The sequence below is a fragment of the Melospiza georgiana genome, chromosome 4, assembly GCF_028018845.1.
Source record: "Melospiza georgiana isolate bMelGeo1 chromosome 4, bMelGeo1.pri, whole genome shotgun sequence".
NCBI lineage: Eukaryota > Metazoa > Chordata > Aves > Passeriformes > Passerellidae > Melospiza > Melospiza georgiana.
Window position 1 is genome coordinate 32787198 of NC_080433.1, and position 113908 is coordinate 32901105.

Here is a 113908-nt window from a genome sequence, read left to right on the forward strand (position 1 = left end):
TGCTGGGCTGTACACACTCCCTGCGCAGCATTCAGCCATCTCCTGCATTGCCACGCTGCTCTTTGGGCCGGGAGCAGGAGAACTGGATGTGCCCCAGCAGGTCCCTGTGGCTGAGGAGCAGAGGGGACTGGCCATGATGAGAGAGGCAGCAGGTGGAGAGGTCAAGGAGGTCTCTCCTGAGCATGGGCTCAGTGCTCGACTGGCTGCAGTGGACACTCACTGGCACAGGGAGGTTGTGTTTAGGGGGCTCTTTCCCTGCTGCTCCTGTGGCCGTTTGGCGTTGCAGCTGGAATGGGGCTCAGGGGGGCAGGGGAGTGCTGGGGCAGAGGGTTCCCAGCAGCCCTCTGGCACAATCTGCCCAAGTAGATGGACATCCCTCCACACTGCATCCTCCCAGTCCCCTCTATCTTCATCCCTGCGTCTGTTGTATTCCTCTGTGTGCTCTGCATCCCTCACCTCCGACCACATTCCTCACCTTCTACCACATCCCCCACATTGCTCTGCATCCCTCAAATGCTCCTGCATTCTTTCATCCCCTGCATCCCACCACAGTTTCTATAACTTCCCACATCCCCTACATCCCCCACATCCTCTGCATCACCTCATTCTGCCACCCCAGAACATATGAAACTTACAGGGGGCTTGCAATTACCTTAGACTGCAAATGAGGACATTTAATGTTTACTGTCCACCAGCAGGGTTCCCCCCAACATCCCTGTTGGGAAATGCCATAAGGGGATCCGGATTCTGTCCTGCCCCTGGCCCTCCCCAGCCAATGCTGGCTGTAAACAGTTAGTCATGACTGTCATCTCTGTGGTTGGAGCTGCTTAAGTGCCTCTTAAATGACTCACTGGGGAATTTTTATTATATTTTTTAATAACTCATGGTGTCACTACAGGGCATGAAGTTTGCTTTGCTGAGTTTGTTTTCCTGTTCCCTTGCAGAGATAAATAATTGAGGAGCTGAAGAGCAAACCCAGAGAGACCACTCTTGGGAATACACTGGGAAATGTGTCACCCCAGAAGCATTTATAGATTTAATTTTTATATTAGTGGTGAGGGACAGGAAGAAAGACAAAAGGGAATGCATCAGGAGTGTATTAAGGGGGTAGAGAGGCCGAGGCTGTGGCTCTGAAAGGGGTTTGGGAGGGAGTTAACAGGTCTCTCCTTCCCCCTCATTCCAATCCACTGCTCCAGTTCTTTCTGACTGTCCATGACAGGACTGTCCAGTGACAAAATGATGCTCCCTCTCATTTGGGGAAGGAAAAGTTTTTATCAGCTCACATTGCAAATAAACTAGGGCCACCATCAAGTGAGGGCAGTGGTGGCCATGAGAGGCCAGCAAGGGTGACCAGCTGCAGCCTCCCTCGTGTGCTCATTCTTCTCCAGGAAAGGAGACTGGATCCCTTCTGCGAGGGTTGAGGTCCTTGTCGCAGAATCACCCAATCAATGAGGTTGGAAAAGACCTCTGAGATTGTCGAGTCCAACCTGTGACTGAATGCCACCATGTCAGCCAGTCCATGGCACTGAGTGCCACCTCCAGTCTTTCCTTAAACACCTCCAGGGATGGTGACTCCACCACCTCCCTGGGTAGCCCATTCCAATGCCCAATCACCTTTTTTTCTGAAGAAATTCTGCTTAATGCCCAACCTAAACCTCCTCTGGTGAAGCTTAAGATTGTGTCCTCTTGTTTTGGTGCTGGTTGCCCGGGAGAAGAGACCGACCCTCACCTGGCCACAGCCTTCTTTCAGGTATTTGAAGAGAGTGATCAGGTCACCCCTGAGCATTCTCCTCTCCAGGCCAAACAATCCCAGCTCCCTCAGCTGCTCCTCACAGGACTTGTGCTTCAGACCCTTCTCCAGCTTCATTGCCCTTCTCTGGACACACTCCAGCATCCCAGTATTGTTTCTAAATTAAGGGGCCCAGAACTGGACACAGGACTCAAGCTGTGGCCTAACTAATGCGAAGTACAGGGGAAGGATCACTTCCCTAGTCCTGCTGGCCACACTATTCCTGATACAGGCCAGGACGTCATTGGCCTTCTTGGCCACTCAGACATCTGGATATTCAACCAGATGTCAATCCATACACCCAGGTCCCTTTCTGCCTGTCCAGCCACTCGGTCCCAGACTGTAGTGCACAGGGAGTCGTTGTGGCCAAGGTTCAGGACCCAGCACTTGGTTTTGTTCAACCTCATACTGTTGGATTCAGCCTCTCTATCCAGTCTGTCCATGTCCCTTTGCAGAGTCCTCCTGCCCTCCAGCAGACTGACATTCCCCTCCAACTTGGTATCATCTGCAAATTTGCTAATGGGAAACTATTGGACATCACTGGAAATGCTAATGGAGAAGGCAAACCTTTCAGTTAAGGAAAACAGCTTTTTTAATTATTATTATCCAAAAACTTTTGCAGTGCTAAATTTAAATCACCAGCTTTAAAATTATCCTCACTTCACAAAGAATTAACAGCCTTACCAAATATTATTATTGTCACAGAATAAGAATGGCAATTATTTTTGGCGGGGGAGGAAGATGATCCTTTGTGTGTCACCCCCACTATAAAACCCTATTTAAATTGCCATCCTGAGCTCAGTCTTGGCCGCAGTTTTTGGCTGCAGGTGCCTTCATCCTGGAGTTTTGCCACTCCACAAAATGCCGGTGCTTCTCAAATCAGGAAGCGACATCTGGGTAGTGGGACCCAGTCAGACTGCAACCCCTGTAGGGAAGGAAATGAGAAAGACATCTGCATCACTGATACCTTACAGGACAGCAGAGTGTGTGTGTTGCGGGGGTAGATGGGGGAATCTCCTGAGAAATCCCACCTGCTCTTCCCTGCCTGCAGCCCTCCTCCCAACATGCCTCCCGTGGCTGTCACCCAAACCCCCACACTTGCCCATTGATCCGGGCTCAGAATAGCTCCTGTCAGCAGCCAGGGAGCTGTGGCCAGCTGACACTGGAGACAACAGTGAAGGACATGAGGCTCCGTCCCCATAGCACCCCACTGCTGGTGACCTCCTCCCTCTGGACCCCTGTGGCTGCACCCTGGGCTCTCATCACAGCCCCACGCTCAGAAAAAGAGGGAAAAAGAAGAAATAACGTATGGCAGGAGAGGGAGGGGAGGATGCAATGCAGCTTGGAGCAGGGCAGGCTGCACCATGTGCTTTAGCTCTGGCACCAGCCACCTTGCAGCCCAGATGACCCTTTCGAGGGGGGTCCAAAACTGGATCCTTACTTTTGGGGTTCTTCCACATCCTGTGTCCACTTCCACAGCCCTTTGGGAATGCCAGCTTCTCAGCAGGAGGAGAGCCCTGCATTCCTTGGAGGTGTCCCTGTGAGAGAGAGGGGTCAGTCCCTGTCACAGCAGCACCTTGAAAGGAGTGCAGAGGCTCTCCCTGCACAATCTGCCTGTCACCACCGATCACTTCAGGTGTCACATGAGGTTTGTGTCACTCGGCAAGGTTCTACTCGCCTCGCTAGCTGTGGCCAGGATGCAGAATGGGTTTTGAATGACCCCGTTTGCTGTGGGAGAAGAGAAGTTGCCCCCCCAAGGCCCAGGGGATGTGCAGGTTTGCCCTATGCTTGCCTTGGGCCTTTCCTTGGAGCATCCCCTGAATGGGGCCAGGCTGATGCCATAGTGCAGGGCTGAGCATCCTCCTCCATGAGGCTGAGCATCTTCCCTAACTAGCATTACCCTGACCCTGCATCCCCAGAGTGCTCTGGGGAATGGAGGTCCTGGGCGTCCTGAGAGCATTTGGGACAGCTGCTAAGGGGCAGGAAGGGGGTTTCCCTCAGAGCCCAGTATCATCTCTGCACAGGTGCAGCTGCAGTCTGGCAGGTAGCTCTGGAGGGAGGTGGCATCACCCCAGGACTTGGGCAGAAGGGGGTCTGTGAAAGGGTTTGGAGGGGGGTTTCTGCCAGTGGGGTTTCCTGCAGGTGAGGTTTCTCCAGGCAGGTAAAGCTGAGTGCATTGCAGTCCCTGTCCAACTGCTCTGGATGCTGAGGTACAGTTTTGGGTGCTCCCTGGAAAGCCCAGTATTGTGTCTTCACTCCACAGTGATGGGGACAATGTGGGGCTGTCCCTTGGCCAGCTCTTTCTGCCAGGAGAGCTTCTGTCTGCTCACCACAGCCACTCAGGTGGTTTTGGGCTGTTCCCTCACTTGATACCCCTGGGAAGCTGCTCACTGATCACAGCAGCAAAGCCGGGAGCTGTGGGGGCGGCCCCAGGGGAGAGTGCCAGCCCACAAAGGCAGTGAGGAAATCCCCTCCGTGCCAGGTACCCAGGCAGGCACTGCGCCCCTCCCACAGCTCCCTCGGGCACTCGAAAATACCGGCGGTTCTGCGTGTGTGTGTGTGTGTGTGCGCACATATTGTGTTTGAAAATGACCAGGGCAACATCTCTGCCTCTCCCTGGTGTGCCTGTGGACCGAAGTGATCCTGACACTAAGCAAAGGAAAAGGAGGCTGATCGAAGCTGAGTGGAAATTTTTTTTCAATCTTTCTTTAAGTGCGAACACCATCTGTCTCCCCCAACTCCGTCAGCGCTTCCAGTCCCCAGGCAGCTTCGTTCTTCCTAATTACTGTCATTAGGCACTGGGTAGCAATTAGGGAGGGATGCTGATGAGCAGCATCAGGAAGGCTGTGGTCCCCTGACAGCATCGCACAGGGAGCTGGCCAGCCCTTTCTCTCCAGCCCTGGCCTTTTCCACCTGGGGAGCTTGTGGCTAGCACAGTATTTTCCTTTTTGGCAGGGGCTGACGGGGAGGGGATGGAGAAGGGAGGTGCTGGGTGGCAGGTCTATGTCCTGGAGAATGCTCAGAAAGGTCTGACAGCGCTGGGAATGGGCTGCTCAGGGAGCAGGACGATGGTCGATGTGCTCAGTGCTGTTGGGGGATGGAGCAGCAGCTCTCTGTGCCTCTGGCTGCCCCACAGGTGTCCAGCCACCAGCGACCGTGTCTCCTGGGCAGCCAGAGGCTGTGTGGTCGCACAGAGCCAGGCCCCACTGTCACCCTTCCGTCTGGCCCACGTGGCGCTGGGGCCTGGCTGTCCCTGGTGTCCCTGGCAGTCCTGGGGCACAGGCCCTGCGGCCACCACGCCCTGCCGTGTGTGGTGTCAGTGCCACCTCGTGGCGGGCGCCCCGGGACCGCTGGGCTCTCCTCTCCTCCCGCAGCCTCCCACCGTGCCCCCCGAGCACGGCAGGGGCACCCACGCGTCGCTGTGCCATGGCTGGCGCTGGGAATGAGCGGTGGGAAAGGTTCCTGGGGACGGCATGAGATCCATGTTCCTCAAGCAGACGATGGGGTGGCCCCACAGCCCCGTCCTTGCAGCAAGGGGAGGGATCAGAGGCTGCACCCAGAGACAGACGGACCCTGTTGGACATTTGCCATCGGGGCATTACTTTGTGTATGGGATGAAATGGTGCCCACCTGCCCTGCCTGCCCTGCCTGCCGTCAAGGCCTGCCCAGGGAGAGGCAAGCTGGGTCTGTGGGGGCCTGGGGGGACTTTAGGCTGGAGTAGTTTGGCCTGTGGGTGAACTATCAGGAGTCTACACTGCTGGGTGAACCAGTAATGGGAGCGGAGAGGAGCAAGTGAGGGAGGAAAGCCTCACTTTGGAGTCTGGGGAGCCTATGGAATTGAGAAGGGTTTGGCAGACATTAAGGGTTTGGCTGCAGAAGACCTTTGGTCAGGTGTTCCCTCTCCTCAGAGAGAGAACACTGCCATGTTCTGTTGGCCAGATGGCTCCTGCCTCTAGGACCATGGACAAAACCAAACCCATGTCCATAGGGACACCAAGACTTCTTTCCTTTACCACCAGCATTTTTGGTGAGACTTGCAGGAGCTCAGATATGCTCATGACCTCCTCCAAAACAGGGTCAGTGGAGTTGAAATGTCTAGGGAGATACTGAGGTGATTCTGCAGTGAGGAGGGTTTTAGCCTCAATTACTTTCTCTTGCCCAGGGGTTTCCTCAGACTTTCCCCTGGCTCCCTCTGAAGCCCCATGCCCCTGTGTGCAGCCAGCTGAAGCCCAGCTTCACCAGCCTTTCAAGGCAGCTGTGCGGGCACTGGGGTGAGTGCCAGGCTGAGGAGGAAGCACAGCTCCTGCCTCACAGAGGGAAGTGAGAAACTGCTCTGGAAAGTCAAAGATAGGCAACATCCCCACCCCACCCCACAAATAAAAGACTTTCCCCAGTCCTTGTCCTAATGGCCAGCTCCTGGCATGGCTGTGAGGAAAGGCAAGTGGCTGGTTCCTGGCCATGCAGGTTGCCATGGATAGGGAATGTGTTGATAAAGCCACTGCCAGGGAAGCCTCTTCAACTCAAATCCCTGCTGTACCCCAAGGACCTCTCATGCTGGAGACCCCTAAAGCCAGGAAAATGGGGACCCCAATCAGACCTCTGAGCATGCATTGACAATGTATTCACTTTATTCTTTAATTTTCACTGCCATATTGTTAATCTCTATTCCCTTGGCTTTCCATGCAGACAAAATGGACAACCCTCTGCCCTGTATGTAAGGATGGAGAAGCGCACAGAGCAGATTACAGATCCCTCCTGGGCAGACTGGGCAGAAGGGGACCCCTGCCCCACCACAGCTGGCAGTGGGGCAGACATGATGCAGGGAATCCTCACATGCCATAACAGAGAGCAGATCCAAGGGGCACTCACTGGTTGAGGAATACAGTGTGGATCCAATTGCCACTCTGTGTGCTGCAAATGCCAGGGGGATCCCGTACAGGCAGATGTCCATAGGGCTTAAGCTCCAGCAGAAATGAGAACAGAAGTCCTTACCTGAGTAGAAAGAGGAGCTTTTTCAATAGGATTTATATAGGTGTTTCTTTTTCAAATTCCCAGATCATCTGGGGTGGGCAGTGCATCCACAGGGCTGGGCTGCTGCTGACACTGGGAAGGAAGTGGAGGTGGCTCCTGACAGTTCTGCTCCATTTCTGTATCACCCCCATCTCCCCTGAAACAGGTTGCTCTGTCTCCCAGAAGCAGTCCTCTAGTGACCAATCTAGTCCTTCTAGTGACGAAACATCTCCCAAGCTGGCTTCGGCTCTTTTCCCCGCTCCAGATACACAAAGGTTGTTTGAAGTTACTTCACAAGGTTGGGTGCGGAGCATGGATGAGGAGATGAGGATGAGGATGAGGAGATGTCTGATCCATGCCGTGGCAGTAGCTCCTCTGCAAAGGGCAGCATGGCTGGTGTGGGTAGCTGGGACACCAGCCTTTGAGCCCCCAGTTTCTGCCACAGGTATCTGGAGCCCCATGAGAGAGTCCCTGGGCACGTGGACCACCTCATCCACCATCCTCAGCCCCAAGGCTGAGATGGGGATCCATCCCACCCTGGATCATGCAGAGCCTCGGTCAGATGAGGGTTCACCTCTGCCAGTCTGTTAAGATCTGGGAGAGGAATTGTGGTGAGTAATTTTGGCCTTGGCACCTGTGGCAGTGCCTGTGGTTGCCCGTATGGGACAGATGCCGTGAGTCTGGCAGTAGTGCAGAAAGGGGAGAACAGAGGTGGTCCCCCTTCAACAGTAGCATCTGTCCTGCTGTCCCAGAGAGAACTCAGGCTTGGGCAGGGAGTCACCTTCCCATCATCAGAGGGATATCCCCTCCACACAGTGCCTCCAGCTGACCCTACTGTGGGAATATGGCACTTGGTGGCCCATTAGTGCCTGGTGTCAGTGCCCCCACACCTTGCTTGTCCAGCTCTGTTCAGTGTCCAAAACCTCCCGGATGAGGAAGCCACCTCATCTAAGGAAGAGCAGACCCAGAGATGGTGCTTCATGTAAAAAAACCCTCAAAGCACTTCTAAGTGACTAATCACCTTCTCCAGGGGCTCCTCACCCAACCAGAGTCTCTGTTCAGCCAGTGGGCATCAGCTGCTGTAATTACTCAGAATCAGCAATCCCACACTAACGAGTTCATTTCCCAAACAGAGCCCTTCCCGTGCCATAAAGCCACTTACAGGCGGGTGAAGAAACCCACCTACAGGGAAATGCCTGGGATCAGCAGCGCCGGCCAGCTCTGGCACACAGGCAAAGCCTCAAGGACACTGTCATACATTAAGCCATCCTGCCTACGCTCACATCACTCCCTGACTGCTTTTGTGCAGTGTGGAAGCATCCATCCCAAGTGACACATGGTATTTCTGCGGCGACAGTGAGCTGGAGTGACGCTTGTCTGGGGCTGTAATGACACATTCAGGGAGCTCCTCTGGACTAGCTGTCACCACTGCCTGCCCCTGGTCCTCCCTAACTTCAGGGACTACAGGTCAGAGCAAGGACAGATTTTTTCCCCTCTTCACTGCTTGGGAAGATGAACTTTTTTCCTACCCCCAGGGTTGTGGAGGGGTTCCCATGACTGCCAGTGGATGCCTGCCACCATGTGAGAGAGCCCAGAGGGTGGGAAGACCTGAGTATCACAGAGTGCAGAAGAGAGGGTGGCAGCACTGTGAATGGAGTAGATGCCGAGTGTGTCTTCCTTCGTATGGCCTGAGGTGTCCTTTTATTGAGGTCAGCAAAAATTGAGCTACTGCTGTGTGGAATTTGGTCCTAAAGTAACTCCCTGCTTCCATTTCCCCTGCAGTTTCTGGTGTTCCAGCCCCATGTTCCCAGCAATTACCCATCCAGCAGGAGACCTGTCCAGGCACAATGGCTGTCTTGGAAATAGCACAGTAGTCCCTGCCACACTCCATCCTCACAGGTTGTGTCTCTGCCACCTTCCAATGGCTCAGCCATGGCAGCTGTCAACAGTTCATTGTATCTCAGCATGATCCACTTTGGCTTCTGCCAGCATTTACAGGTGTAACTTGGGACTCAGCACAAAAATGACAGTCATCTTAAAAGGCTGATCTTAGTCCTCACAGAGCTCAAAGGCATGGAAGGCTTCACTTGTCCCGGGAACAGACAGTCAGTGTCCACAGGGATTGGCCAGAGCACTCCAGCTGCATTGCCCTTGCCCTCAGACTGTCTCCTCTCTGGCACAGTTCTGGGTGGTTTTGGTGGTGACCAGCGCTGTGGCTCCCAGCTCAGTGGCGGGCAGCGGGAAGCTGTGGCTGCATTCCTCAGGCCGGGGGTACACGGCGGAGAGCAGAACGATGTCACCATCAGCATCGCCCTGGCAGCACGGCCCCTGCTTTGCCCTGGCTTTCCTGGGTGGCCCCAGCATCTTCAGGCTCCCAGCAAGATGCAGGCATGGGGCTGGGTTCAGGGCTCCATCTCCCTCTGGCATGGCAGAGTCCTGGCTGGGCAGGGGGCTGGCGGTCTCTATGTTTTCTGGGAAGGAACAAGAAAAGGGGTTACTGGGCTCATGGAGTGGGGTCAGGCAGGTCCCAGGCAGATGGTGCTGCCCCTAGGGGAGAAGATGGATCTGGAACAGGAGGAGTCTGCAAGGTTCCCACATCTCTTGCTGCAGAATTTCTCCTGCTTATGGGCTTTCCCCCCCTAAAAGGCAAGAGGGAAGGGCCGAAACTTGCACTTCCACTTCGAGTCCTCTCTCTCAACCCTGCTGGCAGCAGAGGAGCCCAGCCCATGGCAGCTCGCCCTCCCCGACTGCCTCCCACTTAAAAATAGACTTGTTTACACACTTTGAACGCAGGCGTGTGCCTCCAGCCCCAAGCCTCCTGCCACTTCCCACACATCCAGTGCCGCAGTGCTGGGCCTGCTGTGGTGCAGCCTTGGGGGACACAGGGGATGTGGACCAGGGTAGGCAACAGGAGACTGAGTAGTGCCTCCAACACTCTCCATAGTGGCCAGATCTCTCTCACTGCTGGATTTCTCCCTTCTCTTTCGCTTTTGGTATTTTTCCTAGGCATGTGCGTCACGGGCTGTCGCAGAGCACAAAGGCCCCGGGTAATGTCCCCCTGCTCTGAGTCACCATCCGGCAGTGCCACAAGGGTGCAGGCAAGCCCGGGCACAAGGACCAGCTGCCCCACTGTGAACACACCCCAGGCTGTAGGGCAGTGGTGAATGCCAGCATCCCTATGTGGCAGCCCCTCTTGGGGGCCCTGGGCAGCCATACCCCCTCCTTGGGAATGGGGAGGGGTGAAGCCAGGCAAGACCACTTTGGAGAAGATTGTTCAAGGCTGAATCAGTGCCAGTGCAGGGGCCGCCAACGGAGGAAAGAGCCACCCCAACAAAATGGGCCGTCATGGAGCACTGTGGCCTTACTCTCCTGGAAGTACCCTGCTAGGAAAGGCTCAGCCCCATTCCTTGAAAGCCAGCCCTAATTTTGATGCACCAGATAACCCTGTGCTGTGCTGCAGTGTACTGTCAACGGGGCTGGCCTTGACATCCCACTGGGGTCTTTGGGATGCATGTTGGAGTATGCTGGGCATCTCAAGCACAAGAAGGAAGCTGGGTGGTCCACACGGGACCCCCCACTGCAGTGCCACAGGGAGAGGCTGCCTCTGGAGCCATCCCCAGGTGTCCACCACTGCCCCCACTACTCCCACTCCATCCATGTTCCTCTGGCTAGTGGGGGAGAGGGCTCTCACCAGTGAGCTCACAAAGCTCCTACTTACCAGTGCCCCATAGGTGTTCCCTGTGGAGAGGGCATGGTGCCAGGGCATGCTTTAAGCAAACAAAGGCACAGGGAGATCCAGCAAAGGGAGGGGTGGCTCAGCAGGGTTGCACTGGCAGTCAGGTACATGCATAGGTTCCCAGGGAATGCAGGACACTGTCACTCAGGCAATGATTCAGATGCCCCAAAATGCCATGGGATGCCTGTGGAGCTGATACTGAGGTGGAGGAGCTAGCCTGGGCTGTGCCTCAGTGGAGCCAGCAGCAAGTGATCCCACCTACCCCAGGGTCCTCATGGTGTTGTGAGAGGGAGAGGAAGATGAACAGGTCTCCTACCTTTGTCCTCTTCATCTGCTGCCTTCCTCTTTCTCCTCTGCTTTCCCTCCTTACAGGCCCGGAAGACAAAGACGGCAGCCACAACCAGGATGAGCCCCACCAGCACCGGGACCCCGAAGATCAGGAAGGTGCTGCTCAGGGTGGGTGCCAGGGTAGGCTCTGCTGTGGGGTGAGATGCCGGCAGTGTCAGGAGGGGCAAAGCTGAAGGAGGAAGGAGGGCAGCAGCAGCATTTTTCACCTGGCTGGCTGGCCTGCCAGCTGCGGTCGCAGGGAAGAGGTGTGGCACTTAACTGTGTGACCCACCTGCCTCCAGCAACAAAATATCCCCCTGCTTGATGAGATCGCTAGGGTGGATCATCCAACTTCTCCCTACACCATGTTCCTCTCACTGGAACTGGCTGCCCTCTTCCCCTCTGCTTTTGGTGAAGGTGGGGCTCCATTCTGCATTGCCACCTCCATGGCCATCCTCAGGAGAAGGTGCCTTCCACCTGCCCACCCCTGGGGTGCCCCCAGCCTCCTTGGCCCACCACCACCCCGCCCTGGGGAGCTCAGACTGCAGCTGCCCTTGTCCTCTTACTTGTGTTGTCCTGGAACAGGTCGGAGCACTTGATGCACGACTTGGTCAGGGCGTCGAAGCACTCGTAGGAGAGGCAGGAGGGGGCAATGGCAGCTTTTCCTGATGAGGACATGGCAGAGTGGGAGCGAGAGCCCAGCTCTTGCATGGCGTAGCAGCGATAGGGCCGCCGGAGTGTGAAATCGCAGCGCCCCAGGCCCCGTGGCAGAGGGAGATACAGTCTGTCAAGCCGCGTCGTCTCCCTTGGGGCTCGCAATCGCTGTGCTTGGCCTGGGGCGGATCTTCACCAGGGAGGAGGAGAGCAAGCAACCAAGCCCTACCCCTGCCTGCCTTTGCAATGTGCCCTCAAACTACCCCTCTCCTCCAAAATATGCTGCCGAAATCCCCGCTGCCCCCTGTGTGCCTGAGCCTCGTACCCAGGGGTATTGTGTCCCAGCCTGACCTCCTTGATCCTCCCTCCTCCCCTGCCCACCTGCGTGCTGCCCCCAGCCCAGGCATGTCCCCCAGCCTGCCCCCTCCCTTGCTTACACTGAAAAGCCCCCTCCAGTGTCTACAGGAGACTTTCCTTTGCACAGATATTTACAAGACTCCATCCCAGGGGCACAGATCTGGCTTGGATTGAAAATGCAAAGGACCAGAGGAGAAAAGAGTGAAAGGGCACTGATGTTTCCCCTTTTAAAAGCTCCCACTGCCCCGAGGACACATCCTGCCAGTGACTGCTCTGCAATCAGGCCAGCTGTTGTGTGTTCTCCACCCCTACTGACGGTGCTGTCCATCACCTTGCTCTCCCCATCCTCTCCAACGCAGACCTAGACCTGTGGCTCCTCAGCCATTCTCATTCTTTAGAGTTCAAATCTGGTTCTGCTCAGTAAATGTGCAGGGCATGGGCAAAGCAGGTCACACCAAGGAAGCCTGCTCCTCAAACCATTAGAAGGGACTAAAAAAACCCTTTAATAATCTCGGGTACTCTTGATCAGGAGCAGGTGAACTGTTCTGCCACCAACACCCACACATCAAAGCCTGATGCTTGAGACCCAAAGAGACGGATTTAAGTGCTGTAGGATCTCTTCCTTTCCTACTGAACAAAAGTCACATACTCTTTTTCTTCACTCCATAGGAAAGAAAGAGGCCAGCCAGAGTTGTCTGCTGGCTCTCAGCTGAGGGAAGCAACACTGGTGACCTGCCTTACCCAGGAGATCCCTAATAGGGTTTTGCTGCTGGAGTCATGTCCTTCCAGCAGCTACAGCATCTGGACTCCTTCTAGTAAGGCCTTTACTGCCCACTGTCCTGGATCAAGGCTGGGAGGGGAGAAGGAAAAATCTAAAGGGTGCTCTGGCTCAAGGTGACTGTTGGACAAGCTGAGCCCACAGGCTCCACATCCCACCTCCCGAAGTTCTGAGCAGGATGCAGTCACCAGCTCCCCATGCTACATCTCAGCCCAAGTGCAGTTCTTTGGTACCCCATGCCCTGCAGGGGAGGAGCTGCCCTACAGCACATCTCCCTCCCTGCCACTGGCATTTCCAGGGGATAGTTTGCATCATAGCAATGTCAAAGAAGCCCCAGCACAGTTTCAGCCCCACCATGGGCACTGTAAGGCTCCAGGCAAGCCAAAGTCCCCCCCAAAAAACTGGTCACTGCCCACCAGCTCCAAACCTGCCATGATTCCCCTTCCAGCCAGTGTGTCCAGGCGCTTGATCCCTCACCCCTGTGCCATGCCAGCAGCAATGGCTGCCAGAGGAGCTGTGAGAGGCTGGCCATTCTTGTGCCTGTGGCTCAGTTATTCCCACTCCGCCTTAGTCAAAATAAAACTCCCCAGTGGAGTGGGGGCGTGCCAAGCACTTCCCTCTCCCAGCACAGCCCTGCGGCACAAAGGGCACAGAGAGCTCAGCAGCCCCTGCCTCGATGCTTGCCGTGAGCAGGCTCTGCCTGGCTTGTACCTGCTGGGGGAGCTGGGTCAAGCAGCAGCACATCTCTCCATTTCCCACTGCAGCTGACCCTCTGCCTCCCACACACCCCAGGTGAGGACCAGGACTGGGCTGCAGGGAGTTGGAGAGTCAAGTGTCCAGCAGTGGGAAGGGATGGAAAGCTGTGATGCAGAGCCATGACCCACAGCAGGGGGGATAAATAAAAGCCAAGGCTCACTCCAGTCCACATCTGAGCTCCACAGAGGAGAGACCTGGCAAGGAGAGGGCACCTGGAATCTTCACTGTCCCCAGTAGGCAGCTCTCAGAAGTGCAAGTTAGGGTCCAGGGCAAAGAAAATACCTTGCCTTGTGGGCTGGTGGGGCTGAGGACATGCATGTAGGCAGAGGATCCCCACAAAACTTCTGGGGCTCTGTCAGGATACCTATCCCCAAACCACCTCCCTGCTCCAAAGGCTTTGCTGTTCCTCTTGCCCTGGGGTGTTTCCATCAGCTAGTCTCCTTTTCCCAGAGGTATGCTTCTCCATCATCCCAGTTTTCCTCACCTCTCAAATGCCCCCACTGTACTTCCCCCATGTCAATCATCTCTCAGGGAGCCTCAGCCCCTATTTCTGTGGGTCCCACCACAGGACTGTCACCGTGTCCCCCTTCCTCCTGTCTCTCCTCCCTGCTTGGCTTAAAGTGCGGGGTGAGAAGTGGTTCCCAGCATCTGCTGTACCACACTTACAGATTAACTCTGTGAGCCCAGTCAAACATGCACACTGGGGAAAGCCCAAACCAAGTAACCTACACAGTGCTTTCAACATGGAGGGCAAGATTTACATCAAAGCTCAGGAGCCGACAGATCCCATTTCAGGACATGGAAAGAAAACTTGAAGTTTCAAACTGATGGTGAGGAGCCCAGGGATGGCAGCTGCCATGACCTCCTGAGAATGAAGCGCTCCCAGGTCCTGTTACATGGAAGGAGGTTGCAGCCTCATTGCTGCCACTGACATTACCCTATTTCCCCCCATTTTCTCATCCCTCTTTATCAGGCTCTACAGGTCTTCCCTGCCCTGCCCTCGTCCTGGCTTGTCCACCTCCTCCTGGGCCAAGAAGATATGTTTGAAATTACACATGATAATGCTTACTCAAGGAGAAAACCAGTGCTGAGTGCCCCAGCAGCACTCACAGGTGGGCCTGTTCACAAGCACGGCCCGGGTTCTGGGCATCAGTTGTCCCCCTTTTCGTCTCCCCCATCTTTGCCTCCCCTACCCTTCATAACTGTGGTTGATCGCTTTTGGAATAGCAAAAGTTAAAGCTTGGTGAGTAGTTTGAGCTGTTTGCATCTCAGAGCTGAATACGCTTGATAATCGCACAAATGCATAATTAAAGAGCAGAAAAAATGACTCACTGGATAAGGAAATGCGCTTTTCTTATCTCCTCTGCAGAGAAATGTAAACCCCGGGAGCCTGGGTCTCTGGCTAAGTCCTTTTATTAAACAAATAAACCAGAAAAGATATCAAATGAGCGATTCAAGAATTACGTCTTCATCTCAGAGTCAGACAGTTTGATTTCCAGTGCCGTTTGCTCCCATCCCACTCCTGGAGGGCTGCCTTTGGCTAAGGTCAGCTGAGATCCCTGGGACAGGTGGGGGACAGGGCAGGGCTGGTGCTCCAGGAGCATGGAGGGCTGGCAGTGGCCTGTGAGGGTTCATGCACACATGAGTGACTGGACTCGTGTGAGCAGTTCCTCTGGTGTCAGGGGGAGGTGAAGTGACTCACGCACGCACTTGCAAAACCGCGTGCAGCAGAAAATATCCCCCGAAAGTTCACCTTGTGCTTGTGCACACCGGAAACCCAAAGGCTTGTCGATCAGAGAAGCCGTGAGGTGTTTACTGAGCAGACCCAGTTACCTCAGGACAAACCTCTGACAGGATGCACCCAGCGCTCCGGGAGCATCTTGGCACAGCCTGACACCTGCACCCCGTTCAGATGGTCCAGTAGAATGCCTTGGCTGGAGCCAATCCCCAAAGCCCATTCAGTGCCTCATCCCAGCACCCTTTCCCAACACTCCTTTGCTGGCTGGTGGGAAACATCCCTTCCCAAAAAGTACCACTATGGCTATTAGGAGCAGATTTCTCACAGCTCTAGCATAAACCTTCTCCTCGGGATCCACTGGGATCCTTCCTGGAGCCAGATGGGCTTAGGGACAAAATCTGGGAAGATTTTAGGAATAATATGGGAAACCAAAGCTTTCAAGAGATTCACAGTAACTCTAAATCTCAGATTCCTCTGTAGGTGCTTCCTGTCAAGGGCATTTGTGACACTGCTCAGCCACCTGCACGGGGTGTTTGGTGTGGGGCAGCGCCCCATCCTGTTGAATGGAATTTGTCTCCCTGCTCCTTGTTTATATGTCCCTGGAGCTCTGCTTGTCTGCAAGGCTGAAAAAAAAAGGTGTCCTTGCCCCTCTCTGCAAAGGGACCTTGATAATGCTGAACTCCCAAATTAGCCTTCTCAGTGGGCTGCCTGTTGAAGAACCCTCTGGGGCTACAGAAGGGTGCGTCATTCCTTCCTGAGCTCAAACTCCCTCTGCCCATTCCCCCTCCCTGATCCATAGAGCCCAAGAGGGACACAGCAGCACAGAGGACATGGGAAAAACCTCCCTTGTCTGATCCAGCCCTGGAGGGGCTGAGCCCTTGATGTCCCCTGGTGGGGAGGAGTGAGGGGTGTTTCCAGCTGCTGTACTGGCTGCTTTTGCTGCTCTGCAGAGTGTGGGGGGGACTCAGTGAGGTTTGGGTCCCTGGCACTGCCCTGGCTCTTGCAAGCCCTCCCCCCTCCCTCACCATGAGCAACACAGCATTAGCTGAGCCTGGCTCTTCTGCCTGAATGTGAACAAACAGTACTCAAACTCCCTGCCCACTCTGCCTTGCAGCAGGGATGCTGCCCCCACTCCCATCCTGAGGAGAAGTGGCATCTTGCTCTGTCTCCCTTGGGCAACTGGGAACGGGGGGCAAGTGCCCCCCAAGTTTGTCCTGTGGCTGTTCATAGGGAGCGTTCACGTGCCTTGACAAGGCCAGGCAACACCTCCAGCACCAAAACAGAAACCAGTGGCTGAGGGTGATGTGCTGCCACAGAACAAAACCTCAGGTTTTTCACAGGAAAAACCACAGGTGGGTTCAGCCAGGTCAGGCATCCTTTATGCTGAAGCAGAAATCTCCCCAGTAGTGGGAAGCCCCAGCACTTACTCTCAAGGCATGAACCTCCAGCAGATGACCCCAGAGCCAAAAACCAAAGCCACACTTGCCCCAGCACCTCTACAATATCCTCCAGCTTCCCACAGACCTTTAGGTTCAGCCTGCTGTAAAAAGGCCAGAGTGATTTTATTTGTACAGGCTTGAGTGCAGAGTAATGCTATGAATTTCCACGCGTGTATTAAGGATGCAATGTTACAAGAGAACTGACAGGTGGATTTGGCTGTGCACCTCCTCTCCTGGCTGGCACCTGGGCACAATGCCTTGGCCATCCTGCCAAAGTCAGAGAAGAAACAGGAGTGCAACATGCAGAGTAGGGAAGGACATAAAGGGGAGGATGAAAAGCTGCTGCAGCTGCAGGGCTGAGGAGGTGGAGAGTGACTGCCAGCAGCCTTGTGCCATATCCACCACCCCTGAGGATGAACTCCAAGGAACCTGTGGGCAATCTCCATTGATTCCCTTTCAAGGGGAGAGCCCTCCTCACAGCTCACAGGCATTCCCTCAATATCAGCCACACCAGCTTCTGAGCCTTTGTGGCTTCAAGGCTCTAGCTGGAGGAAGGATGAGTTGCTTTGGCACAGGCTGTCACAAGAAGGGAGATGCTGTGGGGAGCAAACGGTTCTGCCAAGGCAGACAAATAAAATGCCCCCTCCCAAGATCCCTTCCACTCTTCATTCACAGTGTAAGCACCTGTATGGGAGCTGGTGCCCTTTGCCACAGTGCCCAGGGAAGGCTGTCTGTCCATCCCCCTGGAAGATCTCCTGGCCAGCCCTGCAGAGGGCTAGACCACCAGAGGATGCAGGCAGGCTTCCGAGGGGCTGTGCAGCAACTCAGCGTTTCCCATCACCCAGCCTGAAAATGCACATTAGAGGCTGAGGGCAGGAACAGCTTTATACCCCCTAATAATCTTGTCTCTAAGCTAGATAACTAGGACTGCAAATCCCTGGTGATAATCACAGCCACCATGCCTGCAAGCTCTCCCCCAGACCATTCATCAGTTTGATGATGCTTTAAAGAGACATCTAATGAGGATAATCTGATTCAAATCCCCTCCTGCTTTTGGGCAGCAGAGCAATTCAGGCCCCCTCAAACTCCTTCTTCCTCCATGACTGTCTTTATTTCCCCTTCTTATATGAATCACTGTGGGGTTTCCTTTGCTTTTTGCATTACTATTTTAAATCTTTGATATGACCACTGCAATCAAGATTCAGTCCCTTTAGAACCTAATTAACATGAAATCAGACTCAGTTTTACTCATAGCCTTATAATGGGATGTTGGCCGCTGCTTCAGCTCTCACTTTGGGCGCAGGGAACATTGCAGCCTGCTTAAAAAATTCCCTCTTTACCTGATTCAATCAGAACCACTTACAGGAGATACACACACACATTTCAAGCTTGGCAAGAGTCAAGCTCTGGGAAGTGGGGAAGATCTCAATCACAGTCAGCTTTCAGTGCAGAGCAGATGGTGAACATGCCAACTATATAATTTATAGGACACCATCACTATGTATTAGTCCCATACAGTGGCTGAGCTCAGGCAAACCACAGTTGATGCACACTCAGGGGGACTCTCACAGGTGATGCTCCACATGCAGCCTGGGTAAGACCCAGGTTTGGAAGAAAGCACACGCTTCATGTTTCATCTCTTTATAACACAGAGCAGAAGATGCAGTGCAGCAGCCCTTGTCCCAGAGGGTCCTCCTCTTCCCCCTAGACTGGGCAAAGGCTTCCCAACCTGCAAACTTGTGTTTGAACTAGGTCTGTATTACACAACATCTGCGTGCAAGCAGCTCCCCTTGCCTTCCCTGCGAGCAGCTCACACAGCAGCATGATGAGTGCCAGGGCAGCCCAAGGCCAGGTGTAGGGGTTTGTTTGCACTTCTTCAGGGCTGCCAAGCCATGCTGGCACAGCCTGGCGTGCAGCGTGCTGGGGGTCACAGTGCCCAAGAGGGACGTGCATCACCACCACAGCTCGATGTCAGCAGTGCCTAAGCCTCCCCTTCACCCAGACAGATACAGTGGGTGCAGTGAGGGACTTGTAGGTCAGGAGGGAGAATTGCTCAGGGTGGCCAAGTGGGGCTGCAATGAAAAGGTAAAAAGGCAACCTGAGGTAGTGAAAACACTCCCTCTGGAGCAAGGTGAGGGCAGCTCCAGCCTTGTCTCTAAGGCTGCAGAGTTTTCAATTCCCTGCAGGGCTAAAAAAAGTCCTGGAGATAAGTGCACAAGATTGAGCCTTCACAGGTGCCTGTGACACTGCTATCCCAGGGCTTCCCCAGCTCCAATGCCTTTGATCCTCTGCTGTTCAGCACAACAGCACGAGGCACTGAGTCACCCCTCAGTCCCACAGGGGAATGAGGATTAATTAGTTGATTCTGGCACCCCTCTTTAAAGAGAGATACTCCACCACTACACGAGCCACAGGTTGTTACTCAGCTGAGGCAAATGCAGCCCTGGCTTCATGTCTGTGATCTCTGGAAGAGCAAGCAAAAGAAACAGGAGTGGGGGGAAAAAGCTGAATATTCACACGGGGGCAATGCCAATGCTGCTGTCAAAACGAGGAGAGTGGCCAGCATAGAGGTTCAGGAGAGCTTTGAGCTGACCAGTGCAGACAACAATAGTCCCCCAAGGACTGCCAGCCCTCAACAAACACCCAAGGTGTTCCAACAGTCCGAGCACAGGGCAGGAGCAAGGCAAGCCCAGTCACAACATGGCACTGTCACCCTGTCACTGCGCGGTGACCACATAGCAGGACCAGAGAGCTTTCATGGGAAAACAGAAAAGCAATACTCCATACTGACAGAAAATGGGAAAAGCCTCCTTAGCAGCTTTTTTTATGCTGGCTGGGCTTTTAGTTTTTTCCAGCATGCCTGAGCACAGGTGCTTCAGCTGGCCCTGGCACAGCTTGTCCTAGTGCCAAGAGGGTGTTGGGATCCGGAGGCTAGAGCAGACGGGCACACCAGGGCCGTGTTTCCCAAGGGGAGGTGTTCTCTCTCGTTGTTTTTGTCCTTGCCCCAGCTCGGTGCTCCCTCCCGTGACACGCAGAGCCCACGGGGCTGTGGTACCCAGCCCGCAGCTGCACCTGGGCCGGCGGGGAGGCTGCCTGCGCGGATGTACAACACGGGCTCGCCGTCACACACCGCTGCCTCCCCCGGCACAGGAGGCGGCGGGGCGGGGCACAGGGGCGCCGTGCCTTGCCCGGCTCCTCTCAAAGCGCCCGGCGCACGGTGAGCTCCGGGGAACGAGGGATGCGACACGGCAGCACGTGGCAGCTCCTGCGGAAGAGCCCGTGGCAAAGGAAACGTGGCCCAGCACGGGCTGGGAGCCCGCGCTGCTCAGCTGCCAGGGAGTCTGAGCGAGGCGCGTCACTCCAGAGTCCCCCGTGCCCGACCTCTCGGCTCTTCACAGCCAAGACAGCCCCTCCTGCACAGAGCTGACCCGAGGGGATGCCCTTCTGCCTGGCATCGCCGTGCCGTATTAATATTTAACAGCGAGGAACAGATCCAGAGACTTTGATTTCCCTGCTGGCCAATTCAAGGATAATTGAACTGTGCAGGGGATTTCAGCATTTCAGAGGGTGGTTTCGTTCCAGTTCACACCAAAACCTAACCATGCTGTAATGCCCTCTGAGAAGGATTGCAGCCAGTTTCAGGCAGCCTCCCTGCAATGGAGTCAGGCATGTAGGCAGCACAAAACCAGCTGATCTCAGGAGGTGCCCAACCAGCAGGCCCCACCAAACCCTCCCTCAAAGAACTTGGGTAAAAGTCAAACCCTGCTAAAGAAGAAAAAAATAGGGTTTTTTTCGGAATTCCACTTTTTTTCCGGTTTCCACTCAATGCCAGATTTGCAACTCCAGAGTAATGTCAATTTGGCCTCCTTACACACCCCCAATGGAGGCAGATCCTGCTGTAGAAGCAGAACAAGTGAGGCACAGTAAATTTTCACTCAAGGCACAGTGAATTTTCACTCACGTGCCCAGGGAGATGCAAGAAATCAGCCACAGAAGTGAAACAAATCCAGTGGTTTTGGCTCCTGCCTCTGGGCTGTACCAGCTCTTGCCTTCTCTTGCATATAAATCACTTTTCCCCACCAGGGAAGGACAGCTGGCCACTGAATGGAAAGTGGCCGTGGTTCAGCAGCCCACAGCAACACTGCACACCGGCTTAGGATGGGGAGTGGAGAACACTCAGAATGCAGAGGGGACTGCCAGGGGATCTGGGCCAGCTGAATGGAAACAGAGCAGCTGGAAACCAGTCAGGGCTCCTGCAAAATCAAGACAAGTTAAAAACCCCACATGAAAAAGCCTCTTCTTTGCTTTTGGCAGCGGAGCAGAGCTCACCTCTGCCACAGCTCTGGCAGTCAGCTCCAGGCAGCAGAGCAGGAGTCCCCTCTTGTGCACCGCTGCTGTGAACAGTGGTCATGATGAGAGCAACCAAGGAGCTCTTGCAGCTCGAGCACAGCTGCTAAGCACCACTGCTGACCTAAGCCAGCCACTCCCTTCAAACTACAGGTCTTGGCAAGCAGGACATCCAGTTCTAACGAGTTCCAAAAGCAAATATCAGAGGTGGCCTTGAATCTAAAACTCTAGCACCAGTTTCAAGGTTTGGAAGGGACAGATACATCCCCTGGGTTGGATTTATCTCTGATCTTTATTCCAGGAATACAGAGATCTTTTACTACAGGTGCTATTTCAGTGTGCAGGCTTTCTCTCCCATTGGTATAGACTGAACATATCATGTTTTATCATGTTTAACTGCTGGTGCAGCAGAGTTAGTCTTAGAAAACCTGGCACAGCAGAGAGCTGTAATCCCACCAGGTAATGCCAAGCAAACTGATTTGTGCCAAAATCTCTCTCAGATCACCTCTGTGAGCTGTTCAGCTAGCAGGCTGAGGATGCAAAATCTCCTTCAAGGGACTGGATTGAAAATGAAGTCCTGTGGGTTTAACTTGCCATAGCAGAGGAGACCATATTACCACCTCATTTAGTTCCATCCCCCCCAAAAAAGCACTCTGAAGCCAAAGCTTACACCAGTGCAACTGGTATGAGCTCTTCTATACCAATTAAACTGCTTTTATTCTGATTTTGATGACTTAACTGACAGACACACATCCACAAACTGAAACAGTCAAACCAACAAAGCTTACAGGCACTTTCACCACAGAGAGGGGGATTCCTCTTTGAAAATCTCCACAGGGATAGGGAACTGAAGCAAGAGAGAAGAGAAAGCAAGTAACTTCAAAATGTTTCTGTTAGTTTAGATTTCAGTCAGCTTGGCAAGCTCTTTCAGGAGGTTTGAACACAACAGAACTTGAGTAACTAGCCTTAACTCAGCTTCAGGCCTTCCACGCCTCTGATCCCAGTTTTCACAAGACCTTTATCAAACATTAGCCCTGGCTACTCCATCCAGATGAAAGATATCCTCAGTTGCCTTGTCTCCTCTGGTAGTAAGGGCAGTGTTATGGCCTGTCTAAACTAATAGCTGACAGCTACTAGAGGTATTTACTTAGTTGAAGATGTAGCTTTAGATGTGTCCCAACTACTTTGGGTTGTAAAACATGATGGACTTGAGACACAGTGTCATATTCTTAGATACGCTCCGCTTCCCCTGCCAGTTCTAGTAAATACTTTCTCCTAAGAGTAAGAAAAATATTTGCCCCAAGGTGAAGCAAGATGCTGCTCTTAAGGAACTAGATTTTATTTTGTACCAGTTGAGATTCAGCCACCTGTAGGAAGCAAAACCAGCATCTTTCTTCTTTGAAAGTAGTAGAAGGAAAGAAATACCACATCTGAAACATAACAATGGAAAAAAAACCCTGTTGAAGGTGCAGGAGTGGACAGTAGCACATGTGCATTACTCCAAAGCATTCTGGGTGGACCAAAAAAGGTTTCATTTTCACTAGTTAAAAAAAGCACAGTGAAATTACTCTTGAGGCCAAAGGGATTTAACCTGAGTCCATCTGTTATTAGACTGAATTGGAGAGCAACCTAGGATATGGAAAAGTCTCCTTGCCTTATAGGAGTTGCAGAGGACACAAAAGAGTGGCTCATTTTATGCCACTTCCCTTCCTTTCCTCCCACAGACTGCACCTGCACATCGAGAGCAAATCGAAACCAGCCTATTCTAAGCCATGGTCTCCTTTATTTTGAGGGACTCAAAGCAAGAGCAGGGCTGAGACAGCATAACCAACACAGAAACTTGTTTCTCAGCATGATTTTCCCCTCTCTGGTGGCCAAGTCCTGGTTAGTACCTTCAGGATGGCAAAGCTAGCTGAAAGTAGGGCATGCCCATTAAGCTTCCAATCCTTCTTACACAGCTACGACAGTTTGCACATGTCTTTCTCCTTTGGGTTTTAGCCAGAGTCCAGCCCTTTTGGGCATCATAACACAGCTGAATGGTTTAGCTCCTTTTGTTTCAGCTGACAAACACCCTAGCCCTCCCCCATGAGCAACAATACAACTGGAGCTGGGATTTGTGTGTCCTCTGAGCAAGGATACAGGCTTTGTGCCTTGCTGAGCTGTCTTTGCAAAGACTGCCAACACTCACAGCTGATTAAGCCTGCAGTGCTGCTTTCTGCTTTTCCTGCTCACAGACAGATGTCAGAAACAAGCTAACCGAAACAGTGCACACAGCTAGAGCTCTGCACCTAGGAACATTAAAGCAGACTATTAGGGATTAAATAAATTAAAGCAGAGGGGAGCTTAACACATTCTCTCTAGACTTCATTTCTGGGTAAGAAACATCCCAGCGTTTCCAAAAGCACTGTATTCTGGCAGGTGGCTCAACTCAATGAACAGAAAGGGCTCTATTTGAAAAGCTTTTGCCACCACCACATGGTTGAAACCATGAGGGCAGCAAGACAACTAAATGGGAGTTGGAGTTACCAGAAACGACCAGCCTGACAGGGCAAGCATTTGCAGGGTTTAGAGCCCATGCCACATGGCTAATAAAGAGCATACAACTATTACATATCACTTGCTTTATTAAATTAGAACTCTCAAACCTCAGTGACTTGCAGTAAGCACAAGGCACAACTTACAGCTGGTCAGAACCTGTAGTAAAGGAATTATACACAGCATATGCCAAACCAGCTGAGACAACCTGTTTTCTGTGTGCTGCTGTGGCCCTGGCTGCTGGGTTTCACCTCTGGTCAGCCCCAGAGGCTGCACTACTGGGGCTCTCTTTGGGCTTGACAGGTGGAGTCTTTTTCTTTGAGGATCTAAAAGAAAGCTAAAGTGCTAGGCTGTTTATCTTTAGTCCCTTCCTTCCCAATTAGGAACCAGACATGGAAATAGTGAGTCCTTTGCTGGGCAGATGCTCACACAGCTGGATCATTAACTAGCAAGTGCAGTCTATCTAGAAGCTGCAGGCCAGCCTTCCTTCCCCATTCTTTTCTTGGTGGACAGACAAAACCTGGCAGCAAGATTTCACATTGGACTAAGGTGCTGCATTTCAATTGAAAGAAGGAACCTGCTGCCTCTTCTCTGCTACTTCGGAGACAGCAGCCTGTTCTTCTAATATTCTCTCAGAAGAACATGTAGCCACTGGCCAAGTGGAAAAAACTCAAACTTGATCATGAAATGGGATTCAGATGTAATAATGGATCGGAATCCCCAATTCAAACTGCCCTCCCTATCTGTTATGCACGGAATAGGAATCAAACTTTTATTGAGAGGTGAGCAACTAGGAACAGTTCTGGATGAGTGGTCATGACAAGTCACTCAAAAAAAGCTTCCCAATGTGATTCCAACTGCAGCAGCTTGAATGCCTGACGTGAAAAAAAACCTGATGAATGTGTGTGAAGTATCACAATGAGAAGCTAATCATCATCAGACTTCCTCATCAGCGAGACAAAGGACAAGGCAGAAACTCCCGGTACGAGACCAGCACAGATCCTTAATATCCGCACAAGTCGTTGAGCAGTAGCAGCTCGAACGCCTTCCAACTGGAAACAAAATGGAGATATTATTTAATCAATACAAAAGAAGAAAAGCAACGGTAAGCTTTGACAAAAGAAAGAACCAGAGCAGGCATCAAGTGGCTAGCTGCAGAAAACCCCAAACAGGCCCATTTACTTCCCTAACGTTAAGGAAGGTACAGTGTTGCCAGGTAGAATGCTGAAGGGCTTGCCAAAGGCACAGATTCTACCTGCTGGTAGGGAAACTGTGAGCATGCAGGGACAAGTACACAGAAAAGTGAACTGTGCTGCTGCTGAATGCCAACTCTCCCTCCAGCTTTTTAGACCATGCAGGTAATTGGAAAGAGTGGGATATCAGATGGCAAAATCGTCAGAGAAGCCACAAAGTTTGGCTGACACAAAACGTTACATGGGCAAGGGGGTCACACGGCAAATAACAGCTGAGGAGCTCCCAGGAAGAGAAAATGCAGCAAGGAACAAGTGTACCAATGCTTTGCATATCAGAGATGGCTTTTGTTAGCTTAGGCTTGGCTTTGTGAAGTTTTGAAGTTGCACAGGAAGGACCAAATTACTAGAAGACTCATTTCAAGGACAGGCAGACTCCTGAACCTCTACTGTTCTTGTAGACAGAGTCTGGTCTCTGACACTTATGAAGGCCAGCAGCACATGTATTTATTGTTACATGTATTTATTGCTAATATAATGTTTCTAACAATCCAGTTTCTAACAATCACAGAGCAGTGGAATTCAGAAATCCCTTGAGATGTCAAATAAGCACCTTACCTCCAGCTCACAGAATAGCACAGGGCTGCAGTAGGTTTCTCCTAATTTACAGACAGCATTCGTCTCAATGCTGCAAGCATCCACCCTGCCAACTAAAAAAAACATTTTCCCACATTACAAGACTCATAATCAGCAAAGAAAAGTTTTAGGAAATTCCACATCCACAGAACAAGCCAGAGCTGAGGATTGGATTGAGCTAATTTTGAGAGCATAATAGAAGGTAAGGCAACAGTGAGCAGTGCAAACAGAATGGTACAAGATTTGAAATGGAATTAGCACAGAAGTCTTTCATAATACTAACAGCAGGAATAGTACCACATCATTCTTCATGTAACATTAACACTGCATAAGGGATCAGCACACCATCAGCTTCCACTCACTCACAAAAAAGTCCTCCCGACTCATTTGGTATCAGAGTGGTCTGGTCTCCAAGGAATTCACTTCATCAAGAGAGCCATAATACAAGACAATGCTAAGACTGCTCTACTTCAGAATTAGGCCTCCTGACCCCCAAACTCCAGGGACACAGCACCTATATTCCAACACTGAGCAGTACAGTCTGGCCCCTCCAGTTCCTCAGAGCTGAAGCAGGGAGGGTACACAGGAAAGCACTGAGAGACAGAAAGATTAGAGGCACAACATGGCCTCAGTACACAGCAGGGATACTATATTGGGACTATACTTGATAGTTTTGTAGCTCATCCATTTAGATTCACTTTATTACCACAGTATCATATGCTTCTCACTGCTCATTAGGACTATCATTAAGACAGATCTGCCAGAGCAGATAGAACAGACTTCTGGAGTGCCACACACACACACACACACACAAAAACCCAGTAACACAAATCATATTCAGGGATTAGGAACAGAGAAGAGAGATCTGACTGACAAAAACAAAAAGGAGAGAGCAAGTGAGCATGAGAGAACCATGTTGTACCTAGGAAAATAATAAAAAAGGCAGAGGAGTTCAGAAATAATTTAAACAAAGTTGCAACAAAGCCACTGGATTCCTTTAGTTTGTTTCAAGTTAAGTCAGAGCCCCGTTTTAAGCAAACCAAGAGAGCTGTGCTGCTTGAAGAGGAGGAAGAGGTGCCATACGTACCGCCAGTGACAAGAAAGCACACTTTCCCCAGGAAGAAGCTGGCATCCACATAAGCCAGGGAAGTTTCAACATTCTTCAAGCTGTCAGAAAAGTACAGGCAATCCAGTTGGACAGGGAGGTTAAATCAGTGCAGCATAAGGATAACAGGAATATTTTTCAGAAGAACAATTAGAAAAACAATGATGTTAACATCTGCTGATTTGTGAGCTCGCAAAGTTCTGCTTTATGCTAAAAGCATGACATCAGAGACCTCTGTAATACCCACAGCTGTTTAATAACCCATAACATATCCTTTCTACTCAAGACTCAACAGTTAGAGTTAGTTTGAACAGTGTCCTCCATGATTTACAGACACTAAGCATCTGAATTCATTAATATCCAATGAAACTTCAGCACCACTTCGGCTCTTTCAGGAAGCGCTTGCCCACACATTTCTGCAGCACCATCTGTGCTCTAAGTATGCAGCTGGGCCTGTCATTTTTGGTAAATGAGAGCCCAGGATCATCAGTCACAAGTTAAGTAAGCAATAAAATGCTGACTTCTGTGCCTTAGCAAGTCTTTACTTGTGGCCTGGGGAAACAAGTATCATTTCTACAAAGTTGAGAACAAGATGATAGAAAAGGGATCAATCCCTGCAGACCTTTCTCTTTTGCCTAGAGATATCCGTAGTGCTGATCCCACTTGACCAGGAGTGTCAGTGAACTGAGGACACAGACACAGCTGGTTGTTGGGCAGCACTGCCCAGTGCACATCAGACTTCTGCATGTTATAGAACTTCACAGCACCACCAGCACTTCCATCTAATTCTACAAACAGCATCTTTCCAAAGCTCAGTTTGTATTGTCACACATCCAGATCCAGAAATAAATTCTGCCTTCTCTGCTATGGCAACTTAGTGCACAACAGGCATGTTATTGGACACAGCAGTTCAGTTCTAATCCACTGCTGGAGGCCAAAAAGCCACTGTATACATTACTGAGTTCTTCCACCACAGCAAATCTTGGGTTTGAAACCCACTATTCAGCAACTCCAATACAGTAAAAATGCAGATTTAGCCATCAAACCAAGAAAGAATATTAGTCCCCCCTCTCATCTTTTTGCCCTTCTCTTACCTGTACTTGCTCTTGATGTCGATCATAAACACAACCAGATCTATCCTGGGTCGAAGATGATCCCTCTCTGAAGGTAAGGGGAGGGATGTAGCAAGGTGACTGCAAGATAACAAATTTGCCAGTTTAACCAACTAGCTTGGCAAGACAGTACCCACTCACCCATAATCACACAACCTCTGCAGTTCACCCTGTAGCAAGTTAGCAAGAAGCCTGCTAATTACTGAATCCGTGGGCACTGAAGAGGCACTGTGATTGTTTAAGTGGTACTCTCATATCTTGGGCCCACTCACAGTTGCTGACAGGCACAATGGTAATTGCTAGACAAGGCTGGTTATAATGGGACGCTTATTAGAGCATAACAAGACTCACAGAAACATTTTCTCCATGCAGATCTCTATGGCAAGTCATTTCATTTAATTGTTACAAAGAATCCTTTCTAACAAAGCAAACCCCAATTCTTTATTGGAATATTTTCCTGCCAGGTTTCAGTTGTTTCAAATGCATCAATGTTTTTCTGTCACATTCCAGAGATACTGCTCATATGCTCACACAGGAGAGGCAACGTTTCCAGGTACAGAAGAACCTTAAACCACAAATTTGTCACTAGAGCAGCTTTATAGATGAAGTTATAACTCAAAAAGAGCTTCTATTATATCGTTACCCTCCCTTTTAACCCTTTTGCTATGTCAGAAACTACTAGGTTAGTTCAGGCATCCTTCTACACAGTACTACAACTGCTAATTAGAGCTAACAAGGGTGGGGATTTTTGCATCTCTGCCCACTAAAAAAGCCAAAAAACCACAAACAACTAACAACAACAAAAAACAAACAAGCATACCAACCAACCAAAAACTCTACCAAAAAAGGTTTCAGCAGTACATAACTGGATCTTCCACAGAGAACAACATTATCAGCACTGCATTTTTGGAAGATCACCTTTATTTAAACTGGGCAAACAAGCAACCCATAAGTTCAGTCACTCTCACAACCCATTTCCTCTCTGGAAGCCAACAGAGAAACATTGATTCTGGTCTTCTTTGGGAATATTACTTCTAGCAATTCAGTCTCAAGGACTTAACAGTTTTCTCCAGTGGCCACAGACCATGGCACACATTCCTTTCTATTAATCCTACCTAGTTTGTAGTTTTGTTTGCTAGTCTCCAAATAAAGGTGTTTTGTTTCTTCTATTTATGGGAGATATGATTTAACAAAAACACTCTGAAACTAACACAAGAGATGAGCAAAGTGAGCTTGAAAGACACACTGCTTATTAATTGAAACACAAAGCAGCTTATTAATTTAAGGTAAAATTTAGGGAGACTCTTCGATGAAAGTATCAGATCTCCTTGGGGGAGAAGATAAAAGTGACCCAGAAAAAGCACTGCATTGTTTGGAATTCTGTTATATTTAAACCAACATGACTAGATGATGACAGCAGTCTCCAGATATGCACTGCAGAAGCCTTTTCCCCCATACCCAGCAATAAGAGACACAAAGAACCCAAGCCCTGTAACTCTTCACCCAACAGCTGTACCTGACAGGTAGAGCTGTCAGATTAGATACTGTATTTGTTTGTAATGTGCACAATCCCAAAGCAACTCAGTGGGGGAAAGAACTCCACTGGCTTTGCTTTCCTAGCAATATTTACACAGGCTGTACCTTGCTCTGTAGCACGAGCACACGATTCTGTGCCTTTGGGCAGTTACCCAGCAGCCATCTAGTTATGGCACTCCACAGCTCAGCAGAGGCTGCAGGTTTCACAAAGAAAATGGGGTAATTCATTTACTATTAGTTAGCACAGAGATCCAAGATGCCACAATCAGAGCACTACAGTCACTCTAATTAGCCAGCAGAACATTAGCCTGGATTGCTTTTACTGCATAGCCATGGATTACAGCAGAGAAATAACACAAACACCTTCTGAAGAGCTGACTAAACTCATTTGGTCTTGGTAAAAGAGCTGTCAAGGACATTTTATTGTAAAAAGTTAGTTAATCAAGCTTTTAAGACAGGACATGTCATGCGGCTAAAGCTGAAATTTCAAGTGCATCTTAATAAGCTTGAGAAGGAAACGCACATGTGTGCATACAAACCAGAAAACAGCTACAAGGAGCATTCAAAGCAATGGACATCTTTCAGAAACACTTGCTCTCCTGCAAGTACTTGTAAGCATTGTACCTGTCCCATTTTGTCCCAGGATGTTTAATTTCTGTCTCTCAGGCAGGGGAAAAAAATGTGCTGCTCTCACACCTTTCCAATTTAGTAATGAAATATTTGTGCAACATGCAAAAGGCAAGGGTATGTGCACCGTGAACATGAACGTGGGAAATGCTTCCCCCCGCCCCCCGTTCCGTTCCCAAGCATGCCCAAAGTGCCCGCCCTGAGGACAGAGGGGTTTGCCCGCCGCAGATGCGCTCACATCTGGGCACTGGTGCTCTCTAGCGTTCGCAAGAGCGAAGTCGCTCTCTGAACCGCGCGCTCTACCGCTCCGACTCCTGCCACGCGGACGGAACCCGCGCTTTTAACCAATTTCGGTGCATCGGGAATCTGAAGCGGAAGCTTTCCGTGAATTCGCGTCACAGCCGCTGGTTTGCGCTTCTTGGACCAGGTGCCAGCGGGTCCCGTACGGGCCCGGAGCCGCAGCCGGCGCGTCCCGCTCGCCAGCACTCACACGCTGATGTTGAAGTCCTTCTTCTCCTGCAGGATCGCCTCCGCCAGCTGCCGCTGCAGCGCCTCGTCCGAGCCCACGAGCTGCGGGCACAGCGAGAGCACACTGCACACCGGCCCCCGACAGGCAAACCCCGCGCGGGGCCGGGCCGGGCCCGACACGGCGGGGGCACGGGGCGGGCGGGCCCACAGCGGGGCCGCGCCGGGAAGAGGGAAGGGCAAGGGACGGCGGGGCCACCGCCGGACCTACCAGGAGGACGCCGGAGTTGAGCTGCGGGAGTTTGTCGAAGGGCCGCAGCACCGCCATCGTCGCGGGAGACGGCGCCTCCTGCCCGCCCGCCGGAATTCAAACGTCGCGGCCGCGCTCCGCCTTGCGCCGACGTGGGCGGCGGGGCCTGCGGGGCGGGGCGGGCGCGGTTCCCGGCGGGCGGCAGGGGGCGCTGCGGGGCTGGCGGCGATCGCCTCACGGGCTGGCCCGGCTCGGGAGGGACAGGCGGGGACCGTCGCGTCCACCCCCTGGCCCTGCACAGGGGTCACAACACGGGCCCCAGGAGCCCCAGCGGTCACAGCATGTGCCTGACAGCGTCGTCCGAACGCTTCTTGAACTCTGTCAGGCTGGATGCTGTGACCACTTCCCTGGGAGCCTGTTGCTGTGGACGACCACCGTCGGGGTGAAGAAACTTTTTCTAATATCCAGCCTAAATCTCCCCTGACACTGCTTCAGGCCATTGTCCTGGGTCTTTGCATTGGTTGCCATAGAGCCCAGCGCCTGCCCATGCACTCTCCCTCACGAGGAGGTTGTGGACTGCAGTGATGCACGGGTACAGCCTGGGGCTCCTCTGAGCACCACAAGGTCTGACAGACCACCATAAAACCCTGCGAAGCAGCACTGTTCCTGTGGCATCCAGATATCCCAGGGATCAGCTGGACTAAGGCACCCACAGGCAGTACTGGAGGGATGCTTGTCGCAGACATTTCTCCACAGAAATCCTTTCTTTCGGATTTCTGTGTCTTCGGGAGGCCAGAGGCTCCAGAAGACAAGGTAAACAATTATTATCAGCTGCTGTGGAATGCAACAGGGACACCTTGATTGGCTCATTTCCTATGTTTATAATTAAGGGCCAATCACCAGTGCAAGCTAGGGGACTGAGTCCTTGGCCACAACTTTGTTATAGATTCTTTTCTATCTATTCTTAGCTAGCCTAGCTGCTCTGCAAACCTCTCTCTATATTCTATTAGTATAGTAATAATGTATTATATATAATATCTTAATAAATCAAGCCTTCTGATTCAAGAAACAAGATTCACCGTCTCTCTATCACCAGCTGCGACCCACTCAGGCGCGGTAATAGATGCTGAGGGGAGGACATTGGCCTTGCCTTGGCGGTGCGGGGGGGATCATGAACAGCCTTTAGCTTCTGAGAAGCAGAGCCCTTATTTCCAGGGCTGTGCTGCTCCCTGGCCCTTGCCATGAGCTGTTGCCCCTTTGTTTACTCAAGACTGAAAAAAGACAAAAAAAAAAAAAAAAAAGACAGCAAAGGCTTCCGTAAAATTCCACCGCCTCCTTACATTCCAATTTATAATGTGAACTAATACATGGAATCGTAGAATCATTAGATTGAGAAGACTTCTAAGATCATCAAGTCCAACCATTAACCCAACCCTGTCATGTTCAAAACAGCCATGTCCCCACCTGCCACAGCTTTTCAAACACTTCAGGGATGGTAACTCCAACACCCACTGGGGCATCTTGTTCCACTTCCTGACCACCAACAGTGCAGTAATGTTTCCTAAAATCCAGTGGAAACCACCCCTGGAGCAACTTATCCTACTGCTTGTTACCTGGGAACAGAGACCAACCCCCACCTGGCTACAGCCTCCCTTCAGGGAGCTGTAGAGGGCAATAAGGCTTCCCCTGAGCCTCGTTTCTTCCAAGCTGAACAACCCCAGCTCCCTCAGCTGCTCCTCATAACACTTGTGCTCTGGACACTTCATCAGCTCCTTCTCTGCCCTTCTCTGGACATGCTCCAGCACACCAATGTCTTTCTTGTAGTGAGGGCCCCAAAACAACACAAGATTTGAGCTGCGGCTTCACCAGTAGCAAGTATGAGGGAAAAATGTTAACATAGTTAATACACTTCCATACCGTAAAGACTGCTTGATAACATAGCTAGGGAAGGGAATTTCCCTAACACTGTGTGGCAGTAGCAACTGGCTTTGCACAATGAATTATTCTGTGTGAGGTTTTGCAGCAGCTCCAGCAGGCTTGACCTCCATCCTGCCCCTTCCTGGGTGCCTTCCCTGTCACCCCCAGTCTGGTCAGCCTCTCCCCAGCCCAGTGCTCCCCTGTCTGTGATACAGGCAGGAGGGGTCCTGGGGAGAAGCACTGCAGTAACAGAGATAGACTCAGTTTTTCTCATTCTGAGGTCAAAGCAGAAGGATGACATGCAGTTATGCAAAACCTCAGAGTCTAGTGTACCTCAGTGGCCTGGGGTCCACCTTGCTGCATCTCTTGATCTTTGCCTCAGCCCTGGGTTTGGCTCCACCTTGGTGTGGAAGGGGGTCCCGAACTCATTCTGCTGCCTGCTGGTGCTGGCTCCCCCTGCCCTTTCAACCAGGATACCTCCAAAAGGCAGGAGATGTGCCAGGGGAGAAAGAAGCCTGCAGGAGAATGAAAACACATCTGCCACTCTGCAACAGTCTGGAGAGGGGAGGCAAAGGGGAGCAAGACAGGGTTAAAGAAAGCTGACATCACATGGCCACTGTGGCGTTTTTGATCTTGACAAAGGCAGACGGTTTCCCTCATTGCCAGCATGAGACAAATTACAGGTGAAGCAGAAGAGATTACAAGATATTTCTGGCTGTTTTTGAGTTTAGTGGGGGGAAGGGACGATGAATTCAGGGCAGACATGTCCTAAAGACGGGAGGCAAGCAGATGAAATAAATAACAAGAGCCAGCTCCCAGGCTGGGGGGATGTAGGGAGCAAATAGAACAATGTTCCTTTTGGGCTGCTGAAGGTGTGGAAATATGGTAAAAGCTCTGGCACCCACCTCAAAGGCGTTTGTTGTCTTTCTGCCCCGTTACTTATTCTCTGGCCCCACTGAAGGACCTGGGTGGCTTTAGGGTCTTGTCAGGGACATGCTTGCTGTGCCCTGCTGCTGCAGGCTTCCGTCTTCTCACCATGCTGGTGTCTGTTGATATTCAGCAGATCCAGATAAGCTACCACTCACCCACAGTTAGAAAATTGTTTTTTGTGGTAGAGGACATTGTAAGGAAGTGGAGACTGGTCAGGCACTGTGCCTGCAGCTCTTGCCTAAGATCTGTAAGTTGGCAAGGAGAAGAGGGGAGAGGGATGAGATATGGTTGGTGTTGGAAACCAGGGTGTATTTTGCATGTCCCTGAGTAATTGTGTCAGATTGTTTCACCTCTTGCTGCCCCATTTCCTGTTGCAAAGTGGGAGTAATGAGTTGATCTTTGCTTCTGAGTGTGCAGGAGAGCACAGATGGGTGTCAGTACACTGGCCCAGAGTGTAAGCAGAAGGGACAAGAGCAGGGCGTGATACGGAAGGAGAGGGCTCCTGATTTTACTCAGTGGGCCATTGTACATTGCTCTGGTAGCACAAACCATTCCACAAATGGGTAGAAGTGTATTGCAGTCAACATGAAGATGTTCTGACGCTGCCCAAAAAACACAATTGACATCAGCAAGACTTGGCCTGGCCATCATGAGTGCTCCCTTGGAAGGGGACAGCTGCTCCTGCAGCAGGACTGCACCAGCCAGTACAAAAAATGTTAAAAAGCACACCTTGTCCTCACGCATCCATGGCCAATTTGCTGTATGATTCATGCAGTGGCTGCATCTTGAGATATTTTCTCTCTGATTTCTCCCTTGGCTCTCTCTGAGCAGCCAGAGGAGCAAAGGAGACAGGCTTTGGAGACGGTCTAGAGAGGAGCACTGACCCCAGCATGGTCCCAGCTGTCTCAGTGACAGCTCCCAGCTCCTGACAGCCCATTCAGGAGGAGCTCCATGAGATGTCACCCTCTCATGCATTACTGGCTCCAGGCTGACTTCTCACTGTCCCTCCTGGGAAGCCTGCAAAATAGAGCTCGTGTGTATTTGATTGCACTTGTTCTCTCACTAATAGACAAAAATTATATCATTTGCAGCAAGTGCAGATTATTAGAGAAATTAATGACATTTTCACATATGTTGCTGGCAACTTCTGCTTCCTTTGGCAAAGGCTCTTCACAGCTATATTTAGACCCAAAGTAAGTCAGCTTTTTTTGTTCTGCTCTTTAATTTAACTCACTATACACATTTCCTTCATTTTTGATCAGCTCAGCAAAGCTTCTCTAATGGGTTGGGGGTTTTTTTGAAGTTGCAGGAGCACCCAGAAGTTGGGTTAGTCTGCTTTCCCACCAGAGTATCCCCAACTGATGCCCTGCCATGCATCCTGTGTGCCTTCTGCATCCTGCAGCAGCTCCCTCACCTCCTGCAGCTGAGCAGGGAAGCATTTCTGTGACCCTTGCTGAAGTTTTGTCCTCTACTGCAGACCTTGGGGAGGGCAAGATTGATAAACTCCATCTTCTCCCATGCTTCTACCTACATTGGGAGAGCAATACTGGGAGGTGGGTGTTGCTTTAAAGACTGGCATCGACCTGGGTCTGGTCATCTCAGAAGATGCTGATAAAGGGATAAAAGACACTAAAGAACAGTGGAAAAACTTGTTAAGAAAGACTGCAATAACACTTAACCCGGCCTGGGATTAAGTTGAGCTCAGTACATTGTTTGTGCTGTGATTTATGGATGTGCTACAAGCAGGAAGCACGTGCCTGAGGTTGCCTGACCATCTCCTTTTTTTCTAGCCAAGGTTTTTGTCTTGGTTTTGAGAAGGGTTTCATGATTTCTGCTCTGGCAGGGTGGCCCTCTCACATCAAACCTGACCCCATGTTACCTTTATCCCACAGGTGAATTTGTGGTTGCCCAGAGACATGGAGGGAGTCAGAGGCTTGGTGATAGGCAGGTGTCCTGGGATGAATGGCTTTGAGGGGCTCAGTGTGTGCACAGACACTCAGAGGCTTCCTGCTAGCCAGGTGAAGGGGGCTGGAAGGCCCCAAGGCAGCAGGCAGAATGATATGCACAAGCTTATGCCTGGAAGGCCCGAGTGGCACAGAGCAGCCTCCTCTGAGGTGGAAGCTGAACTGCAGCTGAAGTGTTTCCATGCAGATTGAGCTGCACTGGCACATCAATGCCTGGAGCTGTCTTGCAGCTTTAGCTCTTGTTGGAAACCAAAGGCTGTGACAGCACCTGAGAGCCCAGTCAGGCAGCAAGCAGCTGCATCAGAGGCACGGGGTCTTCAAGCGTGTCCCAGCTCCAGCAGCACAAAGCCCCGTGGTTTTTTCTTGCTGTGTCCAAGGGTCAGACTCATCTGGGGAGATTCCTGCTTGAAGCAAGAGAGGCTGCCACATTGTTACCTTGCCCACTGCTGTGGTGGTGGCTGCAGAATGACGTGATCACCATTCCTTGTCACATCCTCCCAGTGTTTGCGTGGCAGGGAAGTGAGCCAGAGGAAAAAATGACCTCGTGAGTCAAAACTATTGCTGTTCTGGGGTTTTGGCTGCATGAGCAGCATGCTGGCATCAAGCCTGAGCTTAAATCTGGGAATGAGTTGAAGACTGGCAGATCCACACTGGCTCTGATGTGACTCTGAGGTGACCTAGAGCAGAGACTCGGGACAGTTGGCCAGGGAAAATGGGAGGACCTCACACGTTGTGGCATGAATATACCTGGCCTGGCAGTTACATCAAGAAGAAGTGAGGCTCAGGAGGACCTAAAGAGGATGAAGAGGAAATCACAGAGCATGCCAGTCAGCTCCCACGGCTCCATCACAGCCTTGTCTCTGCACTGGTGGATGAAACCCTGGCACAGACCAGGTGACAGAACCTTGTCATGCATTACCCTTGGAGCTGGCAGGTGTGCATGGGCTCCGTCACCATCCACAGCTTGGCTTGGAGAGAGGATGAACTCCTTTGTGCCTGAAACACAACCTACTGGGAACTGAGACCTCAAATCTCACAGCTCCTGGAGTGTAGCAGACACAAATTCGGGCCTCATACATTTCAGTGGGTACTATTAATCCTGAAAACCTTTACAATAACCCACTGTGGCACATCTGCAGGGCTGTAAGTGTCAAAAACTAAGTGGGTGGAGCTGGACAGCGCAGGCAGGAGAGCAGGCAGTTCTTCGGGCTGCAGCCAGTTGTTTGATTGATTTTGCTAAAACTCTTTTGTGTTAAACAATTTCTGGGTCATGGTGAAAAAATCTCTGTAAACAAAAAACAAACCAAACAACAAAATTACCTCAATATGAAAAAACCAAACCCATTTGCATGTTCCTATTTTTGTGCTGCTGAAAAGCTGAAAATGTTTTAACAAAACATCTCTTGTCAGCAGTAGCAATGACAGTACTAGGTATGGATTCAGGAAAACGGTATTTCACTGAAAGCAAGAACAGTACTTCAGACAGCGTTGTTTTTCTGTTTCCTGATGGAAGATTCTTTTGGTCAAAGTGTTGATTGGTTTAATTTTACATAAAAGCCCTGAAGGGAGTACTAACCCCCATTTGCCTCTAACCTCCCTCTCTCTCTCTGCCTCCCATCCACTGATGAAAAACCACCAGTCCCCAGTCCTTGGGCTGCACACGCTGGTAAATCTGTGGAGCCTGAGCACTCTGTCCATCTCCATCAGCTCTAGCTCACACACGTGTGCCCCAGCATTCCTCCTCCTCCGGGGCTGCAGCCGGGCTGCGGATGATGCGGGAGGAGGGAGAGCATCCCGCGGGCAGCTCCCTCGTGGCTCTGACCCGGGTACCATGTGCGGGGGAGCTGGGGATGCTCGTTGCCATAGCGACCTCTGCTAAAACGCTCCCCCCTCCCCGCGCCGGGATGCAGCCGGCTGCAGCCGCTCTTGCGTGCGTGGGGGGGTGCCCCGGGGAGGCTGGAGCGGGGCTGACACCGCCGGGGAGGCGGTGGGGGAAGCCCCCGGGAGTCCCGCTGGGCAATGAGGCCACGCTGCTGGCTGCCTGTCCTTCCCCCGCCCGCCGCGGCTGCTCCCGCCATCCCTCCCTCCCTGCCTGCCTGCCTCCCGCCCAGCCGCGCCTGTCGCCTCCCGCTGTCGCCCAGCTCTCCCGGCGCGGGGTGCCTTTTCCCTGGCACTGCCTGGCCGGGAAAGGAGCCTGACTCATCCCGGCTGGCACCCGGCAGATGCCGGAGGGAGCAGTCCCATCCCGCCGCCCTGCACCCGTGGAGGAAGGTAGGTGACAGGTGTCAGGGCACGGAGCGGTGCGTGCTGGGGATGCGGTGCGTGGCAGCGAGGTCATGTCTGGGTCCCAGCCATCGGCAGCTGTGCCCCGGGGTGCCAGGTCTGGGGGAATCTCCTGCGGTCGAGGTGAGCCCACGGCTTGTAATGCTGCAAAAGGAGTTGCGCTCCCAGCCATGCCCACGGGAGGGTTCTGTACCCAAATTCTCCTGCGGGCTGCTCCCAGCCTCCCCCAGGCACTTTGTGCCCTGCCACTAACACCGTGGCCCCCGGGGCTCCTGTCACAGTGTGCCCACAGCACCTCGGGGGCGGTGGGAGGCGGCATAGGGGATCCACGGGTGACATTGAAGGCAAGAAGCGGGAGTGAGGTGTAGTGCAGGTTTAAAAGGGTCAGACAGCTTGTCTATATAAGACATGGTTTTGGATGGAGGACCAAGGACTCTTTTGTGTCTTTGGGGGGACATGGATGTCCCACTGCAAAATGAGGTGCTGAAGATCAAGTGCTCTGGCAAGGTTAAGGCACATTTAATATCCGCAGAACTGCTCCAGAAAGCTGACATCTTTAAATGAAACTCCCTCTTTTCAGTATTTGCAGCCAAAATCTGCTCACCTGCCTGGCAAAAGCCGGCTCTGACACCTCATCCAGCACTCGGCATGGCCATGATGAGGACCCTTCATTGAGGGGGTGGGGATGGTGAGCAGCGTGAGGACACAGCAGGACAGGGCTGCATAGCAAGTAGGATAAAGAATAGGTGGCTGGCGAGGAGCTAGGAAATGCTGGCTCTACTAGTGATGGAGGAAGGATGAATTGGGAAGTGTGTAGGGCTGCTTTTTATTGCAGTGCTTTTTTGGATGGCAGCTTCACTCACACATTTGGAAAGTGGATGATCAGGGAAGCGAATGAGGTTATTGGCTTTCCTCCCATCAGCCCAGGAGATCCAAGCTGAACTCACCTTCACAGTGTCCCTAATCCTGCCCATTGCTGTTGCCAGCCAGGGACAGATAGCAGCTGCTGAGACACCTTAAAAAGGGGGGTGCAGCAGCAGCCTGAGATCTCCAGGATGTCTGCAGATGCAACTGGGGGGTGCAGGGGGTGCAAAGGAGCTACTTTTGCAGAGCGTGTAAGAAAGCTGTGCTGAGGGGTTTCTGGCCCAGAGATCAGTCCCAGCTGCTGAGGGGAGGGGTTTGTGGAAGGAGTTTGTGCCTAATTCCTTACATGGTCCCCTTAGGTGCTTTAAGGGAGGCCCCTCAGCTCCTCACAACACCTCTGTGATGTTGTTGGAAGTTATGGTGGGAGCTTTCCTCAGCAGTTGTTCACCTTAGGAAGGCACAGGCAGCCATGAAGAGGCAGTAGCAGTGCCCAGATCAAATCCATGCCAATAAGTGGGAGGAAGTCAGGCATTTTCTGCAGTTTCTTCTTGTGGTAATAAGAACTGCAGCTTGTTTCAGATCTTACCCTTTGACAAAAAAGTTACTGTTACAGGTCCTCCTGGGACAAGAGGTGTCCAGAAGATAAATGCTGCTGGGCACATTGGAAACAACGGATGCTGTGGTATTAAAAAAAAAAAAAAAAAAACCAAAATTAAAAAGTCCAGCCCCTGGTGTGAAAAAGGCACCAACCTTATAGGCCAGGAGCAGAGAAGAGGATGGAAATGCTCAGAGTTCTCTCCAGCCTCCTTTTAACTAGCCCTGTGCAAGGAATTTGGGGATAGTTTGTTACTGCAGAGGAATGACTTGGGCTATGGTCAGACATGACAGCTTTCATCTGTCTGGAAAACCAGGAGTTTGATGTGGGTGCACTTCAGTGTGTCCCCACAGAAGTCAATGGGCATTTCATCATTCCCACCAAGGGGTGAGGTTTACAGAAAGCCCCCTTTCAGGACTGCATTTTTGTGCCCGAGTCTGGCATCGCTGTGCTCTCCCAAGCGTGAGGGTGCCAGGTTTAATCCACCAAAGCCTTTAACAAGCAGCACATTCACAGTGAAAACCCAGAAGATCTGGTGCCTGGTGAAGTTGTAGCTGTGTTTTTTGTGTGGGATGATTTTTGATCCCCTTTTCTGTCCCTGCATGATCCGCACCTTGCCTGTCATTTTGGTGCAGAGCAAGCAGCAGAGCTGAACAAGCTGAGTACCTTTGCAGGTTGCAATGTGGGTGGCTGTCTCCCTCCCAAAGGATGGGGATAAGGGATGGGATCAAATGTGATGCCATTACAGATTTAAATGGCCCTAAGTTAGGGTGCTTGCCCTAAGCATGGCATCAGCAGGGCTGTAATGGTGGGCAGAGAATGTGCCAGGGCACCAGCAGGTTATGGGGCTGAGACCCTGTTTGTTCACCCCTCCAGAAACATTCAGCCCTGACCTCTGGACAAGGAGATGATTGCTCCTTCCTGCTCTCCCATGTTCAGTGCTGGCCCAGCAGCAATCACACAGTGTGGTGTTGTTTTGTGCTCCCCAGGGCAACGCTGCTCCGGACACACCTCGCACCCGGCTGGCCAGGGGCTCTTGGCAAGGCAGATCGGCTGCTCCCGGTGAGTGCCCCCACTGCACAGTGGCTGATGTGGTGGAGGGATCTCAGGCCTGCTCACAGACTGGTGCTGAACCAAGGACCCTGAGCCCTGGCAAAGCAGGACCTGAAATAGAGGTGCAGTAAGGGAGGGCTCAATCCTGAGCCAGACCAGCTCAGACTGGGAATTCAAAAGGGTGATGGGGTGTCAGGGGAAGCAGATTTTTTCCCTCAAGCAGGAGGTGAGAAGCAGCTGTATTTACCCACTGCCTACTTTTAATCACTGGCAGCCGGGCTGGGGGCAAGCAAGCTCAACCCTCTCTGTGGGGAGGGAGTGGGATTGACACCCTGTGGAGGGCTCCCAGCAATGACCCCAAAAGCATTGACCTCTCCCAGTGGATGAGGTGTCTTCATGTGCAACCAAGCATAAGCCAGGTGCAGCAGGGCTGTGAGGAGGGACTGGGCACTGCTGATGAGGCAGATGTCTTATGATCAGTCTTGGTGGAGGAGGTGGTTTTTGGTGGTGAAGGTGTGTTTTAGGTGCTCCCACTGCATGAGCTTTCTCTCCTTTTCTCTGGCAGCCATGCCCCACTTCTTGGATTGGTTTGTGCCCGTGTATCTGATGATCTCCATTCTCATCCTGGTGGGCTTTGGAGCTTGCATTTACTACTTTGAACCAGGACTCCAGGAAGCCCATAAGTGGCGAACACAGAGGCCAATCATGGAGCGAGACCTTCGGAAGACGCTGATGATTCGGGACAACCTGGCCTTTGGGGTGCCTGAGGTCTGACAAGCTGCCCATTGCAGCCAGAGGAATCTCTCCTGGGTGGGCAGCAGACCACAAGCCTCACTAGGGATGGCAGTCCTGCCCTGGTAAAAGTGGGACTGGTCTTCACTTTGCTCTCTGCTGATCTGGGTCTCGTACTCCTCACTCACCATTCTGCCCCTTTGCTTCTTAGTCAAGATTTGTTTGGCTGGGCTTCCCATGTGCTCACAGCTCTTCAGCCAGCCAAGGACTTTGCTCCTTCCTGTGGCCAAGACTGACTAACCACTCAAATGAAATATCCCTTGTTAATCACTTGAGTTTGAGCTGCCTGGCACCTTGACAGGATCTTCAGTAGGAAAGGTACCAGGTTTTGCAAAGGGATACAGAACCTTGTACTCCCGTTCCCTAGGTTAAATCTAACACAGTCTGTCTAAGTCCAAGGGGGTTTTTGGGAAAAATAAATGGGGTTTCCATACAAATAGTTGCTTCAGCTGAGCTCTTCCCAGCACCCACTCTTGATGCTAAGAGGTGAGCTTGCTGAAGCTCTGTGCAGAGGGACCTAGGGCTCAGTGAGCCTCAGAGACTGAACATCTTTATCGTTGCTAAATGCACACCCCTTCTGTGTCTGTTTGGGAGAAGGAGAACATCCATCCCTACATCCATTCCAGACGCACCACACTGAAATTAAAGGTCTTTATTAAAGAGGTTGGTTTAAGTCCTGTGTCAAGCTAGAACATTCTGCAGCTCTGCATGCAGGGGTGCTGCCAGACTTACCACATCAGCCACTCCTGATCTGTCTGACCTCCTGCTCCTCTGTCATGGAGGGAGATGGGATAGTCTGTGAAGCTACTTGCACTTGTTCACTGCACTGCAGAGCCCTTGGACAGGCTCTTTTTCTCAACTGTTTCCCAATGAGAGTTGTGAAGCATCCCTCAGCCCTTTTCCCCCCTGCATGTCTCTGAGAAGGAACATTGAGCCTGCCAGATAAATGGGCCCATTGTACCACCTTTGCTTTCTGGACCCAAGCCGTATAATGTGAGTCTGGCACAAAATCCCATGTTTATAGGCTTCCTGCACTGTCATGGGGATGACCAGCCATCGAAGTGCTGTATGAAGCTGTGACACTGGGCTGAGAGGGATATCCCCATCCTCTCTCTCCCTGACAGCCCAGTGCAATGCCCAGTGTGTACAGGAAGGCCTGAGAGAGCAAGGAGCCTGTGGCAGGAGGTTGTGTCTCCTCTCCTCCCACCCCAACATCCACCCTTTGCATGCATGTAGGTGCAATGGTGCAACCTGTGAATGCTCTGGACACAGAGGGATCCTGTGTGCCCCTCTCCTGCATTTCCCAGGTATGTTAGCTGGTGCCACCATCCTATGTGCACATGTCTGTGCATCCTGTGCCATCACCTCGGCCAGCCAGGATATTGGCAAACACACCTCCAGCGTCCTTCCATTGTTATGGCTCTGTGCTCCAGTCCCCAATGGCTCCTTTCAGCAGCAGGGCTCCTCAGGCCAGCTGTGAAAATCTGCCACAGCTCCTGGCTTGTGTCACTCAGCCTCACCTGTGAACCTGGGAGCAGGAAGTTTTCTCCTCCATCCCCAAAGAAAGAAGGAGAGTTCACTGGGCTGCTGTGAGTGGTTTATGCAGGGAAATGCAGTGAGTGGGATTACCCCTGTGCCCAAAGTTTTGCTTGCCCTGGCAAGGAAAAGCTCAAAGCACAGGTGCAGCCTGGAAGTTGGTAATTCTCTGGGGATCCAAGTTAATTTTTAGCTCTAAGGAATGGATCAGGACATCCTGCAAATGTCCTGGGTATTCCTGGGACATTTCATCTGCCAGACTGCAATTGCATTACCATTCTTTTCTACACCAAAACTAGGCACATTGGCAGGAGCTTTCTGGCTCTGTTTCAGACAGAGGACAAGTCAAGAGTCCTTTGGTTCAGCCAAGTGACAGAGACTGTGATGCAAGTACCCTAACGGGGGAGTCTCACTCAGCAGGGAAAGGCAGTGAATAGGATTACTGCTGTGCCCAAAGTTGTACTTGCCCTGGCAAGCAAAGACTCAAAAGAGCAGGTGTAGTCTGAAACAGATACATTTTCATGACTTGGGACTGTAAATGGAAATGACAAGGGGCTGGGTTGCATGGCATGATGTGCCACCCTCAGCTGCATGGCTCACATTCCCTGCCCTCTGGCACATCACAGCCATATCTCCAAACACCAGCCTGGAAACCTGCTTCCTCTCCTCAACTCCCTGATGGGTGGGATTGCTCTGTAAACAAACACAACTGAGCTGTGGGGTAGCATAAAAACCTCTCCACTGGAGCTGAGGGGCTTGGAGCAGTCAGGAAGAAGTCAAACTGGAGGAAGGGGAGCCTGCACTCACAGGGGTCCCAGAGCTCTCCCCTGCTCTGTGTTCTCCTCTGCATACTGCTGTAATTGTGTTGAGCTCCACTGCCCATGACTCAATGCAGAAACTGAGAAAAAGAAGACAGCAACTTGGTGAGGGCTGGATTAGAGAAAAACTAATTGTTCATCTCCTCTGGCTTACTTTTTGTGCTGTTTAGCCCTGACACAATCAGCATTAAGCCAGGTATTTTCCATGGCTATGAAGGACTATTTTGTCAGCAGTGTCAAAGGCTTCTGCAGTGGAAATGTGTGACAAACTGCTTGGTTGATGCTTTGTTTTCCTGTTGTTCCCCCTGGGAGCTGCCCCCTCCAGCTCTGGGCAGGCAGCAAGGAGCAGTCTGCAGTGAGGTTTCCTTTACAACAGGGTAGGTCTCCATCCACCGGGCTCCTGTGCCAGCTACACTGCCGGGCTATCCTGGAATAATTAAAAGCAAATGCTGCCTGAAAACTGAGATTGTTTTTCCTCTGTGGATCTGTGCAGCCAGAAAGGCCTCAGGGAGAAAGAAATAGTCACAGATACTGAATTAAACTGCATAAAGAATCGGAGAAGATACTTATTGCTGGAAATACTACACAGTATCAGGTTAGTTTTTTTCATGTTTTCTGTCTCTTTGCCCTTAAAGAAGCAGAGAACTCACACTGTCCTGAGCTCTGCCTTCCACCAGCATTCCGAAGTACTTGATGTGGGTCATTGGATGGTGTTCCTCTTCTACTTCCTCAGCCTTGGTCACCTGAGATCATGCAATCATTGTCCCTGCCACACTGTAGGTGCTGTGGGTGCCTGTCTCTCCTTTTTTTTTGCTCCCCCTTGCCCACCAAACCATTCATATTCTCATCCCATCCCACCAAAACACCTTTCTCCTTTCCTCCTTGTTTATTGTGTTGCCCTTCAAAGCCTCTTACAGTGAGGAAGGTGTAAAGTAGCAAGCTGAATCCCTCTTGACCCTGACAATGCCACAAAGCTGGCAAAATTAAGAAACATTCATAATAATTATGATAATGAAGAAGCAAAAGAAAATCAGAGCAAGGGAATGAAGCAACAACTTGGACAAACATCCAAAAAGTGACCACTGAACTTGTGCAGTGGGATATAAATTGTTGCACTGGAATATGCCATTTGAGGGGGAAAAACTAAGAGAAGAAGGGAAAACATTTCAAAAATTCAAACATTTAAAATTTTTTTTTTAATCACACCCAGTGTCCTTGGAAGCAGACAGCACAGGCCTGACCTGACCTCTGCATCACTCCTGCACCTCCTGCCACGGGAGCAGGGCAGGGGGTTCGTGTTGTGGAGCTGCCCGCGCTGTGGGGCTGCTGGTGGCGGAGGTCAGGAAGGTGCTGGGCAGGGGCAGGAGCGGCCATGGCGCCCAGCGTGGGAGCGAGCCATGCCGGCCACAAGAGCCCCATTGTCCGGCTGGAGGCGGGCTGGCCGGACAGGCCTGGAGGTGGGGGCTCAAGCATGTGGGTGACAGCAGCCCCAGGGAGCTCTGCACCCCGAGACACCACAGCCCTGACAGCAGGGACGGCCTGGGCCCAGCCCTCGCACCTCCGCTTCCAGCCCGCAGCCGACCATGGAGGAGGAGATCGCCCTCCCTCGCAGCTGCCTGTCCGCCCCCGGCAGCCCCAGCGGCCCCAGCCGCATCCCGGGCCCCTCACGGCGGCGGGACGGGCCCCTGGCCGTGGCCGCCCCCACGAAGCGGAGCTGCCTCTCGGTCACGCTGCGCCGGGCGGCCGAGCCCGGGGGGCTGCCCTGGGAGCGGCTGCGGGGCCCGGCCCCGGTCACCCCGATCCCCCCGCGGCCCCGGCCCGTGGCGACCGAGGGGCCCCAGCCACACCGCAGCTCTGATGGGACCGAGGCCACCTCGGTGGCGAAGATGGGGCTGTCCTACGCCCCACCACGCTCCGGTGGGTCTCCGCTGACGGGCAGAGGGAGGGAGGGAGGCACCAAGGGGTCCCTTGGCGATGGGGCAGGACCCTTCAGGGTGATGAGAGGGAGGACGGGGGCTTCCTCCCCTTGGAGTGATTTCCTCTTGACCCACGCAGGAATCAGGGGTGGGCAGCAGTTGGTGCGGGGACAGCCCGTGTGCCTGTGAGCCTGGCACCCAGCAGGAAGATAGCCAACACGATGGTCACTGTGTCAGATTTTCTGGGTGCTGGAATGCCTGCCTGTCTGTCTGTCTGTCTGTCTGTCCAAAGCCAGTCTGTCCACAGCTCAGCCTAGCTCGGGGTAACTGCTGACAATTCTAAATGTTCCCAAAACCCGAAGTGGGTGCAGTTTTCTTTTTGTCCCAGAGCACTGCAAAAAGAGGAACCCCAAACCCTTGCCAAGTCTGCCAGGCATCCCACAGCCTGGCCCCCACCCAGGGGGGTTGATTTGTGGTGGAGGAACACGTGGTGCTCCTGTCATCCCACTGACTGGAGGGTCACAGCATTCCCAGATATCGGTGCCCCAGCACAGCATGACAGGTACACAGGGCCTGTCGGGGCCAGGGCTCACAGGTGTAGGAGGACATGCAAAGCAGGGAAAGGGCATCCCCCTCCAAAGATACCAGCAGCCAGAGGCAGCCGCACGGCTCTCCAGGCACAGGCACATCCACAGGAGGCACATGGAGGTGCCTGCCAGAGCACAGGGGGATGTGACCTGTGTACCGCAACGTGGTCCAAGTGGGAGGACCTGTCCCTGCTCACCGCACACAGGCACACACAGGTTTGCACACACACGCACGCAGAGGGGACAGCGCTGGCTCTGCCTCTGCGCCTTGGGCTGACAGCCAGCAATCACAGTGCTGGAGGAGAAAAGGTTTCTCTCACCTTCACAGCAAAGCTGAAGGGCAAATCGCTTTCGATGAACCAAAATATTCTCAATTTCCTCCCTCTGGGAAAGCAGAAGGAGATTTTGCAATCCCCTGATCCTACGAAATACCTAGGGGCAAAGAGCGCCTTTTCTCAGCCCCGCCGGAACTAAGCTGTGAAGGGTTAAATATGCCCCTCCCTAAACAAGCAGAGATGCTGAAAAGACTGGGGAATTGGGAGGGAAAAGGGCAAGAAAAGGCCTGGGGGGTGTGGGTGTGCAGTGAGGGCCCCTCCAGGACACGGGGGCCCCATCGGCAGCGGCCCCTCCGTGCCCGAGGCCATGCCCCCCCCCGCAAGTCAGGGAGGCTGCCGGGGGCCTGGGATGGAGCCGGGGGAGGGTGCGCGGGGGGAGATTTTGCGGAGATGTTTAATATTCAGGTCACATGACGATGGCAGCAGGAGCAGCACCAGCATCCCCGCTCTGCTGAAATAGCCACTGGAGAAGGAAGGGAAGGAGAGAGGGGGGAGAAGAGGACACAGGGAAGAAAGACAAAGGTAAAAGCAAGTGGAGCTTTGTAGCCCACCGTGCTGCTTCATCAGCGTCAGGCTAGAAAAGTGGGGGGAGACCCACCCCCTTGGGAGAGGAGTCGGAGACAAAGGAAGCTTCATGTTCAAAGGTAGGATGCTCCGGGCTTGGCAGGGCTGGGCAACGCCAGAGGGACACCGCTGGGGCTTTTTGCGCAGGCATCCTCTGTGTGCCCCCACGCTGCCCAGCTCTGGGCATGGGGGAGGGATAACCCCGGAGGGCAGTGGGGGAAATCGGTCTCGGCTTTGTCTTTCCTCTGTTTGTTCTCCTTGTATGAAGGAGAAGGAGCAGGGCTGGTCGTGGTGCTGATGGGGAATAGGTAGTGCCAGGCACTGCTTTGAAAGGAAGGGATAATCCAGCTGGGGAGTGCCACAGGCACCTGGCTTGTCCCTTGCCAGTGACAGGCAGTGGGGATGTGCTGTGCCTCTCCCTGAGCATCTGCACAGGAGCCAGCAGGCTTGCAGGCAGGGGCACAGGCAGCTGTGGTGGTGTGGCTGCCATGGTCCAGGGGTGCTCAGCATCCTCTCGCCGTGTGATACAGCTGTGCCACCCAGGGGGTGAGCTGGGACATGGGACAAGGATTGTACGGCTGGAGAGCAGCACCAAGGGCATGGCTGGGGCTGTGGTGGCTGGGCTGGGCTGTGCCCAGCTCCTTCACCTCCAGCTTCTGCATCTCCAGAGAGGCTTCAGCACACTCTGCCCTAGATTTCACTGCAGCCGGGCTCTTGCCCAAGCCCTTTGCAGAGTGCTGAGAGGAAGAAAGGCTGCTGTCAGGAAGGCTGCAGCAGCCCAGAGGATTGGGGTGATCTTCAAGCCAGGCAAAAAGATCTGGTAAGGAGAATGGTTCTGTTCTGTACTCTGAGGTCAGCCAGTACATCCGGCAGGGCTCAGCCATTGCACTGCACAGCTGAAAGAAATGCCCTGGGGTCATCATAGGAACTGAGGAGGGAAAGGTATTTTTCCAGTGGAGAGATGCTCAGTGCAGCACCTCTGCGGATCTGAAGCAAAGCAAGGAGCAGGTCCTGATGGCCATGAGCTCCAGGGAGGCTGTACTGCTGAAGCAGCTGCTTGCTTTCTTTCCTAGGAACCTGGCATCACCATTTGAGGGCCTGCTTCTGCCAGCCACCTTCAGGTTTTGAACCCATTCCTCCTCCCTGTTCCTTGTCTACATGGAACAGGGAGGACGTCCAGAACCAAATGGGTGGAAGGGGCTGGGGTGAGATGTGAGTGAGGACCACTGCCTCCAGCTGCAGAGGGACAACCTCGTGCTGCACCAGAGGAAAGCTGCAGCAAGGCCATCCATGTGTTACGTGGGGGTTAAATAGCTTTTCCTTGCTGGAAGCTGGTTTGTGGTGAGCACTGTTTGCAGCTCTCCCTCCCTCTTGCCAGAAAAAGGATGGGAAGGCAGGGGGAGGGGATGCGACTGTATCTGGGTTATCAGGACATAGTAGATGTTGGTCCCCACTACCTGAGCCCCCAAGGGATCTGCAGGGCCACCTCTGTCCCCACACAGGTCCTGTGAACATCAGAGCACGAAGGGTGGTAGATCAGTGGTGGTGTCTGCTGCTGGCCACATATGCTGGCCTTCCAGGAGGAGGTTCTGGGGTGGATCAGTGGGTGTCAGAAGCAGGAGCTAGCTGGGACCATGGGGACCTCTCTGGGCACTCATTGTGGTTCTGCCTGTCCCTGCCTCAAAAGCTGTGCCATCCCTTGATCCAGTCACATGGAGCATCTCCTGTGAGCCAGATAATATTCCCTAACAGCCCAGCCCAGGGCCACCTCCTACCGGATCTGGGCAGCAGGGGGGCATCACCAGCTACAGCCCTCTTAAATGAGCTTCTCTTAGCACACAGAACAAAGCAGCAGGGAAAAGGGGAGCCTTGTAAACAGCATATGTAAGTGGTTAACCTTGGCTAGCCCTCTATTCATTATCAGCTGTACTGACTGTAGTGCCCTCTCACTGAGTCATTACAGGGGACAGCTGCAAGGGCTACGGGATGAGCCCAGGACACGGAATGCCACCCCTTGATCAGCCACTCAGTGTGCTCAGGGGGCTAGAACCATTAGCTTTAGTGCACATAAAACAGAGCCACTCCCAGGAGAGCAGGCAGGCATGTTTCATGTCTCAGGGACAGCTCTGGTCCTGGTTTTGCACAGCCCAGCAGGCTGTTCCTCAGCTGGCTCCTTGAATTCATCTGTGGGAGGCAAAAGGTGAAAAGTCATGTGCAGAAAGATGAACCCTGGGCAAATTTCTGCAAAATGGGGGCTTCCCTGCCTGAGGCTGTATGGGAAGGAACCCCACACAGAGAAGAAGGCAAGTGACCTAGAGGAGAAAAGCAGGTGGCTTTCTCCTGGTCTCAGGGTTTTCTATAGCTGCCCAAGAACCTGAATCTGAAATATCTGCCCTAGTCACTGCAAGCTCCTGCCTCCAACACTGAAGCTTGTATTATGATGTCCACAGCAGTTAGCAACATCTCCTGGCTCTGGGCAAGGCTTTCCTTGGTGAGATTGAGGGATGAATTATGAACCTCTTAGTGAGCCTTGAGGCTGACAGCAAATTCCCTCCTTCCTCTTCCCTGTGTAAGAACAAGGGTTGAAGGAATAAAGGAGAAGGCATCAGATTCCCTGAGGACAAGATACCACCCAGGCAATGAAAGGGTCACAGCCCACATGGCCCCTGTTCTGCACCCATCCCATGCAGCTGCTCAGCTGGGCTTTCTTCCCATCTTGACCTGTTCCCTTCTACCTTTGGAGTTTATTTGCCCCCATTTCTCCAGTAGCCAAGTGCCTCACTGGGGCCACAGCCCCCTGTCCCTAATTCCCTCATTGTTCTGTTTCTCTCTCTTCTCCCACTCTTAGGGCTAGGTAGGAGCCCAGCAGGGCTGTGTGGGGTGTATGTGGAGAACGCTGCAGCAGCAAAAGGGACACAGCACAGCCACACAACCATGATACAGGATATAGGTGATGTGGGCAGCCTGGCAGAGAGAGAGTAAAGGGTAGGGTGCAGGAGAACTGGCTGGCCTGGCCCCCTGTGCTGTACCTGAGAGATGGGCTTTCCTGGCTCACATCGGCTTTGATAAGTCTGAAAAAAGACAAAGGGAGCCTCAAGGGATGCTTCGTCAGCAGGAAAGGCACATACTAGTTGTGATGGGTGTGAGAGAGGATTGCAGCTGAGAAGCACTTGGTGTGGCAGGCTGCCTCCTCCAGCAGCTGCCTGGCAGCGTGAGGTGCTCCAAATTGCCAGTCTGACTCAAGCCAATGGTCCATCTTGTGCTCTGGTTGCCCCAGGGTGCTGCTCGCTGCTTCAGGAGAGGCTGATGATAGTTCAGGGTGCCTTCACTCGGTAGGGAAAAGCAGGAGGGCCTGACATCCTGCCACTGACCTCTCCTGTGAGCAAGGTGGAACAGAGGTGGCACAAGAGCCTTCAGATATTACCCACAGTGCTGTACATGAGTGGCTGTGCTACCATCATCTCACACAGGGGAAAACTCCTTCTCCCAGTTTAATATAAAAGACTTCCCAAGTGGTGAAAGGAGCTGGGTGGAGGCACCCTTCCCCCTGTCAAGGGTGACCCTTCCACAGTGTCTTCCCTTAGCACGGGACAGTGGAATATTACAGCTTATAAAAAATGTAAAATCTTCACTGTGTAGAGCAGCCCTTGTGTCAGCACTGGAGCTTTTATGTGGGAGTGCCAGGCAGGGTCCCCATTCAGCCATGGAGCCTGCTCCAGCCTAACCCTGTCCTTGAACAAAATCTCTCTGACCTCTTCTCAGTCTGTCTCTGCCTGGCTTGACTAAGCTGTGACAGGAACCCCAGATTGGTGCCATCACTTTCACCAGTCCAGTGACTTCTGAGTCATTTTCCTTGTGAAGAGGGGCATGTGTCACCACCAAATGGCAGTTGCCTGCCTAGCCGCACATGTTTTTTTCTGCTGCCAGTGGATTCTGATAAGTGGAGAAAAAAACCTCTGCCAACATGATGCAAGGGGATAATTTAGTGTGAGATACTTGAACTGAAGTGGCATCCAAAACAAATGAAGTACTTACCAAGCAAAAATGCATTCTGTCTCTATCCTGGAAAAATAACCCTCTAATGAGACAAAGCATGGGGGAGTCAAGTAATTAGAGTGGGAGAACCTCTAGTTTGCAGCTGGCTTGTATATGAAAGGTATTTGATTCCTATCCCCTTCATCTTCCTTTCCAGATTCATCCCTCACGCCTGCCTTCCCCACCAATTAGAGCTTTTTTCCGTGCCCTGTCCTCTCCCAACCTCCGCTTCCTCCCAGCGGGTGGGAGCTACTCATTAATGAGACAGAGATAAATGGGTGAGGCCTGCCCCTAGCAATGTGTGCCATCACCCAAAAAAGGGTCAGGGAGGCTGGAAAGCCCTCAGGGTTTTCTTTTCACCCGATTGTTTTACATGGAGGAAGCAGAGATGAGGAGGGAAAGATGCAGATAATTAATTTTCTGATCATGATGATTAGTTTCTTGAGTATGACAAAAACTATTGGTTGATGGATGGGAGGCAAGCACAGAGATTATGGCCAGGCTTTCACTTCCACCACTGTCTTCCTCTGAGGAATTCAGCCCGTGCACCACAACCAGTAATGCGGCCACCCCTGGCAAGGGCCAAGCATGCAAGTCCTCATGGCACATCCCAAACAAACTCTGTTTCAATGCCAAGACTTCACACATAATTTTTTTAAGTCTGTTCCATCACAAATTTTATGGTGAACTTGGAGGGCCAAAACACTGATGATCCTGTTGAGAACCAGGAGACAAAAATAAGGAGACACACCTGGAACTTTGAGCACCTGATTATCAGCCCAGCCATCCTTGCTGCCCCTGCTCTTGCTGTTTGAAGGGAGCCATCAATACACTACATTCTCAGTGAAACCCCCTTCACCTCCTCATCTGGAGTGGGACACAGAAGAGTGTGCTGGAAACTCAAGTAGATGTTTCTCCATGATGAGCCTTACCACTAAAATCTTGACATTCAGTTATCCTCAGTAGCCCTTGAAAAGGCTGCTCAGTGCTGCCCTCAGCCCCTGTGACAGGTCAGCAAGGAGGCTGTTGTTACACCTCCATGATGATTTTTCAATCTTTGTCCCCATGTAGGACCAGTGGACAGCAAAAACGAAGCAGCCATGTCTGAGATGGTGCCAGAGCCACGACAAAAACCAGTCGTACCAATGAAGCCCATGGGCATCAACACCAGCTTGCTGGGCTACATCGGTATCGACACCATCATTGAGCAGATGCGCAAGAAAACCATGAAGACAGGTTTCGACTTCAACATCATGGTTGTAGGTAGGCAGAGACCAGCTGAGGAACTGGGAACCATGGCCAGGGACTGTCCCAGGGACTGAGGCCAGGTGGGAGAGCAAGCCCTGCTGGGAGGGCATAAGGGAGCAGACAGAAGTTGCTCTGAGGGAAAACAGAGCCTGCACAAGACAAGGAGACCTCCAGCCCTTTCCCCTGCCAGCCTGCCTGGGTTCCTTGGGCCTGCTGTCATCACCATGCTGTGGCAAATGTCACAAGCTTCCTCTCTGCAATCCTCAGGTCAGAGTGGACTGGGAAAGTCAACGCTGGTAAACACCCTCTTCAAATCCCAGGTGAGCCGCAAATCTTCAGGCTGGAACCGGGAGGAGAAGATCCCCAAGACAGTGGAGATCAAAGCCATTGGGCACGGTAAGAGCCAGGCTGCTGGGGTGGAAGCAATACTGATGCCTCAGCATAGTCTTGCAGAAGATCCCAGCAGTCTATGCAAAGAGTTCTTTGGTATTAGGCAGCTCTTTCTCCATAGGAAGCTAAAGGACAGTTTTAGATGGCCTCAGAGACAGAAAAGGCTTTTCTTAAACTGAAAAGCCCCTGATGCCACAGCCAAAAGTGAGGGGTAGACAAATAGAGAGACTTCATCACCTAAGACATTAGTCTGCAGTTGTGGATTAAGCCTTGCTGTAAGTCATGTTCACCTGCAGTAACATTTGATAAGCTACACAAGTTGCGTTGTTGGGTCCCATCCCAAGCCTGGTAGTGCACAGCTCCTCACAAAGCATCAGCTCAACTCCTGTGGTGGTGCAGGGTAATGAGCATCATCTCAGATTCAGGATGATGCATTAGAGGGGAGAAGTTGTGTTAGGGTAGGTACTACCTTTGGGCCACAGACTGAGCACAAATCCATTTTCCTGTGACAGAGTGGTGTAAGGTGGCTTTTGTGTAGATATTACCAAAATTTGGGGTCAGACATGGAAATGAGGGTCACAACTGTTGAGGCATGACACAAGCTGGTCTGGATATGCTTACTGGGCAGGGATGAGGGCACAGCTCTCTTGTTCCCTTGTGGGACACAAAGACATGTTTCATGACAGAGCAGGTCCCCAGGGAGGAGTATGATTGTTTGCAATTTTTCCCCCAGTCATTGAAGAAGGTGGTGTCAAAATGAAGCTGACAGTGATTGACACACCAGGATTTGGAGACCAGATCAACAATGAGAACTGGTGAGTTTTACAAGGTCAAGGCCTTGTGTCCCAGAAAGGGCTGAAGTTAAGATGGTATATGAGTGACTGTCATCTGCTTGGCCCTTGAAAGCATCTGGGATCCTATTGCACTTGGGGACTAATAATGGGGCTGTGGAACTGTGAAACCATGGGTCTGTGTGTGTGACTGGGGGTATGCACATATTACATGGTGAGTGCTTATTTCTGTGGCCAGTTACAGAAACTCTTAATCATCTGTGCTGATGGTGAGATGCTTCAGGTGGATTTTTTTTTTTAATGCCTGAGACTGCTTTGCTGCTGTCAGAGGTGGGAACACTGTGGGCAGGAACGCGAGGAGATTTGTACCAGTCTATTCATCTCTCTTTCCCACTTTAACAGCTGGGAGCCTATTGAGAAATACATCAACGAGCAATATGAAAAGTTTTTGAAAGAGGAGGTGAATATTGCAAGAAAGAAACGAATTCCAGACACGCGCGTGCACTGCTGCCTCTACTTCATCTCCCCTACAGGGCACTCGTACGTACACTCCCCCTTGTCCTTCTTCCAGCCCTTGGTACCTCTGTGGCAGATATACACCCTACACTGCTGCACCTCAGACATGGATCCAGCAGGACTGGGCACTGTTTAGCCTAACTTTGGGAGCTGTGGGGCTTGAAAGGGTCTAAGCTTACAAGAGCAGGAGAAATGCCACTGTGGTTTTTGGGAGAGGGCAAAATGGATGGGAAGAAGGAGATGAGAACATGGTGGCAGCAAGCAGGGTATGTACAAGGGAGGGTTCACTTGTGCCCTGGTGCTTGGACAGTCATTAGGATGAAAGGCTTGGAGGGTAAAAAGTGACCCCTTCCATCTTGTTCCTTCTTGGGCTGCAGCTTGCGGCCTTTGGACCTGGAGTTCATGAAACATCTCAGCAAGGTAGTGAACATCATCCCAGTTATTGCTAAGGCTGACACCATGACCTTGGAGGAGAAGACTGAATTCAAACAAAGAGTGAGTATCTCCTCTTCTGGATAGGATCCTTCCCTGCCCTGGCTTGGAGGTGGGAGAAATGAGTGGTATCCTTCTTCCTGGGATTGCAGTGCAGTCCCCAGAGTGTGCACAGAGTCCAGCGCTGGGTTGCTGGGTTAAGTCCTAAAGATGCTGCTGTTTATATCTCTGAGGGCATCTGTTAGAGAAGGAAGAAATGTGTGTATCCTTGTGATGTCTTGTGATATGTTCTGTCATGGGAACTGGACAGCCAGACAAGTAACTGAGGTTGGGAAACAGACTCATCATTGCTGCCTTGTGTTCTCGCTTTACTGTGCACTTCCTTGGGACAATCCCTCCAGCTTCTGCCCCCTGGAAGGATGTCCCAGATGTGTTTGCCTGGCCTTGCCAACTGCCTTCCCTTCAGGTTTGTGCTGCTTTGTGCTCCAAAATGTCTTTCTGATTAGGTGCGCAAGGAACTAGAAGTAAATGGGATCGAGTTTTATCCCCAGAAAGAATTTGATGAGGACTTGGAGGATAAAACAGAGAACGACAAAATCAGGGTAGGAAACATTTTATTGTGGGAGGGGAAGGGTGGATGAGGAGGGCACCACATTTTGTTCTGCACTTCAGCATTATTGCCCTCACACATAAGAAATAAACAGCTTTTTAATCTCCATTTCTGTGGTAATTGCAGTCTCTTTGCAGGGATATCTGTAATGTAAAGCAGAGTAAAGCAGCAGTGAACAGCTGCACAACCCAATGGATTGCAGAGTCTCCTGCATTCTGTGCTCTGGAAACAGATAATTTCTCCCTGCGCTTAGAGATATCTGGGTCCCCAATAGCTTCACCTACTGTCCTACTTCCCTGGAAAGCTGCATATTTACTCCATTTCTGGCTTTCCTCGGTATATTTCAGCCATTAAACTTGATGAATGTTCATGGGGCTTATGGGGAAGGATTATTTGAGTCCCGTCTTTCTATTGTAAAGAACTACAAATCTGTCAAGAAATACTCACCTTGAACTATCCATATGAGCATCTCTGGGCTGACAGACCCCCTGTTGGTTATGCTAAGGTACTTCTCTGGTCATCCCCCTCCTCAGAAATGCTGGAGATAGGTGCAGAAAAGCTCTGCCCCAACTCCGGAGCCCTTGGCACTGCTCCAAGCTATCCACACAGCTTGTTGGGGTGCAAGAACACCTGGAAAGCAAGAGTCCAGAATTCTAGGGATAGCACTGAGTGATGAAAAGGACAGCCAGTGAAGTTTTGCTCTGGAGAATCTCTTCCCTTGGAGAAGGTCTTGTGTTTGTTGAGCTGAGAGGTGGAAAGGTGGATGGGGAGCCATGGTGGTACTGGTCTCTGGAATGGGTTCAATGGATCTTTCCACGTGTCTCTCCCCAGCAGGAAAGCATGCCCTTTGCAGTAGTGGGCAGTGACAAGGAGTACCAAGTGAATGGCAAAAGAGTCCTGGGCAGGAAAACACCTTGGGGAATCATTGAAGGTAAAAAACCTCTTGCTTATGGGAGCTGAAAGTACTGTCTGCAGATCACAGTAATAGACAAGGGGCCAGATAGCATGTCTTGTGGCTACCTTCCCATCCCATTTGTGACAAACTGCTTGAAACCAGCCAAAAGGAGAATTCTCAAATACCTGTGCCAGGAGGGAACTGCCATGGTCAATATGGTGCCACTGTCACCACCTGGCAGAAGCTGGAGCCACTCTGAACACCATGATGTGTGAAGCTAAGCTCCTGAGGTTGTCTTGGTTTTCAAATGAAAATTCATGTGTGACTGCTCTTAGTGTGTCTCCCCAATGCTCGACAGTGTGGCGTTCAGACAACTGTCTGTCCTTTCTGAAGTATGCAAGCTCTACCCACTTGGAACCTGTCCCCATGGAAGTGACTTTCCCATGCTCTGTGTCCACAAAGGGGCTGTTGAAAAAATCAAATGTAACAATTGCTTGCTTTCTTTTCAGTGGAAAACCTCAATCACTGTGAATTTGCCCTACTTCGAGATTTTGTCATCAGGTAAGGTCATGGTCATGCACCAGTTTGCTCTTGACGAGCTGGGAGTCTTCCTGAGATCCAGTCAGAATTAAATAGCCCCTACTAAAAGGGAAATAAAGTAAATTTCAGGCAGTGAAAGCTTATGTGGTATAGGGCTGGATTGAGTTAAGGGGTAGATATTCTAGTGCCTCTCTTAGTGACACTGTGTCAGGTAGGTGCTAGTTTTCATGTATGAGCTGGATGCTTGGAAAAAAGCAGGATACTACTACCCCTCTCAAGGTTGCAAAAACTCCCATTAAGGGAGTTAAAACAAAATCCCTTCTGGTTGCAAAAACTTTTATTTGCTGCTGACAAACAGGTCAGCAATAAAGAGGTCATTACCACATCCTAGACTGTGTTTCCTTCCAGGTTGAAGGATGTGCTGGAACATCTGAGCTGGAAGTGAAAATCTTCATATTTCAATAGCTTTCATTGTCCTGTCTTATTTCTAGTCTGTTTCATGAAGCTGCCTCAGCACAAATGCTGCAGGAAAGCTGTAGATTCAGGGTGACCTCTCTTCCCTATAAAAAGATAAACACAGTTCAAAATCAAAGCCCTGTGGCTAATTCCACGTGTGGGTATGGTGCAATTGAGACATTTGGCCAGGTACAATGCTTTGACATCACCCTACTTTCCTCTTTTTGTTTTGTAATACCTTCTGCAGCAGAGCTGCTTTTCCAAAGTCTTTCAGTAAAAACATCCTACCCAAATGATCATCACAAAGCCTGTAACAATCCAAGCCCCCAGGCTGTGAGTGGAGGTCAGGGATGATGCTCACAGCAGTGTTCTGCAGCTTATGATCTGCAGTGAACCTGATACACCTCCTGCTGCTTCCTTGCCTCACCACTGCTTCAGATAAGCCCCAGTCTGCTCTGACACCAGGAGGGCCAGTGGCTGGGCCAGTTGCACGGGTGAGAGAAGGGCAGAGCACTGGCAAGCACAGCCAGGAACTTCAGCCCATGTCCTGCATCCTGCCTGTGTGTTCTCAAATGCTGATGCTCTAGCTCTCAGTTGTGTATGATGACACCCATGCTATCCATGCAGAAAGAGGGGTAACAATAATTAGCTAAACTGACTGACTGAAAAAATCTGCCATCTATTTGGGGAATAAAATTATCATCAGAAGAATAATACTTACTGTTCTGATATTGGCTATCATATCCTCTTTCCCAACCCACTTTGTCCCCTGCAGGACCCACCTTCAGGACCTAAAAGAAGTGACCCACAACATCCACTATGAGACCTACAGGGCCAAACGGCTGAATGACAACGGAGGGCTGCCCCCCATGACTGTGGAGACAGAGGAAAACCACGAAAGTAACCTGTGAAAGAGCCTCCCCCTCCATGGTCACTGGTGACTCTGGCCAGACAACCCACCCCTGCTACCCCTGACTCAGCCACGGGCCTGTCTCTGCAGCACGTGGGAGCGAGAGGATGCGAGTGTGAGCGTGCGGTGTGCGTGTGCCTCCCTGTGTGCCAGACAGGGACAGGGCATCCCCCCGGCCCTCCCAGAGCGTTCCCATCCTTGGTCTGTTTGTGCACAGTGCACTGTCCCCCAGCTTCCCTGCTCTCCTTCCTGTGTCTCAGCTGTGTATCTTGTCTGGGGGAAATAGTGGTGGGGGGGAAGGATTTCTAGGGGTGTGGATTTTGGAGGGGGGAGGTGTGGGGCATGCTGTAGTCCTGTTTTTATCACTTGGACACAAGGCAAGGAGAGACTCTGGGAGAGATGGTGGAGTCAATGCATGCATGTTTCAAGAAATGTCAGCAGAGATTTCTCTTGGATCTTCCATGGGTGTAAAGGCAGCTGGTTGGTCTGAGGGCATGGTGGCCTGGCAATTAATCCCCTTTTCTTGCTGTGGCTTCCCAAGGGGAAATGGCAGCTTGGAACAGGATAGATGAGAGAAGACTGGCACTGTTTTGTGGTTCAGAGCAAGTGACTGGTGGGAGGAGACAGAATTAGTTCTTGGCCTGTAGCATCTGTTTGAGAAGCATCAAAGTACTTGGGGAAAATGGATATATTTTCCAAAAGACGCAAAACCCAGGGGGAAAGAACGTGTTCCTGCTGCAGAGGGTGCATTTGCCCTGCCCAGCAAGAAGGTCAAAAGCCATGCTTGTGACACAGGCATTCGACTCTGTGCAGATCAGACCAAGCTGTGCTGGGGTCACCCCATGCCCCTGCTGCAGTGGTCTTTCTCCAGCAGCACCGAGCAGGTCCTGGCCAAACCCTTCCCCACAGATGGCCCCTCTGCTGTATGAGCACAGGGAGGACAGTGCCACAGGGCGTCCCTGCTGGGACCTCCCCCAGGGACAGCTCCACTCGGCATAGCACCTTGGGGATCTTGGAGGAGTGCAAACAGCCATGGATTGAGAAGCACTGGGCCAGGGTGGGGCACAAGAGACACCTCTTCCCCATTCTCCTCATTGAAATGGCTGCATTTGCTACTGTAGCAGTGCTGCTCCTCTGCTCTCCTACTGTGCCATGTCCTCCTCCACTCCTGTGCTTTTGTCCTCATTCCCTTTTAGCCCTCCATAGTTTTCTTCCTTCTTTTCTTTTCTGTTTTTTATCCTTTAAGTCTCTCCTTCATTTCTCCAAGTACTTGAATATTTCTCTTCTTCAGGCTGTTTTCTCCTTCTCCCAAGCTCTCACATCTTCTTAACAATGTGCTTTTGTGTCCTGTTGAGAAGCTTTTGTTTTACCTTTCCCTGGAGGGGATGGGGAGGGAAGGTAAAGACCAGTGAGCAGAAAGAGGCACAGTCTGGGTGTCCCTGAGCGAGGTCAAAAGTGTCAGGGCTGTCTGGGCAGAAGGAAGGAGGGGAGAAGACCAGAGATGTCCTGAGGCTGGCAGTGTCTGCCTGTCTCTGCATGTCACATGGCTGGCAGGGACTGTCCCCTCCAGGAGAGTTGCCAGCCAACTTGGAATGCCATGGCCTGGCACCCAGCAAGGGGAAGAGCAGGGCTTGGGATGGGGGTTGGAAAGGCTGGTACTGGAGGGAGGAAGAAAACATCAAATGAGCAGCAGAGGAAGACTCAAGTCAAACTTGATGTTGGTTGATGGAGCTGTGTGGGGGCCGGGGCTGGCAATGGGGCTCTCCAAGCCTTAGCAAAACTGTCAGGAGCACGTGTCCATCGTGTGGCTTTCGCTGGTGCTGTCACTGCAAAGCAAAGGTTCTCTTCACTCTCACTCCCACCTGTCCACACCAATCAGCCATTCTCAGCAGCACTGGGACGTGAGGGCCATTCCAGCACTTCCATGTCCTTTCCCCACCCACGTTCACAGCTCCTGGTGTTCCTGTATGCAGTGTGTGCGTGCAGCCTTGCACACCCTGCCCCTGCACCAGGCTCCTCGGTCCTGCAGGGAGCAGGAGCCTTGTCACTGGTGCCAGCAGCCATTCCATGGACCCCTGCAGAGACCACCTGGCCATGCTGCCACCCATGCTGCCACCCAGCTGGCCCTGCTCAGCCCAAGGACATCAAAGACGTGAACCTCATCAAAGACACTGCCAGGGCTCTGCTTCTTCACAGCACAGAAGCACGAAGCCACGTCTCATCCCTTCACCCTGGGCTACAGAATAGTAATCTTTATGACTTTTGGGCCCAGCCAAGGGTTAGGGCAGAGACGCAATGCTGCCCTGCTTAAAGAAGCAAAGCAGACCCACGCAACAGAAGAGAGACTTTCCTTTGCCTGCAATGTGGATTTCAAGGACAAGGTTGTGTGTTTTGCCCTATAGGTTTAGGAATTTTTATTTCTTTGTAATAACGTGTTTTTACACCCTGCTCTGTAATTTCTTGTCGGATCATAGACTACTTTTAAATGATCCATACAAGCTTGTGAGAAAAACATGCTCAGGTACTCCTCACTGCCATCTGCTCATGCCGATATCCTACCAGGAAGTCTACAAACGGCAAATACAAAAAATAAAAAATCCCACGGGGCATGACAACGGGAGATACTGTTGGGAAGAAGCCTCTGTGAATGGATAAGCTGGGAAAAGTCTGAATCGAGCGCCACCAGCTGAGTTCCAGGATGACCACAGCAAGTCAGCTCTTCCCCTGAGATATCCCGAGTGATCTGCAGAGGGGAAGAGTCCAAACCTTACACCAGAGAGGCCCGCTCAGCGCATTCGGAGGCTCACAAGCCGTTCAGTACAGAAGCCGTTCGCCAGAAAAACTTTGCCAAGCACGGCAAATGCTGGACAACTTCCACCGAGGCAACTACGGCAGCGAACAGACGTGGTTGCCCTGAGCAGAGAGAGCCAGAGGAGCGAGCAGGACTGCGTGTAGGCACAGTGTCTGTGGTTCGTTGTGCGGCTCGGCGCGGGGCCAGGAGGGGCCGGGCAGGGCCGCCCCTCAGAGCCACCGGCCGCCATTAAACGAACGCGGCACCGCCTCTCACTTCCGCCTCGCTTCCCTCTCACTTCCGCCTCGCGCGCGCCGCGGGGGGCGGGGCCAGCGGGAACGCGTTCCCGGGGCGGGGCCGCGCTGGATGTGACGTCACTGCCGTCACCGGGTCAGGGGTGGGACCGGCGGGGCAAAGATGGCGCTGAACAGGAACCACTCGCAGCAGGGCGGTGTCGTCATCCCCAATGCCGAGAGGTACCGGGGGGCCGGGCGGGGCCTCCTCGCCCCCTGTGCCCTCAGCAGGGCCGGGACGGCGGGGCCCGGTGGTGGGAGGCTCCCGCAGGGGCGGCCCCCGTTCCCTGGCCGGCCGCGCAGGCCCGGCTCGGCCGGGGGTCTGCGTTACTGAAGGGCTCCCTGGCAGGGCTGGGGGGGGGCTGGGGCGGGCAGGCTTGGCTGGAGTCCGTAGAGCTGCCCCGACTTCACCGCGGGAGCTCCGGCGTCCTTAAAGCCGCTCCGGCGGGCATGCTGGGTGAAGACTGCTGCTACCATTGCTCGTCAAAGTCAAGGCATTGGGGTTTTGTAAGCTCATGCACTTAGTGATGGTGGAGAGGCAGAGACTGTTTAAGCTGGGAGTCTTGGTCGCTTGAATTCGTAAGTGAGGAACTTTAATTCAGAGTTCCTCTGCGGGAGAAGCGTCTCTCCGTGGAAGCACAGCCTGCCTCGCCCCGAGCGGGGATTGACCGACCCGCTGAACAGACTGGGCCTTCAGTCCGGTCCTGCTGGGTGCTCCCAGCATCCTGGCACGAGAAATCCTAGAAACCCGAGGCCCAGTAGAGGATCGAAGTAAAAGGATCAAAGGAGTTGGTTTGGGTCTGATGATCAATAGGAAGACTACACTTGAACAATATGCTCCGTCTTGAGTTGAGTTTGGAGCTGACTCCTCATACCTCAGCCAGGAAGGTTCTCTGACATGTTGAGCTCATGTTAAAGCTTTGAGATTTCTCTACCCTTTGAATCCTGGGCTGCACCAGAAGCAGCGTGGGTAGAAGGTCAAGGGAGGTGCTTCTGCCTCTGTATTCCACTCTGGTGTGACCTCACCTACAGTGCTGCATCCAGCTCTGGGGTCCCCAGCATAAGAAGGATATTAAACTGTTGGAGCAAGTTCAGAGAAGGCCACGAAGTTGGTAAGAGGAGTGAAGCACTTCCTCTATGAAGCAAGCTGAGAACATTGGGGCTGTTCAGCCTGGAGAAGAAAAGCTTGTTGTGGAGACCTCACTGCAACCTTCCAGTATCTGAGCAGGACCAGTGCTAGGACAAGGAGTAATGGGTACAAGCTGAAAGAGGAGAAATTTAGGCTAAACTTTAGGAAGAAATTCTTCACTCTGAGGGTGGTGGGGCTCTGGAATGGGTTGCACAGATGAGCTGTGGCCTTGGTGGTGTTCAAGGCTGGATTGGATAATGCCTTGAGCAAAGTGATCTAGTGGAAGGTGGCCATGGCAGGGGGATTGGGAGCAGGTAATCTTTAAGATCCCTTCCAAGCCTTCACATTGGCTTGAGATCATTAAACCATACATTCTTTGGGGTGCTGCTCTGTCATAAGTGAGGGCAGTGCAGCTCCACAGGGTGCACAGTCTCTGTGACAGCCCTGGACAGGCATGCAGGTGCAGACTGGTTCAGCAGCCTCATTACTCTCTGTGGTGTGGCTCCATGTTATTTGCTTGTGTGAGTAGCTGCAAAGCAGTAAACATTGCAATGACTGCATAGAAATTCTTCCCAGTGAGGCAAAATTATGTGAAATGCTGCTACAAGACATGATTGAGGGAGTGTTCTGGTAAGATTAAAGCTGTCAAAAAGATTGTTGTGTTTAGCTTAGAATATGTGTTTCCCCCTTGCATTTTGGAAATGGAAAGCGCTCTGCTGTCTCATAAATCTGTCCCTTCCAGCCAGTCTGAGAATCTCCATCTAGCTCAGCTATGAAGTAGTCTCCAGTAGAATTTCTTGGTCAGGTTGTTCTTTCTTATCAAAGCTGGACTTTTCAACATGTTTATTCTTGAGTAGCTGCATTTTTCATATACATCTACAGTGTTCTTCACTTCCCTAAACAGCAAACTACCTGAGATTATAGGGCTTTTGTTTTTTTTTTTTCCATATGGTGGCCCTGAAGATTCCTCCCTTCCCCAAATAATTGCACAGTTTCTTGACTTTATTTGACTTCTACAGTATGCTGAGCAGAATTCATAAGGATTATTTTAGATCCAGCCCATTCAGGCTTGTGCTAGTTTAGGGTTTTGTCACGTTGGTTTTCATGCTCTTGAACCACAAAACACCTTGGAGTCTTCTGCCACTGTAATATGCTGAAGGTTTATCACCCTCAAGGTTCTTTTGTTTATTCTGCAGATTTTCTTACTCTGTGGTATGTTTAGATCTGCACCATAGACTCAGTGATGTGCTTTCCCAAGATGCCTCATTTTTTATGAAAATATATGTACTTTTTCATGCTACTCTATACCCCTGACCCTGCAGCATTCACAATTCTCATTTGGGTTTGTGTCATTAGGAAGCTCTGCTACTGTTCCTGTAGATCTCCAACAGTGATATCGTTATTGCTGACCCTGCTGCCTCACTGCCTCATTCCTTGGCGTGGTACTGTTTACTACAAAAGCCTGCACAAGTCACCTGAGGCAGGGTCAGCCCTGAGGCTTCCAGTGCAGCCACTTCCTCGGTTTGCACAGTGGGTGTGGTGCCACAGCAGTGCTGTCTTCCAGTGCAGAGGGCTTGATCTCAGCATGGGCTGGGGAGGGAGGAATGCTCTGAGATTACACCTTGGCATCAAGGGGATGGTTTCTGACACCTCAGCCCTTTCTGTGCCCTGATCTTTGGGCTGAGGGTCTTGGTGTGTAGAGTGGAATTCCTCAGTCTGACACCGTTGGAGACAGAAACCCCCCTGTATTTTAAAGGTGCCTTTGTGGAAGGAGGGACAGGGCTTGTCTCAGATGAGAGCGTGGATTCTTCCAGTCTGCATAAATCACCCCTCTCTGTTCAAAGTCAAAATGGCAGGGGCTGCAGCAGGACTTCAGGATACTGCTCAGATTCTGCTGTGCTGTTCCCTGCCCTGTGTGATGAGGGTATATGTCAGAGCTGTCACCAAGTTTGTCTCTCCAATCTGTCTGATTTCTTCCTGCAGTGTCCTCAAACAGTGCAAAGATGTGGAGCTCTCCTTCAGTGACGTGACGGGCAAGCCTGAAATCTTCAAAGGCACCAAAAAAGGAATGCTGTATCTCACCCCCTACAGGGTAAGTCTGATGCCAGCAGGGTTGCTTCTTTCTCAAGGGATCTTGTAAACTTTAAACCAGAAATCTAGTTGATGATAGAAGCAGCGATTTTTGTTGTGGAAGGGACCACTGACAGCACTAGGTAGGAGAAGGAAAGGTGGAAATGGGATAGTCCATACCTATGCCACAATCCCAATCACCTACAAAGGCACATGCAGTCCTGGAAATCACTGTCTAGAGAATATATTTCATATAATGTGTCAGTCAATGATATTTCCTTTGCAGACTCTCATAGATAATCCTTAAAAAGCAGAGCAGTAAAACTCAGTAAATGTGCAGGTGTGTTTTAAGTGGTTTATTATTTTGGATTGTACGTGCCTCAGGTCGGTGAGCCATGTGCCATCAAATCTGTTGGGGATCCCCAGTGTTAAAGCTGTGAAATAATTCAATGCATACTCATACTAGAGGTGAAGTCACCCTCTTTTTGGAATGCTGATACAGTGATAGCTCCATCATCACTCTCTCTGTGGCACTCAAGTAATTCAGAAGCGTTCTCTGCTCTCTTGCAGATGATCTTTGTGACCAAGGGCAAGGATCCCATGCTGTCCTTCATGATGCCGTTCTATTTGGTGAAAGGATGCTCCATCGAGCAGCCCGTTTTCTCTGCCAATTACATCAAGGGGCAGATCCAGGCCGAGGCCGGAGGTACGTGCAGTGCTGTGCAGATTGAGCTCTTCCCAAGCATCACAGCCCATTTCTGCTGAGCACCAGACCAGCTGATGTGCACAGCAATGGCAGAGTAGCTGTGGTGGTATAGCTGGTGTGTCCACACTGGGCTAACTCCCCTCTCCTGTACTTCTGGCCACTGCTGCCTGTTACTTCCTGCCCTCAGGCCAGGGACTGACTTGCCCAGCATGAGTTCTGTGTGATTCTTTACCTCCTGTCTAGCTTTGTGTGTCGTGTTTACTCACTTTCCCGATCTGCTTGTTTTTTGACCTGAAAGCATGGACTGGTGCCTTGGTCATTTACCCACCCTGTTGATACACAGAATTAGAATTAGCATCCACTTTTGGTTTTTTGGAAGTCAAGAGCCCCTTGGGTGTGGTTTGCATGGATCTGGGAGTCTGCTGTCCATCATTGATTTAGCTTTGATCCCAATTTGATCATGAAGGCACAGTAACACTTAACAGAGGTGTTTATGACCACATGGGGAGTTGCAAAAGATAAACAGGGATTGGAAGCATGGCTTTTGGTCCAAATTTCTTCCCTCTTCAGCCCTTTCATGTGCATTTTCATGGCATATGAAGTGTGTATTCTTTTTGCTTTCTGTTTGTAACAATGTTTTAAAGTGGATTGTGGATCAGCCCGCTTTCTTGGGCTGAAGTCATACTAAGACAGTGATTTTATAGAGGTGAATCTCCAAAGAAATGACTTTATCTATGATGGACTCTTTTGTTCTATTTCTATACTTTATTTCTACTTTGTCCCGAAGAGACTATCTCTCTCGATACTAATTTAATTGTTAGACAAGGAAGATAAATCTTATATTGAAATGACACCTATTTTTTGTTAAAAACACCAAAACTCAAAGCGCCCTCCACCAGAAAAATCCACCAAATCCCAAAAAGTCCTAGAAAAACAAAGCAGTCTTACTTGCCTTGCAAGACATTGCCTACTTGATTTTTTTTTTCCCTGAGAAATTGCTTTTATGCCTCAGCATTTAACAATCTGTCAGAGCTTCTATGTGTCAGTGAGATTAAAGATGTTACATTTGATTTAAATCCTGGCTTGAGTTGCAGATCCTGATGTGTAGTTCACTGAGGATATCAATAAAACTTCATTTAAGGGCTTTCAGTTAATATCCTCAGTGAAATAAATGTTCCATCTTTACACTGTTCTTTATTAGGTTCCATTAAACCTTTCAGGAAAGAACAAAACAGCCTTGTAGGTAGAGTAGGCTGCTTCTACATGACTCTGCCTTTCAAAGGGTAGAACAATAAATTCTTGATCCTCTTGAGATGTTATTTTGGGGGACATCTGATAGGAGTGCCATGACTCCTTCTTGTAATAGGATGCAAAATAGTTTTGAAATAAAGAAGAAAATAATAATTGAAGTATAAACAGAATAATAATTGAAGCATAAAATAATAATTGAAGTATAAAATTTTCCTGGCTTGGATTCAATCCTAATTCTCTTTTCTAGGTGGCTGGGAAGGGCAGGGGACATTTAAACTGACTTTCAACAGTGGAGGAGCCGTGGAGTTCGGACAGCTGATGATGAAAGCTGCTTCTAGTGGTAAGGGATTTTCACATCCTGTGGTTCCCCCATGGTTGGCTGAGCTAGTAAGCAAATTGTGCTTGTTCTGAACTTCATGGGAAGAGGGGTACCCTAGGCCCTCTTCCACAGCAAAGTATTTTTTTCTCTTTCCAGGGGAGCTTTTGGTTTCCCTTTCAATCCTTTTTCTTTATTTCTTTTTAGTGCTTTGTGCAGTCAGAATGTTCTGGGGTTTGGGCTTCCGAGGGGGGACCACGTTTTTCTACAGAGCCTTATTTCTACTGGAAAAAAGTTGAAATATGTGATGGTGAAAAATTGCTTCACTTAGCTGCTCTCAGCTCATTTCTAAACTAGTGCAGTAAGATGGGGAAAGCTAATGCGCACATTTGGAGAGGGGAAATAGAAGTTTCAAAAAACAATTTCTTTTTAAAATTTTTAAATGGAGGAACAAGAACTCTTTCCCTGATGAAGTTTTCTTTTTTAAAAAAATGTGTGTTTTAAAATATACTTGTTTTCAGAATGAAAGTATATTTTAAAAAAAGAAAAACACGCTGTACTGCTGCTTGCTTTAGAGTGCTGTTTCCTTCAAGCAGTGAGAGCTCTGTGGTGGGACTGGGACCTGTGAGGTTGTAGTTTTGCAGCTGGTTTCCTTCAGCACTCTGTGACTAATGCTTTTCAGGCACAGTACTATGCTGGGACTATATAGTGAATTCACATAAGGGGAAACAGGAAAATAACAGGAATAAAAAAACCAGAAAATAACAGGACTATTTTAATTTTATTCTCTCCATTTAGTTTTAAGAAAAGATGTCTGGCTTACTAAACTTGTGTTCCTTAGCTTCCAGTGGGGTTCCTCTGCAGAGCCCTGGCTATGGATACGCCCCTGTTCCCGGAGGATACGCCCCTGTTCCCGGGGGCTTCGCGGCCCCTCCGCCCCCGAACGGAGCCTACCCCTATGCGCCGCCTCCAGGGAGCGCCTACGGACCGGCTCCGCAGCCCATGGGCTACCCCTACGCCCAGAGCCCAGGTTTGCAAGCTGTGCATGGTGACTGCCTCTGATGTCAGCTGAGAAGAAGTGACAGTGGTTACAGTGAGGGTTGCTGTAGTTTTGTCTCCATCAAGGACCCTTGTCCTTGCAGAAATCTGTCATATGCTGTTGATCACACCCATGTGTCGCTATAGTTCTAGATACGTGAAAATGTGGTTTACAAATTGTGCTGCTGCTTGGGAGGGAATGGTTGCCTGCTGACATGACAGGCATTAGCAAATTATCAAATCTGTCTGCATCCCTGCCAAGCCTGGAGAGCTTCCCTTACCACTGCTCTTGTCCCAGCTAATGTGCTGTCAGGCCTGTGAGCTCTCTGTCTTGGTGGTCTGTGGTCCGAAGTATCAGCCCGGTGTTGTCTTTTTCAGGTATTTACCCACCACTTCCAAACATGAACCCCGTGTACATGCCACCTCCACCACCCTACTCTGGGGCACCTCCTGCAGAATCCTCAGGCCCCTCAGCTCCCCCAGCCTGGGTGAGCCCAGGAATGCCAGGTAAATGGGATTGGGCGGCTGCCAGGGTCTGGGTGCAAATGGGTTTGGGCACAGCATGGGGTGGAGAAGCTGTTGATGCAGTAGCTCCAAGTCTTCTGTAGGGAGCTGCTCTGCCTTGCACTGCACAGCTGGTGGTCAGCCCTAGCCAGCTTTCCTGAGCTGCTCTGAGTTCTAACCCAGCTTGCTGCAGTTCCTCTTGGCTCCTTGGGCCTTTGTTGGCTCCTTGGGCCTTTGTTGCCTGTGAAGCTGGGGAGAGGGCTCTGGGGCTAGGGCCATTGCCTCAGATATTTAAGGTGGCTTCTTTTCCTTCCTTTCCAGGAGGCAGTAAGGCCATGGAAGCTGCTTCCAGTGCATATTACAACCCTGCCAACCCACACAACGTGTACATGCCCATGGTGAGTGCCATGCCTGGTCTTCATGTGCCTACTCCCTCCTCTGGCACTAGCAGAGATGGTGCTTTGCTTTCTTACAAAGTCTAGTGTACCTTCATGTTGAACATGGACAGAAAGAATGCATTTTTATGGGAGGGAGGCTCCCATGAGGAAGACTGGTGAATTTTTCAGTCAGGAAAGGAGGAGGGCCTTAAGATTGATCCATTAACAGCCATTTACTTCCTGTCTTACTCCTAAAGGCATAACAGACTTGCATGAGCACAGAGAAAACACAGAGCTCTCTGCATCCATTGGGCCTGAAAATGAGGAGAGTTAAAGAAGGATAGGTCACTTAAGGATGATGGCATGTGGGTTTCTGTTTTGGTTTCTTTCTGGGCTGCACAGGGGCAGGGAGGTCTCTTACTGGTCAGTCAGTGGCAGCCAGGAGGTTGTCTGTAGTCTCCATCTGGTATATGGCAGTCTGGCTGTGCCCCTCACTGCCTTGCTTGGCTCTGGCAGGCTGGAGACTGATGGAGCAGCAAAGCTGGCCCTCAGCCCGGGGTTTGCTGTCTGCTGGGTCAGAGCTAGAGCTTCAACAGGGACCAAAGGCCTGGACAGGAAGGGAGAACGGCATTTAAAACAGATTAAATGGTCCATTTGCAGTAGACCATTTGTTACCTGGTTTTGAGGGTAATTTTCCTAGAAATGTTATGGAGACAGCATGTGTCATGGAACACAGCTGATACTAGAGAGGAATGGTGTGATGAAATGACATCTTAAAGCATAGGACTTCATTCTGCCTGTAGCTCACTGCAGGGCACTCATTGCTGGTGAGCCAAGCCTGGGAATGCCTGGAAAGAGCCGGCCATAAAACAAGCATGGTTGTTGACTCTACTGTGTCTCTTTCCAGGATCAGCCACCTCCTTATGCACCTCCTGAGGACAAGAAGAACAACTAGCAGAAGGAAATTGCAGCCAGCCTCCCACATTCTCTCTCCCTGAAGACAACTTGGCTGTTAATCCCCCTCAAGTTAGCATATCTCTAGATCTCTGTTTCTCTGCAATAGATATAGTGCTGGGCAGCTGAGCACCTGCCCTCATTAAACATTGATCCAGTGGCAACACAAGGCAGGACAACAGCACTTTTCTACTTAGTTGCTTTATCTCATGGGGTCAGAGGACTAACCTTTTGCCCTGCCGTTGGCTTGAGGAGAGAGATGGACTTATTAAACTGTATCACATGACTAATCTAGGACTAAAATGTGAAGGCTCTGGGATCTTGTTGGAGTGAAACAACTTGGAATACCAAACTTTTGACTTCTGAAGCCCCATCCAGGAGGGCTACCTTTGTGTAGAGAGCTATGAGGTTCCCTGCACAGATCCTCTGGTGCCCTAGAAAGGTGTTAAAATGTCCTTAAATTCAGTGTGAGATGGGGCTTTGGACATGCTGTATTGTGTTGGAAGTGTGTGGCATTCTGGAATAACAAGGTCATTACCTTGCAAAGTACATTTGAAGAGATGCTGAAGCATTTGCTACAAAAGAGGGAAGGGGATGGGTCCCAATCAACCTGTCTTTGTAGCCATTGAATAGAGGAGCAAACAAAGGTGTGCCTCAGGGCAGTGAGCTCATAGACTGGCAGGCCTGAGGATCAGTCTGTCTTTTCCCTCTCCAAGCAGGTCCCATATCTGTGCAAGGATCCTGTGTCAAGCAGCCTAATGGAGTCAAGTGCTGCACAGGAGGCTGCCTGCCTTGGAGCAAAGTATGTTACATTAGGCAGATGACCTGGCAGTAGCCTTGTCAGGAGACAAGTCCTGCAGCCCTGGCTCCCTCTGCTGAGCAAACTTGTGCTGAGTGCTACCTCCACAGGGGAAAACTGGCCTTCATCTTTTCCTTCAGCTGCTGGAGCCAGGCTGTGTGTGCCCACACCTGAGCAGTGTGGGCAGGTGGGCACTGTAATGCCACAGCTGGTTGCTCACAGGTGCAGTGCCCTCGGCTGGGAGCTGCTGTCTGGGTGGGAGTTTCCAGTGCTTGGCTCTCTTGCAGAGACTCTGGCTGCTCAGCCACAACCTCTCCTTTTTCTTTAGGACATAGTGAAGTTAAACCTGCTCTGAAGAGAGTCTATAGTCTGGTGGAGACCCTTGTGATCCTTTACCTTTATCCTAATAGGGTGACTGTACTTCTTCCTACAGCCCCCCTACCTTCACAAGGAGGGGAAAGGAGTGTTTTCCCTCTTACTTCCCTGTATGGCAGGGCCCACCTGCAAGTCAGGTTTGCACAACTTAAAAGAATTAATTCTTAAAGCAGTTCCACATGGGGGGAAGTAAGTTTCCTCATCTATAAACACTTTTTCTGACTTAGAGATATTCTAACAACTCTGTATTTAAAAAAAAAAATCAACCATGAATGTTTGTAACTTTTTCAATTGCACTTTAATACAGGAGTGTTGATACCTTTATCTGCCAGTTCAGTGGTGTGTGTGTGTTGTGTTGACCTTAATTCTTGCATACTTCACAGGAGGCTAGAATGAACTAGGGCCACTGCTGCTGTTCCCTTCGGTCACCTGTGGGTCACTATATCTCTCTCCCTGGTATGTGGCTAAGCTGGACCTGGAATCAAGTAACTGGGGGGAGTGAAGAAAGTGGGGCTTATCCCCTTTCTGCCTGGGAAGGGTGGAAGGCTGGCTGGGGCCTGTGGTCATGCCCAGGTATCCACAAGTGGGACATGTTCCTGTCCCATCGCTGCTTGTAGCAGGGGCCGTGTCACCACGCTGCTGCTCATTACAGCTGCAGTCACAGCACCTCTTCTATGTACATTACACCAGAGGGGAGGCCTTTAAAGTCCTTAAAAGAAACTTCTCGGCAGCAATGGAAAAATAAATATATAATAAGGAAAATGGCACTTGGCTATAGATTGTTGTGCCAAGGAATGCTGCTACCCTGCTGAACATGCACTAACTACTGGAAAGCAATTTCCTACTCTGCATCAGTGCAGTTTCGGACAGGAAACCTGTGGTGGTGTTCGCAAGGGTCCCAGGATGAGGGAAGAGATGAGAATCTTGACTCCATGGTTCAGAAGGCTGATTTATTATATACATAATATATAATATATATTATATATTATTATATAGATAATATTAAAAGAAAATGATATATTAAAACTATACTAAAAGCATAGAAAGAAGGATTTCATCAGAAGGCTAGAAAAGAAAGGAAGGAATGATAATAAAATCTTGTGACTGACCAGAGTCCAAGACAGCTGGACTGTGACTGGCCATTAATTAAAAACAACCACATGAGACCAATCAAAGATATACCTGTTGCATTCCACAGCAGCAGATAGTTATTGTTTACATTTTGTTTCTGAGGCCTCTCAGCTTCTCAGGAGAAAAGATCCTAACAAAAGGATTTTTCATAAAATATGTCCGTGACAGAAACCAGTTAAATTTCCTAGCACAGTTGTTCCTGTTTTGAGGTAATGACCGTGTAATCCTACATTAACCAAGCATGTATAGCTAGCAACACATGAAACAGAATCTATGATCTACTTCACTTTATTTCAATCAGTTTGCCTCAATCACTCCCCAAGAACAAAGCCAGCTCATTGTTTTGTTGGCAAGACCTCCCTTATTAGAACTGCAAGCATTGTGTTCAGTATGTTGACCCTGCAACCGCCGAGAAAGTTTCTGGAAGGGTCCAGAATCAACCATTAGGTCCTTCAGGAATCAGAGTGGACAGATGACCAGGAACCCTCCCACAGCTGAATAGAAATAAGAGATTTTTTTTCCTAATCTAAACTGTATTTCCTCAGTCTGAGGCTTAATCTTGTGTCACCTAGAACTCCATAGGTAATCTGCTGTATGAAGGTGAAGCAGTTGAGGGCTTTAGAGTGTCCTGATGCTCACTTCCAGTTTATTAGTGTAGGTTCCTCCTCAGGATAGAGATGTGGACTCAAGAGCCTTTGGGAGAAGAAGCCTTTCCCTGAGATACCCTGAGTTTTCAGCCTGCTGAAGTAGGATCTGATCCTCCTTTTAGCAGAAATTTCCTTCTAGAGAAAGAAGGATGCAGCTTTCAGCTTGGAGGCATCTGTGACCAACTCCCAACCCAAAAGACTACCACAGCTGAGTATCAGCATCTTCCTGCCAGCACTCCTACACGAAGTGCTATGGCTCTGCAGTTTTTGGTGTGTACCACAGCACAGCTCCTGGGGTTGTGCATGGCTCATGGAGATTTTTGCCCTGCTGTAAACTTCTACCAGAAGAGCTTTAATACAGTGCTAGCACACACAGTAGGGTGCAGTAGTGCTGGCCTCTGGAATCCTGGCAGCAGGAAAGCAGAAAGCCTCACTGCACAGGGCCATTATGTCTCCAAGAGTTCTTGGTCCTGCTGGGGGATACATGGGAGGGATGCAGCCCAGCTGGCAGCTCCTTATTCTAAACCAAGCTGATAAAAGCAAAAGAAAGAAGGTGACAAAGTCTAATCCTTGAGGTTAATGCCATCACACACCTGGGGGAAAAGGGAAAAGGGGATGTCTCAACCCTAGGAGATATTAAAGCACCCAAAGCCTTTCTACAAGTGTAGTTCAAACAACCCCTGCAGCATCCAGTAATACCCAGCTCAAAGCAATGAAGTTCTCAGGTGTCAGAGCTGACAAACGTCAGTAGTGGTGTACTCTACTTGTATGGCATTTTCCACAGGAGCATCTCAAAAGGCTTTGCAATCACTGAGGCACTATGCTCTGCACACCCTTAGGCAGTGGGTAACAAGAATTCCTGGTTTATGCAGACGGAGCAGACATCATAAAGCTGGTACCAGGGGATGGTCACTGCCCAGCACTGCTGGGCTCACCAGCAAAAGGCACTTGTGCAGTGAAGAGCCACGTGCCTTGGGGTCTCACAGTTCACCCTGGCACTGGTCCACATCCACTGGGCCCTGTCACAGAAGGGCTGGGTGGAAACCCTCACCAGGGGCTTGCTGCCTGGCAACATGCCAGGGTTGTACCGGGAGTGCCATGGGACGGAGATACCACATCACCACCCCCGAGGGGTTAATAACCACTGAGAAGTTGTCTGCTGTTCTTAAGGCCCCAACGATCTTCCCAACATACACGTCTTGTACCTGAAAGAGAGAGATGGAGCTACCAGCAATTACAGACCTTTCATCTTGGGGTCCAGCTGTGGTCACGGACATGGAATAGTGGGAAAGGGCACAGCAGTGGGCAACAGAAGAGTGGGCAGTGGGCAGCTGCCCCTCATCCCAGAGGCATGGGGTGAGAGTACTCCCTCTCACCCTCCCAGATCTGGGAAGAGGGGAATCCATGTGCCATGGGACTGCTCTGCTATGCAGTGTGTCAGTGGGGCTCACCTCATACACAGCATCCTCAGGGAAGTGGAGCTTGGCCAGGCTGGTGGTGTAGCGGAAGGGCATGTCTGTCCTGCGGCTGAAGAACACAAGGGCGCTGGCAGCCTGCGACAGTGGGCGCAGAAACACCTCGATCTGGGATTTCTCCTAGGGGTGGGGATAGGTGGGTGAGGCAGAGTTGCCAGGAACAGTGTAACAGAATTCCGACTTTGCCCTGTGAGGCTGCTACACCAGCAGGCCCACAACTCCCACAGCTCTCTTGCTCCTGTTTCTCTGCATCGCTTCCCTCTCCCTCCTTATTCTGATGCTCTGTGCTACTCCTGTCTGCTCTCCCAAATGCATCTGCTTTCCCCCTAACCTTGACAATCCTGCGCCCCTGGATTCCCAGGGGGTCCTGGTTGATCTGGATCATCAGGCGGTTCTGCAGGATCTCCTTGGCACTGGGGGAGATGGTGCGGAGATCCGTGGACATGAGGAGCGGAGCTGCCATCACTGTCCACAGAGCCATTTGGGAGCGTGACTGCTCGAAGCTAAGGCCAAAGTTTCCAATGATGAGCTGGAGGGGAGACAGTGAAAAGATGGAAGTAGCAGAAAAGGGTTAGAAACTTCTCTGCTTGTCACCTGTGGTGATGCTGCTTCCTGCTGGGAGGGAATGCACAAGGGAAACCTCATGCACACTTTTGCTTCCTCTTAAGTAGTCCACCACTGCCATAGGAGATCTCATCCCTGCTAGCAACATACACTCATTAATACCCTTTGCTTCAGCACTATTTGCCCTAAGGCTGTGCAGGGAAGGACAAGAACACCTGAAGAACTTGAGAGGTAAATTCAAGTGGTGAAGGGTTCATTGCAACCACAGTGGTTTTCCCACATCTTAGCCAAGGGCAACGCCAGCTTTGCCTCTGCAGCAACAGGGCTTCTGCTCCTGGAGCTTTTCCTTTGCCCTGCCCCTAGAAGGGGATCCCTGGTGATGCTCATCCCCAGACAGGGTCCAAGCACCCATCACCCAGCCACACCATGTCCGGGTCATTCCAGTGGCCAGGGCCAGCTGCCGGCTGCAAGACGTCCTGGTTTGTGAAGAACCAGTCCACGATGGAAAGGACACTCTCCCAGGAGTCCTGGATGTCGTCATAGTTACGCCACAGGTTGCAGATCTCTGCCAGGATGGTGTAGTTCACCTGACAAGGAGAACAGTGTCAGGCAGGAGACAAAAAAGAGCTGCTCTGCAAGGTGGGGGAGGCAGGGGCAGCACTGTTGAACTGTTGAGAGCTGCACTGTCCAGCAAGTGTGTAAAAGACACAGGAATCTGGAGAAGGGCAAGGAGGGAACGGTAAGGAGGCAAGACAGAGTCATATCCCACTATGTCTGGGCACACCCCAGTGCTACAGGATGTCTGGCAAAACAACCACAGAGGCCATGGGGAAATCTGATAACTTATCTGCTACAAGAATGAGAGCACCTCAGGACTGACTCAATAAGTGAAAGAGGAAATAGGTGAGAGCAACCAATCCTTAAGAAACATATACTAGGAAGATAATCCTATTCAAGCACTGAAACCAGACAAGATTGTTTCACAAGAAGACTGTCAGGACCAACCCCACACCATCTGATTAGAGTGGAGAGGATACACTCCAGAGCCTTCTTCCCACAAACTCCCATCACCTAGCTGTATTGGGACCCCCAAGTGTCCCCAGGTGCCTGGCAGGAAGGCCACATTCCCTCTGGGACTGCAGCACCATCCAAGGGTGGAAAATTAAGTGGGGTGTAACACCCTGCTCCTAGTGCTCCAGCAAGAGCTCCTCCAGGGCACAGGGGACATGAGAACTTGCCAACAGATGGAAAAACCCCTACCTTGGGGGGAAGACCCCCCTGATATGCTGGCCAGCTGCAGGAGTAGACAATGGGGCGGCCTGTGGCGTTCAAGGCCCTCGCCATTTCTGGGTATCCTTAGGGAGAGAATATGACAACCAGTGAAGGGGGTGGCTGGCAGCAGCCCATGTCCCAGTAGCAGCCTTTGTCCCAGCCCACCCAGCACGGGGAATATCAGGCTAGCCTGGCTTCCTTCCTTACACCAGCTCCAGGGCACACAAACTCCCGCCTCTTTTCCCAACAGTTGCAATAGGAGGCACAAGGGAAGCACTGGGCGGCCCGGTGTTGCTGCAGAGGGCCAGCTGCTCCACCCCAAGCAGCAGGGAAAGGAATGCCGGAGGCTGGTGAACTTTTACCCTTTGCCTGCTCCTCTGCGGACGAGTAGCACCCATCCAGCTTCAGCATGTCTACACCCCACGCTGCAAAGGTCTGGGCATCCTGCTTCACATTTTCCAACGTAGTGCCTGGGTAGCCCCCACAGGTGAAGACGCCCAGGTCACCATAAATGCCCAGCTTCAGGCCCCTGGCATGGACCTGTGAGGAGAACAGAGCTACAAGGAGCAAATGAAGGGATCCAAGGTGTCTCTCAGGTACCAGACTCCTTTTTTCCTTCCCAGCTCTCCCACCATACTGGCACGGGGACAGAGATCCCCAGTGGCCCCCAGCAGGCACTCACATAGTCAGCCAGAGCCTTAATTCCGCTGGGAAATCTCTTGGGGTCGGGAACCAGCTGTCCGGCCGCATCCCGCTGCTTGGCAGACCAGCAGTCGTCCATGTTGATGTACTCGTAGCCCAGCTCCCTCCAGCCATCCTCTGCCAGCCGGTCTGCCATCTCGAAGAAGAGCTGCTCGCTGTGGATTGAGGAGGCATGGCAGGCTGAGACCCTGCGACCCCCGTGCCTCAGCAGGTGAGGCAGGCAGAGGGATTTGGGGTTAACTGGGGGCTCTGGAGGGCTGGTCCGGGCCATAGGAGGGTCTCCAGCGCTCCTATTTGAACCCTATCCATGTTTATTGATCTCACCGAGGTGGAAGCATTTCCCCGGCTGCCTGAAAAGCCTGGCCACATCCTTCAGCTCTGGACGCTCTCCGGCCCAGCACCGGGGCGTCTGTGCCTCCCGCCTCCCATGCACCATCCACCGCGGGGTCCCAGGGACCCAGACGGTGCCAGAGCCATCCCGGGCCTGAAGTTCGACCTGACCGAGCCCCATCCACGGACCTGATGCAGTTGTGGGGATCCGCCTGGCAGTCCACGTTGCAGCGGAACCTCTCCCAGGACATCCAGCCCATGGGGGGAGTGCGCGCCAGCCCGTTCTCCAGGGCCACGCAGGGCAGCGCCACGGCCAGGGCCAGGGCCAGCCCGCTCAGTGCCACCGCCTCCATCGCTGCTGCTGCCGCCGCGGCACAGAGCACGGAGCGGCTCTCTCGGCCCGGCCCCGCTCACATGATGCCGTCCGCATCAGCTGACGGACCGTCCACGCCTCCTTCCCTCCCTCCCGCCCGCCCGTGGCTACCGCGCCCCGCCGGTACCGCAGCCCACAGCCGTGCCGCCCCATTAATATCGCTCCCCAACCTGCACTCTGTCCGTGCTGCACCCCACTATGGCTGCACCCCGTAGCCGGTGCCCATCAGAACTGCGCCCAGCCCGTACTGCACCCCGCTGCAGCTGCACCCCGTGGCTGGCACCCTGTCACCGCCGTCCCCGTGCCTGCTGCACCCCACAGTGACTCGGAGCGGGGGTTTAGGTCCCCCCCAGACTGCGACCCCGCAGAGGTGTCGGGCTGAGCGAAGGGGTGCGGGAGGACTCGGCTCCGGTCTGGCTGCGGTGTCCCGGCCCCCCCACTCCCCCCGGCCGCTGGCGGGGCGGTGCTGTCGGCGCGGCGGGACGGCCCCGGCGGCCGCAGGAGCCTTCCCCGCCCGGCCGCGGCAGGGCCGGGGCCCCGCACCGCCGAGCAGCAGCGGCCGGAGGTGAGCCGGGCCGGGCAGGGGCCGGGGTCCCGCCGGCGCACGGGAGGCGCAGGGCGAGGGCCAGGTGGTGCCGGGGCCGGGCCGGGGCAGGGCAGGGCAGGGCGGCGGGGCGGGAGCGGCGGCGGGGCCGCGGGGGGCGCAGCCACACGACGAACTCACCCCTGGAGGGGCACAGACGCTCACAAAGACACGCAGCCCCATCGCACGGGCGTGCGCCCGCACACAAAGACAGAGCCCAGCACGGCACACGCGGGACCCCCGCAGCCCCCCCGCGTGAGGGCCGGCCCGCAGCACAGTGTGCCAGGCTGGGAGCTCCCCAGGGCAGAGCACCTCCAGGGAGCGAACAGCCTTTCCTTGTGTCTGATCGGCGTCTTGGGCTTTTTTCAGCGGGGGTCCGTGCCCCCATGTCCTCAGCCGTGCCCCACAAGCCCTGATGGGAGAGAGGGACTCCGGGAGGGATTCTGGATGTTGCTCAGGAGTGGGGAGCTCCTAGCGCCCAGATCTGTCCTGGGAGTGGTGGCTGTGGTTTGTTTTCTGCATATTTCTATGTGTGGAGTTTTAGCGGTTGGAAATCCTTTTGCAATTGAACAATGCACAAATGTTTGTACTGGCTCTGCCCCTCAAGGCTCTGCCCTCCTTGACTTGCTGAGTCGCCTACCAAAGGGCCTCCACAAATGGGACAGTGACAGCTTCTGCAAAACATTTAGTTTTTTCTTTTAATAAACCCCAAACAAACCCAGGAGCCAGAAAACAAACCCACAGGAGCACTGGCCTGAGCTGGGATAGGGCTCAGACTTTGAAGCAAGTGTATGTTCCCCCAGTTTTACTATCCCAGTTTCCAGTGCAGCTTGCCTGCACTGAGGACCCTGGATTTCTGAAGTGGGAGTGACACAGCTCTTAGCTCTGTCAGTCCCAAACTGTTCTGGTTCATAACTACTTCTTCTTCATCCTTTTCCTCCTCCAAAGATGGTGCTCATCACGCCAAAGCCTCCGACAGCCTTGGCTAGGGAGCAGCCTGGCCAAGGAAGGCAGCGAGGGTTTGCAGTCTGACCTGCACAGCTGGTACGGCACCTTGCATCCCACTGCTGGTGAACCTGCTGGAGCTGGGAGCTCTTCCAGGAGGGCTGGTGGGGATGGGTGGTCCTGTGTGGAGACAGGGAGTAGGGAAAGGGGACAGAAGTGCAAGTTCCAGAGCCCTTGGGTCTGAAACACCCTCCTTATCCTGCCTTCTAATAGAGAGCAAAATGAGTGCCTCGCAGGCAGAGAGGCAAATTTCTTTCATGTGCCCCATTAAAAACCAGCAAAGTAGTTCACCTGTGGAATAAGAAATTAAACAGCGGTGTTGGCGTTCACAGGGAAGGCGGGTGTCTGGGTGGTGAGGCTCTGGTAGTGACCTCCTCTTTGCAGCAGCGAGGAACCAGCCTGCCCTTTGTAGGGTACCTGCTGGGTTAGATGCTGTCCTGTATCAGCGGCTGCTGGAATGGGGGCTGCTTTTCCCTGGGAGCAGGATCAGGCCTCTTCTGGTGGGGCCAGTGACATGCTCCTCACACCAAGACAACCTCTTCCCCCTCTCTCCTCTGCTCCTAGGTGGGGCGATGAAGCTAAATGAGCGGAGCGTGGCCCACTACGCCACCTGCGACTCGCCGGCCGACCACACCGGCTTTCTGCGCAAACGGGTGGAGCGGCACCACCACCATGGCACCTCCTACCAGCGCCGCTGGTTCGTCCTCAAGGGCAACCTCCTCTTCTACTTCGAGGAGCGGGAGAGCCGGGAGCCCATGGGGCTGGTGGTCCTGGAGGGCTGCACCGTGGAGCTGTGCGAGGCCGCTGAGGAGTTCGCATTTGCCATCCGCTTTGATGACGCTGGTGCCAGGGCCTATGTGCTGGTGGCTGACGGGCAGGCTGCCATGGAGGCCTGGGTGAAGGCGCTCTCACGGGCCAGCTTCGACTACATGCGGCTGGTGGTGAGGGAGCTGGAGAAGCAGCTGGAGGAGGCCTGCAAGAGCTTGGCTGCTTGCCGTAAGTCTCCAAGGAGGTCCTCCTCCTCTGGCAGGAAGAGGCATCTCTCCAACCCTGCCTTGCAGCCTCTCCAGGAGAAGCCCACCACCCTGGAGAATGGCTACTCCACATGGAGTAGTGGTGGTTGTGTCACTGGTGGAGCTACTTCCCCTGACCACGATGGGGGGCAAACGAAGCCCCCGCCCCTGCCTCCACGCCGGCGCTCGGCCGCCAGCAGTGCCACAGGATCCCCATCACCTGGCCTCTCACCAGCCATGTTGGAGAGCCCAGTGCCACCAGAAACCATCTGCTTCTCCAAGCTGCACAACTGGTACGGGCAGGAGATCGCAGTGCTGAGACGGGAGTGGCAAGAGAGGCAGAAGAGGGGACACCCGTGACTGGGGGCACAGTACACAAGTCACTGGCCAGCTGATGCCTGGAAGCCTGTCCTGCATGCAGGAAGAGTAAAGTGAGGGACACTGCTTGCCCCCTGCCCTCCTGAACGGCTGAGTGTGATGTGTGTATGCTTCACTTGGGAGGGACTCAAATCTCTAAACCTCACATTTAATTTCCACGAGGCTTTATACAGCCAGAGAGTGTGTAACACCAGGGGAGCCACCTTTACTTAAACTCTCTCTGCTGGAAATAGGAGCTGCCCAAATCAGCAATGAACCTCAGCCAACAGGCTTGGCCACTTGCTGTCCTGACACGGCGGATGCTCTGGGTATTTCACCCCTACCTCTCCTTCACCACTTTTTTGTTGTTGTTGTTGTTTTGTTTCTCAGTGTGGAAGTTTGCTTTTAGTCAGTACTTATTACTGTCTGTGGTCTTGTGCCAAAGTCCTTCCGCCTTTGTTCTTTTGCTGCAGATAAGGCTGGGCTCTCGTGAAGTGCCTCTGACAGGCCACTGGCCCTGGCGTGTGCCTCCAGCCTTGTGCCTCTCTCACTACAGCACGTGTGAGCCTCTGCAGCTGTTGCTGGCACAGCAGCTGGGGCTTTTGCATAGTTTTTTTGCTTTCATCTGCACTAACCCTTCTTTCAGCTAAATCCTTCAGGATGTGGATATCATGGTCTTGCAACAGTCTCTTTATGTGCTCATACTCAGCAGCAAGCCTGAAATGGAGACACAGAGCTTGGCCTGAAGCCTCAGAAGCACACCAGGAGCACCCCAGGGCTCATCTGGACTCTGTCAAGCGGTAACCAAGCCTGCTAATATCTCTGGCTCAAGGTTTCCCTGTTCCTATACAGGGATGCTCAAGCCTCTTTGCCTGGGCAGGAGTAAATGTCTCAGCCTTTGTTTAGACCACAGCCCCTGCAAAGTGCCATGGAGGGCTCAGTCAGCTCATGGGACTGCTTGCCCAGGAGAGTGTCCAGAGCCACGCTCCTGCAGGGCCTCTCTCAGTGCTGTGGCTCTGCCCAGCTCCCGGCAGTGCTGCGCAGTTGGAGGAGAGGCTTTGAAGGGTGGGGAGGGAGAGAGGCCTGGTTCAGGAGGAGAAGTGAAGGTGTGGGAGTGAGTTATGGCTGTTGGCAGTGTCCAGGCTTGCCTCTCCAGTGTCAGAGCCATGTTGTTGCCTTCTACCAAGCCTGCACCCGGCCTGCTGGCGCTTCCCTCTGACTCCATGTCAGCATCGCTTGGCTGATCTCTGCAGCACATCCTGTCCTCCCAGCAGGCTGGGAGGGCTGCAGGGAGGGCATGCCTGTCACCTCACTGTGGAAACACACTTGTCCATCAGTAGGTCACAAACCTTGGCCACAAGGCACACGGTACAAGTAGGTGGGTGCCAAGCCCAGGGACTAGAGCACCCTTGGGACGGGGTTTAAAAATCTCCCTTATCTAGTTGCATGCTTCCCATCTGAAAACATTTAAGCTGTTTTTATTGTCCTTTTTTTATTAAAGAGCTTTGCTAGGAAAGCAAAAGCCCATTTCAGATCATGACTGGCTGGAACCTTTCTGGCCTTAAATACACTCAGCTTCCTATTTTGCAATGGCCTATAGAGATAGCCAACGCAGAAATGAAATTAATTCTGTTAACTCTTGGTGCCTTTTAAAATATGTCTCTGGTAGTTTTGGATTATGAGCTTCCAGCCTCCTGCCTAATTATAGCTCAATGGTATATTAGAGGAAATCAGATCTTAAATTAGATCTTACAAATGACTTTGGGCAGTGAGAATGTAACCTTCACTCGGGAGTAACACAATCCAGTCCTCTCCAGTTCATGGTTGTATTACTTCACAGCAAGGATCTTCAAATTCGGGAGTATTCTTTTTCTTCGGCTTTTGTGAAAATATTTCAGAAAAATTTGGAGCAGGTGGCCATGGGGCAAGGCTCTGGCTTCCTCAGCAGCTTAGCTGGTTGGACGTAGGGGCCATTTCTGCCTCCCTGTCATGCTGCTTGAAAAGTTTGGTACTGCAGCATTCCTGGCTGCAAATGTGTCCCTTTTCCCATGCCAGGACAGCAGCATCAGGGGATTGCACTACCTGTGCCTCCTTGCTCTGAGCATGGGTACTTTGGGACCAAGGTCAAATTTGTTAAGCCTTTTCCTGTGGTTATATTTTTTTAAAGTAATACAGAGATAATATTCCTGATGTCTCAGATTAACATAAGGCAGATTGACAGTAAAGACCCAACTTCCAAAACAAATCAAAATGTGGTGGCAGTTCCTACGTGAGATCCAAGAATTGGGAGTGACTTGAAAGGGAAGATAAATTAACAAAGCCAGTTCTGTCAGAACTGAATCTGAGACAGTATTATTCATTTAAGGGCAGTTTCACTTTTAAGAAGCTTAGTGTGTTTTAATAAGCCAGGATTGTGCTCGTAACACTACTAAAGAGCTTATATTTAATGCTTTAATCTGTCCCATTCAAACAGCGCAATTTCCACGCTACCTACCTTTGCATTAGCCCATATCCCAGCTAAATCCCAAATCCTGCAAATGAGGCACTGCACTCTGCTTCCCATCTCAGTGCATTTGGAATCATTCTGTGTTTTATTCTGCAGTGCTGACAAGAAAATGGCTGAATCCCGATCCACATTTATACTCAGCCCAGCCATCCATGCCTGGGCCTCTGGATGGGCTTGATCAGGGTTTCCTCACCCTCCCACTGTTGTAGCAGCCATGTTGGAGCCTTGCCCAAATTTGTGTAGGAGTACAGGTTTTTTAATGATCACTGCCACTTGCTTCATTAGACAGGAAGCACCTGAGTGCTGCCCTCCCTCCTCAGAGATGGGGCTATGGAGCCAGCCCAGCTGAGTTGCTTGTGCTGGCAGTGCCTTTGAAGCAGCCCCCAGGCAGGAGGTCAGGATTTCAGCTTCCTGGGGTTGACAATCAGCTGGCTAATGGAGCAGCCTGTCTGTCTCCCTGCAGGCAGAGGTTGTTACAGGAAAGGCAGGGAGTTTTCATTGCACATTGTCCCTGGCAGCAAAATAAGGCTGATTGCCACCCAGGGTTTTTCTCCAGTCGTTCAAGTTTGGACTGTTTGGACTGTTTCATCTTCTGCCTCCACTTTCCCTTTTTAGTTTTAAAAGTAGAGAATGTCTATCTAAACAGGTTCCTAGGCAAAGGGGGAGATGAACACTGAAGTTGAATGGGTACTGTACTTAAAGTACTGAACTAAGATCCTTTTCTGAGAGTTTTCTTTAGTGCACAAGCGGTGAGAGGAAGGTACTGAAATGTAAAAGAAATTGGAAGAGGAAGGGCAATTCTGACATGGCCTGCTAAAATAGTTGATTTAATCCTTACATTTTTCTGAGGCTAGCATTTCATATTTGAGCCCGTTTTTTGGCCACGGGGTGGACAATCATGACCAAGATCAGGCGTTTTGTACAGTAGCTACTGCACTAACAGTGCCTGGGGGAGCTACCCCTCAGTGTTACCTCTCTCGGCTGCCTTTGCAGAGAAGCTGAAAGCAAGCCCCACTGCCAGGCACGGGGCATCTTTCACCAGCAGCACCAAATTCGTGTTCTGTCCGCACAATCACCTGGAAAACACTACGAGCGAATCCTGCCTTTCCAAGTGCTTCTGTTTTAGGTAGGGCGTGTTCCCTGTTTTAGGAGATGGTTTTGCATGCGCCTGTTTTACACGCGGAACTTGTACTATACATTGCATTACATTGTTTAGAGTTTGTTTTACACGCGAAACTTGTATTACGCATCCCATTACATTGTTTAGAGTTTGTATTTTATGCCGCGAAGCCGAATAAACCGGTTTGATTTGTAGCCCGTGCGCTGTTAATGGATCCATGGAACCCCTGGCGTGTCTGCAGGGCCTGGCCATTTCCCCGGCCCGGTTTTCCCTTACCGGGAGGCGGCGGGGGCGGCCCGAGCGCTCCGTCCCGCGGGGGGGACCGAGAACGCCCACAGACTCCGGGGGGCGCGGCCTCACCTGCGCATGCGCAGTGCCGACAGCGCCGCCTCCCCACAAGCCTCGCGAGATCCTAGGTGACGCCTGGGCTGGGCCGCGACACGGGGCAGGCGGGACGATGGCAGCGGCAGCCGGGCGGCTCCTGGCGGCCACCGTGGCTCGCTCGGGGCGTGCGGGCTGGGTCGGGCCGGGCCGGGCCCCGGCCTTGCCGATGGTGCCCTCCCGGGGCGCCACCGTCACCCGCAGCGGCGCCATTTTGCCCAAGCCGGTTAAGGTGAGTGAGGGGCGAGCGGGCGGAGGCGGCAGCCACGGGTGGGAGCGGTCACCAATCGGTGCGGGCGCAGCTGTTGTGGGCGGGGTCGTGGAAGTGAGTGACAGTGTCTGGGACCAATGAGCGGGGGGCTGCCGGCGAGAATGCGGAAGCGCTGGGCAGCGGGAGGGAGACGGGAGCGGCCCCTGAGCGTGCGGGGTTCGCCGGGCCGGTGTCCCCCGCGTCCCCCCCGCGTCCCCCCCGCGTCCGGCAGCGCTGCGACGCAAGGGGGACATCAGTACCCGCCTACGCGCCGCCCTTTGTCACCGATGGCCGCCCCCCCTCCCAAGTCACGGGTGTTCCCTGCCCCGGGCTGCCCGCTCGCTGGTAACGATATAATAAATACGTTTGTAACGCTATAATAAATACTCATAAAGCGCGGTGCGGTGACCGGGGCTTGGCACCGGGGACGCAAATCGTTCTGGGAGCCGCTTCTCGGCTCCTCCGCGCGCCTGGGGAGCCGGGAGTGCGCCGGTTCAGCCAAAGTGCGACTTGCTTGGATGTAAAGATCTACTTTTTACAATCGACTCCTTGCAGACGCCCTTCGGCCTCCTCAGAGTGTTCAGCGTCGTGATCCCTTTCCTGTATGTTGGCACTCAGATCAGTAAGAACTTTGCAGCCCTACTTGAAGAACATGATATCTTTGTCCCAGAGGATGACGATGATGATGATTAAAGGGTATGTCATTAACTACACCAGCAATCTAATTATTTGTGCTTCCCGTTTGGCTTGGGGCAGGGAGGAGAATCTCAGACTAGGAAATACAGGCAACAACAGCTTAAAAGATGTACTTGCAGTTAAACACATGGACACAGATATATCCTTTGGCTATGAACTTTTTTGTTTCATACCAGAGTAGGCCAGACTGGTGTCTGTGCAATCTCCATGCCAGGCATTTCTTAGAGACTGGAAAAAGTGATGGTGTTTTAGATCTTGCTAGCTGAATTAGAAATAAAATGTAGTCAAGGAGGGTCTGTACTGCAGACAACAGAGAGACTTCAGTGTTCCTGCATTGCATACACACCTAAAGGACAGCAGAGCTGCTGAGGAGTCTGAAGCACACCTGCTATGAGGAGTGGCTGAGGGAGCTGGGGCTGTTTAGCCTGGTGAAAAGAAGGCTCAGGGGAGAGCTTATCACTCTCTACAACTACCTGAAAGGAGGCTGCAGCCAGGAAGGGTTCAATCTCTTCCCAATTAACAAGCAACAGGACAAGAGGAAATAGCCCCAGGTTTTGCTAGGGAACATTTAGATTGGATATTAGGAAACATTTCTTCAGGGAAAGGGTTGTCCAGCATTGGAGCAGGCTGCCCAGGGAAGTAAGTGGTGGAGTCACATGCCCTACAGGTATTTAGAGGAGGTGTAGATGAGGCACTTAAGGACATACTTTAGCAGTGGACTTGGCAGTACTGCGTTAGCAACTGGGACTCAATGAACTTGAAGGTCTTTTCCAACCTAAACGATTCCATGATTTTGATTTTGTTCTACTTGTTTACCTGTTTAAAAGTCTTCTCCTGACTCACAGAATGACTCTTAAAACAGAATCATGTACTGTCTGAAATTCTGATATAGGTGAACAATTTAAGAGCATTCCAGAACCCATCAGAACAGACTGTCTGCTGGGTGTTACAATACTGGAGTAGTTGGACCATTCAGACTCATTGCAGAAAGGAAGAATGGAAATAATTCACCTTTATCTGCACTGCGCTACACTTTCTACCATTTTCCATTATTCTGTTTAGCTTGCTCTTGTGTAAAGATTAGAGTTTGGGTATATTTGATTCTTTATAGAACAAAGAAACTGTTTTAGAGAAGTTGTTGTAAATCATGTAGATTTACAGTCAGTTTGGTGGGTGTATTCCAGTTGAAAAAGGGGCTTTCCAGCATGCACTGTGCAGCTAAAAGCTAAGACTTAAAAGATTGCAAAGACTGCACTGGTCTGTTGTTAACTCCCTTTATGTAAACCCCATCTTGTGTAGTTTTGGGAGGAGGATGCAGACTGCAGCTCAGTAGTGTATCTGTAACACCTTGTTTTTCTATTTGCAGCACTGGAACAGAAGAACAGAAAGGAGAAAGCCATTGACAAAACAATGGCTCCAACATCTGTCACCTGTGTTTTGCCCTTCCCAAAGGGGACAGGGGGCTTTGTATCCCCTTTTGCCAGTGAGTGTCCTGCACATCTCTGTATGCTGGAAATCTGTAATCAGGGTTGAAGAAGTGCTTGATAGGCCCTGCGTCCTTGCACACACATGCTCACCTCATCAAAGACTGCTTGGGATGCCTTTAATTAGCAACATGGGAAACACTTAATTAAAGACCCAGAGACTGACATGTGCAACCTTGGTCCTGTGTTTTTATACGTTATTTTCCTATGTCCTAGCACTTCTGTCTTAACCTTTCTATCTCTGGATGTCTGTTCCAGTAGGGAGGCTCTCTTCATGCTTACTTTCTCTTTTGAGTCCTTTCAGTAACTCACTACTCATCTACAGGACGTGGAATCCTAGGGGAAGCAGAGCCCCACAACACAGCCCTGTTAAAGAATGGAGTGCACGTTGACAATGGCACTATTCAACAACCTAGCAGCTGTATCTGATGGGGACTGTGTCATGAACTTCACCTCACTGAAGATGAAAGACAGTATTATCATCACAGAGTTAAATCTCTGAGTGGCTTTGGTAAAGGGTTGAGATCACAAGTTGCAAATGAACTTGTTCATGTGTTTTATAGCATTTAATCTCTGAATGCTGGCTCCAGGTATCCAATATTTCCTAGGTAGTTCAGTACTTCTGAAAGAGCCCTAAGGTATTTGTTTTCTTCACTGTATGAACTTCAACTCCTCTTTTCATAAAAGTGTTTGCTATTGCACTTAAATCCTTGCATCATAGACTTTAAAGGTCTCCTTTGCTGTTATGGCACAGGAGGAGTATCTTTAGTCACAGCAGACCAGCTGTTCTCTCAAAATGATACCTTGAGAGGATAAATTATTTATTTTTCTTAAGCCAGCACTGCCCCAGTGTCTCATGGTTTCTGGTCACTAGATCTGGCCTCTTGATTGCCCACTTCTTCCTTCCTTATTGGTGTTGCTATTGAACTGGGAGCAGTGTATAGTTCCAACACCACATTTGTTCCCTTACTTCTTTGGCACAGCTTTTAATGTTTGCTCAGTAACTCTCCAGCATGGCTACTAGAGAAAAGGGAGCCTGTAATCTGAGTAACCCCGAGAGCTGCAGCTAAAGGCAGCTGTCAGGTTCTTGAGTCACTTGGTATCTGAGTTGCCCCCTCCATGCCCAAAGCCACCTGAGAAGCAGTTGTTCCAGTTTATCTGCTCTTGGGAGCCAAACATGTACCTACTTCTGTTTTAGATGTTGCCAAAATCCTTTACACTGCTTTGTCCCTCCTGGGCCCCTCCTGGCTTTGTCAACCCTGGAGGCCCAAGGTAGCTATGTACACATCCCTGAGGAGTGCTGTGTTACAGTCCTCATGGAGAAGAAAGCCCCAGGACTTACAGGATAAAAAGATGTTTATTTAGGCTGGATAAAAGAATTTTGAGTTTACTGCAAACATCCAGTGCTGGGCACATCTGGAAGAGCACCCAGTTACTTGCTGAAAACCTGTTCTCTGCTGAGAGAATAAATTCTCCTTATCCCTCTCAAAAGGGAACTAATAATTCCTGATTCAGTGGATGAGGTGATGGTGGGATGCCTTCTCCTGGCTTCAGAAGCTGTTACAGAGCCTTCCTATTCTGGAAAACAGTACAAATCCCCTTTTTCCAGGTAGTTTCATTTTACAGCAGAAAAATGGACTCTGCTGATGTTTTATTACACAAGGATTTATTTGCCTACCATTAGGATATTTTCTCTGGGAGAAGTGAAGGAGACTAATGTCCAGTATAAAACACAAGGTCAACAAAGTCATAGGATGAAATTGCAAGACACTGCATGAATACACTGCAGTGTCTTGCAATATCCCTAACATACTCCTCAAGCACAAGAACATTTCTGCCCTTTTGCTCACAGAGCTAACATCTACAGATGGGGCTATAGGCCAAGCACAAAGACCAGCAGCCAGGCTGTGTTGTGGTTACTCAGCAGACACCCCACGGCAAGTGATGGGATAAATGCCATCCACTGAAAATACACACTGGCAAAACTAGGACATGACAGCTCTTCAAACAGATCATAATTGCTTGCACATGCTCTGGATTTGCCTAGTCATTAGGCTCCTAAGATGCTAGAGAATCTCTTGGTATGGATTTTTTTTTCTATGTATAGAACTTTATTTGTAATATAAGGCAGGAAGACACAGAGTCAGTTCCTCAAGGATTGTGGCCTGCATAGAATTTGGACAGAAAGTCTTTAGGTTGCGGGGTTTCCGTCTCGTGGAAGTACCTCATGACATGAGTCCTCTGCTTCCAGACATGAATGGTTTCTTGAAGCTCCATTTTTCCCTGCACACACACAAAAGAATTTTAGACTAGTTGGCAGAGCCCAAGTCTAACCACACAGTACTGAGAAAGTTATTTGAGTGAACTTAAAAACACCTACAAAAATAATAGCTGCATCAACAGTTCTGTACTCCTACAGCCTGCATGCATCACCTGCACTGTGACACAAATATACTGTTCCTGCCTTGGGACTTCCATGGATTTCTCTGCAGCACAGCTTCCCAGCCCTGTGACACAGGCAAGAGACTCTGTCCCCTTCGTAAAACCTGCTTTGTTTCTTTCCTGACCCACACCTCCCATAAAATTGTACACAACATTCCTAATTTCCGAGCACCTCTACTGAATTTGGGTGAACAGCAACACTTCAGCTGTAAAATTAACTGCTGCCAAGTGCTTTGCACCAGCATCACTGCCACTGAGACATGCAAATTCTTCACAATTCCATTCTTTTGTACTCATTTTATAGGATGGTAGCACAGCAAAATGAGACTGCCTGGAACTGTCACCTAGCATACTATCTAAGACTTTGTTTCCAGATTTTTTCATCATGTAAAGTCAGAGTAATTGTCTTGAAATGCAAGAAACAAAACAGGTGAGGATGGCAGTCATTGTTTGGAAGCTTTCTAATGCATTAGAATTGCACAGGTGAGTTACTGTTGCTCAGACACGTTTTGAAGCCTGAGGTGCTGATTATTGCTTTGAAGCATCTATAACGCACCATGAGATGTGTTACAGAGCCAGAGTGTTCTGCCACCCAAAACCAGCTTCCCACCAAGTACTGACACTGTAATATATGTTTCAGAATCAGTGAAGAAAACTATTTTCTGATCCAATGAAGTACTGTAGAGGGAAGAAAGTTCATTTTTAATAGTAAACTAGTGAGCAGCACCTATTTTCCCTTTGATTGTTGTTGTTAAAAAAAGGGCGAGCAAACAACAAAAAAAAGGAACAAGCTTAGTGTTAATTAATTGTCGCTTTGCTTGACATACACTTGCTGAATTCTATAGCCACCTGATCCCTTATCAACAGGTTTGCTGACACAGATATTACCAATCCAACTGCAAAAGACAACCACTCCATAGACAGGCTGGTACAAAGTTGTTCCTCTCCTCCATCACACTCACCACCATCAGCCATATTCTCTGCAGCTTCAACAAATCAAAAGTAACAGTGTGTACCTTAATAACCAGCATGTCTATCACGCGTGGATCCGTAACGTGGGCGTTCTTCATGAACATCTCCCGCACCTTGTTCCGCCCCTGTTTCACCGTGATGTCCAGCTGGTACAGGTGCACTAAGAGAAACACAACACCTACTGCGGTCATCCACGTCGTTCTGCACTTGTTCCACCAGCAACGAGCAACTCAACCCTAAAAATCGCTACACTGTCACTCGTCCGGCTTCACCAATGTCATTAAGGCCGTTCCGACCTTGAGCCCGAGCGGCAGGCCACGCGTCCCTCACCCACCCGTGTTGGGCACCTCGCGGTACCAGGCCCGGTACAGCTCCCTGACGCGCCGCTTCGCCTCGCCCAGGTCCCGGCTGAAGATCGGCTTCACGGCGGCCGACACCACCCCCTTGCCAGCCACCGCCATCTTGATGCCAGTGCCACCTTCTCCGCCGCCCGCGGGAGCGCGCAGGGCAGGGCAACTGCTCCTATTGGCCAGCTGAGCTGCCACTCCAGCCTTTTGGGCCGGTCGCCTCCCATCTGATTGGTCAGAAGAAACGCCAATCACCCAGTCACTGTGCTGGAAGGGGCGGAGCAGCTGCTGGCTGGGCCCACACCAGGCCCCGCCTCCTGAGGCCGTGGGTCTGCCCCGCCCCTCAGAGCCCGCTCCTCCCTCAGGGCAGGGCTGGGCCTGTGATTTGGAGCGAGCCATTTGTTCCCTTTGCTCTGGAACGCCGCAATCGGCTGCTGTTCGGTCAGGCAAGTGGGCTTTCTCTCTGTCACTTTTGCATGCTGGAAAAGACACTCCCTACTTTAGCTATACCAACGTTTTATCCATATAAGTGAGTGCCGGAACCTCTCCAAAGTTAATTTCCCTTTAAACACACTGGGGAATGTGCTGGCCCCTATAAATCTGAACACATGCAGTTTGGTGTCACTGAACAGAACAGAAAAGTAACACTGAAATGATCTAGAAAGGCGCAGGTGCTGAGTGTGAGGAGAGAAATCTCAGGTGAGTATCTGAGGCAGGAGCACAGCTGGACTGAGGCAACCAGAAAGAGGAGGAGCGAGAAAGGAGATTTCGCATCACTTTTATTCTTTCAAGTTATTTTTTTGATGAAAAGCATAAATGTGCAAATGTGCAGTTCCTGCTGAAGTTCAAATCTTAATTTTGTTAGTAAGTATATGCATAATTCCATAGCTTTCATAGCTTCCAAAATTACTATTACACAAAATTACTACTCCACACGTGCACTTGATATCAGATTTATTTATTTTTTTTTAGTGGTGGTTATATGTAGGAGCTCCTTTGTGCTACTATCTCTTTAGATATGGTAAGTGGGCAACTTCTAATTTAAACATCAACATATCTTTATATCTTGCAAACAATTTGTCAGGGATATTGCAAGAAGAAAGAGAGAGGCAGCTCTGAAATCTGTGGCCATACAGTTTCACACAGTGTTAACTCCATCCCAAGGTGAGTTCCAAACCTGTCCTAGAGCTGACTTTATGTAATGCCAAAAATAAAAAAAAAAATTGAATGAGATAATAAATCTAAACACCAGGATTTCTCTTTAAATGTATTTATGGAAATTTCTGTATTTCACAAATTATCTTCTTCTGTGGCTAAAACACCATCTGGATTATTTATGTACTCCTTGGTATTTACTCCTACTGGAGATATAGTGTGACATAAGGGCTGTCAGGATTAAAACTTACTTTCTTTGAGGCTAGAAATGAAGACAATGCAATATTTGTTCAAGACACAGAAGTGTGTAATAAACAGGAAGGAATGAAGGGGACATGAATGTCCTGGATGGTAAGATTTTCCAGAAGCACTATGCTGAAACTACATTGTAATGTCACCTTGTTGTTGAAGCTGAAGTTCTCTTGTCTGATTCAAGAAGCACAATTGGAATTAAGCTCAACAAGATACTGGCCTAGATCCTTACTCTACACAGCTGTGGCCTTCTGCAGAGACTTGAGATTGAACGTGGCACGATCCTGCCTAGACCTGCAATGCTCCTGACAGAGTTTGGGCGGTGGTGGTGTGTCAGTGAAAGGGGAGTGGTGTGCACCTATCTTGGGAGAGCTCGCAGCAGGTATGGGTGTGGAGAGTTGGTGAGTGCAAAGTGACCGTCCTGCCGTGGCCTGGGCTGGTCCTCAGGGAGCACAAAAGTGAATTTCTGCAGGAGAGTGGTAAAGAAGAGAAAGAGCTCCATCCTGGCTAGCTGTTCTCCCGGACAGGCACGGCGACCTGCAAGAAAGGGAAGAGGAAGTGTGTCAGAGAGGGCAATAATCGATGCTGGAATTGCCGCGGGGGGACCGGATCACTCTCCAGCTGTGCTTCTGACCTGCAGCTGGATCTTCCCCTCAGATTTACCTGCTGAGAAGGGCAGGAAGGCCTCTGGTTTCACAAACTGCCCCTTTGCATCCAGGAAGTGTTCAGGGTAAAACTCGTTTGGTTTCTCCCAGACTGTCTCATCCTTCAGCACCGAAGACAAGTTGGTGATGATTGTCGTCCCCTGCACTCCCCCACAAGAGGAAACAACTTAAGTGAGACCAGCAGCATTATCTTGGCACAACAGAACAGTGCTGGTCCCTCTTTAGTCCCTGACTGCCAACTAATAGCCCCCATTTCTACTTCTGCATCTTATTTGAAGCAGAGGTAAAGCAAGGCCCTTTTCCAATGGCATTTGGTGCCTGCCCTACACTCTGAAGCACCTGAACTTTTGTAATTTGCAGCCTTACAGAGGCTGTAGCGTGCAAATGCTTAATTTCACAGTTACACAGTGGAAACAGCCTCTGCTTCTCAGATCCTCCTGGCCTAGTTTTATAGCTGCAGAGAAAAAGCAAGCTGACTGACAGACTTCAAAGCCCAACTTTTGCACGGACCAGGGAAAATTGCAAAGCTTTCCTGTTTCACATGTCAAGGTTCTAAATCAGAGGAGATACCACACGGCTACAAAAAAATCCCAGGCTTAAATTCTGCCACTGCTGCCAGGGCAGCTGCTGGTCACAATGAAACTGGTCTGAATGCCAATGGCATCTGAGTAGCTTCAGAGATTAGAATTGGACTGCTAGCATCTCAGGAAAGCCAGTAAGTTGGTGTTCAGTGCCTCCAGAGAGTCTGTTAGGCTGCTTCTGACAGGCAGTGAATACCACGGTTCATTGAGAGGAAAGGAAACCTTTGCACTGAGCTGCCACTGCAGTTGTGTTCCCATACAACAAGTGTGAGCCTAGAACACAGATGTAACCATCTGCCTGAATATAGCATTGCAAAATGTCCTATTTTAGTGCTCAGCAGTGACTGTAATTGGGGCTGGAAGTGCAATGCTGCAGGGTTGGATGGGATCATCCCCACCCCGTGCATGGCAGCTGCAAAAGGAGAGGTTGCTGTGTTGCTTGTGTGGTCACGGTCACCTTGGGAATAAAGAAGCCTTGCAACTCGGTGTCCCGGTATGTCATGTGAGGTATCCCAACAGGAACAATATCCCCACAGCGTTGCACTTCATGGATCACAGCATTAGTGTAAGGCATGCTTGCTTGGTCCATCATGCTGGGTGGTCTCTCTCTGCCAATCACTCTATCAATCTCTGCCTGGACCTTACCTGAAAGCAGAAGAGATAAAGAATTAGAGGACCCTTGGAGAACCAGAGGCAGCTGGTACAAGCTGAAGGAAGACTGGCTGCAGGAGATTGTAAGCACTGTGTGAGAACAGGACCAGCTGTTTTAGACAGGAAGGCATTTTTCAGTTGATCAGTGGCTACGTGTAACTGTTCTTTGCTCATAGCACCCTTATTAAGGCCTTGCCACTTGATATGCTACCTTACCCCTCCTCTATCCAGCTTGGACAAGCAGCATTAGAGAATTTAAACCAATCAGCATCTATTCTAAATACTGGAAGAGCCTACACTGACCACAGCCAGTCCCCAGATGAAGCCCTCAAAATGAAGGCAAGAGCAAACTTGCCCTTCAAACTTCAGTCTTTTTATTTTGGCAACCTCCTGCCAGAACAGCTGTTTGGGAAGTGTTTCTCCTCTGTTTCTGCTAGACCAACAGTCATCAAAGCTGTTCCTGATTGCAAAATCCTTGTGGAGAAATGACTCTTGAAGGGAAGAGGCTCCATTTCTGCAGGTAAGTTTCTGACTTACTCTGTATTTCTGGGTGGAGAAGCATGTACAGCAATGCCCACCGTAGAGTGGTGGAGGTGGTCTCAGAACCAGCTGTGAACAAGTCCAGGGTCACCAGACGAAGGCTGTTATAGTGGAAACCATTCTCTTCAGCTGCCTTACCCTGTGGAGAGCAAAAAAGTGGGTGATCTGAGCTGCGGTATTTGCTTGGGCAACAACACCTCTGTCCTAGAGTTCTGAGAAGCACTACATCCATTTTTTAGCATGTGTTCCTGCTTTTTATTGGTAGACCGGCCTACAGCACAAGCAACAGTCTGAGCATGAGTGATGTACTTTGTAGCTCCGTTACCTCCTGTATTTGAAGGCCCTCAACCACTTCCAGCATATTCAGAGAAGAATGCTACTCCTGCCTTCAGGACAGATGTAAACACCTTGTGCCTTCAGCTCAAACAGACAGCAGGCCCTTGCCACTCACTGTAACATCTTCCCCCAGAGGAAGTGGAGCACACTTATTCAGGTTTGATCAGATGATAAAAGCCACAGAGGAGAGAGGAGGCTGCATTGATGTGGCAAATGCAAAATTAGCATTATTTTAAGTGGGTTATCTCCAGCTATGCATTACAGATTCTCGCTGCTCCTGCCCTGGTGTTTTCTTACTACTGAATAATAAAAATACAAGGATCAGGGCTATCAGGTTAAAGGATTATTGCTTCGTACTAAATCTGCAACACCACTTCTAGCAAAACTGGTCTCCCATCCAAATGCTAATTGAGCTCAAATTTGTTAGCATATGAGATATGACAAGCTCTCTGCATGAGTTCACCTGCTTGTCTTTTCTAATCCTCTCTATACTTCCCTTTCCTAGGGACTAGCTTCTGTTAAGTTACTCTGTATATTTAGATGCTGTTGTAATATGGATAGCAATTAATAATGCATTTAAGACTCAACTGTTATTCCAAGAAAAGATCTCAGACAAGGGAGTTTGGGATTGACTTGACCCAAGTTAACTCAGGAGAGGGATTTATCAGACTGGCTTTCAGGCGATGTTAGTGAACAGAAGAGAGATGTGACAAGAGGCAGCACCCACCCCCAGGCTGTACTGCTCAGTGCAGAGTAACGTGGGTCACGTTGCTCTGCCCATGGGCTGGAGGTGCCCAATCCCCACAGCACGGCAGGGTTTGTAATGCAGAGCAGCAGTGCAGTTTGAGGACTTGGATGGGGGAAGTGATTTGCAAGCAGAATTTGGTAATATTGCTCATCTGGTACTTGAAATGTAGTGAATCCATGTGCAGAAGCATATGGCAGATGGACAGGCCAACCCAAATATCTTAAACTTTATACTATATTTAACTTTATACTATCTTTAACTATAGACAATAAAAGAGGTTCCGCATGAAGAAAACCTTTCTTCTCAAGGTACAGCATGGAGTGAAAAAGTAGGAAATTAGTTCGTAAGAGGTTTGGTGCAGCTCTAGGAGGAAAGTCAGCTTCACAGGTTTGAACTGGCAAAGAAACTACTCCTGATCCTGGAGGATCTTTTACCTTCTCCATTTCCTTTAAAAATACATCCATGATATCTCGGGTGTAAGCAGGGTCCAAGGTCTTCACATGTTTATCTATGGCCTCATCTATGAAGTCCATTAACTCCCTTTGTGCTCGAAAAAGGATCTGTGCCACTCCAGGGATCCGCACCAAAGTGGGCACCACGTTAAGAAGCTGGGGTGTGAGAACCAAAGAGGGAACAAAGGAAGAGAGAGGAGATATTTATTGCATGATGGAAAAAAAAGAAAAAATGAGGAAAACAAAATTCTCTCAACTAATTCACAAAAAAATGATGAAAACACAATTCTCTCAAGGGCAGCTTCTTACAGCTTGTGGCTTACCTGAGGCAGGAATCCAGTTTCCTGATCCAAGGAGTTTTGAAATAACCTTGACAGCTTCTTGAATGTCTCATCACCATAGTCAAAACGGTCTCCAAAGACAATGTGGCAGATCATGTTGCTGACAGCATTATTTAAGGGAACATGTATATCAAAAGATTTACCTGAAAATGGAAATGGAGACCAAGCCATGAAGCTCAGCAACACCAAACTGCTGAACCTCATCTGTCAACAGTGAGAATACACAAATGCCACTTTGATGATACCAGGAGAAAATGCCCCAAACCACTCAAAGCATCACTCATTCTAGGAAGTGAAATAATCACATTCTTACTAATATTTAGTTGCTCTATGTTTAAAGAAGAAAATTCCCAAGGAAAACTGAACTGTGGGGCTGTTCTGTAACTTGACAGGTAACTCTTTGTTCTGTGTCTGGATGACAGGGTGTGAACTCTCAGCTGCACTTTTATTGCATGTGATAATATCAGTATGTTCCACTAAACCTCATCAAGTAGAGTTGCTGAGCTCTGGGAATAACTCTGTTTTACCTCTTTCTAATTTCCTATTTGTTTACTGATTCAAATGGATTAGTGTTACAGTAGCCCCACTGTGTAAAGCAGAAGAGGCTCCAAGGAGGGCACATAGACTAGGAATACTGCATTTGCATGGGAAGAGAGCCCTGCATGCAAACAGCAGTGGCTGTAGCATTACTCCTCTCTGCATCACTGTATGGCCTTTTCCTGTGATTTCCCCATCCTTGTGGATGTCACAAACCTTCTTCAGACTTGATTTCAGAACAAAGAAATCCAGCTTCCTCTACCACTCGCTCCTCCAGGGATTTCTTTCCCATCCCAAAGTTCCTCAGCGTAGAGAGTGCAAATCTCCTTAGCTCCTTCCAGACGTGCCCATATCTTGCTACAACAATCCCTGGAATTGTGGATGAGCAAGAAATGTCAGATATCTGGCTTGTACATCAAGTGAATGGTGCTAGAGAACAGCAGTTGTGAGTCTGGAAGTACAGGTCTGTATGGATAGATGAAACAGTCTGACCTTGTGCAGCTTGTTCAGACAGCAATTCAGAAAAGGATCACTGCACCTTCTAAAGCTTGTGCATGGCTGGCAAAGGTGCAGGGGGATTCAAAGGGATCAACAAGGGCTGCTAAGGATAAAGGAATCACCTCTCCAAAACATTCAGCATTGTTCCCATAGCTTGTGTGAACTGGGTAGCAGCATGTGCCACCACACAGGAGCTGAGGATGTGATGTGGGCAGGATGTAGGAAAATACTCTGTCTTGAATTAAATTATCATATTTTTTGCAACAACTTACATGTACCCTTTTCCATAAGCATTTTGTCTTACATAAGCACTGTAAGTACTAATTTGTGGCTGTTGGGAGCTGGCAGAAAGGTTGTACCATGTACAGTGTCCTTACACAGCTGAAGAAGTGTGTGATTGCTGGAGCTCTACTACAGCCATGAAGGGGAGCCCCCCTTTAATCAAATCCAAGTTTATCACCACCAAAGGGTGCCAGACATGCAAGGAGGCTGACCAGGGGGACCCACAAAGGTGCACTGCACTGAGAAAATCTTGCCTCTACCCAATCCTTCCCTTGCTAGTGCCATCAAGGAATATCCATTGTCATGGGACTTGCCTTCACAATTCTTTCCATAGCCCATATGTTCGTATATTGGAAAGTGCGGCCGGTCAGCAAAGTCCTCTGATTTGTGGACCAGGGCTTCCTTCACTGTTTTATACCCATTCAGCACTACCACGTTGGTCCAGCAGTTCTGGAGACTGAAGATGTTTCCAAACTTCTTCTGAAGCTGCCGAGATAAGAAAGCATGTCTGTTGCGGTTTGAATTTATGTTTTGATTCTTTGTTATGTGGTTTGTTCTGTCGTACCCCCATGTTCTCCCCGAGTTAGTGTTACCCTTCCTCAAAGCTGTCCCTCATGCCATTCCCCACCCCTTGTCCCAACTGTTTCCCTGCCTCTCATGGTAACCCAGCCCGTGATTCCCGAACCTTCTCTGCCACTTTAACCACTTAAACCTGGTTCGTGTCATGGCTTGTGTCTGGCGCCTTAGAGCGAGTGGCTCTAAAGGTTCTGCCTCTGGTAAATCCCTGTACTGAGGCAGTTCCCCACTCCGGGCGTGGCACCAGAGTTCCAAGGGCTGGCCCAGGCTCTGGCAGTCGCTTCACATGTCCCCTGAAAATGAGCTGAGTGTAACATCAGAAATATCACCATATCTTTCTTTAGGGCATTTACTACTGAGTGAACTTTGAGGTACTTTTTTTCAGAGATCTTCAGCTGATCTTTGACCTTGAACTTTGCAATGTATCAGCTCCAAACAGTGCCAAGCAGCAGCTGTAGCAGGATCAATGCCCTGTAAGTGGAAAAATGTAGAACACACCTACCCTGGCCAAACTGTTGTCATGAACATTGTGCGAGTACTTTTAATTTTGTCAGGAACCTTTGTGGAAATTTTTAAAGACTGCATGCTCAATAATGAATTATTTCCTAATGGTTCTATTTCTTTTGATCTGAAAGGCTAAGTAAGTTCTCAGTTGGTCTACTTCTGCTGAAGGAAGTCTTGATAATTAAGTGATATGTAATTTGCATTTAAAGATGCATTTGTACCTAAAGATCTACCCAGAGACAGGTTTCCAGAAACATGGTTGGGAAAGGAAATTCCACACTGGAGTCCCAGGTCAACTTTCTCCCTGAGAAGAGTGTACATATCTAGTACAACTGGTAACTGGAACCCTACATCTGCTGTGATCTGTGAGCCTCATACAGCTGAATCAGGATGGCTGCACAGGGAATCCTGTCAGCTCCATGGGAGCTGGCCATGGAGCAAAGCCTTCTCCAGGTAGACAAGCCCTTTAATGGGACATGGACTCCTGGGCAGGCTGGTCAAAGCTCCCTTGCAAGTCATGAACACTGAGCATATCTCAGAAGTACGTTGTTTTAAGACAGTGCAAGAGTAGCAAAAAACCCCACAGTTTTCTTCTACTTTTTTTCCTGTCTTTTTTTCTTTGTTTAAAAGCTAAGATTCTTGATTTCTTCACTGTAGCATTGAAAGGAATTGAAGTACTTAATACTGTATTTGCAGTAGGGTTGAAAAGGGGATTAGCTCTTAGAAATGCTAATTAGAAATACATCAGTAAAAATGATTACTGGTCAAGACTGTGGTTAGTATGACCCTGACATGAAATTATTTGAAAATGAGAAGCTTTTCATCTACATGCAAGCAAATCATACAAATGCTGTATTTAGTTTCTCCACTTGCAAGTTTTGGACACGCTGTTCTAGAAAAGAGGACTCTAGGATTTGCAAGTTGAAGCACAAAACACCCCTGGTTTATCTGCTGCAGGCTGTGAAAGCCCTACTTTCCCTTTGAGAAAAGGTAAGCCCTGACTTTAAATAGGAACCTACTGAGATTTTGGGCATTGCTGCAGGGGCAAATCCCACAAGCTGGTCTCTTTAACTGAAAATGTGACATGCTTGCAGGTATGCTTCAGTAACTCCCAGGGAAGCCTGCCATTCCTGCAGCCACATTCCCAGCACACAGATATTTGTTTGTCTTCCATTGTTTGCACAACCCCCTGCTCCTTTGCCTCCAAGCCTGCCCGCAAGTAGGGTTGGCAGCCAGCTCTACAGCAGCCCCTGTCACTGGGGCACAGCAGTGCTCGCCCACTGAGCTCATACAGTGATGGGGAGATAGAGGTTGAGAAGTGTTGGTGCACAATTATCTCTTTGTCTGTGTGGGGCACGTTAGTGTCCTTGAGCAGTGACTTGCTTCATCCTGGACTTTGGAGAGGGTAGTGATACTGAAGTTGGCCAAAAATAAACGTTCCAACATAATCTGAAGTATTAGAAAGCAGATATGCTTTACTGTAGCACACGACTCCTCTAATAGAATGAGTGTCATGAAATGCTCTTTACAACAGGGTATTTATTGCATCATGAACATACATATCCATAGCAGCATGCTTCCCAGCTACTACATAGATATCCTTTTCCTAGGACTTATCTGCACCCATCTGCCTCCTGCTGGAAGTCCTTTCATGGTCCTAGAGGGTCATTGAAAGCTGTCTCTGGAAGTCAGACTCGCTGAGTGATTCAGTATTACAAGTGATGTTCCCTTGAACATTTTCTTTGGTCATGTGCGCGTTTCTTGTTACATAACTTGCCAAAACACCCATCATATTCCTCATTATCTGTTTATCCACTGTTTCCATGTTTATCATCCTGTGTGCATATTTTTACATTCCTTTACCTTTTTTTGCTAGTTAGTCTTAAAGCTCTCTCTAGCAATTTCAGGGGAAAGGAAAATTCCTGTTCTCCATGTTATGTACCTGTAGCTGGTGCCAGGGTGTGACCCAGCCCTCCTGGGCCCATGGTGGATTGTATGTGGAGGGTTTTGCTCAGAGGCTGCCACTCACCTGGCCGAAGGAGTGGTGGGGGTTGTGGAAGTCAATGGAGAACATGGTCCCGATGAATGGCAGCGAGGCTGGGCCCGGCGGGTAACGGCTCCACTTCTTTCTGCGCTTCATGAAGTCAAGCAGTAAAGTAAACACTGTAAGAAAGACTCCCAGTATAGAGATGTTGCTCCAGATGGATGACAGCTGGGACCCCAGCCACAGGAGCAATGCCATCTTGTAGCCTGTCTACTCCTTGTTTCTCCTCTTTTGACCCAAGACTGTTGCTGCCTCCTTTTGCCTTTTCTCTTCTCCTCTCTCACTTTCTTGCCCTTACAGCTGCTCCTTTCTCCTTTCTTCCTCCTCTTCCTCACGCTGCCTTTTTCTGCTGCTCCTCTCTCCCTGCACTTGCTGGCTTTTAAATATGAACCTTGGCTCTACCTCTAAGCTCCTCTTCTGCTAGGTTCAGCCTTAGGGGAGTGGTGATGAGGGACATTCCTCCTCCTCCCCCTCTTCTTCATCCAAGGCCAGAGCTCAGAGTCCTCTGTTGCTGCTGAAAGCGGCAGCTGGTGCCAACAGTGAACTCAGTGGGGCAGGGCTGGCTGAGCCCTGGGTGTTTGGGTGCCTTTTCTCACAGGCAAGGAGAAGTTCACAAGCAACCAGTCCTGCTGCATTCTCATGGGACAATTTGGAAAGAGGTTGTTTAAATGTGTGTCACTTTCTTGTTAGTACAGGCAAGTCAAGGAAGAAGCAGCTCCTAAACACAGATCATACAGGTTTTTCTTTGCAGGCTAAAGAGGGGGTTCCATTGGAACTTGAGAGAATTCAAGTTAGATCAAACATTCCCTTACAGAAAGCACTTACTACAGCAATTAGCTTAGAACAGTCCCCTGATATTTTAAAAATAATTTATGTTTCTAGGATTAAAAGTTTTTACCAAACTCCCAGTGTCACTCAGCACAATGCCCTCAGCTTCTGTGGAACACAGCTCAGCTGCAAGAAGAAGTCACATATATTACAAGGTGTCTCAAATATCCAGCCTTTGGGGCAGTAGTAATCCCAATACAATTATGGAGTTAGTCAAAGTATTTCCTAAAGCAGCACAGCTGTGTGCTCCTGGCATCCCTGCCAATGGAGATCAACAAGCCTTGCTCTTAGGACAGTCAGCTCTAGATAAAAAGAAGCAGTAAACCCATCACAGCTTGATCTGTGATCTCAGTGTGATCAGAGGAAAGCCTCCTAATGGAACAGTTGCTGCAGCAGTGATGGGGAGCTCGGGCTGCAGGGCAATGCCCCTGCAAATGCTGTGCAGGCAGCGCTGGTGTGCAGCCAGGGCCTCCAATGCCCTTTCCCCTGCCAGAGGAGGCATCTCCATGCTCATTGTCTGTGTGCTGACCTTACCTTGCTGGAGTGTCCACAGCAGAATCCTGTTTTGAGAGCATCATGACTCAGGGTGCAGGGTTGGTCTCAAGTAGTTTGAAACAAACATTTGTTTGTTTGTAGAATGGGGAACAACTGGGGGGAATACCAGCTCCCACACAACTGCAGAGCTGTGATTTCTTCTGCGTTACAGAGACATATCAGGGTAGATCACACACCTGGAGAGCTGCCCCAATGGGCACAGTGTCTTCAGGAAGGACAGGCTGGAAACAGTGAGGAGTGGCTGTGTGCTGTGCAGAGGAGTGCCCAGAACGTGGCCATGGGAGAGGTGATGGACCAGCTGAGTGCCTGTGGGCAAGGAGAAGGTGGCAAAGCACTATGGGGAGAGATGGGCCAGGGACTCACTACAGAATTCCTGGGAAAGGAGAGAAAGTCAAGAGAGCCATCCCACACAATCACAGGCCTTAGGGCTAACTCACAGTGCGCTTTAACTGAAGGGCTGTGTGGTCAGGCACAGTCTGGATGGTTTCTTGAGGGTGCTCAAGACAGCTTCATGACACAGCTGATTGAGAAGACAACGGGAGGAGACGCTGTGCTGGGTTTGTTGTTCACAAAATAGGAAGAATTGGTTCAGGATATGATGGTCGATGAATTTTGCCTGCAGCAATCATGAAACTGTGAAATACTAAATCCTGCAAGAAATCAGCAGTACAAGCAGCATTACTGCCCTTACCTGCAGGAGAACAGGTTTCATTTCATCCAGGGATCTCCCTGAGAGAATCCCAAAGGGAGCTGCCCTGGAGAGCTAGTTGTTCTTTGAGGGCAACCTGCTCAAAGCATGAGATCAGTGTGTCTCATTTATTTCCTGGACACTGCAAAGCCTTTAACACCATTTTCTACAGTACCAGGATAGCTGATAAAGTGGGTGGGTGACTGTTCAGATTGTGGGGCTGAAAGAAGTGGGATCAACAGTACAGAGTCCAGCTGGTGGATGATCACTGATGACGTCCCTTAGGTGTTTATACTGGGGCTGACAAACTTAAGGTTATTGATTTATTGTGGGTGATGGGACAGAGAGCACTCTTGGCAAGTCTGGCCTGGGAGAGCTGCCAGAGCTGAACTCTGTTTGCAGTGTAGCCTGGGAGCTGTTGGCTTTTGAGTACCCTCCACATTTCAGACAGCTCTAGTGTGAGGTCTCAGGAGACAGAGCTGCAGCAGTTCCCTCCTCGGTGGGCTGGCTTGAGAAGATGGCTGATTGGGAAAGGGTGATCAAGGGCTTCCTCCCACACTGATTTTCATGACACATGCACTCAGATGACAGAGGAAAAATGGGAAATGTGGCCCCAGGAATGTCAGTGGACATTTCCTCATCACCCCACCAGTAAAAGGATGCTACCTTGCCTGTTTCACTTTAGTTTGAGCCTGACTTTTATGAACTTCAGCACAAAAATATTCACCTAGGTCCTTTCAGTTATACTTACCCTGGCTAGAGCCAAAGAGCCAAAGGCTGTTGGACTCCGATCATTCACCTGGGGACTCTAACAGGGATGGTTGATCAGAATTGATTTAATTCTAATGAACATCACCCTTCTGATGGAAGGCCATCAGAACAGGAACTCTCCAGCTACTCTGCTTCCTGTGGCTCAGCCTTGACATGAAGTGACAGAGCTGTGACTTGAGAAATGCATCAGCTTAAGGAAAAGACCCCTACACTGGCACTGACTTCCCAATTGACATCTTTCCAAAAGGTCACTTGGTAAATGATCCTTTCCTGCAAACTTGACAGCTCCTCCACTTTTGGCTAGTAGCATGGATGGCCAGGCCTGCAAAGGAGTGGAACAGTGCTATAGCTTCATCATTGCAAAAGAACAGTCTTCAAAGCCAGCAAAAAAACAATAGACAACAAATCTCTTTCTGACACAGAGAAAGAGAAAAGGATCATTAATCTTCTGAAGAATGGAAGGTATTGATTTGCATTTCTTTTCAATAAAGTAATATTTTGAGCAGTTTTCAAGTCAGAGAAAAAATCCTCCAAATCCATAAATATTAATTTTAGCTAACTGCTGCCCCACTGTGCTGGCTGCATATCTTTGAGAGAGCACAGTGAATTTAGAGATGAGCTATGTGGAATTACAGAAGTCGCATGCAGGCATTACCATTCTTTGGGTGAAGGTACTGAAATACAAACAAAAAGGCAACTTTAAGAAAAAACTTATTAATCTTGCAAAACAAAGCATCCAGAACCAATATAATGCAGGAGTTGCCATTTTAAAAATTTTAGGCAACTTTAGTTGAGAATTTTTGTCCATATTGTCCATAAGATCAGATTTAATTATAATTACATGCTATATTTCCTTTTTGAAGGACCCTGCCTGTATTCAGTGCACAGAGTAGATGATGATCACTGACTAATCTGATTTTAATTACAGCTTTTGTCTTCCAAGTCTGTTTTGCACCTACTGTTCACACGCTGCCCATAAAGGTGGTTTAGATGGGCTTTTCCACAGTGATCATCAGTGCCTGCGTGGGTGAGGAGCAGGTGGTCATTTGTCCCCAAGGCGTCCCTCAGAGATGCCACCAATGGAGGCAAATGACCTTCTAAGGGTTAGAACAGAGTGTAATAGTCTAGAAGGTTCCACACACAGCTGTCCACGGCACATGGCCAGCTCCCAGCTGAGGCTGCAAGCAGCTTCTGCAGATCTTGCTGCAGGATCACAGCTTTGGCACCCTGGACATGGAGGTCAGAGGTCAGTGCCTGGTTATGAAACCTGCTGTTTCAGTAATTACCCAGCACCACATACTTCTCTCTCCACAACGGTGGGTGAAACCCTTCCAATGGCCAAAGAGGTGCTCCTTCTTCCCTCCTTCCTTCTTTGCTTCAAGTCTGGAGCCAACCAGGAAGCACTGGTCACATAGCATGAATATTTCCTTGAGCTTCCAGAAATTTTTTGTCCAAATCCCATCAGGCTGACTGCTTTCTCCTTCACACCTCAGATGTGGATGGACACAAACCCCAGCAATTTTCCCTTCTGGAGAAGCAAAGCCTCTTGCAAGAACACTGGTTAGTGTGAAGCCTGCTCTCTCATTCCCTGGCCATTCATCTCCCAGGTTACAGCAGAGCTGGGGCTGGTGAAGATCCCAGAAACCTTTCCTCTTTGGTGGCCTCTTCTAAGGCAAAAACCCCCATGGTCTCCCACCTAGTTCCAGACTTTCTTTTAACCTTCGCCCACCTCCTTTTTTCAGCACACAGTGTCTCTTTTGCCAGTTATGCCTTCACTCAGCTGGCTTCCTCCTGACCATTTTGGTGCTGGAATGGGCAAGGGGTGCATGGCAGAGACCAGCTTCACACTTGTCATTTGCCCTTAGCAGCCCTGGCAGCCAGCAATAACCAGCACCTGCTCCACTCAGACATCTCGGGGGAGTTTTAGATGAAGAACTGAGAGCTCTATCAGGTGCACACAAACTGGGGTTTCAAGTGCTTGTAGCAGAGCCAAGTTTGAGCACAGTTTTAGAGAGCTGCTGCAATGTGTCTTCCTAACAGAAAGCTGCCTCCTGCCAAATTTTGCCTGTAATGCTTCAAAGCATTCAACTGAGACAGGAAAATAGCACCAGAAATTTTTCTAATGGGTTAGGAGAAGGTCAGATAAACAATGGATTTCTAAGAAAGATGTCAGCCGTTAGAAAGGCACGAACAAACTTTTGGCTGAATGTTCCCAAACAAATTTAGCCTGAAGCACAACCCCAACTCTGGAAATTTTAGTGTCAGCTGGTTCATTGTGACTTTCTTGGCCTTCAGACAGGGATTTTAAACATCAGAAATATTTCTACAGCCTTAAGATGGACTGTGCTAACAGCTTGTTCATAATAAAGCAGTCAGCAGAAGTGAAATAGCCAAGTCTTTCATAGTTACTGTTACTATGACTTACTGCCAGTCTTCCCACATTGCAAAGAAATCTGTTCTTCAGGCTTTTCTTCCTTAAATTCTCCATGGCTTCCTACCCTTTTCCCTATATCAATCACAGCAGGTCACTTGGCACCAAAGTGAGTTGTAGTTGAACTTTACTTCTTTCACCCATCCCTGCCCATGCCTTTATCCTTCATGCCATCCCATCCCCAGACATGTCCCTTGCCCTGAAAGAGCAATGACCTGAACTTGGTGCCAAAAGCAACGCATGTCTTGGGCCCCCTCTCTTTTACCTCAGAGAGACAACTCTGTGCTGGTGCTGGAAGAGACGAGCTCCAGTGATGCTGTGAGCAGTTTGGCAGAGTGAGCTGTGCAGTTGCTGCAAACATCAACATCTGGATGAATGAAGCAGCCACTGAGATGAAGCCACCCCTAGAAAAGCCTTAGACAGGGAGGACTGAAAAATGAAAATGATAAGAGCAGAAGGCTTTATTTGACTTGACGTTTCACAGAGCTTGAGATGATCCAGGACTGGGCTCACACGTACACGTAACGCTGCCCAGCAACGGCTTCAGCAGCTCAGCAAGCCCAAAGCTGTGGTTATGGGCCCTAACCACAGCATCCTGGTCATGTTAGCTGGGGTTAAGCAGAGATCAGAGCAAGCTGGCTTGGTTTTAATGGCCAAATTCAGTTCTCTCACAGGCTGAACTGCTCCCACTATTACTTCAATCTGAGGCAGCCAAACAGAGCTCAGCACGTGCAATTTCTAAGCCCAGTGCAGGGAGGAAATGAACGAAGGGGCTGCTTTGCACAGGTTGTGGTTCCAGCACTGGTCCAAAATGCCTCCTGAAGATTCCATTAAACCTCTGTGATGTGTCTGAGCTCTGGGAAGGTGCCTGCTCATTTGGAAAATGACTGGCAGCAGTTGCCTTGACTCACATTCTCTTGTGAAACTGTCAGAAAAACATGGCTTATGCCCCCGATGCCACAGGCTGTTGATTTCTCTCAGCTGCTGGTGTTGGTTTCTTGCTTTTTAAGCTTCTCAGGAGCTGTGAGTATCTTGCTATTCTTTTCATTTTTGGTTTAATACTGATACGTGGGGGTTTTTCTTTGCTGTAATGAGAGCATCCCGGGGAATTTTGGAAACAGCTAATGGCTAGAACCCTGTATCTTTTTTTCCCCCCATAAGAGATATCTTTAAGTCCACACAGAAAAACTCATTCTACTTTTCTATAGACATGTTTGGAAAGAATGGTGTAATTAAATCCATGGTTTGGAAGCCAGACAGACAAAACAGTCTTGATTTGGTTTCTGCCATTGATTTGTCCTGTGACACTGAGCTATGTCACTACCCAGTTAATAATAAAATTTCATTTGCTTATATTTTCCCTAAACTTCTGGAGTTGGAGACGCCCTGGTTGTGATTTGTGCATATTTCAATTGTGCCATTTAGTACCAGAATGCAGGAAACTTTTAACAGCTTTCCTATCTACAAATTTGTATATGAAGCCTACAAATTCATGTATTGCAGACAGCAATAGAAAGCTTGTTTTGCAAACCAGCAGATTGCTGTTGGAACACACTTTCTCTGAGACCTGGATCAATACAGAATGCATTTTAAGATTCTTTTTTCTGTTTTCTATGGCTTCAATTAGCCTGGCAGAAATAATTTCCAATTCCATTAATGTCATCCTGTATGACTCTTCTGCCTAAGGCTTCCGAAGTTGCCAGGAGAACAACATGGACTTGCCAGGGCACAGAGCTGGGCTTTCTCATAACTGTCTGGGAAATACTGAATACCTGGTTTAAATATTAGTATTTTGTAAGGAAAGAGCACCATGTATCCCCACACTAAATTTCCCAAAGCAATGTTCATGAACGGAACATGCAGAAGATGGAAAAAGGCAAATACTTCTGCCATATACATTTCTGGGAACATGGACAGAAGAGAGTGGATGTTGTGTCAGATAATTTTCCTGGGTTTAGGATTTTCTTTGCACTCAGATACCATCATGATAAATGTAACTATGTTTCTCCAAACATTAGATTATATAGGTGATTTAAATGTCCATCCTCAAATGGAATGCTGAGGATGGACTACTTAGCAAAGCTGAAAAAGTTTGTTTCCAGTAAAGCTGTTATTTAATAAATCTTTCTTCTGTTTAAACTCTTCAAACAAATACTTGAGACTAGCTTCCAGTTAAATTCTTCTAGTTTTGCTGTTTACTCAGTACTTTATATATTAGAAATAATGACACTTTGCTTTTAAGATATTGTTTTCCTAAGTATAATCTGAAGTGTAATATAAATACAAGGAGTCTGTCTTGCCTCAAACTGGCTTAATACAATAATTTCATTTTAGAAAACATTGCAGTTTGGGAACGGGATAACATTTTCCTTTCTGTATTCATGGGAATAAATAAAGGAATGTTACATGAAATGTCTTGAGGCAGGTCCAGTAGAAGCCCAGAACGGAATTTGGGTGCAGAGATCAAAAGTTCTAAGTCTGGAGGCATAACTGGTGATCTGTTTCCAGATAAGCATGTACTTGGTTCTCCATTGTACTTTAATTCTTTTGCTTTTTGCTGTCTCAGATTCCAAATAGTGTGAATGTTAATGTGCACACAGTAATTTTGATAATTATTTCATGGCTTGGTCTGTTCAGTATCTAGAAACTAGACTTCACAGTATTTCACTCTTCAGAGAGGCTTATTATGTTAGGAAGTTTCAGACCATGTGTGAAATGGAGGCTGATTTAGGAACCTTGTGAGGTTTGGTAACAGGTATTGCTTTTTGAAAAGAATATAGAAAGAAGAGGCTCTGCCCCACGTTCTCTATAAAGCCTGAGTAGATAGTGAACCTTCCTTCCCCCAAGTCAGAATACAAAGCTGTAAGAATTCCTCAGCATGACAGGGAATCAAACTAGAGCTTCCATCTGTTAGGATGGTGGGCTAGCTACCAGACAGTGGCTGCATAGTTTAATAAGATGTATTAACTGTGCTTTGGAGGTAGCACCACTGTGTACAGAAAAGAAAAAGTTTTATTTCATCATATCTCCTTTCCAGAGTGTTTGTTGGACTTTGTTCTCTGGTTTCAATGAGGATCAGTTGGGCAAGCCATGCTCCATTCCCCACACTTCAGGTCATCCCTGTCACTTTTGTTGCTTTCCATTTGTTTTAGAATTTTCTCTCTTTTTTTAGCATTTCATTCTTTCAATTTCTTCTCCTGTCTTTGTTTACCTTTTTTCCCTGATTTTGGGAAATGAGTTGCAGTGTAAGAAGCAAAACTTGCCAAAATTATACTCATTGAAAATTATAGTTATTGAAATCCTGAAATCAGGGAACGACATGAATGGACAGGAAAGGAAAGGGATGAAATGAAATGCTAAAAAATAAAACAATAAAATGGTCTGGGATGACACAAAATGCATAGAAATGGACCAAACCTTGCTGAATTGCTACTCATCGACAATCTTAAATTCAGATAAGAAAGTGAAACAATCTGAGTATGGTAGACTGATGATAGAACTAAATTAAATTTAAAGAATAAAACAAAATTCTGAAATGAAGTGATTGTAATCAAATGTAATGAGATGACATTAAGTACTTCACTTTGCATGCATTTTGGAGTTGAAACATCCCTGAAGGTCTGTGCTTTGTGGTTTTCACAAGCCTAACCTGAAGCACAAGTCTAAACCTAAGTGTCTGTGCCTTAGAGGGTAGCACTCAGCTGGCTCCTGGCTCCATTTCCTCTCTTGCATAATGTGTTTAATGGAGCTGTTTACTCCGTTGTGATAAAGAATCTACAAATCCTTGTGCAAAGGGTATTAATGAGCACTGATACCAGAATGATTACAAATCAAAGATATATGTTGCTATTGATCTCAAATAGAGATTAAAATAGATAAAGAGCTAATCTGAAGACTCTGGTTCCAGGAAGTGTCTAGCTAGGATCTTTTTATTCTGGCAGAGGGAGTTTTTCACAGGAAGCATTTTGCCGCTGTTTCCATGCCTTGGAAGGATAGTCAGAGATGCTGCTTTTTCATAGTTAGGTCCTCAGTTCAGTCATTTGTCAATTAAAAAAAAATGGAAGTTAATCTGGCTAAAAAAAGAACATTTTTCTCCTGTGCTTATGGCTCTTGGAGCAGGCAGAATAATCTTGGGTCATTCTGTCTCCTCATAGAAAAATCAGAATTCAGGTTTCAGCAATACTTCTCTATCTTTTCACTCCAAGCTCATTATCCTGTTTCTGATGGCTGCTGAACATTCCTGGCTTCCAAGGACACTTCAGAGCAGCATGTGCTCAGCACATCTCAGAAAGAGGAGATGAGGAGAGGCATTATTTTGAAGTACACTTGCTGTTACCATTTCCCTGCAGTCAATAATGTAAAAGTAACTATCTCTGTTTGCATCAATGTCCTGCTGGTTTGTTGGCTGGGATTGCTTCAATGGTAAGAGTAAAAATATTCCTGTTTTGGGAAAGTGGCACATTATATACTTTGTTGTTTAAGCTTGTGCTCGGTGGTGTCACAGCTGTTCTTTCGGTATATGCGGTTAGCTCCTGCCTCATTCAAGTTACGCACACATTTTCAGCACTGTGAGCATGTGCTGTCACTCAGCTCAGGACCCCTTTTCTCCCCTTATACTGACACATTTGCACAGCTGGATTGTGTAGGATAACTTGTGTTTGGAGGCCTGTCCCTGTGTGACACCATGGGACAAGAAGTGCAGACCTTGTTCTGCCCCTGTTTCACTGTGATGTCCAGCTGGTACAGGTGCACTAAGAGAAACACAACACCTACTGCGGTCATCCACGTCGTTCTGCACTTGTTCCACCAGCAACGTGCAACTCAACCCTAAAATCGCTACACTGTCACTTGTCCAGCTTCACCAATGTCACTAAGGCTGTTCCGACCTTGAGCCAGCGCAGCAGGCCCCATGTCCCTCACTGTTCTGGTTTCAAAGCTAAGCCAGTGAGATATTGCAAGTCAGAAATACAACTTATTAAGTAAAGGGGTGGAAAAAAGGAAAAAACCAAGATACATCCAATAATACAAAAGAAAAAAACCACTGACAGAGTCAGAATACAATGTGACGCTCTGCTAGTTAGGGTGGTGTTAGAAGTCCAAATGGTCTTGTTAGAAGTCCAGATGAAATGGTCTTGTTGGAAGTAGTGATCCCATGGAAAAGATCTGGTAGCTCTTATCTTCTGAAAACCAGTGGGTAAGGGCAGCTTGTTCTGTCCCAAACTCCAGATTATATCCAGGTGGGGATGTTTAGCTCCTCCCCTCTGGACAGAGCATCTCACAATGGGCTGATATCATTCTATGAGTAACGCAGTGGGTCCTTGATTGCCCATTTGACAGAAATGACTCCTGAACGGAGTTATCTCAGAGTCGTGTGGCAAGGCATTGATGCGTCCTTTAACAGGAGATAAGGAAAAAACAATGCCCCTCCTGATTTCAACAGCTCTTGAAAGATAGAATGCATCTTTGTATTGTACTCTAGGACATAACCCACCCCTTATTCTATTACCATCTACATCATGCACAAACCAATATCTTACATATATATATATATATATATATATATATATATATATATATATATATATATATGTATGTATATGTATACACACAATACAGAATGAAACTTTACACACAGTCGTCACTTAAAATTAGGTCTCCTTGTGGTACACAACAGGTTTCTCCATCCTTCTGCATTACCCACCAAGTGTAACCATGTCCTTGTGCAAAAACAATCCCATGGATGGGTTTGCCCCTGCCCGCGGTGGGATTAATCCAAACAGTCTTTCCTAAAATACCTTTCATGTGTATCACAGGAACTTTGTCTCCATCCACTGTGTGCAGGGCTTCAGACTGGGCAGGACCAGCTCGATTGATGGACCCTTGGATGTTGACCACCCAGGTGGCTTTTGCTAAGTTCAATTCCCAATTTCTGAAGGTTCCACCACTAAGTGCCTTCAGGGCACTTAGTCTTCTTAAGTGTTCCGTTGCATCATTCAAGTTTCCCGGCAGCTGGTGCATGATAGGGCATATGATATATCCATTCAATACCATGTTCTTTGGCCCAAGTGTTTATAAGGCCGTTCTTGAAATGGGTTCCATTGTCCGACTCAATTCTCTCAGCAGTGCCGTGTCTCCACAGGACTTGCTTTTCTAGGCCCAGGATGGTGTTCCGGGTGGTAGCATGAGGCACAGGGTAGGTTTCCAACTGTCCTGTGGTTGCTTCCACCATGGTCAGGACATACCGCTTGCCTTGGCGGGTTTGGGGAAGCGTGATGTAGTCAATTTGCCAGGCTTCCCCATACCTGTACTTCAACCATCGCCCACTGTACCACAGAGGTTTCACCCATTTGGCCTGTTTGATTGCAGCGTTGGTCTCACATTGTGGATGACGTGAGAGATGTTGTCTATAGTAAGGTCCAGCCCTCGGTCACGGGCCCATCAGTATGTTGCATCTCTCCCCTGATGACCAAAAGCATCATGGGCCCAGCAAGCCAGGAATGAGTCTCTCTTGTGCCAGTCTAGATCCACCTGTGATACTTTCATCTTGGCAGCTCGGTCCACCTGTTCGTTGTTGTCATGCTCTTCATTAGCCCACCTCTTGGGTTTGTGCGCATCCATGTGTCGAATCTTCACGGTCAGCCTCTCTACTCGGGTGGCAATGTCCTGCCAAATCTCGGTGGCCCAGATGGGTTTCCCTCTGTGCTGCCACTTGGCCTTTTTCCAGCAATCCAGCCATCCCCACAGAGCATTAGCTACCATCCATGAGTTGGTGTAGAGATAGAGCCTCGGCCACTTCTCTCGTTCAGCAATATCCAAAGCCAGCTGGATGGCTTTAAGCTCTGCAACCTGACTTGATCCACCTTGTCCCTTGGTAGTTTGTGCAGCTTGTCATGTGGGGCTCCATACTGCAGCTTTCCATTTCTGGTTAGTGCCTACAATTTGGCAGGAACCATCAGTGAAGATGGTGTATTGTCTCTGGTAGCTCATTATATGGCGGGGCTTCCTTGGCACATGCCAAGGCACTTGCTTCTCGTCTTGTTCAGAAGATAATCCAAAAGTCTTTCCTTCAGGCCAGTTTGTTATAATTTCCAGAATGCCAGGGCAATTTGGATTTCCAATATGGGAGCACGGGTTGATGATGGCAATCCTTTTGCTCCATGTGGTGTCAGTGGTGTCATGTACAAAACCTTTCCTTTAAACATCCACCCCAGCACTGGAAGGCGGGGTACCAGAAGCAGCTGCGTTTCGGTGCCAATTACTTCTGAGGCAGCTTGAACACCTTCATAGGCAGCCAAGATTTCCTTCTCTGTGGGGGTGTAGTTTGGTTCAGAGCCTTTGCAGCTCTGGCTCCAGAATCCCAGTGGTCGACCCCAAGTCTCACCAGGCACCTTCTGCCAAAGGCTCCAGGACAGACCATGGTTCCCAGCCGCAGAGTACAGCACATTCTTCACCTCTGGTCCCCTCCTGACTGGGCCAAGGGCAACCACATGAGCGATCTCCTGCTTAATCTGGGTGAAGGCTTGTTGCTGTTCAGAGCCCTAGGGGAGATCATTCTTGAGGGTGACCAGGTAGAGAGGGCTCACAATCTGGCTGTACTTGGGAATGTGCATTCTCCAAAAGCCTATGACACCTAGGAAAGCTGGTGTTTCCTTCTTGTTAGTAGGTGGAACCATAGCAGTGATCTTGTTGATTACCTCTGTTGGGATCTGATGATGTCCATCTTGCCTCTTGACTCCTAGAAACTGAATTTCTTGAGCTGGTCCCTTAACCTTACTTCACTTAATGGCAAAACCAACTTTCAGCAGACTCTGGATAATCTTCTCTCCTTTTTCAAAGACTTTCCCTGCTGTGCTCCCCCATACAATGATGTCATCAAAATACTGTAGATGTTCAGGAACCTCGCCCTTTTTTCAGTGCAGCCTGGATCAGTCCATGGCAGATGGCAGGACTGTGCTTCCAACCCTGGGGCAATCAGTTCCAGGTGTGCTGCAGTTCGTTTGGGGAGGAGGATGCCCACGGGAGGCCGTGGGGGGCCCCCTAAGCTGTAAATTTGCTGGTAACAGCAGTCAGGCAAGGAGACTCCACACGGCTGCTGAAGGTGCTAATTTGATGAGGGTTTATTGGGGGTCCCACCCCCAGTAGCAGCATGGTTTCTGAAGGAGAAGGGGGGAAGGGAGGGGAAGAGCCTAGGGGGAAAAGGGGCCAAAAGAGAGCAAAGGGCCAGGAGGGAGCAAAGGGCCAAGAGAGAGCCTGAGTTCTCCCCCCACAGCTTAACGGGGAGATTCAGAGTGGGTGCAGAATAAGACTTGGGCCAATGGGATTACAGATACATGATACTTCAGGGGAAGATCACAGGCTTGGAATAAACCGTACATTTTTGAGGGGTGAAACAGATCATACAATTTAACTAAAATGTAACATCACAATTCATCCTTTTTTTGTTAGAAAGAAAAGATAAAGAGAAATATGACAATTAACAATTTTTAAAATGAAGCAATAATTACACGGTTTCGCAGCATAAAAATAAATACAATTGCAATGAGGATTATGTTTTAAACAGTCCATCTGACTCGATATTTTCCTTTGGTGGTAGGTATTAAAGACAGAATTTGTATTTAATTGTAATAAACGGGTTATGTGGGTCCATATTGCAGATTTTAAACGAATTTAAAGCACGGGTGAGTGCTTAAAGGGCTTCAGCCTTTGGCACTAAGCTCATATGAGAGTTTTGGGACTGGCCTTTTCAGTGTGACTGGTCCAATGGTGACTAAGCATTTCCAACTGGCTTTTTGGACCACCACAGCTCTCAGTTTTAGGCTGAGGTGCCAACTTGCGCTCTCCCTCTCAGGGAGAGGG

At 50.0% G+C, this 113908-nt stretch overlaps 10 protein-coding genes across 14 annotated transcripts; 5 read left to right on the forward strand and 5 right to left on the reverse strand.

Moving 5' to 3' along the window:
• Positions 1–8956: 8956 nt before the first annotated feature.
• LOC131083232 (tumor necrosis factor receptor superfamily member 13C-like) lies at positions 8957–11573 on the reverse strand. The gene is made up of 3 exons (XM_058023677.1): positions 11429–11573; positions 10852–11013; positions 8957–9270 (listed from the first exon to the last, which is right to left on the reverse strand). The coding sequence occupies exons 1-3, from the start codon at positions 11571–11573 to the stop codon at positions 8957–8959; spliced, it is 621 nt and encodes a 206-aa protein (XP_057879660.1).
• A 10076-nt stretch (positions 11574–21649) lies between these two features.
• CENPM (centromere protein M) lies at positions 21650–30488 on the reverse strand. The gene is made up of 6 exons (XM_058022796.1): positions 30409–30488; positions 30163–30242; positions 27492–27590; positions 26380–26459; positions 25275–25366; positions 21650–24518 (listed from the first exon to the last, which is right to left on the reverse strand). The coding sequence occupies exons 1-6, from the start codon at positions 30463–30465 to the stop codon at positions 24393–24395; spliced, it is 534 nt and encodes a 177-aa protein (XP_057878779.1). The 5' UTR covers positions 30466–30488; the 3' UTR covers positions 21650–24392.
• A 6599-nt stretch (positions 30489–37087) lies between these two features.
• SMIM45 (small integral membrane protein 45) lies at positions 37088–43603 on the forward strand. Its single transcript, XM_058022447.1, has 3 exons — positions 37088–37469; positions 39930–40002; positions 40559–43603. Exons 1-3 carry the CDS (start codon positions 37218–37220, stop codon positions 40765–40767), a joined length of 534 nt encoding a protein of 177 aa, XP_057878430.1. The 5' UTR covers positions 37088–37217; the 3' UTR covers positions 40768–43603.
• Positions 43604–46356: 2753 nt separating this feature from the next.
• Positions 46357–58394, forward strand: SEPTIN3 (septin 3). 3 transcript variants are annotated; one of them, XM_058022634.1, is made up of 10 exons: positions 46357–46621; positions 51648–51839; positions 52092–52220; positions 52948–53029; positions 53408–53545; positions 53899–54016; positions 54460–54555; positions 55398–55494; positions 55968–56019; positions 57230–58394. In XM_058022634.1, exons 1-10 carry the CDS (start codon positions 46612–46614, stop codon positions 57363–57365), a joined length of 1050 nt encoding a protein of 349 aa, XP_057878617.1. In that variant the 5' UTR covers positions 46357–46611; the 3' UTR covers positions 57366–58394. The 3 variants fall into 3 exon arrangements, with proteins under 3 accessions (XP_057878617.1, XP_057878616.1, XP_057878618.1); XM_058022633.1 differs by having other exon boundaries at positions 46358–46621; positions 55395–55494; XM_058022635.1 differs by having other exon boundaries at positions 46358–46499; positions 55395–55494.
• A 2153-nt stretch (positions 58395–60547) lies between these two features.
• Positions 60548–70295, forward strand: WBP2NL (WBP2 N-terminal like). The gene is made up of 8 exons (XM_058022267.1): positions 60548–60631; positions 63561–63669; positions 64218–64353; positions 65852–65944; positions 66762–66950; positions 67337–67465; positions 67784–67860; positions 68747–70295. The coding sequence occupies exons 1-8, from the start codon at positions 60573–60575 to the stop codon at positions 68792–68794; spliced, it is 840 nt and encodes a 279-aa protein (XP_057878250.1). The 5' UTR covers positions 60548–60572; the 3' UTR covers positions 68795–70295.
• A 1432-nt stretch (positions 70296–71727) lies between these two features.
• On the reverse strand, positions 71728–76481 carry NAGA (alpha-N-acetylgalactosaminidase). The gene is made up of 8 exons (XM_058022266.1): positions 76278–76481; positions 75739–75913; positions 75419–75596; positions 75045–75139; positions 74210–74371; positions 73552–73749; positions 73197–73340; positions 71728–72950 (listed from the first exon to the last, which is right to left on the reverse strand). Exons 1-8 carry the CDS (start codon positions 76439–76441, stop codon positions 72768–72770), a joined length of 1299 nt encoding a protein of 432 aa, XP_057878249.1. The 5' UTR covers positions 76442–76481; the 3' UTR covers positions 71728–72767.
• Positions 76482–76975: 494 nt separating this feature from the next.
• Positions 76976–83222, forward strand: PHETA2 (PH domain containing endocytic trafficking adaptor 2). Of its 3 annotated transcripts, none has more exons than XM_058023662.1 (2): positions 76976–77026; positions 77993–83222. In XM_058023662.1, exon 2 carries the CDS (start codon positions 78622–78624, stop codon positions 79420–79422), a length of 801 nt encoding a protein of 266 aa, XP_057879645.1. In that variant the 5' UTR covers positions 76976–77026; positions 77993–78621; the 3' UTR covers positions 79423–83222. The 3 variants fall into 3 exon arrangements, with proteins under 3 accessions (XP_057879645.1, XP_057879647.1, XP_057879646.1); XM_058023664.1 differs by having other exon boundaries at positions 76984–77026; positions 78614–83222; XM_058023663.1 differs by lacking the exon at positions 76976–77026 and having other exon boundaries at positions 77405–78088; positions 78614–83222.
• Positions 83223–83502: 280 nt separating this feature from the next.
• On the forward strand, positions 83503–86030 carry SMDT1 (single-pass membrane protein with aspartate rich tail 1). The gene is made up of 3 exons (XM_058023522.1): positions 83503–83658; positions 84232–84372; positions 85739–86030. Exons 1-2 carry the CDS (start codon positions 83503–83505, stop codon positions 84367–84369), a joined length of 294 nt encoding a protein of 97 aa, XP_057879505.1. The 3' UTR covers positions 84370–84372; positions 85739–86030.
• A 1914-nt stretch (positions 86031–87944) lies between these two features.
• On the reverse strand, positions 87945–89774 carry NDUFA6 (NADH:ubiquinone oxidoreductase subunit A6). Its single transcript, XM_058023521.1, has 3 exons — positions 89605–89774; positions 89315–89430; positions 87945–88139 (listed from the first exon to the last, which is right to left on the reverse strand). The coding sequence occupies exons 1-3, from the start codon at positions 89729–89731 to the stop codon at positions 88008–88010; spliced, it is 375 nt and encodes a 124-aa protein (XP_057879504.1). The 5' UTR covers positions 89732–89774; the 3' UTR covers positions 87945–88007.
• Positions 89775–90379: 605 nt separating this feature from the next.
• Positions 90380–100176, reverse strand: LOC131082292 (cytochrome P450 2D14-like). The gene is made up of 9 exons (XM_058022054.1): positions 99765–100176; positions 96970–97141; positions 96092–96244; positions 95321–95481; positions 94980–95153; positions 93459–93600; positions 92728–92915; positions 91688–91829; positions 90380–91561 (listed from the first exon to the last, which is right to left on the reverse strand). Exons 1-9 carry the CDS (start codon positions 99975–99977, stop codon positions 91383–91385), a joined length of 1524 nt encoding a protein of 507 aa, XP_057878037.1. The 5' UTR covers positions 99978–100176; the 3' UTR covers positions 90380–91382.
• Positions 100177–113908: the final 13732 nt, after the last annotated feature.

Excerpts from the sequence above, each read along its gene's own strand:
- LOC131083232 (XM_058023677.1), bottom strand. The coding sequence starts at position 11,573 with ATGCAAGAGCTGGGCTCTCGCTCCCACTCTGCCATGTCCTCATCAGGA. Across the intron at positions 11,014-11,428 it reads CCTGTTCCAGGACAACACAA|CAGAGCCTACCCTGGCACCC; the intron begins GTAAGAGGACAA and ends CTCACCCCACAG. Across the intron at positions 9,271-10,851 it reads AGCAGATGAAGAGGACAAAG|AAAACATAGAGACCGCCAGC; the intron begins GTAGGAGACCTG and ends GTTCCTTCCCAG.
- SMDT1 (XM_058023522.1), top strand. The coding sequence starts at position 83,503 with ATGGCAGCGGCAGCCGGGCGGCTCCTGGCGGCCACCGTGGCTCGCTCG. Across the intron at positions 83,659-84,231 it reads TTTTGCCCAAGCCGGTTAAG|ACGCCCTTCGGCCTCCTCAG; the intron begins GTGAGTGAGGGG and ends GACTCCTTGCAG.
- LOC131082292 (XM_058022054.1), bottom strand. The coding sequence starts at position 99,977 with ATGGCATTGCTCCTGTGGCTGGGGTCCCAGCTGTCATCCATCTGGAGC. Across the intron at positions 95,154-95,320 it reads AAACTGGATTCCTGCCTCAG|CTTCTTAACGTGGTGCCCAC; the intron begins GTAAGCCACAAG and ends CTCACACCCCAG. Across the intron at positions 91,562-91,687 it reads CTTCCTGCCCTTCTCAGCAG|GTCGCCGTGCCTGTCCGGGA; the intron begins GTAAATCTGAGG and ends CCTTTCTTGCAG.
- SMIM45 (XM_058022447.1), top strand. The coding sequence starts at position 37,218 with ATGAGGCCACGCTGCTGGCTGCCTGTCCTTCCCCCGCCCGCCGCGGCT. Across the intron at positions 37,470-39,929 it reads CCCTGCACCCGTGGAGGAAG|GGCAACGCTGCTCCGGACAC; the intron begins GTAGGTGACAGG and ends TGTGCTCCCCAG. Across the intron at positions 40,003-40,558 it reads AGGCAGATCGGCTGCTCCCG|CCATGCCCCACTTCTTGGAT; the intron begins GTGAGTGCCCCC and ends TTTCTCTGGCAG.
- CENPM (XM_058022796.1), bottom strand. The coding sequence starts at position 30,465 with ATGGCGGTGCTGCGGCCCTTCGACAAACTCCCGCAGCTCAACTCCGGC. Across the intron at positions 27,591-30,162 it reads AAGGACTTCAACATCAGCGT|TCACCTTGCTACATCCCTCC; the intron begins GTGAGTGCTGGC and ends GTTATCTTGCAG. Across the intron at positions 26,460-27,491 it reads GACATCAAGAGCAAGTACAG|CTTGAAGAATGTTGAAACTT; the intron begins GTAAGAGAAGGG and ends CTTTTCTGACAG.
- SEPTIN3 (XM_058022633.1), top strand. Across the intron at positions 53,030-53,407 it reads CAGATCAACAATGAGAACTG|CTGGGAGCCTATTGAGAAAT; the intron begins GTGAGTTTTACA and ends CCACTTTAACAG. Across the intron at positions 56,020-57,229 it reads CTTCGAGATTTTGTCATCAG|GACCCACCTTCAGGACCTAA; the intron begins GTAAGGTCATGG and ends TGTCCCCTGCAG.
- PHETA2 (XM_058023662.1), top strand. The coding sequence starts at position 78,622 with ATGAAGCTAAATGAGCGGAGCGTGGCCCACTACGCCACCTGCGACTCG.
- WBP2NL (XM_058022267.1), top strand. The coding sequence starts at position 60,573 with ATGGCGCTGAACAGGAACCACTCGCAGCAGGGCGGTGTCGTCATCCCC. Across the intron at positions 63,670-64,217 it reads TGTATCTCACCCCCTACAGG|ATGATCTTTGTGACCAAGGG; the intron begins GTAAGTCTGATG and ends GCTCTCTTGCAG. Across the intron at positions 67,466-67,783 it reads GGTGAGCCCAGGAATGCCAG|GAGGCAGTAAGGCCATGGAA; the intron begins GTAAATGGGATT and ends CTTCCTTTCCAG.
- NAGA (XM_058022266.1), bottom strand. The coding sequence starts at position 76,441 with ATGGAGGCGGTGGCACTGAGCGGGCTGGCCCTGGCCCTGGCCGTGGCG. Across the intron at positions 75,140-75,418 it reads CGCAGAGGAGCAGGCAAAGG|GATACCCAGAAATGGCGAGG; the intron begins GTAAAAGTTCAC and ends TCTCTCCCTAAG. Across the intron at positions 73,750-74,209 it reads ACTGGAATGACCCGGACATG|CTCATCATTGGAAACTTTGG; the intron begins GTGTGGCTGGGT and ends TCTCCCCTCCAG.
- NDUFA6 (XM_058023521.1), bottom strand. The coding sequence starts at position 89,731 with ATGGCGGTGGCTGGCAAGGGGGTGGTGTCGGCCGCCGTGAAGCCGATC. Across the intron at positions 89,431-89,604 it reads CCGCGAGGTGCCCAACACGG|TGCACCTGTACCAGCTGGAC; the intron begins GTGGGTGAGGGA and ends TGTTTCTCTTAG. Across the intron at positions 88,140-89,314 it reads TAGACATGCTGGTTATTAAG|GGAAAAATGGAGCTTCAAGA; the intron begins GTACACACTGTT and ends GTGTGTGTGCAG.